Raw genomic sequence first — 144,179 nt, forward strand, 5'->3', positions numbered from 1 at the left:
GGTAATATTTATCTTGAGGCTGGAAATTACGGAATTAGTGGCACGCATTATGCAAGCAACCCAAGAATTGGAGGAAGTAAGAATGTTGCATTTGAAGACGGAGGAGGTCCTACTGTTTCTGCTATCTGAAGCCCAAGATAATCCCGGTTCTTCTTTAGATACCAGTTCAAATTTTCATTAGATTATTGTACTTGCATGTTGTGTCATGTCTCTGAATGGATTATGTTGCAAGACCCCCTATGTTGTCCATGTGTTGTAATGATACGAATTTTTTAGGCGAGGTAATCCTCAGAACTGGTATGATTGACATAAGGTGAACTGTTTGTCGTGTGAGCATATTGTATTGGATGAAATAACTGTTTGACTCAGAGTGTATCCAACCTACTGAATTCGAAGATCACGGCATTTCTAAATCATAATCATATATAAAGGTGGAATAAATCTTTGTTGTGGTTTTGAAGAAATAAATAACAAAACATATAATTATCTGTGGATATTCGTAATCGAATATAAATTGGATTTGAATTTAGTTTGCGAGGTCTCAGGGCAAACGTGAATGCTAATTCTCCCAAGTTTTGAACGAAGGGGCTAAACACCCACTATAATTTGTGGGTTGCTTAAAGCAAGTGTTTGCGAGATGGAAATTACTGTCTACCCCTGACACTTGACATCCTTATCGATAGGATTTACACTGATGTCGATAGGGGTAGACTAGTAACTTCAATCAGACATGACACGACGGCCTGTGAGCCCATTCAGACACGGTGGGCGCCAAATGTGGGCGGCAAAACGCATTTGATTCAAGCTCGTCTGAAAGACATGTGTCTCTTCCTCCATTTCCCCATTCATACACAGTGGGCAGCAAAACAAACTCTCCTCGTCCGAAATCAATGTAGGCTTATATTTTAAATAGGGGCAGATGTGTAACTTCCACCAGACGTGACACAACCGCCCTACCTGTCAGCCCCATTCATACACCGTGGGCGCCAACTGTGGGCGGCAAAACACCCTCTCCCCACCCGAAATAGTTACCGACAAATATTTGGGAGATGCGAGATTACCGTCCTATCCCCAACCGACGTGATGTCTGAAATTTTAAACGGGGGATAAGTTCGTAACTTCCCCCATTTCAGAGAAGCGCGTCCCAAAGTTTGAGATCCCCCTCCCCTCCATTTCCCCATTCATACACCGTCGGCGGCACGACAACCTCCGCACTGCGGCCAGCCTCCTCCGTCCACCACCCCATCCTCCACCTTGCCGGAGCCGCTACCCCTACCCCGTCGTCCACTGCAAGAGATGGACGTCTCTCATCCACGGCGCTGGACAAACATCCTTTCATCGCCTCCTCTCGCTTCATCGGCGCGATCGTCCACCTTGCCGTTGCCGCTCCTATGACCGCCTCGTCCATGGCAACAGGATATATCCCCCGACCCGGCCGTCTGCCGTCTAAAGTCTTCTTCCCCGCCGCCGACAGCCATTGCACCCGCAGCACCCTCAATGTATTAGCATAGGCCTACACGGCGTCGCAAGAGAGGTGGTACTCTTCCATATGTGCTTAAGTTATTGATCTCACCCGGAAAATAGATCGTAATTTGTTTACTGTACTTTTCTTGTCCGTACCAAATCGTAGTGGCTAGTTGAAACCAAACATTGGTTGCGAAGTAGCTTTGTCCGGTTTGCACCTTCAGATCCACCATGGCACGGGCACTATACTCATAAAGCTTATGGTTCCCCCCCTTATATTCACTACCATCATCGTAGGTGCTTCGCGTCGTGCTAGCACTGCTCCTCAAGACCTCAACCCAAAGCTTACGTGTTGAAATACGAATCTGATATGATGCTCATATCACTAAAACAGAGAACGTTTAATTGGTCACCTAATGTTCCTATATTCGTTTCGAAAAGCATGTGCGCCACCCACTGGTCCAGCTAGTTCCACTTTCCTGATTTTTCTCTTGATGCTTAGGGTTTTCCCCTTTTATCTACTCTACTATGATCTGCGTAGGTGCTTTCTGTCGTACTAGCATTACTCCACCCTTCAAGCTAAACAACACAACACTCAGAATTCGAAAGCTTAGTTGTTCAAATATGATTGTGATATGATACTAATATTAGTTAACCGACACATTTAATTGGTTAGCTAAAGGTCCCACTTGAGTTTCCAAATGCATGACACCGTACTTTCTTGTCCATACCAAATCTTAGTTGTTATTTCAAAGCAAACATCGGTTGCTAACTACCCTTTGCACGGTTTGCAGCTTCAGATCTGCCATCCCACTGCCATGGTCAACACTGTACTCATTATGCTTATGTTTTCCCCATTTTATGTTGACCACAATCAGCCTACATGGTTTGTGTCGTAATAGCACTGCTCCACCCATCAAGCTAAACAAGCTTAGTTGTACAAATTCATATCTGATATTATTGCTGATATTAGTAAAACCGAGAGATGTTTAATTGGTTAGCTAAATGTTCCTACTTTAGTTTCGAAATGCATGTGAGCCACATATGGAGAGACCGGAAAGAATAGTATTTCTCTGTGCGCTCTGGTTCATCATGGGTGGCCAACCGACATTGTATTAAAAGACTTGTAATATCTTCAATCTTCTTGCTCTTCTGCTCTTCTTTAAGATGATACTCTTCTCTTGCGGTCGACTGGTCAGGTCGAGTTGTTCTCCCTTAGTATATTTTGAATCTGTCAGGCCAGGTCGACTTGTTCTTCTTTACTATATGTTGAAGCTATCATCTGCGAAGTGTCATCACTTCTGGAGCTCTCATATTTTGAGTAGTAGGCCACATTATATTAATGCACACAAAAAATTATAGCATGCATGGCATCTTTTAAAAGAATTGCAGAGATAGCACAAAGGGGTTTACAGGGAGGTAGTATTGGATTAGAATCACTTCTGCATTACAAAGAAAATCTCACTTGTTTTTATGTTTTCATGCATGTCAGATATTGAACATTATCAAAATGAATATGAGAATGGGCGCACGAGAGGAATATTGCGGAATGATCCACTACCTAACAAACTTGGCATGGTGGAGGATGGCCTATCTTATTCACCCATCAAGGTGCTTGCTCTAACTTTGCAAAGTTGTATTGGTCGCACATATTTTGCTTCTGACCTCTTGCATTACTTCTACTTTGTTACACCATCTGCTTAGTTTAAGCATCATATATGAGTATATGCCATACCTATCCATTTTCTGTACCTATTCCATGTGTCATCACACTATGTTTTTCCAGTCAAATGTTGTTCTTTCGTAATAGGTGTCCAAAAGGAAGAGGGTGAGTGCAGGTCGTCAAGGAGTACAAACTAGGTATTTGGAAAAGGTAGTGATACCTGTTAAATCAGATAGATTAGCAGCCACAGAAAACACACGCCCAACTGTACCACACTTTACCCCTACTCCAGTGGCCAAACCCCTATTAGAACTGCTGGGAGCCCAGTGTCAGGTACTGTCTATGATATCAATTCAAAATTTGAACTCCTAAATTTCTGCTTGTGCCTTACCTTCTCTCTTGTATGAAAACTAATTTCAGATGAATCTCCTTCCTCAAAGGATCATACAATCTCAAAACAATAATGGGCTCTGCATTGCTCTTGTCGATACCTCTCTCCCTTTTGCCTTGTAACGTTGTACTTAATTAATTGCTATTTGATTATGTATCATCAGTCTGCACCTGAGCTTCATTATCCTCTATTTCTTCCAATATTATTTGATCTATATTTACTCTTTGCAAAATGTAGAATAATGGAAACGCTTATGAAGAATTTTCTTTGGGGAATTTATTGAATTATCCTTCCATCAACATGGAGAAGGGCTTTGTCCAGCCTGTGTTAACATGTAATGTAAGTTCATCCTTCTCAAGCCTTCAAACTTTGTTCTAGTATAGATTTGGATAGGCATCATTTCCTCCACTGTTGTTTGCTTTGCTGTTTACATCTGATTGGATGTTTGCAACAACTACCAGTTTCAAATTGTAGTTGTAAAAACATGTTCCTTATGCAGAACAGATCCATTTATTTGCTTATATAATTGTGAAACCTATTACGTGTCTCCTTGTTTCTCTTTCAGACTCGTATCTCTTACGCCAGGCAGAACTTTAGGGAAGATAGTGAGCCAAACCATCTTGAGGACAGCGAGATGACCCCAAGGTCCTATCTTGATGAAGACAGTGAGTTGAAGCTACTCACCAACAGGTGTGAGACAACCTCTGTGCAGTCGCTGCCTCAATCAATTCGACTTCTTCAGTCTCGACTTAAAGCGGAAAGGCTTGCTTCAGCTCAGCTCCGACTTGAAGTCAAAGATGCAATGAAGATGTCAGAGGACTGCCGTGCGCACCATCATGCCTTAAATCTAGTGTTGATGCATCTATCGTTGACACAACTAAGGTCTACTCAGCTTCTTCAGCTGTTTGGGGGAGCCCGACCTGGCCAGGCCTAGTGCCTTCTGAAGTGCTCTTAGTTTTGTATATTCTTTTGTTGGTGCGTTTATTTGCACTGGTGGTGAACTTTGATGCCCAGTGGATGTAATATGTGTGATAGCCGTGATAGCCTAGCGTAAGTTGCTTGCTTATTTATTTCCTTGTTGTCTTGTTTATTTGTTTGCTTATAGTCATTGCAGTTCTTTTTCCGCGGTTTGCTAGTGGCTGCAATAACCTATTTTTTAAAACTAGGCCACAATAAACATGGGCTAATATTTACTGTAGTGACACTGGGCCTCCTACGGGCCGTAGAAACAGTGGGCCTTCTACGGGCCATAGAAACAGTGGGCCTTCTACGGGCCGTAGAAACAATGGGCCTGCTACGGGCCGTATCATCAATGGGCCTTATACGGCAGTATGATCGATGGCCAAACATGGGCCAATAACATGCTGCATTATGGCCATAAACAGGCTAGAGTTGGAATCATCCGTTCATGGGCCGACCATAACGGGCCATTGTTAATAGGCCGTATTTGATGACGCTATGAAAACGGCCCAACGTATTAACGGACCACAAACGGGCCGACTGTAACCACAGGCTGAATTTGGCCCACAAGCAGAAAATGACAGTAACGGGCTGTAAGTAAACGAATGCTGGAAATGAGCCCAAGAATAAATGGGCTTTGAGAAGGCCGAAAGATAACATGGGCTGGAAACGGCCCAATGGAATAACGGGCCGTTAATGGGTATAAAGTGATACATTGTTCATTACGGGCCAGTTTCACCACGGGCCGTTAATGGGTGTAAAGTGATACACTGTTCATTACGGGCCAGTTTCACCACGGGCCGTTAGTAGGCCAAGAGTTACATAGGGCCTCATATGGGCCAAAAGACGTCATGGGCCATACATGGGCCAGAAGTGAAAATGGGCTGGAATCATATTGGATGGCCCAGATGATGCTACTGGGCCTAATTCGGATAGGGCGTAACGGGCCTTGGGTTAGTGGGCTGTAAATGGGCTATATTCGAACATGTTGTTAACAGGCTTTCCATGGGCCGGCCTGCCAGCTTTTGACCAAATCAAATGGGCCGGCCTTTTCACAGGAATGGGCCTCTGTTGGGCCGTGCCACGTGTCGACATATCATAGGCGCCTTCCGTCCAATGAGTGGTTGACATCTGTCCCAATGATGAGCCGACATGTGTTTCCTCCAGCCAATGATGATTTTACACGTGGAAAATCCCCATTGGTCGGGGCTGTTAACGGGTTATCGGATCCAAAACCCGACCCGATAGCTTAACGGCGTTCCGTTACGGTGGATGCCACGTGTCGGTCACCCTTGACGAAAGCACTTCTGTGACGCGCGATTTATCGTCATGGAAGTGGACACTTCCGTGATGATAATTTTGGTAATGTCATGGAACACTTCTACGACAGCACAGGCATGACTATCTTAATTCTGTCATAAATTTGTCATGGATGTACATGCATGACAAAAAAAGCGACCTACTGTGACAAACACGTATGATCACGAAAGTGTATTTTTTTGTAGTGATACCTACCTATTATGGCATTTCCATAGCCATTCCGAGATATATTGCCATGCAACTTTCCACCGTTCCGTTCATCATGACATCCATCATCATTGTCATATTGCCTTGCATGATCATGTAGTTGACATCGTATTTGTGGCAAGGCCACCATGCATAATTTATCATACATGTCACTCTTGATTCATTGCCCATCCTGGTACACCGCCGGAGGCATTCATATAGAGTCATACTTTGTTCTAGTATCGAGTTGTAATCGTTGAGTTGTAAATAAACAGAAGTGTGATGATCATCATTAATAGAGCATTGTCCCAAAAAAAGAATAAAAAGGAAAGGCCAAAAAAGGGAAAGGCTAAATAAAAAAAGAAAGGCCAAATAAAAAATAAAAGGGACAATGCTACTATCCTTTTTTTCCACACTTGTGCTTCAAAGTAGCACCATGATCTTTACGATAGAGAGTCTCTTGTTTTGTCATTTTCATATACTAGCGGGAATTTTTCATTATAGAACTTGGATTGTATATTCCAACAATGGGCCTCCTCAAGTGCCCTAGGTCTTCATGAGCAAGCAAGTTGGATGCACACCCACTTAGTTTCTTTTGTTGAGCGTTCATACATTTATAGCTCTAGTGCATTGCTACGTCTCGAGCTAGCGTTGGTTTTCCCCGAAGAGGAGGGGGTGATGCAGCACAGTAGCGTAAGTATTTCCCTCAGTTTTTGAGAACCAAGGTATCAATCCAGTAGGAGGTAACGCGCAAGTCCCTCGTACCTGCACAAAACGGTAGCAACTCGCAACCAACGCTTAGGGGTTGTCAATCCCTTCACGGTCACTTACGAGAGTGAGATCTGATAGAGATAATATTTTTGGTATTTTTGGTATAAAGATGCAAAGTGAAAAGTAAAAGCAAAACAAGTAAAATAAAGTAAGGGAGATCGATATGATGAGAATAGACCTGGGGGCCATAGGTTTCACTAGTGGCTTCTCTCAAGAGCATAGATATTCTACGGTGGGTGAACAAATTACTGTTGAGCAATTGATAGAATTGAGCATAGTTATGAGGTTATCTAGGTATGATCATGTATATAGGCATCACGTCCGTGACAAGTAGACCGACTCCTGCCTGCATCTACTACCATTACTCCACTCATCGACCGCTATCCAGCATGCATCTAGAGTATTAAGTTAAAAACAGAGTAACGCCTTAAGCAAGATGACATGATGTAGAGGAATAAATTCATGCAATATGATAAATACCCCATCTTGTTATCCTCGATGGCAACAATACAATACGTGCCTCGCAACTCTTTCTGTCACTGAGTAAGGACACCGCAAGATTGAACCCAAAGCTAAGCACTTCTCCCATTGCAAGAACTACCAATCTAGTTGGCCAAACCAAACGGATAATTCAAAGAGACTTGCAAAGATAACTCAATCATACATAAAAGAATTCAGAGAAGATTCAAATATTATTCATAGATAAGTTGGATCATAAACCCACAATTCATCGGTCTCAACAAACACACCGCAAAAAGAAGATTACATCGAATAGATCTCCACGAGAGATGGGGAGAACATTGTATTGAGATCCAAAAAGAGAGAAGAAGCCATCTAGCTACTAGCTATGGACCCGAAGGTCTGAAGTAAACTACTCACACTTCATCGGAAGGGCTATGGTGTTGATGTAGAAGCCCTCCGTGATGGATGCCCTCTCCGGCGGAGCTCCGGAACAGGCCCCAAGATGGGATCTCGTGGATACAGGAAGTTGCGGCGGTGGAATTAGGTTTTTGGCTCCGTCCCTGGTCTAATGGGGGTACGTAGGTATATATAGGAGGAAGGAGCACGTCGGTGGAGCTCCGAGGGGCCCACGAGGCAGGGGGCGCGCCCAGGGGGGCGCCCTCCACCCTCGTGACCTCCCCGGAAACTTCTTGGAGTAGGGTCCAAGTCTCCTGGATCACGTTCGGTGAGAAGATCACGTTCCCAAAGGTTTCATTCCGTTTGGACTCCGTTTGATATTCTGTTTCCTCTAAATACTGAAATAGGCAAAAAAACAGCAATTCTGGGCTGGGCCTCCGGTTAATAGGTTAGTCCCAAAAATAATATAGAAGTGGAAAATAAAGCCCAATATAGTCCAAAACAGTAGATAAAGTAGCATGGAGCAATCAAAAATTATAGATATGTTGGAGATGTATCAGGCATCCCCAAGCTTAATTCCTGCTCGTCCTCGAGTAGGTAAATGATAAAAAGAGAATTTTTGATGCGGAGTGATACTTTGGCATAATTTCAATGTAAATCTTCTTAATCATGGTATGAATATTCAGATCCGAAAGGTTCAAGACAAAAGTTCATATTGACATAAAAATGATAATACTTCAAGCATACTAATTAAACAATTATGTCATCTCAAAATAACATGGCCAAAGGAAGTTCATCCCTACAAAATCATATAGTAGGCTATGCTTCATTTTCGTCACACAAAGATGTTCCCAACTTCTATACCCCCAATGACAAGCCAAGCAATTGTTTCATACTCAAATAATCTCAAACTTTTTCAACCTTCACGCAATACATGAGCGCGAGCCATGGACATAGCACTATGGGTGGTATAGAATATGATGATGGGGATTGTGTGGAGAAGACAAAAAAGGAGAAAGTCTCACATCAACGAGGCTAATCAATGAGATATGGAGATGCCCATCAATTGATGTTAATGCAAGGAGTAGGGATTGCCATGCAACGGATGCACTAGAGCTAAGAATGCTCAACAAAAGAAAACTAGTGGGTGTGCGTCCAACTTGCTTGCTCATGAAGACCTAGGGCATTTTGAGGAAGCCCATCGTTGGAATATACAAGCCAAGTTCTATAATGAAAAATTCCCACTAGTATGAAAAAGACAACTTATGAGACTCACTATATGAAAATCATGGTGCTACTTTGAAGCACAATATATGAGACTCACTACATGAAGAACAAGGTGCTACTTTGAAGCACAAGTGTGGAAAAATAGATAGTAGCATTGCCCTTTTTATTTTATCTTTTTTTGGGGGCCTTTCTTTTTTTCTTTTTGGCCTTTCTCTTTTTTTTGATTGGGCAATGCTCTAATAATGATGATCATCACACTTCTATTGATTACAACATAATGATTACAACTCGATACTAGAACAAGATATGACTCTATATGAATGCCTCCGGCGGTGTACCAGGATGGTGCAATGAATCAAGAGTGACATGTATGAAGAATAATGCATGGTGGCTTTGCCACAAATACGATGTCAACTACAAGATCATGCAATGGAAATATGACAAAAGTAAAGCATGTCATGATGATGATGATGATGGAAGTTGCATGGCAATATATCTCGGAATGGCTATGGAAATGCCATGATAGGTAGGTATGGTGGCTGTTTTGAGGAAGATATAGGGAGGTTTATGTGTGAAAGAGCGTATCATATCACGGGGTTTGGATGCACCGGCGAAGTTTGCACCAACTCTCAATGTGAGAAAGGGCAATGCACGGTACCGAAGAGGCTAGCAAATGGCGGAAAGGTAAAAGTGCGTATAATCCATGGACTCAACATTAGTCAAAAGAACTCATATACTTATTGCAAAAATTTAGAAGTCATCAAAAATCAAGTACTACACGCATGCTCCTAGGGGGATAGATTGGTAGGAAAAGACCATCGCTCGTCCCCGACCGCCACTCATAAGGATGCACAAGCCAGGTACACTTCATGCTTCAAATTTGTTACACAACTTTAACCATATGTGCATGCTACGGGACTTGCTAACTTCAACACAAGTATTTCTCAAATTCACAACTACTCAACTAGCACGACTATGATATTATCACCTCCATATCTCAAAACAATTATCAAGCATCAAACTTATCTTAGTATTCAACCCACTAAAAAGAAAGTTTCACATATCTTGAATACCAAGTATATTAACATTAAGCAAATTACCATGCTATTAACGACTCTCAAAATAATCTAAGTGAAGCATGAGAGATCAAGTTTCTTTAAAAAAAACCACCACCGTGCTCTAAAAGATCTAAGTGAAGCACTAGAGCAAAAATTATCACGCTCAAAAAGATATAAGTGAAGCACATAGAGTAAACTATCAAGCTCAAAAGATATAAGTGAAGCATATAGAGTATTCTAACAAATTTCAATTCATACATGGCTCTCTCAAAAGGTGTGTACAGAAAGGATGATTGTGGTAGACTAACAAGCAAAGACACAAATAATACAAGACACTGCAAGCAAAACACATATTATGTGGTGAATAAAAATATAGCTCCAAGTAAATTACCGATGGAAGTGGACGAAAGAGGGGATGCCTTCCGGGGCATCCCCGAGCTTTGACTTTTTGGTGTCCTTGGATTATCTTGGGGGTGCCATGGGAATCCCCAAGCTTAGGCTCTTGCCACTCCTTGTTCCATAATCCATCAAAAGAATTCACCCAAAACTTGAAAACTTCACAACACAAAACTCAATAGAAATCTCGTGAGCTCCGTTAGAGAAAGAAAACAAAAGACTACTTTAAGGTACTGTAGTGAACTTGTTCTTTATTTGTATTGGTGTTAAACCTACTGTATTCCAACTTCTCTATGGTTTATAAACTATTTTACTAGCCATAGATTCATCAAAATAAGCAAACAACACACGCAAAACAGAATCTGTCAAAAACAGAACAGTCTGTAGTAATCTGTTACTAACGCAAACTTTTGGAACCCAAAAAATTCTACCAAAATTAGAAGACCTGGGAAATTTGTTTATTGATTATCAGCAATTGGAATCACTATTTTATCATGTTCTGGTGATTTTTGACAATTCGGTCACTGAGCGTAAAGATTCTGGAAATTACAGCAAGATCAAATAACTATCTTCCAAGAAGACCTAATAGGTTTAACTTGGCACAAACACTAATTAAAAGATAAAACCACATCTAAACAGAATCTAGATGAATTATTTATTCTTAAACAAAACCAAAAACAAAAAACACAAAATAAAATTGGGTTGCCTCCCAACAAGCGCTATCGTTTAACGCCCCTAGCTAGGCATAAAAGCAAGGATAGATCTAGGTATTGCCATCTTTGGTAGGCAATCCATAAGTGGCTCTCATGATAGATTCATATGGTAATTTTATTTTCTTTCTAGGAAAGTGTTCCATGCCCTTCTTTAAGGGAAATTGGAATTTAATACTCCCTTCCTTCATATCAATAATTGCACCAATCGTTCTAAGGAAAGGTCTACCAAGAATAATAGGACATGAAGGATTGCAATCTATATCAAGAACGATAAAATCTACGGGCACATAATTCCTATTTGCAACAATAAGAACATCATTAATTCTTCCCATAGGCTTTTTAATAGTGGAATCCGCAAGATGCAAGTTTAGAGAGCAATCATCAAAGTCACGGAAATCTAGCAAATCACACAAAGCTTTGGGGATAGTAGAGACACTAGCACCCAAATCACACGAAGCATGAAAATCGTAATTTTTAATTTTAATCTTAATTGTAGGTTCCCACTCATCATGGAGTTTTCTAGGGATAGAAACTTTCAACTCAAGCTTTTCTTCATAAGATTGCATTAAGGCGTCAACAATGTGTTCGGTAAAGGCCTTATTTCGACTATAAGCATGAGGAGAATTTAACACGGATTGCAACAAGGAAATACAATCAATTAAAGAGCAATTTTCATAATTAAATTCCTTGAGATCCAAAATAGTGGGTTTAGCAATATCTAGATTTTTATTTCTTTCAATCCCTTTTTTATCAATTTCATCATCAGGATCTAAAAACTCAGAATTCTTAGAATGCCTTCTAGGTAAGGGAAGATCATAATCAGATTCATCAAGATTCATATTGCAAAACAAAGATTTAATAGGGGACACATCAATAACTTTCAGATCTTCATCTTGATTCTCATAGTTATTCGGTTTAGCGGCCATCTTATTGACTAAGGTGGCTTGCATATCCGAAATTTCAGCGGTCATTTTTTCAAGATGAGCAATTTGGGCTCTTACACCATCAAATTCTTTGGACATATCATCGAGCTCTTTATTCATATAACTCATAAAACTCTTTTGTTCCTTAAGCTCGTTTCTAAAGAAATTATTATGCTCAAATTGCAAGACCATAAACTTCCTGACATTGTTTTCGATATCTTCTAGCCTTTTAAGGTGAAGATCACCAAAATTAGGTAAGGCCATCGTGACGAACAAGCAAGCAAACAAACACACGAGCAAACAAAAGGCAAAGGGAAAGAGAGGGCGAATAAAACGGCAAGGGTGAAGTGGGGGAGAGGAAAACGAGAGGCAAATGGCAAATAATGTAATGCGGGAGATAGAGATTGTGATGGGTACTTGGTATGTTGACTTTTGCGTAGGCTTCCTCGGCAACGGCGCCAGAAATGGCTCGTTGACGGGAGAGTAAATCTTGACTTGACTTGGCGTATGCCTCCCCGGCAACGGCGCCAGAAATCCTTCTTGCTACGTCTCGAGCTAGCGTTGGTTTTCCCCGAAGAGGAGGGGGTGATGCAGCACAGTAGCGTAAGTATTTCCCTCAGTTTTTGAGAACCAAGGTATCAATCCAGTAGGAGGTCACGCGCAAGTCCCTCGTACCTGCACAAAACGGTAGCAACTCGCAACCAACGCTTAGGGGTTGTCAATCCCTTCACGGTCACTTACGAGAGTGAGATCTGATAGAGATAATATTTTTGGTATTTTTGGTATAAAGATGCAAAGTGAAAAGTAAAAGCAAAATAAGTAAAATAAAGTAAGGGAGATCGATATGATGAGAATAGACCCGGGGGGCCATAGGTTTCACTAGTGGCTTCTCTCAAGAGCATAGATATTCTACGGTGGGTGAACAAATTACTGTTGAGCAATTGATAGAATTCAGCATAGTTATGAGGTTATCTAGGTATGATCATGTATATAGGCATCACGTCCGTGACAAGTAGACCGACTCCTGCCTGCATCTACTACTATTACTCCACTCATCGACCGCTATCCAGCATGCATCTAGAGTATTAAGTTAAAATCAGAGTAACGCCTTAAGCAAGATGACATGATGTAGAGGAATAAATTCATGCAATATGATAATACCCCATCTTGTTATCCTCGATGGCAACAATACAATACGTGCCTTGCAACTCTTTCTGTCACTGAGTAAGGACACCGCAAGATTGAACCCAAAGCTAAGCACTTCTCCCATTGCAAGAACTACCAATCTAGTTGTCCAAACCAAACGGATAATTCAAAGAGACTTGCAAAGATAACTCAATCATACATAAAAGAATTCAGAGAAGATTCAAATATTATTCATAGATAAGTTGGATCATAAACCCACAATTCATTGGTCTCAACAAACACACCGCAAAAAGAAGATTACATCGAATAGATCTCCACGAGAGAGGGGGAGAACATTGTATTGAGATCCAAAAAGAGAGAAGAAGACATCTAGCTACTAGCTATGGACCCCCAGGTCTGAAGTAAACTACTCACACTTCATCGGAAGGGCTACGGTGTTGATGTAGAAGCCCTCTGTGATGGATGCCCTCTCCGGCGGAGCTCCGGAACAGGCCCCAAGATGGGATCTCGTGGATACAGGAAGTTGCGGTGGTGGAATTAGGTTTTTGGCTCCGTCCCTGGTCTAATGGGGGTACGTAGGTATATATAGGAGGAAGGAGCATGTCGGTGGAGCTCCGAGGGGCCCACGAGGCAGGGGGCGCGCCCAGGGGGGGCGCCCTCCACCCTCGTGACCTCCCCGGAAACTTCTTGGAGTAGGGTCCAAGTCTCCTGGATCACGTTCGGTGAGAAGATCACGTTCCCGAAGGTTTCATTCCGTTTGGACTCCGTTTGATATTCTGTTTCCTCGAAATACTAAAATAGGCAAAAAACAGCAATTATGGGCTGGGCCTCCGGTTAATAGGTTAGTCCCAAAAATAATATAGAAGTGGAAAATAAAGCCCAATATAGTCCAAAACAGTAGATAAAGTAGCATGGAGCAATCAAAAATTATAGATACGTTGGAGACGTATCATGCATCCGTTGCATGGCAATCCCTACTCCTTGCATTGACATCAATTGATGGGCATATCCCTAGCCCATTGATTAGCCGCGTCAATGTGAGACTTTATCCTTTTTTGTCTTCTCCACATAACCCCCTTTCATTATATTCTATTCCACCCATAGTGCTATATCCATGGATCACGCTCATGTATTGCGTGAAGGTTGAAAAAAGTTTGAGATTACTAAAGTATGAAACAATTGCTTGGCTTGTCATCGGGGTTGTGCATGATGAGAGCATTCTTGTGTGACTAAAATGGAGCATGACCAAACTATATGATTTTTTAGGGATGAACTTTCTTTGGCAATGTTATTTTGAGAAGACATGATTGCTTAGTTGGTATGCTTGAAGTATTATTATTTTTATGTCAATATTAAAATTTTATCTTGAATCTTTCGGATCTGAACATTCATGCCACAATAAAGAAAATTACATTAAGAAATATGTTAGGAAGCATTCCACATCAAAATTCTGTTTTTATCATTTATCTACTCGAGGACGAGCAGGAATTAAGCTTGGGGATGCTTGATACGTCTCCAACGTATCTATAATTTTTGATTGTTCCATGCTATTATATTATCAACTTTGGATGTTTTATATGCATTTATATGCTATTTTATATGATTTTTGGGACTAACCTATTAACCTAGAGCCCAGTGCTAGTTTCTGTTTTTTCGTTGTTTTTGAGTATTTTAGAAAAGGAAAACCAAACGGAGTCCAATTGACCTGAAACTTCACGGAGATCAGAATAAGCCCACGGAGTATCGGAGCTGGGCCAGAAGAGTCCCGAGGCCACCACGAGGGTGGGGGCGCGCCCTACCCTCCTGGGTGCGCCCCCTACCTCGTGGGCCCCTCGTGGCTCCCCTGACCGACTTCTTTCGCCTATATATATCCATATACCCTAGAAACATCGAAGAGCAGAATGGATCGGGAGTTCCGCCGCCAGAAGCCTCCGTAGCCACCGAAAACCAATCTAGACCCGTTTTGGCACCCTACTGGAGGGGGGAATCCCTCTCCGATGGCTATCTTCATCATCCCGGCGCTCTCCATGACGAGGAGGGAGTAGTTCACCCTCAGGGCTGAGGGTATGTACCAGTAGCTATGTGTTTGATCTCTCTCTCTCATGTTCTTGAGATGGTACGATCTTGATGTATTGTGAGCTTTGCTATTATAGTTGGATCTTATGATGTTTCTCCCCCTCTACTCTCTTGTAATGGATTGAGTTTTCCCTTTGAAGTGATCTCGTCGGATTGAGTCTTTAAGGATTTGAGAACACTTGATGTATGTCTTGCACGTGCTTATCTGTGGTGACAATGGGATATCATGTGATCCACTTGATGTATATTTTGGTGATCAACTTTCGAGTTCCGTGACTTAGTGAACTTATGCATAGGGGTTGGCACACGTTTTCGTCTTGACTCTCCGGTAGAAACTTTGGGGCACTCTTTGAAGTTCTATGTGTTGGTTGAATAGATGAATCTGAGATTGTGTGATGCATATCGTATAATCATACCCACGGATACTTGAGGTGACATTGGAGTATCTAGGTGACATTAGGGTTTTGGTTGATTTGTGTTGTAACACCCACGATGCGGCTATATCTCCCACGTGTCGGAGCACGACTTAGAGGCATAACCGCATTGTAGGCATGTCGCAAGAGGGGTAATCTTTACACATCCCATGTACTGAATAAGAAAGAGGTACAGAGTTGGCTTACAATCGCCACTTCACACAATACATAAATATATCATTACATCAACCAGATACAATCAAGGTCCGACTACGGAACCAAAATAAAAGAAGACTACCCCTAATGCAAAAGATCCCCGATCGCCCCGACTGGGCTCCACTACTGATCAACTGAAACGAAACAACACGATGAACAAGATCTTCATCGAGCTCCTTCTTGAGCTCGGTTGAGTCACCTGCACGGTATCATCGGCACCTGCAAACTGGTTTTGGAAGTAATCTGTGAGTCACGAGGACTCAGCAATCTCACACCCTCGCGATCAAGAGTATTTAAGCTTATGGGTAGGTAAAAGGTATGTGAGGTGGAGCTGCAGCAAGCACTAGCATATATGGTGACTAACTTACGCAAATGAGAGCGAGAAGAGAAGGCAAAGCATGTTCGAGAATCTATGATCAAGAAGTGATCCTGAAACTACTTACGTTCAAGCATAACTCCAACACCGTGTTCACTTCCCGGACTCCAGGCATAAGGCCGGTATGACGGAAACTAGGGCGGCAAGAGTGGAACAAAACACCAGGCATAAGGCCGAGCCTTCCACCCTTTACCAAGTATATAGATGCATTAATTAAAATAAGAGATATTGTGATATCCCAACAAATATCCATGTTCCAACATGGAACAAACTCCATCTTCACCTGCAACTAGCAACACTATAAGAGGGGCTGAGCAAAGCGGTAACATAGCCAGATAACGGTTTGCTAGGACAAGGTGGGTTAGAGGTTTGACATGTCAATATGGGAGGCATGATAAAGCATGTGGTAGGTATCACGGCATAGGCATAGCAATATAGCGGGCAACTAGCAAGCAAAGATAGAAGTGATTTCGAGGGTATGGTCATCTTGCCTGAGATCCCGCAAGGAAGAAGAACGAGTCCATGAAGAAGACAAACGGACGAAGTCGAACGAATCCTCACAAACACGACATTATCGGAACCAACCCGGAGAAGCAACACCGGAAAGAAGCAAACAACATAGTAAACAACCACCACATGAACATGGCATGATGCACAACCAAGTATGATGCATGACCGGTTTAATGAGACATGGCATGGCAAAGTGCACAAGCAATTCTACAAATTGAGTGGAGATCAATATGCAACGAGTTGCATATTGATGAAACACCACAACAAGTTATTTAGTTCGATCTCGTTTATGTACCCAACAATATTAAATGTTGATTAACATGCCAAGAGGTGAGGCAAAAGAAAACTACCTATCTAGGCAAGTTTAAATGAGGTCGGATCAACAAGCAATAATTGCGGAAACTCCTCATGTGCAAATTTTAAGGTTTGGTACTGTTCTGCCCTAAACACAATTTTAAAGTTGTTAAACATGCAAAGTAAGGTCACCATGATAAACTAGGCATTTTTCTACCCCATTTACATATAAAGTTTGTTAGGTTTGGAGCTATGGTTAATTAGTTATGAAATAAAGCATTTTAACGAGTTGTTTAAGCAAATTTAAACAAACAACATTTTAAACATAGATGAAAGTGGCAAATTATTAATCTACACAAAATTCTAAGCAAGTTTCATATTTAAAGTTTTTACATATGATGCACCTTATGTGAGTAATGAAATGCATGAAGTTTAGGGGCTGATCTGCAAATGTGCAATTCCCTGGAAATTGTTAAAATCACAGCTAAGGAAAAAAACCTATGTAGGCTGAAAACGCTGGGCGCTGGGCTTTGGGTGGCTCACCATGGGCTTTGGCCCAGCTGGAGAGGGGGAGGCCAGGCAGACCGGATCTGGCGCGACTGGGCCTTGCGCGGCACTGGCCCACGTGCGTGCGAGCAGAGGAGGGGCCGGCAGGGGAGCTGGGCCTGCGGGGCACAGTCATCAGAGGCGAGGCGTTGGGCCTGGAATCGGGATGAGGCCGGCAAGGTCCACGCAAGAAGTCAACACGGGGAGCGCGAGCTGCTCTGCTCGTTCTGAAGGAAAACGCAGCGACAGGTTCAGGGACTTGGCGAGGCGGAGGAGGCAGGGCTTGTCGGCGGCGTGGCCTGCGGAGGTCCGCCTGCTGCGGTGGATCGAGGAAGAGATGACGGAGGGGCGCGGCTCCAGGCGCAGGACGGCGAGGCGAGGGACTTGGCGAGGCGGCGACCTGCAGGATTCACCGGCGTCTGCACTCGCGGCAACAGGGCGACGCAGGCGCGGCAACAGGGAGGCCGGCGGGACTTGCTGCAGCAGGACCGGCCGGAGGAGGGACTTGGCGCATCAGGGCTTCATGGGAGGGCGGAGGAGGACCGGACCCGTGGCCGGGGATGCAGTATCCGGTGAAGAACAACGGCGAACGGCAACGACCGAGGAAGGTGGTGCGACGCTCCACTTCTCCTGTGCTCGTGAACAGAGAGAGAGAGAGATATGAGAAAGAGTAGGGGAAAACGAACATCAGCAGACGGGAGGGAAGCAGGGCACGAGGAGCTGGTGTTGCTGAACGGCGCAGCCATTTGGCAATGGCGACTAGGTGCTCAGGGACGTGGGGTGACGGCGGCGCAGGAACGACGGGGAGGCGAAGGTTGAGGCAGGGGGCTGCGCTGGTGTTGCTGCTGCGGCCGGCTCAAGGAGAGATGCTGATCTCAGGCACGTGAGGAGGGAGGAGTCGGGCGTGGAATGGATCGAGGGAAAGGTGGAGGCTGGTTGGGGGGGAACTGGCGGGGGGGTCCCAAGGGGGGATTTGGTGTAGTGGCGGCGGCGATGGGTGGATGGGACATGAGGCCTAAAATTTAGGGTTAGGTCCTAAATTAGACTAGGGAGTCTATATATACAGGGAAAGAGGGGAGTTTGGATCATCTGATTGAAATTCGACGGTCGAGAATAAATGGGTTAGGAAATCCAAATGAGAAAACGGTGATGTTTTGTAGATGTTTGGGGATGTTCTTAGTCCAACGGTGACAACTCCCCCGGTCGGGTTCGGGACAACTTCCAGACGCGCGCGAGGGGTTCGGTGCACTGCGCAGAGAGGGTTTTTTCGGACCGTGCGATCACATCGGACGACTCCGGATGCGACGAGGGGTAGGTGGATGGACTAGGTGGGCTGTGGCGAGGCTGAGAGGAGAGAAGAGAGAGAGAGGGCCCGACAGCAGTTTTCGGAGACCGAAAACGTCCGACATTTGACCGGCTATATTGCCGCTATAGCTTAACGGTTGGGCTATCAAACGGACTCCGAAAGTGATGAAACTTGGCAGGCGGCCTACCTACACTAAAATAAGACCGCACGCCAACTCTCATCCCACTCTTAGAACATTTTCCGGCCACTTATAAAAATAATATTTCGGACGTGTCGCGGGCGCGTGCAAGTGTGTCTGGGCTCAGAACGGACAACGGATGGAACTGGGGGAAAAACGGACGGATGCAGGTTTTGGAAACATGATGATGCAATGCGGATGATGACATGGCAAGATGCAACACGCAAGCAAATGACAAGGCAACAACAGCGAATGACTGGACGACACCTGGCGCAACGGTCTCGGGGCGTTACAACACTCCACCACTGCGAGAGGATCTCGTCCCGAGATCTAGGATGGAACCGGAGAGAAAATGAAAGAGGAAGAGGAAGAGGTAAAAACTAAGTTGCTTCTTTGACAAATGAGTGAAACCAAAGAACCTTGCGAAGTTGAACAAATTTCGAGAAAAGAATACAACGAAGATGAACGAGGTTGAAAACACTCTGTTAGAGAAAAGGAACAAGGAACATTACTAGAACCTTGTAGGTTGAAAGACATGGAAAAAAATGTTACAATGGACAAGAGGTAGATGCAAGCACTCCGGTTGAAACGAGATGTACAAGGAACGATAAGGATCAATTACGACACCACTCCGGTTGGAAATGGAAGGCATAGAATATGCACTTGGCAAAATTAAAGTAGTTGGATGAGACTCCGGTTAGAAGAGGAATGATAGACACAACACACCGGTTAAAACAAGATAGAGAAGGAATAAGAATGATATAATTTGGGCAGCACTCCGACTGAAAATGGAAGGAATTGAACATGAACTTGACAAGATGAGAAGATACTTGATGAAATCAACAAAACACTACCTCTGGAACTATTGGAAGGAAGGCACAAGGGGTGAGAAAGATTTTAGACAGCACTCCGGTTGAGAAGGGAGGCAAAAGTTGATAAAATGGGAAGAACTTGAATGGAGGACACGACACTCCGGTTGAATGGATTATCAAAGGAAAGAACATGATCTTTGACAAAAATGGCATGATGGGTCGAAGAGTGAAACATCACAAAGCCTCCGGAAGAAATAAAAGAATGGAGAAGAAAACAACATCTTCTACCTCAAATGACCTTGAAAAAGCATCTTTAGGAGAAGGTTTGAATGGAGTTGTTGGAAAACCAACAACGAAAAGAGTAAGCTTACCGTGGGCTTATGGGAAACATCTCAAAACTATGAGGTGAAATTCTGCCACTATGGAAACAAAAGATTGGATTGATATCCCCAAGGAGACGGCAGACTATTTCACCAGGAGGATAAATGAAGAACTTGGATCATTTATAAGCACCATAGATAGCAACAATCCTTAGGGAAAGCTTTAGGTGAAATATAACCCAAGATGACTCCAATGAAGAGATTGATGGGTTAAGAAGGGCTCATGCTCGAAGAAATTGATGGGTTTAACTATCTCATTCTTGATAACTGTTGAAACATGACACACGAAGGAAAATTGTCAAGAGTGACATCGCACCACCTCAAAAGATAAGGTAGAAAGAATTGCACTTCGGAACGCAAGATGAAGAAAGCTTGAGCTCCTCAAACAAAACATTTGTTGGGCACCATGTTTATTTTAGATTATATCTTGGCGGATCTTAGCTCCGAGAGAAATCTTGAAGAACAATTGAAGAATGAAAAAAATCCTTGATGGACCACCATGTAGTCTCCATGAAGAACTCCGGTAATAAAAGAATGAACAAAAGAAGTGAAGGATGAAAAGAATAAGATTTGAAGCCTTGCAATGATTGGATGGATCTTTGCGATGAGATAAAGTGGAAACTTGGAACTCCGGAAGAAAAGATAAAGCATCTTGAACCGAGAATGTGAAATGATGAACCACTCCGGAAAGAAGAGATTAGATCACTTGGGTGAAACAAGAATAAGAATTATGTTATGTGTATCCTTCACCAATTAAATTGATGACAAGCAACGGATTGCATACAACTTATTCTTGTAGAAAGGATTAAGATAGATATAGCGCAAACTTGAGAAGGTCTTCAACGATCCACCGGTAGGATTTGGAAAGAACAAATGAATAGCTACAATTACAACGAAAGAGAATTCTTGAATGAACCACCATAAGAATTGAAAAATGAACGAAGAAAAGATAAAGAAACACCGGGAAGAATTAGCAAATGAACAAAGATGCTTGCTAGGATTTAGATACATGAGAACGGAGAGATCATGAACTGATTAGAGGATATTTAAATGATGCACCGGTAAGATTTAGAGAAAGAGAGCTGAAAGCTGAGAATGAATAATTCTGAGATGATGGCCTCCGGATAATCAAACTGAAAAATACTCCTGAATTGCTCCGGATGGGTGAAAAAAATTATCACAATTGAAAACAATTATGAGAGGATGGCATAAAGCTAGCACCATGAATCTTGAAGAGAATGGAGAAAGATTTAGGGGAAACAGTTCTTCTTTGGTCTTCAAATGCAGATAATGACGGTGAGAAAGACCACCATGAATTGTTGAGATATTTCGGGATGAAAATTAGAAAGGTTGAACTAAAGATGAAAAGAATGTGACAGATCTTGGAGAAGGCATTTGACTGATGATAACTCATTCTTATGTCAAACTTGGAAAAGAATTTGAGAAGCTTTGGGAAAATTAGAAGAGTCAGGTAAGATCCTGGGAAAAGACCTGTGGGTTAGGGCCCACTCAAAAGAAACACCGTTGAACAATTTAAAAGAGAGATTGCGCCGGTTGAAATAAATGGCTTGAATGAGGTAACATCCTCGCAAAAGTTGAAAGCAGAGTGGAAACACGAATCTTCGAGATATCTTGAGCACTCCGGAACAATTGAATAGCGAGAAGTGGATGATTACGAGGTGCACCAGCATGAGAAAGCATTAGAAACAAGGAAAAGGGATATGATCAACACCAAAAGCTTGATTTGAATCCACCGAAAAAGAAAAGGAACGGAGAATGACAACTTGAAGCTCCGTTAGGATCTTCCTAAGAATCACCGGATAAGAACATTGACGGAACTGAATGGAGAGACTTCCCATCAATAAAAGGATACTTGATTAAGAAATCCGAGTCCTCGAAGAAAAAGGGTGGGAGGGTGGAAAAAACAAAGACAACTTGGGATGGATGAAACAAACACCGATGAGAATTGAGGGAGTCCTGGATTAGGGGGTGTTCGGGTAGCCGGACTATACCTTCAGCCGGACTCCAGGACTATGAAGATACAAGATTGAAGACTTCGTCCCGTGTTCGGATGGGACTTTCCTTGGCATGGAAGGCAAGCTTGGCGATGCGGATATTCAATATCTCCTACCATTGTAACTGACTCTATGTAACCCTAACCCTATCCGGTGTCTATATAAACCGGAGGGTTGTAGTCCGTAGGCAATCAACTCCATATGCAACAATCATACCATAGGCTAGCTTCTAGGGTTTAACCTCCTTGATCTCGTGGTAGATCTACTCTTGTACTACCCATATCATCAATATTAATCAAGCAGGACGTAGGGTTTTACCTCCATCAAGAGGGCCCAAACCTGGATAAAACATCATGTTCCCTGCCTCCTGTTACCATCCGGCCTAGACGCACAGTTCGGGACCCACTACCCGAGATCCGCCGGTTTTGACACCGACAAGAATACTTAGAGTTGAACTTGCAGATGTTGAAAATGATCGGATCCACTTGAAGAGAAACAAGCCGGTTGAAAAGGATTGACATGACAATCTCGATTATCATGAGGATTAGTATTCACATAGGAACATGAGAACACCGCTTAGGAAAGGTATGGAATCAACACTTGACTTCGAAGCAAACTCGAATACCACAACTGAAAACAAAACAAAGGATTGGCTTGCAGAATAAGCCGGAACAAACATATGATAGAGATTTCGTCCGAAGTTTTCGTGGTGAGGCCCACACGGGCTCGATCGTACAACACCATCATGTACAAGGCAGTGCACATGACATACGAAGCGTCCCCGAGTCAGCATAGCCAAGGACTTTTTAAGACACAACGAGACCACAGCAAAACCAACCGTGGAATAGGCGGACCAATAGACGTCGAACCCCAATCTCATATCATGCATCTATCGGAAAGATATCCTAAGAGCTACTTGAATTCCCACTCATAAACTCCTGAAACTTTCCGGTTATGCAATCAGGTGTTGGGGATACAGGGGAAGCATAATATCTCACCCAAAACTAACAAATCCTACATCCAGTTGTATCCATCCTTCAACACATTACCAAGAAATCTTCAGAAATCATTTACCTCAACCTTCGAAAAGCATCCGTTATACGAGGCATGGCAGTACTCCCGAACTCCCGCCCCAGTACTGGTGGCATCGAGGTTATCTCACCAACAACTGCATAAAGGAGATTTTCGATGTCGGCGAAACTCAGGTATTCCAGAATTGCAACGATAAAATTGTGATGACAACACCTCGGAGCTCAACTCCCCGGGACACTGCCACAACCCCTAAATGTCAGGAGGCACCAAGAACAATGTTCTCGTCACAAAACCATCGGAACGATTCCAAGATACCCGCGTGATCCTAAAAAAAGATTTAGTGAAATTTGAGAAGAGAAAAGTCAAAACTCTACGTCAGGATGCCTCACCAGAGCGACGAAGGGACTGAGGAGTAAAAAGAATCCTACTCTCCAATATATATAATCCTAAATGACTCAAAACATTTTTCTAGACTCAACAACGCGAACGATTCGATCAAGCAGGGGGCTCCTAAGTCAGGGAAGGCTCTGATTACCAACTTGTAACACCCACGATGCGGCTATATCTCCCACATGTTGGAGCACGACTTAGAGGCATAACCGCATTGTAGGCATGTCGCAAGAATGGTAATCTTTACACATCCCATGTACTGAATAAGAAAGAGGTACAGAGTTGGCTTACAATCGCCACTTCAAACAATACATAAATATAGCATTACATCAACCAAATACAATCAAGGTCTGACTACGGAACCAAAATAAAAGAAGACTACCCCTAATGCAAAAGATCCCCGATTTCCCCGACTGGGCTCCACTACTGATCAACTGAAACGAAACAACACGATGAACAAGATCTTCATCGAGCTCCTTCTTGAGCTCGGTTGAGTCACCTGCACGGTATCATCGTCACCTGCAAACTGGTTTTGGAAGTAATTTGTGAGTTACGGGGACTCAGCAATCTCACACCCTCGCGATCAAGAGTATTTCAGCTTATGGGTAGGTAAAAGGTATGTGAGGTGGAGCTGCAGCAAGCACTAGCATATATGGTGGCTAACTTACGCAAATGAGAGCGAGAAGAGAAGGCAAAGCACGTTCGAGAATCTATGATCAAGAAGTGATCCTGAAACTACTTACGTTCAAGCATAACTCCAACACCGTGTTCACTTCCCGGACTCCGCCGGAAAGAGACCATCACGGCTACACACGCGATTAATGCATTTTAATTAAGTTAAGTTTCAAGTTCTCTACAACCAGACATTAACAAATTCCCATCTGCCCATAGCTGCGGGCACGGCTTTCGAAAGTTCAAAACCCTGCATGGGTGTCCCAACTTAGCCCATCACAAGCTCTCACAGTCAATGAAGGATATTCCTTCTCCCAGGAAGACCCGATCAGGCTCGGAATCCCGGTTACAAGATATTTCGACAATGGTAAAAGAAGAGCAGCAAAGCCGCCCGATGTGCCGACAAATCCCGATAGGAGTCGCACGTATCTCGTTCTCAGGGCACACCGGATAGGTCAAGCTACAAGTAAAACCAACCCTCGAGTTGCCCCGAGGTGGCCCCGCAGGCTGCCCGTTTCGGACCAACACTCAGAGGAGCACTGGCCCGGGGGGGTTAAAATAAAGATGACCCTCGGGAGCGCGACTCCCAAGGGAAAAGTAGGTGGTGGTGAGGCAAATGGTAAAACCAAGGTTGGGCCTTGCTGGAGGAGTTTTATTCAAAGCGAACTGTCAAGGGGTCCCCATAACACCCAACCGTGTAAGGAACGCAAAATCAAGGAACATAAGGCCGGTATGACGGAAACTAGGGCGGCAAGAGTGGAACAAAACACCAGGCATAAGGCCGAGCCTTCCAACCTTTACCAAGTATATAGATGCATTAATTAAAATAAGAGATATTGTGATATCCCAACAAATATCCATGTTCCAACATGGAACAAACTCCATCTTCACCTGCAACTAGCAACACTATAAGAGGGGCTGAGCAAAGCGGTAATATAGCCAGACAACGGTTTGCTAGGACAAGGTGGGTTAGAGGTTTGACATGGCAATATGGGAGGCATGATAAAGCATGTGGTAGGTATCGCGGCATAGGCATAGCAATAGAGCGAGCAACTAGCAAGCAAAGATAGAAGTGATTTCGAGGGTATGGTCATCTTGCCTGAGATCCCGCAAGGAAGAAGAACGAGTCCATGAAGAAGACAAACGGACGAAGTCGAACGAATCCTCACAAACGCAACGTTATCGGAACCAACCCGGAGAAGCAACACCGGAAAGAAGCAAACAACATAGTAAACAACCACCACATGAACATGGCATGATGCACAACCAAGTATGATGCATGTCCGGTTTAATGAGGCATGGCATGGCAAAGTGCACAAGCAATTCTACAAATTAAGTGGAGATCAATATGCAACGAGTTGCATATTAACGAAACACCACAACAAGTTATTTAGTTCGATCTCGTTTATGTACCCAACAATATTAAATGTTGATTAACATGGCAAGGGGTGAAGCAAAAGAAAACTACCTATCTAGGCAAGTTTAAATGAGGTCGGATCAACAAGCAACAAGTCCGGAAACTCCTCATGTGCAAATTTTAAGGTTTGGTACTGTTCTGCCCTAAACACAATTTTAAAGTTGTTAAACATGCAAAGTAAGGTCACCATGACAAACTAGGCATTTTTCTACCCCATTTACATATAAAGTTTGTTAGGTTTGGAGCTACGGTTAATTAGTTATGAAATAAAGCATTTTAACGAGTTGTTTAAGCAAATTTAAACAAACAACATTTTAAACATAGATGAAAGTGGCAAATTATTAATCTACACAAAATTCTAAGCAAGTTTCATATTTAAAGTTTTTACATATGATGCACCGTTTGTGAGTAATGAAATGCATGAAGTTTAGGGGCTGATCTGCAAAAGTGCAATTCCCTGGAAATTGATAAAATAGCAGCTAAGGAAAAAAACCGATGCAGGCTGAAAACGTTGGGCGATGGGCTTTGGGTGGCTCACCATGGGCTTTGGCCCAGCTGGAGAGGGGGGAGGCCAAGCAGGCCGGATCTGGCGCGACTGGGCCTTGCGCGGCACTGGCCCACGTGCGTGCGAGCAGAGGAGGGCCCGGCAGGGGAGCTGGGCCTGCGGGGCACAGTCATCAGAGGCGAGGCGCTGGGCCTGGAATCGGGATGAGGCCGGCAAGGTCTACGCGAGAAGTCAACGCGGGGAGCGCGAGCTGCTCTGCTCGTTCTGAAGGAAAATGCAGCGACAGGTTCAGGGACTTGGCGAGGCGAAGGAGGCAGGGCTTGCCGGCGGCATGGCCTGCGGAGGTCCGCCTGCTGCGGTGGATCGAGGAAGAGATGACGGAGGGGTGCGGCTCCAGGAGCAGGACGGCGAGGCGAGGGACTTGGCGAGGCGGCGACCTGCGGGATTCACCGGCGTCTGCACTCGCGGCAACAGGGCGACGCAGGCGCGGCAACAGGGAGGCCGGCGGGACTTGCCGCAGCAGGACCGGCCGGAGGAGGGACTTGGCGCATCAGGGCTTCACGGGAGGGCGGAGGAGGACCGGACCCGTGGCCGGGGATGCAGTATCCGGTGAAGAACAACGGCGAACGGCAACGACCGAGGAAGGTGGTGCGACGCTCCACTTCTCCTGTGCTCGTGAACAGAGAGAGAGATATGAGAAAGAGTAGGGGAAAACGAACATCAGCGGACGGGAGGGAAGCAGGGCGCGAGGAGCTGGTGTTGCTGAACGGCCCAGCCGTTTGGCAATGGCGACTAGGTGCTCAGGGACGCGGGGTGATGGCGGCGCAGGAACAACGGGGAGGCGAAGGTTGAGGCAGGGGGCTGCGCTGGTGTTGCTGCTGCGGCCGGCTCAAGGAGAGATGCTGATCTCAGGCGCGTGAGGAGGGAGGAGGGAGGGCGTGGAATGGATCGAGGGGAAGGTGGAGGTTGGTTGGGGGGAACTGGCAGGGGAGATCCCAAGGGGGGATTTTGTGTAGTGGCGGCGGCGGCGATGGGTGGATGGGACATGAGGCCTAAAATTTAGGGTTAGGTCCTAAATTAGACTAGGGAGTCTATATATATAGGGAAAGATGGGAGTTTGGATCATCTGATTGAAATCCGACGGTCAAGAATAAATGGGTTAGGAAATCCAAATGAGAAAATGGTGATGTTTTGTAGATGTTTGGGGATGTTCTGAGTCCAACGGTGACAACTCCCCGGGTCGGGTTCGGGACAACTTCCGGACACGCGCAAGGGGTTCGATGCACTGCGCAGAGAGGGTTTTTTCGGACCGTGCGATCGCATCGGACGACTCCGGACGCGAAGAGGGGTAGGTGGATGGACTAGGTGGGCTGTGGCGAGGCTGAGAGGAGAGAAGAGAGAGAGGGCCCGGCAGCAGTTTTCGGAGACCAAAAACGTCCAACATTTGACCGGCTATATTGCCGCTATAGCTTAACGGTTGGGCTATCAAACAGACTCCGAAAGCGATGAAACTTGGCAGGCGGCCTACCTACACTAAAATAAGACCGCACGCCAACTCTCATCCCACTCTGAGAACATTTTCCGGCCACTTATAAAAATAATATTTCGGACGTGCCACGGGCGCGTGCAAGTGTGTCTGGGCTCAGAACGGACAACAGACGGAAATGGGGGAAACACGGACAGATGCAGGTTTTGGAAACATGATGATGCAATGCGGATGATGACATGGCAAGATGCAACACGCAAGCAAATGACAAGGCAACAACAGCGAATGACTGGACGACACCTGGCGCAAAGGTCTCAGGGCGTTACATGTGTCTTAAGGTGTTATTCTAGTACGAACTCTATGATAGATCGATCAGAAAGGATAACTTTGAGGTGGTTTCGTACCCTATCATAATCTCTTCGTTTTTTTCCGCTAATAGTGACTTTGGAGTGACTCTTTGTTGCATGTTGAGGGATAGTTATATGATCCAATTTATGTTATTATTGTTGAGAGAACTTGCACTAGTGAAAGTATGAACCCTAGGCCTTGTTTCCTAGCATTGCAATACCATTTATGCTCACTTTTATCACTTGTTACCTTGCTGTTTTTATATTTTCATATTACAAAAACCTTTATCTACTATCCATATTGCACTTGTATCACCATCTCTTCGCCTACTAGTGCACCTATACAATTTACCATTGTATTGGGTGTGTTGGGGACACAAGAGACTCTTTGTTATTTGGTTGCAGGGTTGCTTGAGAGAGACCATCTTCATCCTACTCCTCCTACGGATTGATAAACCTTAGGTCATCCACTTGAGGGAAATTTTCTACTTTCCTACAAACCTCTGCACTTGGAGGCTCAACAACGTCTACAAGAAGAAGGTTGTGTAGTAGACATCAAGCTCTTTTCTGGCGCCGTTGCCGGGGAGGTGGGTGCTTGAAGGTATATCTTTAGATCTTGCAATCGAATCTTTTTGTTTCTTATTTTATCACTAGTTTATTTTATAAAAGAAAAAATGGAATTGAGTTTGCCTCTATGCTTCATCTTTTTAATATCTTTCGTGAGAATGATGGAAAGGAAAATTGTGCTCAAGTGCTAGAAGAAGAATTCTATAAAACGTTTGGCACTAAATCTTTGAATGATGAGCATGATTGCAATGTTGTTAGTATGAACTCCTTGAATATTCATAGTACTAATGATGATTGCACTAGACATAATGAAAATGTCTCTTATAAGCATGTCAATTTTTATGGAGTGCATAGAGTTTGCAAGTACACACCAAATAGGGAAGATAGATTTTGCAAGAGGCATAAGTATTTGGAAACTAAATGGTTGCAAAAAAGGCTAGGTGTTTTTGCTGAAAATTTAAAATTTCTTCACCATACTTGTGAACTTTGCAATGAACATGGTCATTTAAATCTCAAATGCAAATTGTTTCATGATCGTATCGTGTCCAAAAATTGTGATGATTTGATTTCCCTTGCACATCATAATGAACTTAGTTTGCTTTTGGGTTATGAAGAAATGAAACGTATAACTAAGCATATTCCAGAATATAACCTTGAGAAATTCCTCGATATTGATCTAGAAGAAATTTTATGTATTGTGGGGTGAATTGCATTGAAAATCCTTATATTGCTAATTATAAAGAAAACAAATAGAAGATGAAGAGAATACTAATGAAAGGGAGGAGACTTCCCAATATCTTCCTATTATTTTTTATAATGAATCAGGTAACGAGGAGGAGCCTTCTATTCAACCAATCTCATCAATAAGGAGCTCCGAAAAGACGATTAAACCCACACATAATGAGAAGAAGAAAAAGAAAAGATGGAGAAACAAAGGTAAAAAGGTATCTGTCTCAAATGATGTTGCTCCTATTACTCCTTGTGATGATGATAATTGCTATACTATTGGTGCTATCCATACTATTAATGATGAGAGTGATTATGCTTATGATATGAAAAGGCCCAAGCTTGGAGATGCTATGTTTGATGAGAATGACATGTTTGAGAATGTATTTGCTGCAATTAATGTTTGTCCCAAGCTTGGGGGTGCTATGTTTAATGAATATGATATTTCTAGCCTCCCAAGTTTTGATATTCTCCTACAAAGGAAGCAAGACTAGGACTCCACTTGTAATAGAGTAATCCTAATCCTAATAGTACAGGTCATGTAACCCGCCCCTTCAACATATATAAGGAGGGGCAGGGCATCCCAAGAGGGGGAGAAAAATAATCTTAAGGCTAGACACAACTAGGAGAGTCGGTTTACGGCGACTTCCTCATGAGCATAATGAGACCTAGCCACAAACAGCATGTAGGGTTATTACCGGATGATGTTTCCCGGGGCCCGAAGCTGTCTAAATCCTTGTCTTGTGTGTTGCGTCTCTCGACTCCGATCAACCCCTCTCAAGCTACCACATAGATGCGTTGGTCTCACGACTAAGTTCTCACACTAGGACATCTGCCGTGACAATTCCACAACAATCTCCAAATTCAAGAACGAGAACCCCGCCAAGAAACAACACAGTGCCTTTGTAAAAAGAAAATGATATTGTGGCGTTGTCGCCGTCCGGTCCAACAAGCCGGACCTAGGGCTCCCCGGATGATGGAAAACGGCACAGATATGGGTCATGATAGCGCCTCCAAGAAGGGGACGACACCCCTAGGTTTCGCTGTTGCAAGCATCCAACACACTCGCGCGCATTCATCTCAGCATGCATACTTTCCTCTCAAGAGGCGCGCAAGTGTCTTTTCCTCACGAGAGCTTCCCGCAAGCGAGGGCTGGGACTGTGTATGTGTATGGGTCGCTACTGTACAATGTACACAACACCTCGCCAAGTCCTTTGGCGTAGGTCTCCTCACGAGATGCTCATGTAGGAACAGACAAACGCGCTCCGTTGTAAAAAATACGAATGATTGCAGGCGAGTACATCCCTCCGGAGCAAGTACATAACCCTCCACGAGGAAACCAAGGAGATCCTCCACAAGAATCCTGAAAGATTCCCCCAAGGAGCAACAAGAAGTCCTCCACGAGGGACATAAGCAAAGTTTCTCGAGAGATCCCCCACAGGCACTACCTCGGCTAGATTTGAACTCTCATCAGTTTGCATATTAACTAGATTTGGACTGTCATCTACAAGAGGTTGCTCCTCCCCATATTCTTTTGCATTTTCAGCAATAGATTCAGCAGTAATTTCAGCGCTTAAAGTTGAACCGATCCGCTTGAAAAAGAATTCCATTTCCCTTTTCCTATCTCTTCATTCTTTTAGCACGTCAAATTGATAAAAGATAGAAATTAATAACTAATCCATTCATTTGCCGGACACCAACGCACACAGCAGTAGGGAGGCAGAATTACCTTCATGAGTTCAGGTGTCCCGGAGCAGACGACAGAACGACGGCGAGCAGCGAGCACCCTAGCCAGATGCTCAGATGAGGAGACCTGGAGACGAAGAGGCAGACAATGCGTAACTTCCAATCGATTAATTTGCCGCTTGGTCTACCTACTCCACGGTGCAAACCCTATTTATCGCCCGTTGCGAGTCGTAACTCGGACTCGCCCGCTTACGAGTTCGAAGCAGGTCGACCCATTAGTTTTTCTTTAAAGAGAAAAGATAAGAAAACATGATGGAAATGAGGGATTTGAACTTCGGATCTCGGCATCGAGGTCATAGGGGCACAGCGACTGGGCTACGATGCGTTCATGTCCAACTTTCTTTTTTAATCTTTTTATTGTCTACTTTTTTGTTTTCATTTTTTCCCATTTTCTTCTCTATTTATGTTTTTCTTTTCTGTTTTTCTTTTCCGTTTTATTCCTTCTTTTTTATTTCTTTTTCTGTTTTATTATTTATTTTTAGTTTTATTTTTTCTTTATGTGAAAATATTCGTTTTTAAAATCTTAAAAATCTGAATCATTTTTTCGTTTCTATTTAACTGAACTATTTTCAAATGTGGAACTATTTTAAAAATTGAACCATTTTCAGTTTGGAACCATTTTTAAAAATTCAACCATTTTCAGTTTGGAACCATTTTTAAAAATTCAACCATTTTCAGTTTGGAACCATTTTTAAAAATTAGAACCATTTTGGTTCACCGAAAATTTTGGTTCACTACTTTTTTTGGTTGATCGGCATTTTTGGTGCACCGAAAATTTTGGTTCACTATTATTTTTGGTTCACCAAATTTGTTTGGTTCACTATTAGTTCTGGTTTCCATAAATTTTGGTTCACTATTATTTGGTTCACCATTATTTTGGTGCATCCGCATTCTCTGTTCAGTATTATTTGTGATTGACCGAAAATTTTGGTTCGCTATTATTTTTGGTTCATCGACATTTGTGGGGCACTGATGGTTTCACTATATTTTTGGGGTTCACCAAAAATTTTGGTTCACTATTTTTTTGGTTCATCCGCATTTTTGGTTCACTATTAAATTTGTTTCACTATTTGTTTGGTCCGAAAGTTTTGGTTCGCTATGTTTTTGGTTCATCAGCATTTTTGGTTCACCGAGGATTTTGGGTCACTATTATTTTTGGTGCATCGGTATTTTTGGGTCACTATAATTTTTTGTATCTGAATTTTAGTTCATTTCGAAGTACCGACTCGCCCACAGGGATCAACTAGGTGGGTTGGCCCATCATCAGGTTCGTCCTTTTTTCTCCATTTCTTTTTCGTTCTATTTTTCTATTTCTTTTTACACCTTTTCTAAGTTCTTGTTGTCTTTCATCTTTTTTCTTTTTCCATATTTTGAAAATCTGAACCATTTTCGTTTTCAGTTTTTCCTAAACCTTTTTAAATGTGAACCATTTTCGATAAGGATAACTTTTTAAAAATCTGAACCATTTTGAAAAAATAAATCTATACATTTAAAAAATGGTAGAAAGGTCGGAATTATTTTTTCTCACGCACTGACTAGTTTTTTGTTTGAAGAAGGCACTAACTAGTGTGGCGATCTAACTTCCTTAATAAAAGTATGTGCATCGTTACATAGCTGTGGACGTGCACCAGAGAATGATGGGCCGAACCTTCCAGCTCGCAGAAGGCGATAGGTAGGGTATCCCCTCCACGGTGGCCTAAGCCTGGTACGTGGGCTTGTATGTAGTGTATTGGGCCTGTATGCAATGCCCAATGGGCCAATGGATTTTTTTCCAATGAAATAATTATTAACAATAGGCTAATTTAGTGACCTGCCTAGTATTACCTACTGAAAATTGTGTGGGTGGGTGGGTGTGTGTGTGTGGGGGGGGGGGGGGGGGGGGGTCTGAACCAATAATGCTAAACATACAAAGAGTTACACATAATTACACGCTGACTAGAATTCTTTCTTTCTAACTAACCACTTCCCCCTGATTTTCATGGGGGTGGGGCCCTCCTCCCCCTTAACCTTCAATCACAACTCACCTGTTTGTAAAACCCATGTAAACTTATGTATATGTAGCATTACTCGGGTCTGACCCCTGCTAGCATCCCCGGATCCGCCCCTGGTTAATACGGTACCAGGATTATCCGAGACGCTAAAAGTCCACATGATTGTATATATCTCAAATAACTAAACTTCAGTGCATGTTGTGTTCCGTTAGTCATTAGTTCTTGCTAGTTGATGGCTGGTACCAGACAATTCTCAGTTTTTTTTAAAACAACAGTATTCCAATAATGAGGTATTTGAGTGATTGGGCAACGAATATTTCAATTTTATATAATACTTCAGTTTACAGAAAAAGTAGTCTGGATTGAAGTTTTTATTATGGCAAAAAAACTTCTGTTTTTATACCATACCTTAGTTTATAAAACACAATATTTATTGGATCCAAACGCTATGAAGTATTTCAATATTTTAAAGAAACTGAAGTATTACAAAGTTCTTGAAAAAAAGGGAGCTCCCAAACGGACCCTACAATGATACCGGAAAGGTGAGACAGCAGTCCAGTTTTTTAACATATGTACATTACAGGATATAAAATGTAGGCATAAGAATATACCTATCAAGTATCAACTAGCTTACAAACGAACAATCAAACCTATACAATATCAATTAACGGCTAGTCTATAGTAGTTTTCGGGCAAACGTACAGTGGCCGTCCATCGACTTAGTTTGTGTCGATCAAGGGTTATACGTAAGTATCAAGTTGATATTAGTACAACCGGCATCTGTAGTAACACAATATCAAATCAAAGTACGTCAAAACAATCGATACTTTACACAACTAAATTATTTAAAAAGAATAAAGACATGTTGAAAAAAAATCCATCTAACAAAAAGTATCGGCAGAAACCATCACTTAACAACACAATAACCGTGAGATGGTTTTTCAAAAGTAACGCATACAGAAAGAGAACGATGAGGAAGCGACATCATCGTTTGATGCAACCATGAAAGGCTAGAACTGTCGGCTGGTCTAGCTACCCACGGCTAGGGGTGGGCGTTCGGTTCCCCCGAACCGAAAGGTTCGGTACTTCGGTGATTTACATTTATCGGTTCCTGAAAAACGAGCACCAATCGGTCTTCAGGAATTAGTGGAACCGAGCCTTCGGTGGACCGATCGATCGGTTCGATACTCGGTTATGTACCGAAGAGACCAAAGTGGGCTCTGGGCTGGCACCTGGGCACAGCAGCGCTGCGTTGGGCTGTGTTGGCCGGCTGCTTGTCTGGGCTGGTTTGTGTGGGCTATAGAACAGGGCTTCTACAGACCAGGTTAGCGATCAAAGCTGCCTGGGCCGGTCGGGGTCAGGACGTCGCTAGCTGCCCTGTTCTGCGAGCTGTGAGATGTGGAAAGGAGGAGATAGTGGAGGGCCTCGACGGTTTTCGGTCTGTTCGGTTGACCGAGCATGGGGACCGAAACTACCGAAACAAATTCGGTTTCTACAAATCACTAACCGATCTCAGTACCGAAAAAATCGGTGTCGGTCACTTCAGCTTCGGTCCAGGTCAAAACGGTTCGGTCCTTCGGTTTCCGGTTTATATGCCCACCCCTACCCATGGCTTCTCCAGTGATCAACGTAAACATGAGCACACGATCGATGAGCCAACTCGTTTCAGTTTGTTGTATACATATAATAGCTAGGCGACAATGGATCAGTTACTCATTACTTAACCTACATTTTGGTGGATAATGAAGCAAGTAAAATTGGTCCTCTATTGTCTTTTGTGGAGGGCAAGAAAGAGTACAAGTGAGCGGGGGGGGGGGGTGTTGAGGAACGTAGTAATTTCAAAAAAAATCCTACGCACACGCAAGATCATGGTAATGCGTAGCAACGAGAGGGGAGAGTGTTGTCTACGTACCCTCATAGACCGGCAACGGAAGTGTTGACACAACGTAGAGGAAGTAGTCGTACGTCTTCCCGATCCGACCGATCCAAGTACCGAACGTACGGCACCTCCGAGTTCTGCACACGTTCAAATCGGTGACGTCCCTCGAGCTCCGATCCAGCCGAGTGTTGAGGGAGAGTTTCGTCAACACGACGGTGTGATGACGGTGATGATGTTCTACCGTCGCAGGGCTTCGCCTAAGCACCTCTACGATATGACTGAGATGGAATATGGTGGAAAGGGGCACCGCACACGGCTAAGGAACGATCACGAAGATCAACTTGTTTGTCATGGGGTGCCCCCTTGCCCCCGTATATAAAGGAGGGAGAGGGGGAGGTGCGGCCAGCCCTAGGGGTGCGCCTGGAGGAGTCCTACTCCCACCGGGAGTAGGACTCCCCCCTCTTGCCTTGTTGGAGAAGGAAAGGGGAAGGGGGAAAGAGGAAAGGGGGGCGCCCCCCCCCTTCCTTGTCCTATTCGGACTAGGGGGGAGGGGGCGCGCGGCCTGCCCTGGCCGACCCTCCTCTTCTCCCTTAGGGCCCATGTAGGCCCATTAACCCCCCGGGGGGGTTCCGGTAACCCCCGGTATTCCGGTAAATTCTCGATTTCACCCGGAACGTTTCCGATATCCAAATATAGGCTTCCAATATATCAATATTTATGTCTCGACCATTTCGAGACTCCTCGTCATGTCCATGATCACATCCGGGACTCCGAACAACCTTCGGTACATCAAAACACAAAAACCCTAATTACGATCGTCACCGAACTTTAAGCGTGCGGACCCTACGGGTTCAAGAAGTATGTAGACATGACTGAGACACGTCTCCAGTCAATAACCAATAGCGGAACCTGGATGCTCATATTGGCTCCTACATATTCTACGAAGATCTTTATCGGTCAGACCGCATAACAACATGCGTTGTTCCCTTTGTCATCGGTATGTTACTTCCCGAGATTCGATCGTCGGTATATCAAATACCTAGTTCAATCTCGTTACCGGCAAGTCTCTTTACTCGTTCCGTAATACATCATCCCGCAACTAACTTATTAGTTGCAATGCTTGCAAGGCTTGAGTGATGTGCATTACCGAGAGGGCCCAGAGATACCTCTCCGACAACCGGAGTGACAAATCCTAATCTTGAAATACGCCAACCCAACAAGTACCTTTGGAGAAACCTTTAGAGCACCTTTATAATCACCCAGTTATGTTGTGACGTTTGGTAGCACACAAAGTGTTCCTCCAGTAAACGGGAGTTGCATAATCTCATAGTCATAGGAACATGTATAAGTTATGAAGAAAGCAATAGCAACAAACTAAACGATCAAGTGCTAAGCTAATGGAATGGGTCAAGTCAATCACATCATTCTCCTAATGATGTGATCCCGTTAATCAAAGGACAACTCATGTCTATGGCTAGGAAACATAACCATCTTTGATCAACGAGCTATTCAAGTAGAGGCATACTAGTGACACGCTGTTTGTCTATGTATTCACACATGTATTATGTTTTCGGTTAATACAATTCTAGCATGAATAATAAACATTTATCATGATATAAGGAAATAAATAATAACTTTTATTATTGCCTCTAGGGCATATTTCCTTCAGTCTCCCACTTGCACTAGAGTCAATAATCTAGATTACACAGTAATGATTCTAACACCCATGGAGCCTTGGTGTTGATCATGTTTTGCTCGTGGAAGAGGCTTAGTCAGCGGGTCTGCAACATTCAGATCCGTATGTATCTTGCAAATTTCTATGTCTCCCACTTGGACTAAATCCCGAATGGAATTGAAGCATCTCTTGATGTGCTTGGTTCTCTTGTGAAATCTGGATTCCTTTGCCAAGGCAATTGCACCAGTGTTGTCACAAAAAAAATTCATTGAACCCGATGCACTAGGTATGACACCTAGATCGGATACGAACTCCTTGATCCAGACTCCTTCATTTGATGCTTCCGAAGCAGCTATGTACTCCGCTTCACATGTAGATCCCGCCACGATGCTTTATTTAGAACTGCACCAACTGACAACTCCACTATTCAATGTAAACACGTATCCGGTTTGCGATTTAGAATTGTCCGGATCAGTGTCAAAGCTTGCATCAACGTAACCATTTACGATGAGCTCTTTGTCACCTCCATATACGAGAAACATATCCTTAGCCCTTTTCAGGTATTTCAGGATGTTCTTGACCGCTGTCCAGTGATCCACTCCTGGATTACTTTGGTACCTCCCTGCTAGACTTATAGCAAGGCACACATCAGGTCTGGTGCACAGCATTGCATACATGATAGAGCCTATGGCTGAAGCATAGGGAACATCTTTCATTTTCTCTCTATCTTCTGCGGTGGTCGGACATTGAGTCTTACTCAACTTCACACCTTGTAACACAGGCAAGAACCCTTTCTTTGCTTGATCCATTTTGAACTTCTTCAAAATTTTGTCAAGGTATGTGCTTTGTGAAAGTCCAATTAAGCGTCTTGATCTATCTCTATAGATCTTAATGCCCAATATGTAAGCAGCTTCACCGAGGTATTTCATTGAAAAACTCTTATTCAAGTATCCCTTTATGCTATCCAGAAATTCTATATCATTTCCAATCAATAATATGTCATCCACATATAATATCAGAAATACTACAGAGCTCCTACTCACTTTCTTGTAAATACAGACTTCTCCAAAAGTCTTTACAAAACCAAATGCTTTGATCACACTATCAAAGCGTTTATTCCAACTCCGAGAGGCTTGCACCAGTCCATAAATGGATCGCTGGAGCTTGCACACTTTGTTAGCTCCCTTTGGATCGACAAAACCTTCTGGTTGCATCATATACAACTCTTCTTCCAGAAATCCATTCAGGAATGTAGTTTTGACATCCATCTACCAAATTTCATAATCATAAAATGCGGCAATCGCTAACATGATTCGGACAGACTTAAGCATCGCTATGGGTGAGAAGGTCTCATCGTAGCCAATCCCTTGAACTTGTCGAAAACCTTTCGCAACAAGTCGAGCTTTGTAGACAGTAACATTACCGTCAGCGTCAGTCTTCTTCTTGAAGATCCATTTATTCTCAATTGCTTGCCGATCAACGGGCAAGTCAACCAAAGTCCACACTTTGTTCTCATACATGGATCCCATCTCAGATTTCATGGCTTCTAGCCATTTTGCGGAATCTGGGCTCACCATCGCTTCTTCATAGTTCGTAGGTTCATCATGATCTAGTAGCATGACTTCTAGAACAGGATTACCATACCACTCTGGTGCGGATCTTACTCTGGTTGATCTACGAGGTTCAGTAGTAACTTGATCTGAAGTTTCATGATCATTATCATTAGCTTCCTTACTAATTGGTATAGGTGTCACAGAAACCGGTTTCTGTGATGTACTACTTTTCAATAAGGGAGCAGGTACAGTTACCTCATCTAGTTCTACTTTCCTCCCACTCACTTCTTTCGAGAGAAACTCCTTCTCTAGAAAAACTCCGAATTTAGCAACAAAAGTCTTGCCTTCGGATCTGTGATAGAAGGTGTACCCAACAGTCTCCTTTGGGTATCCTATGAAGACACATTTCTCTGATTTGGGTTCGAGCTTATCAGGTTGAAGATTTTTCACATAAGCATCGCAGCCCCAAACTTTCAGAAACAACAACTTTGGTTTCTTGCCAAACCACAGTTCATAAGGCGTCGTCTCAACGGATTTTGATGGTGCCCTATTTAACGTGAATGCGGCCATCTCTAAAGCATAACCCCAAAACGATAGCGGTAAATCTGTAAGAGACATCATAGATCGCACCATATCTAGTAAAGTACGATTATGACGTTCGGACACACCATTACGTTGTGGTGTTCCGGGTGGCGTGAGTTGCGAAACTATTCCGCTTTGTTTCAAATGTAGACCAAACTCGTAACTCAAATATTCTCCTCCACGATTAGATCGTAGAAACTTTATTTTCTTGTTACGATGATTTTCAAATTCACTCTGAAATTCTTTGAACTTTTCAAATGTTTCAGACTTATGCTTCATTAAGTAGATATACCCATATCTGCTTAAATCATCTGTGAAGGTGACAAAATAACGATATCCGCCACGAGCCTCAACATTCATTGGACCACATACATCTGTATGTATGATTTCCAACAAATCTGTTGCTCTCTCCATAGTACCGAATAACGGCGTTTTAGTCATCTTGCCCATGAGGTACGGTTCGCAAGTACCAAGTGATTCATAATCAAGTGGTTCCAAAAGTCCATCAGTATGGAGTTTCTTCATGCGCTTTACACCGATATGACCTAAACGGCAGTGCCACAAATAAGTTGCACTATCATTATCAACTCTACATCTTTTGTTTCAACATTATGAATATGTGTATCACTACTATCGATATTCATAAAAAATAGGCCACTCTTCAAGGGTGCATGACCATAAAATATATTACTCATATAAATAGAACAACCATTATTCTCTGATTTAAATGAATAACCGTCTCGCATCAAACAAGATCAAGACATAATGTTCATGCTCAACGCTGGCACCAACTAACAATTATTTAGGTCTAATACTAATCCCGAAGGTAGATGTAGAGGTAGCATGCCGACCACGATCACATCGACTTTGGAACCATTTCCCACACGCATCGTCACCTCGTCCTTAGCCAATCTTCGCTTAATCCGTAGCCCCTGTTTCGAGTTGCAAATGTTAGCAACAGAACCAGTATCAAATACCCAGGTGCTACTGCGAGCATTAGTAAGGTACACATCAATAACATGTATATCACATATACCTTTGTTCACTTTGCCATCCTTCTTATCCGCCAAATACTTGGGGCAGTTCCGCTTCCAGTGACCAGTTTGCTTGTAGTAGAAGCACTCAGTCTCACGCTTAGGTCCAGACTTGGGTTTCTTCTCCTGAGCAGCAGCTTGTTTGCTGTTCTTCTTGAAGTTCCCCTTCTTCTTCCCTTTGCCCTTTTTCTTGAAACTGGTGGTCTTATTGACCATCAACACTTGATGCTCCTTCTTGATTTCTACCTCCGCGGCTTTTAGCATCGCGAAGAGCTCGGGAATAGTCTTATTCATCCCTTGTATATTATAGTTCATCACGAAGCTTTTGTAGCTTGGTGGCAGTGATTGAAGAACTCTGTCAATGACACTATCAACAGGAAGATTAACTCCCAGTTGAGTCAAGTGATTATGATACCTAGACATTTTGAGTATATGTTCACTGACAGAACTATTCTCCTCCATCTTGCAGCTATAGAACTTATTGGAGACTTCATATCTCTCAATCTGGGCATTTGCTTGAAATATTAACTTCAACTCCTGAAACATCTCATATGCTCCATGACGTTCAAAACATCGTTGAAGACCCGGTTCTAAGCCGTAAAGCATGGCACACTGAACTATCGAGTAGTCATCAGCTTTGCTCTACCAGACGTTCATAACATCTGGTGTTGCTCCTGCAACAGGCTTGGCACTTAGCGGTGCTTCCAGGACGTAATTCTTTTGTGCAACAATGAGGATAATCCTCAAGTTACGGACCCAGTCCGTGTAATTGCTACCATCATCTTTCAACTTTGCTTTCTCAAGGAACGCATTAAAATTCAACGGAACAACAACACGGGCCATCTATCTACAATCAAACATAAACAAGAAAGATACTATCAGGTACTAAGTTCATGATAAATTTAAGTTCAATTAATCATATTACTTAAGAACTCCCACTTAGAAAGATATCCCTCTAATCCTCTAAGTGATCACGTGATCCAAATCAACTAAACCATGTCCGATCATCACGTGAGATGGAGTAGTATCAATGGTGAACATCACTATGTTGATCATATCTACTATATGATTCACGCTCGACCTTTCGGTCTCCGTGTTCCGAGGCTATATCTGTTATATGCTAGGCTCGTCAAGTTTTAACCTGAGTATTCCGCGTGTGCAACTGTTTTGCACCTGTTGTATTTGAACATAGAGCCTATCACACCCGATCATCACGTGGTGTCTCAGCGCGAAGAACTTTCACAACGGTGCATACTCAGAGAGAACACTTATACTTTGATAATTTAGTGAGGGATCATCTTATAATGCTACCGTCAATCAAAGCAAGATAAGATGCATAAAAGATAAACATCACATGCAATCAATATAAGTGATATGATATGGCCATCATCATCTTGTACTTGTGATCTCCATCTCCGAAGTACCGTTATGATCACCATCGTCACCGGCGCGACACCTTGATCTCCATCGTAGTATCGTTGTCATCTCGCCAATCTTATGCTTCCACGACTATCGCTATCGCTTAGTGATAAAGTAATGCATTACAGCGCGATTGCATTGCATACAATAAAGCAACAACCATATGGCTCCTGCCAGTTGCCGATAACTCGGTTACAAAACATGATCATCTCATACAATAAAATTTAGCATCATGTCTTGACCATATCACATCACAACATGCCCTGCAAAAACAAGTTAGACGTCCTCTACTTTGTTGTTGCAAGTTTTACGTGGCTGCTACGGGCTTAGAAAGAACCGTCCTTACCTACGCATCAAAACCACAACGATAGTTTGTCAAGTTGGTGCTGTTTTAACCTTCGCAAGGACCGGGCGTAGCCACACTCGGTTCAACTAAAGTTGGAGAAACTGACACCCACCAGCCACCTGTGTGTAAAGCACGTCGATAGAACCAGTCTCGCGTAAGAGTACGCGTAATGTCGGTCCGGGCCGCTTCATCCAACAATACCGCCGAACCAAAGTATGACATGCTGGTAAGCAGTATGACTTATATTGCCCACAACTCGTGTTCTACTTGTGCATAACATCAACGCATAAAACCTGGCTCTGATACCACTGTTGGGGAACGTAGTAATTTCAAAAAAAATCCTACGCACACGCAAGATCATGGTAATGCATAGCAACGAGAGGGGAGAGTGTTGTCTACGTACCCTCGTAGACCGGCAATAGAAGCGTTGACACAACGTAGAGGAAGTAGTCGTACGTCTTCCCGATCCGACCGATCCAAGTACCGAACGTACGACACCTCCGAGTTCTGCACACGTTCAACTCGGTGACGTCCCTCGAGCTCCGATCCAGCCGAGTGTTGAGGGAGAGTTTCGTCAACACGACGGTGTGATTATGGTGATGACGTTCTACCGTCGCAGGGCTTCGCCTAAGCACTGCTACGATATGACTGAGGTGGAATATGGTGGAAAGGGGCACCGCACACGGCTAAGGAACGATCATGAAGATCAACTTGTTTGTCATGGGGTGCCCCCTTGCCCCCGTATATAAAGAAGGGAGAGGGGAGGTGCTGCCGGCCCTAGGGGTGCGCCTGGAGGAGTCCTACTCCCACCGGGAGTAGGACTCCCCCCTCTTGCCTTGTTGGAGAAGGAAAGGGGAAGGGGGAAAGAGGAAAGGGGGGCGCCCCCCCCCTTCCTTGTCCTATTCGGACTAGGGGGGAGGGGGCGCATGGCCTGCCCTGGCCGGCCCTCCTCTTCTCCCTTAGGGCCCAGGTAGGCCCATTAACCCCCGGGGGGGTCCAGTAACCCCCTATATTCCGGTAAATTCTCGATTTCACCCGGAACATTTCTGATATCCAAATATAGGCTTCCAATATATCAATCTTTATGTCTCGACCATTTCGAGACTCCTCGTCATATCCGTGATCACATCCGAGACTCCGAACAACCTTCGGTACATCAAAACACAAAAACCTTAATTACGATCGTCACCGAACTTTAAGCGTGCGGACCCTACGGGTTCGAGAAGTATGTAGACATGACCGAGACACGTCTCCGGTCAATAAACAATAGCGGAACCTGGATGCTCATATTGGTAGCATTCTATGGTGTTGTGCTTGAAGGACCTAGTGGTTCTGTTGCGACAGTAACAGAATACATCAAGGATGGTTCCCTTCGACAAGTTCTGCAAGGAAAGGGGAAGTAAGTTTCAAACACACCAACACTCAATTAGTTCAGACATCAATTTCATCTTGGATTTTTTTTGTCTGTAGGATGAATTAGCATAGACGGCTGCTTGTGGCAATGGCCATTGCAATCTCTATGGAATATCTGCACGCAAAAAAATCGTGCACTTTGATTTGAAGAGTGACAACCTTCTGCTCAATCTGAGAGACCCATTGTTAGGGATCGTTGCAGAAATTAAAATTTTCTACGCATCACCAAGATCAATCTATGGAGAGACTAGCAACGAGAGAGAGGGGAGTGTATCTTCATAACCTTGAAGATCGCAAAACGGAAGCTTTACAAGAACGCGGATGAGGGAGTCGTACTCGTGGCGATTTAGATCGCGGTTGATTCCGATCCAAGTGCCGAACAATGACAGCTCCGCCTTCAACACGCATGCAGCCCGATGGCGCCTCCCACGCCTTGATCCAGCAAGGAGAGAGGGAGAGGTTGGGGAAGACAACTCCAGCAGCAGCACGACGGCATGGTGGTGTTGGAGCAGCGTGGTACTCCGGCAGGGCTTCGCCAAGCATTGCGGGAGGAGGAGGAGGTGTTGGGGAGGGGGAGGGCTGCGCCTTGGATGTGGTGCGGCTGCCCTCCCACCTCCCCTCTATTTATAGGGGCAAGGGAGAGGGAGGCCGGCCCCCTCCAGATGGATCTAGAGGGGGGCAGCGGCCAAGGGGGGGATGCTTGCCCCCCAAGTCAAGGGGGGCGCCCCCTTTAGGGTTCCCCCAAACCCTAGGCGCATGTGCCCTAGGGGGTTTCACGCTCGGCCCACCTAGGGGCTGGTCCCCCTCCATATTCAGCCCATATGGCCCTCCGGGGCAGGTGGACCCTCTCGGTGGACCCCTGAAACCCTTTCGGTGGTCCCGGTACAATACTGATAAACCCCCGAACACTTCCGGCGACCGAATAAGGACTTCCAATATATAAATCTTTGTCTCCGGACCATTCCGAAACTCCTCGTTATGTCTGAGATCTCATCCGGGACTCCGAACAACATTCGGTAACCACTTACAGACTTTCCCTATAACCCTAGCATCATCGAACCTTAAGTGTGTAGACCCTACGGGTTCGGGAATCATGCACACATGACCGAGACATCTCTCCAGCCAATAACCAACAGCGGGATCTGGATACCCATGTTGGCTCCCACATGTTCAACGATGATCTCATCGGATGAACCATGATGTCGTGGATTCAATCAATCCCGTATAAAATTCCCTTTGTCAATCGGTATGTTACTTGCCCGAGATTCGATCATCGGTATCCCATACCTCATTCAATCTCGTTATCGGCAAGTCACTTTACTCGTTCTGTAACACATTGATGAACCACAAGTATAGGGGATCTATCATAGTCCTTTCGATAAGTAAGAGTGTCGAACCCAACAAGGAGCAGAAGGAAATGATAAGCGGTTTTCAGCAAGGTATTCTCTGCAAGCACTGAAATTATAGGTACCAGATAGTTTTGTGATAAGGTAATTTGTAACGAGAAACAAATGACAAAAGTAAATAAAGTGCAGCAAGGTGGCCCAATCCTTTTTGTAGCAAAGGACAAGCCTAGCCAAACTCTTATATAGGGAAAAGCGCTCCCGAGGACACATGGGAATTATCGTCAAGCTAGGTTTTATCACGATCATATGATTCGCGTTCGGTACTTTGATAATTTGATATGTGGGTGGACCGGTGCTTGGGTACTGCCCTTACTTGGACAAGTATCCCACTTATGATTAACCTCTATTGCAAGCATCCGCAACTACAACAAAAGTATTAAGGCAAACCTAACCATAGCATGAAACATGTGGATCCAAATTAACCCCTTACGAAGCAACGCATAAACTAGGGTTTAAGCTTCTGTCACTCTAGCAACCCATCATCTACTTAATACTTCTCAATGCCTTCCTCTAGGCCCAAATAATGGTGAAGTGTCATGTAGTCGACGTTCACATAACACCACTAGAGGAGAGACAACATACATCTCATCAAAATATCGAAAGAATACCAAATTCACATGACTACTAATAGCAAGACTTCTCCCATGTCCTCAGGAACAAACGTAACTACTCACAAAGCATATCCATGTTCATAATCATAGGGGTATTAATATGCATATAGGATTGATACGTCTCCAACGTATCTATAATTTTTGATTGCTCCATGCTATCTTATCTACTATTTTGGACATTATTGGGCTTTATTATCCACTTTTATATTATTTTTGGGACTAACCTATTAACCGGAGGCCCAGCCTAGAATTGCTGGTTTTTGCCCGTTTTAGGGTTTCAAAAAAAGGATTATCAAACGGAGTCCAAACAGAATGAAACCTTCGGGAACGTGATTTTCTCAACGAACAAGACCACGGAGACTTGGACCCTACATCAAGAAAGAAAAGAGGAGGCCACGAGGTAGGGGGCGCGCCTACCCCCCCCCCCCCCCGACGCGCCCTCCACCCTCGTGGGCCCCATGTTGCTCCACCGACGTACTCCTTCCTCCTATATATACCTACGTACCCCCAAACGATCAGATACGGAGCCAAAACCCTAATTCCACCGCTGCAACTTTCTGTATCCACGAGATCCCATCTTGGGGCCTGTTCTGGAGCTCCGCCGGAGGGGGCATCGATCATGGAGGGCTTCTACATCAACACCATAGCCCCTTTGATGAAGTGCGAGTAGTTTACCTCAGACCTACGGGTCCATAGTTAGTAGCTAGATGGCTTCTTCTCTCTTTTTGGATCTCAATACAATGTTCTCCCCCTCTCTTGTGGAGAACTATTCGATGTAATCTCCTTTTTGCGGTGTGTTCGTTGAGACCGATGAATTGTGGGTTTATGATCAAGTCTATCTATGAATAATATTTGAATCTTCTCTGAATTCTTTTATGTATGATTGGTTATCTTTGCAAGTCTCTTCGAAATATCAGTTTGGTTTGGCCTACTAGATTGATCTTTCTTGCAATGGGAGAAGTGCTTAGTTTTGGGTTCAATCTTGCGGTGTCCTTTCCCAGTGACAGTAGGGGCAGCAAGGCACACATTGTATTGTTGCCATCGAGGATAACAAGATGGGGTTTTCTTCATATTGCATGAGTCTATCCCTCTACATCATGTCATCTTGCTTAAGGCGTTACTCTGTTTTTAACTTAATACTCTAGATGCATGCTGGATAGCGGTCGATGAGTGGAGTAATAGTAGTAGATGCAGGCAAGAGTCGGTCTACTTGTCTCGGACGTGATGCCTATATACATGATCATACCTAGATATTCTCATAACTATGCTCAATTCTGTCACTTGCTCAACAGTAATTTGTTCACCCACCGTAGAATACTTATGCTCTCGAGAGAAGCCACTAGTGAAACCTATGGCCCCCGGGTCTATCTTTATCATATTAATCTCCTACTACTTAGTTATTTCCTTTGCTATTTACTTTGCCTTTATTTTACTTTGCATCTTTATCATAAAAATACAAAAAATATTATCTTATCATATCTATCAAATCTCACTCTTGTAAGTGGCCTTATAGGGATTGACAACCCCTATTTGCATTGGTTGCGAGGATTTATTTGTTTTGTGCAGGTACGAGGGACTCAGGCGTAGCCTCCTACTGGATTGATACCTTGGTTCTCTAAAACTGAGGGAAATACTTACGCTACTTTGTTGCATCATCCCTTCCTCTTCGGGGAAAACCAACGCAGTGCTCAAGAGGTAGCAAGAAGGATTTCTGGCGCCGTTGCTGGGGAGGTCTACGCAAAAGTCAACATACCAAGTACACATCACATACCCTTATCTAATGCATTACATTATTTGCCATTTGCCTCTCGTTTCCCTCTCCCCTACTTCACCCTTGCCATTTTATTCGCCCTCTCTCTCTCTCTATCCTCCCTCTCTTTCTCTATTTGCCTCTTTTTTCCGCTTGCTTTTTGTTTGCTTGCTTGTCACGATGGCTTAAGATAATACTAAATTGTGTGACTTCACCAATACCAACAACAATGATTTTATTAGCACTCAGATTGCTCCTCTTACCGATGCTGAATCTTGTGAAATTAATACTGCTTTGCTGATCTTGTCATGAAAGGTCCGTTTTCCGGCCTTCCTAGTGAAGATGCCACTACCCATCTAAATAGCTTCATTGATTTGTGTGACATGCAAAAGAAGAAAGATGTGGATAATGATATTGTTAAATTGAAGCTATTTCCTTTTTCGCTTAGAGAGTGTGCTAAAGCTTGGTTTTCGTCTTTGCCTAAAAATAGTATTGATTCATGGAATAAGTGCAAAGATGATTTTATCTCTAAGTATTTTCCTCCCGCTAAGATCATCTCTCTTAGAAACGATATTATGAATTTTAAGCAACTTGATCATGAACATGTTGCACAAGCTTGGGAGAGAATGAAATTAATGATACGTAATTGACCTACTCATGGTTTAAATTTGTGGATGATTGTTCAGAATTTTTATGCCGGATTGAATTTTGCTTCTAGAAATCTTTTAGATTCGGCCGCGGGAGGCACTTTATGGAAATCACTTTAGGAGAAGCTACTAAACTCCTAGATAATATTATGGTTAATTATTCTTAATGTCACACTGAAAGATCTACTAATAAAAAGGTGCATGCGATAGAAGAAATTAATATTTTGAGTGGAAAGATGGATGAACTTATGAAATTATTTGCTAATAAGAGTGTTTCTTCTGATCCTAATGATATGCCCTTGTCTACTTTGATTGAGAATAATAATGAATCTATGGATGTGAATTTTGTTGGTAGGAACAATTTTGGTTACAACGCGTATAGAGGAAATTTTAGTCCTAGGCCTTATCCTAGTAATCCCTCTAATAATTATGGTAATTCCTACAACAATTCTTATGGAAATTATAATAAGATTCCCTCTGATTTTGAATCTAATATTAAAGAATTTATTACTTCGCAAAAGAATTTTAATGCTTTGATTGAAGAAAAATTGCTTAAGATTGATGATTTGGCTAGGAATGTTGATAGAATTGCTCTTGATGTTGATTCTTTGAAACTTAGATCTATTCCACCTAAGCATGATATCAATGAGTCTCTCAAAGCCATGAGAATTTCCATTGATGAGTGCAAAGAAAGAACCGCTAGGATGCGTGCTAAGAAATATGCCTTTATAAGAGCGTGTTCTTCTAGTTCCTCTGAAAATAAAGATGAAGATCTAAAAGTTATTGATGTGTCCCCTATTGAATCTTTGTTTTGAAATATGAATCTTCATAATGATGGGACTGAATATGATCCACCTTTACCTAGAAGGCGTTCCAAGAATTCGGAATTTGTTGATCTTGATGCTAAAATTGATAAAAGTCGGATTGAAGAAATTAAAACCCTAGATGTTGCTAAACCCACTATTATGGATTTCAAGGAATTTAACTATGAAAATTGCTCTTTGATTGATTGTATTTCCTTGTTGCAATCCGTGCTAAATTCTCCTCACGCTTATAGTCAAAATAAAGCATTTTCTAAACATATCGTTGATGCCTTGATGCAATCTTATGAAGAAAAACTTGAATTGGAAGTTTCTATCCCTAGAAAACTTTATGATGAGTGGGAACCAACTATTAAAATTAAAATTAAAGATCATGAATGCTATGCTTTATGTGATTTGGGTGCTAGTGTTTCCACGATTCCAAAGACTTTGTGTGATTTGTTAGGTTTCCATGATTTTGATGATTGCTCTCTAAACTTGCACCTTGTGGATTCCACTATTAAGAAACCTATGGGCAGAATTAATGATATTCTTATTGTTGCAAATAGGAATTATGTGCTCGTAGATTTTATTGTTCTTGACATAGATTGCAATCCTTCATGTCCTATTATTCTGGGTAGACCTTTCCTTAGAACAATTGGTGCAATTATTGATATGAAGGAAGGAAATATTAGATTCCAATTTCCATTAAAGAAAGGCATGGAACACTTTCCTATAAAGAAAATTAAATTAGCTTATGAATCTATTATGAGAGCCACTTATGGATTGCCTACCAAAGATGGCAATACCTAGATCTATTCTTGCTTGTTATGCCTAGCTAGGGGCGTTAAACGATAGCGCTTGTTGGGAGGCAACCCAATTTTATTTTTATTCCTTGCTTTTTGCTCCTGTTTAGTAATAAATAATTTATCTAGCCTCTGTTTTGGTTGTGTTTTTTTGTGTTTAATTAGTGTTTGTGCCAAGTAGAACCGTTGGGAAGACTTGGGGAAAGTCTTGTTGAACTTGCTGTAAAAAACAGAAACTTTAGCGCTCGCGAGAACTGCTGTCATTTTTATTTGGAACGTGATATTTAGTTAATTCTTTTTGCAGATGATTAATAGATAAATTCCTCACGTCCAGAAATTTATTTTAGAATTTTTGGGGTTCCAGATCTTGCGCTAGCTACATATTACTACAGACTATTCTGTTTTTGACATATTCTATTTTCCGTGTGTTGTTTGCTTATTTTGATGAATCTATGGCTAGTAAAATAGTTTATAAACCATAGAGAAGTTGGAATACAGTATGTATAACACCAATATAAATAAATAATGAGTTCATTACAGTACCTTGAAGTGGTCTTTTATTTTCTTTCGCTAACGGTGCTCATGAGATTTTCTACTTTAAGTTTTGTGTTGTGAAGTTTTCAAGTTTTGGGTAAAGATTTGATGGATTATGGAGCAAGGAGTGGCAAGAGCCTAAGCTTGGGGATGCCCATTGTCGTGGTTCTAAGTCTGACAGTAATGTAGGGGGGTAGGTATGGAGAGGCAAGATCTTAGCTATGGAGAAGTTGTAAGCACACGAGGTTTACGAGTTCAGACCCTTCTTGGAGGAAGTAATAGCCCTACGTCTCGGAGCCCGGAGGCGGTCGACTAGATTATGCGTGTATGAATTACAGGGGTGCGAACCCTTTACACTGAGGAGGGGGGTGGCTTATATAGAGTTCGCCGGACCCCTCCGGCCCTCAGTTGTGCAGGGTTTTAAATACATTAAGGTCGGGCGTTACTGGTAACGCCTCTAATAAAGTGCTATGATGACCATAAAAGCTACTTAATAACCGACCGTTAGCATGCGGAGTGCCTTTAGGTCTCCTGGCCATCGAGTGGTTGGATCTTGGTCGAGTGATTGCTTCTTGGTCGAGTGTCTTCGAGTCTGCCGAGTGGAACACCTCCAAGTCGATTGAAAGGTGATTTCTTCTTGAGATGTCCTTGGGTAGGGCAGCTGGGACAGGTCCATGACCCTACCCTAGGTACATAGCTTCATCATTAGCCCCCGAATGGATCGAGTTTTGAGTGGGGAAGGAGTTGAGAACTTCTCCGACTCATTCTTCATGCCATGATCATATCTTGTTTCGGATCAATGAACCCGAGTGATGAGAGCAACTTCCTTTTCAATCGCCTTGATCCATTCTTAGTATTTTGTCGAGTGAGTTTCTTTACTTGAAAGGCTCCGAGTGACGGCGTGGAGGAGATCTTCGGTCTGACAAGTTGTTCTGCTGCCCGCAGATTTTGCGGGATCCGAATTTTGGGAAGCGCGCGAGACGGGGGAGGCCGCAGTAATCGGATGGGATAGGGCGGAGCCGCCTCGATCCCCGCGCCACCTTTTTCGCCATGTATCGCGCGCGTGATTGTTACGGGATTTGACAGGACCGCCCGGGCCTACCAGTCAGCCACTTGGAAGCGACCTCATATAAGGCGTCAGACCGGGGTCTCTTGAACAATGCGTTCCCATTCTCTCCTCTCCTCTTCAGGCTTCTTCGTCGCACTCGCTCTCGCCCCAGCGCCACCGCTCCATACGCGTCTCGCCGGTGACGATGGGGAAGGAGAAGACGGCGGCTCTGGAGCGGGCGAAGAAGGTGACGGCAAAGGCGAAGGGGAAGGCGACCAGTTGGGGTGGATCTTCCTCGTGAGCTGGCCTGCCGAAGGGCTGGATCCAGGGCGACTGGATCCGCTCGATGATCACCCAAGAAGACCTCGACGATCTAGCCGAAGGAGGGCTGATCCCCCATGGATCGGCGCGGCTTCTGGGGAAGGAATCTGAGCCGCAACCTCGGGAGGGTGAGCGCGTTCTCCTTGCCACCCACATCGACCGTGGATTTTCCTTGCCTCCTCACCCTTTCTTTCGGGGATTTCTGAATTTCTTTGGGGCACAACTCCACCACTTCACTCCCAACACAATCGTGTATCTCGCTGCTTTCGTGTCTTTGTGTGAGAATTTCCTGGGTTGTCGGCCTCACTGGGGTCTTTTCAAGCACATTTTCACCTGTCTTTCCCAGACGGTGAAAAAGGCCAATCCGAGTGACGAGAGAACACAAGTGATTCAGATGTGTGGGGGTCTTGGTGTTCAGATGAGAGGAAAAAGTTCCTTTCCAGCCATGATTCTTCCCGACTCGGTTCGCGGATGGCAGTCGACCTGGTTTTACTGCAAAGACCAGTCGACGCCAGGACAGTCGACTGGCCTCCCTCTTTTTACCATGGACCGAGTGAGGAAACCCTCCTCTTTGAAGGTGCTCCCTGAGGAGAAGGCGCAGGTTAGGGTGCTGGTCGAACGAGTGGTCCAGCTTATCCGTGACGGGGTCACCGGTATGGATCTCTTGGAGGTTTTCCTTCAGCGGCGCATCCAGCCTCTTCAAGCCCGAGACTATCCGATGTGGATGTATTTGGGTCTTGACGACTCCACTCGGATTCACCCGGAGGAGGTCGATGACGACACACTGGAGAAGTGGCTGTCGGGCATGACCGGAAACAAGGACAACCCCAGGGGAGCCAGGAGAGTTCCTCCATTCGACCAGTCCCATGTGCCAGAGAAGGTCCGATTCTGAGCTTTGATTGTAATCTGAATTCACTCGCGCAACTGTCCATATTGTGTCGACTGACTTTATTCTTCCTGCTTTCTTTCAGGCCCTTATCGAAATGTATTCAATGCCCAACGGAGAGCAAGAGCAAGATCTGGAAGGAGAGGCGAGCGGCGGTGACAGTGGCGAATGGACTTCTGACGGTGAAGGGGACGAAGAAAGCGATGACCCAAGTGACGAAGAAGAAGTCGAGTCGCCTCCTCGCAGGGAGAGGCGATCCAAGCTTGACCAAGAACGACCGAGCGCCCGTGAAAAGGCGACTGCTCAGGCTGGTCAGTCTTCAAAGCGTCCTCGGACCTCTTCACCAACCCCGACCGAAAAAGCGTCAAAGCATCCCAAAGTTGCAGAGCCGAAGCCTCGAAAGGCATTGCCGAAGATTAAGATTGACATCCCCGTCGCTTCTGCGTGAGTGTCTCCCTTTGTATTCACTCGACGCCCTGTGCTGTTTATTTTTTCTTGATTTAACCGGACGAACTTTGGAACTGGCAGCGCTGCTACTTCCGAGACCTCAGCTTACAGGGACGATGATGAGGTAATGGAGGATGTGGTCACTTCCAATCTGGGTATGATTTCTGCCATTCTGTCTTTATTTGGTCGACTCAACTGCAATGTGTACCATTGGGTGATGTGATTTTGGCGATTGAACTTTGAACAACTCCTAACATTATTGACCTCCCCGATGATGATGATGAAGAGCTCGAGAGGCCTTTGATGAGGAAAAATAGGCAAGCTCCTACAAGCAAGGTGTCACAGTCGACGCCGAGGGCGGAACCAGTCGTTCAGGACGCTGGTGATGCCAATCAGGGTTCTGTTACCTTCGCCGTGCCATTGTCGAGTGCCTTGCCTTCTTCGTCGAATGCTCAGGCCCCTGTCGACCCACCTTCAATTTTTGCGACCCATCATGTCCCAGAGGACGAAGTGAATGCTGCCAAGGAAGCCATACGCTAGGCGGGCATTATGATGGAGAAGATGAAGACGGTGCAGGACGCCAGTCAGGCCGCCTACGACGCCAGCTCGGCTCTCCAAAGCAACATTCAGGTTAGTTGGTTGCCGCTTGTTCTGTTAGGATATGCTATTTGAAGTCTCTCTTTCCGAAAATCTTTGCATCTGTACACCCACTGGGTGCGTCGATTGAATTTTTGAACTAGTGGGGGCACGCTGAGTGCACCCACTGGGTGTAGTCCCCGAGACTACGGTGGACTGCGGGCAGTCGACTGTAGTCTTTGTATTTTGATTCTTTCGCTCGCTGTGGTTTGGCCGCGTCGAGTGTAAACCGAACTGGTAGTTTGTCTCTTCTGCTCGGTCTGGTCGAGTGGGATCAGAACCGGTGGGGGCACGCAAAGTGCACCCACTGGGTGTAGTCCCCGAGACCGCGGTCAGCTGCTGGCAGTCGACTGTGGTCTGAGTTCTATGGTCTGAGTTCTTCTTTCTCTCCCTTTTTTACTCCCTGCACTCGACTCCGGCGGGCCGGTCGAGTGGGATCATAACCGGTGGGGGCACGCAAAGTGCACCCACTGGGTGTAGTCCCCGAGACTATGGTGGACTGCGGGTAGTCGACCGTAGTCCTAGTATTTATTGTCTTTGTCGTTTTTCGCTGTAAAATAACTTCTCCTCCCTGATTGCAGAAATCTTGTGATCTTGGAGCTCGCTTTGCTGACTTGGAGAAACAGCAGATCCAGCTGAACCTTGACTCGGAATTGGCCAAGACAGAGCTGCAGAAGGCCAAGGATGACGCCAATGGTAAGACGAGTTTGTCGACTGGTTTGTCTTAGGCTTGAGTACCCTTCTGCTCTTTTTGAATCAAGCACCATTTCTTTGTAGAGAAACTGAGAGAAGCTCTGGAGAAGAAGGATCAGGATTTGGCTGCTGCTCAAAAGGAAGCTGACGACAGAACCGCTCTGGCTGAACAGAAACTGGCTTCGGTCGGCCAGTTGGAAGAAGAGAACACCAAGATGAAATCTACTCTGAACAAAGCCAACAAGGAGTGCACACGCTTGAAGAAGGACAATCTCACCCTGTACGAGAAGATGGAAGGCATCGCTCGCAGGAGGGACGATCCGGAGAGCTATCTGAGGAGCCTTGCCAAGAAGTTGTTCATCAAGCTTGAAGGTACACATTTTGTTCCGACTGATTTTTTTTTGTGTCGACTCAGCGTACGAAAATTGACTTATCCCTGGATCGTGAATGCAGAGCTTTGCCAGAACTTCGAGGAGGAGACTGGGCGGATTGAGCCAGGTTTGGACCCAATCAATTCTCCCGTGAAAGATGAAACTGCCATGAATCTGCTCCGACTGGAATCCCGCATTGACGGTGTTGTGGACTACTTGGCTCGACTGAAGGTCGCCACGTCACGGATCGACCCGGCACTTTGGCCAGAGGCCACGCTCCGGAATGATCTTGAGTCCCAGATGACTCGACTTAACGAGATCCCTGATCGAGTGCAGGAGTGGAAGAAATCTTCTGCCCGGTGCGGTGCTGATGTGGTTCGTGTCCACTACAAGGAGGTGCGCCAAGATAAGCTGGCAGCAATCAAGGTCGCCAACACCCAGAAGCATGACTTCCGATCTTTTATGGAGACTTTCATTGCTGCAGCCACTCGGATCGCCGATGGCGTCGACCTGGACAAGTTCGTCGAGCCTGCCAGTCCTCCTCCTGTAGAGTGAACAAACTTTTATGCCCCACCTTAAATTTGCCTCGGAATGCCGAGTGGTTTTTGTAACCGTTAAACTCTTTCGGGCTGAATGCCCGAGCACTTCGATCTGTGGTCCGGAACCTTTAGGATTTATCTGAACTTGGTTTATCGTTGATTATCTTCATGAATCCTCCGTCGAGTGGAACTTGTTCTTCACTCGAGACAACTTTTGTATTTGTGGCGCAGCTCCGAAGGAGAAGGTAGCAGTCGACCTGCACCTCGTCGTCCTTGCGGGTCGGCGATGGAGCGCACGTTGTATTTGTGGCGAAGCTCCCAAGGAGAAGGTGGCAGTCGACCTGCACCTCGTCGTCCTTGCAGAGTGGGATGGAGCGCATGTTATATTTGTGGCGAAGCTCCCAAGGAGAAGGTAGCAGTCGACCTGCACCTCGTCGTCCTTGCAGAGTGGGATGGAGCGCACGATGTATTTGTGGCGAAGCTCCCAAGGAGAAGGTGGCAGTCGACCTGCACCTCGTCGTCCTTGAGGATTGAGACGTGTTTCGTACTTAGGCGAGTACTGGACTGCAGCTAAGCCCCCGAGTGGGAGGCTGGCCCACCACTCGGTAGGATTTTCAAATACTTAGGCGAGTACTGGACTGCAGCTAAGCCCCCGAGTGGGAGGGTCGCTCACCACTCGGTAGGATTTTCGAATACTTAGGCGAGTACTGGACTGCAGCTAAGCCCCCGAGTGGGAGGGTCGCTCACCACTCGGTAGGATTTTTCAAATACTTAGGCGAGTACTGGACTGCAGCTAAGCCCCCGAGTGGGAGGGTCGCTCACCACTCGATAGGATTTTTCAAATACTTAGGCGAGTACTGGACTGCAGCTAAGCCCCCGAGTGGGAGGGTCGCTCACCACTCAGTAGGATTTTCAAATACTTAGGCGAGTGCGGGACTGCAGCTAAGCCCCCGAGTGGGAGGGTCACTCACCACTCGGTAGGATTTTTCAAATACTTAGGCGAGTACTGGACTGCAGCTAAGCCCCCGAGTGGGAGGCTGGCTCACCACTCGGTAGGATTTTTCAAATACTTAGGCGAGTGCCGGACTGCAGCTAAGCCCCCGAGTGGGAGGGTCGCTCACCACTCGGTAGGATTTTTCAAATACTTAGGCGAGTACTGGACCGCAGCTAAGCCCCCAAGTGGGAGGGTCGCTCACCACTCGGTAGGTTTTTCAAATACTTAGGCGAGTACTGGACTGCAGCTAAGCCCCCGAGTGGGAGGCTGGCTCACCACTCGGTAGGATTTTCGAATACTTAGGCGAGTACTGGACTGGAGCTAAGCCCCCGAGTGGGAGGCTGACTCACCACTCGATAGGATTTTCAAATACTTAGGCGAGTACTGGACTGCAGCTAAGACCCCGAGTGGGAGGCTGGCTCACCACTCGGTAGGATTTTCAAATACTTAGGCGAGTACTGGACTGCAGCTAAGCCCCCGAGTGGGAGGCTGGCTCACCACTCAGTAGGATTTTCAAATACTTAGGCGAAACGGGTTCGCAGCTAAGCCCCCGAGTGGGAGGCTGACTCACCACTCGGTAGGATTTTCAAATACTTAGGCGAGTACTGGACTGCAGCTAAGCCCCCGAGTGGGAGGCTGGCTCACCACTCGGTAGGATTTTCAAATACTTAGGCGAGTACTGGACTGCAGCTAAGCCCCCGAGTGGGAGCCTGGCTCACCACTCAATAGGATTTTCAAATACTTAGGCGAAACGGGTTCGCAGCTAAGCCCCCGAGTGGAAGGCTGGCTCACCACTCAGTAGAAAATTATTTTTACAAACTTAGGCGAAACGGATTCGCAGCTAAGCCACCCACTGGGGGATTTCCCACGCAAACAAAAACAATAACAATCACTGGGAAAATTATAACGCTCTTGTCTTTGATAAATAAACTACAGAAGTTTTTCTTATTACATCTCATCCGAGTGAGAATTCAAGTATAAAAGGGGCAGAGCAGCTCCGCATTCCAAGCTCGTGGCTCATCAATCTGGCGATCGACATTATAAAGGTGGTATGCTCCATTGTGGAGGACTCTGGTGACTATGAAGGGACCTTCCCAAGTAGGAGCGAGTTTGTGTGGTTTCTGTTGATCCACTCGGAGGACCAAGTCTCCTTCTCGGAAGGCTCGACTCTTCACATTTCTGGCATGGAATCGACGCAAGTCTTGCTGATAGATGGTCGATCGGATCATGGCCATTTCTCTTTCTTCTTCCAGGAGGTCGACTGCGTCCTGCCGGGCTTGTTCTGCTTCATCTTCAGAGTAGAGCTCGACTCGGGGTGCATTGTGAAGCAGGTCACTCGGCAAAACTGCTTTGGCCCCGTAGACCAGAAAGAATGGGGTTCTTCCAGTCGATCGGTTCGGGGTTGTCCTCAATCCCCAAAGAACTGATGGAAGCTCGTCGACCCATGCACCTGCCGCGTGCTTGAGATCGCGCATCAATCGAGGTTTCAGTCCTTTGAGAATTAAGCCGTTTGCTCTTTCCACTTGTCCATTCGACTGGGGGTGGGCGACCGAAGCGTAGTCGACTCGTGTGCCCTGAGAGGTGCAAAAGGCCCTGAATTTGTCGGAATCGAAGTTTGACCCATTGTCAGTGATGATGCTGTGCAGAACTCCATATCTGAATATCAACTCTCTGATGAAACTGATAGCAGTGCAAGCATTAAGATTCTTGATAGGCTTAGCTTCAATCCATTTGGTGAACTTGTCGGCTGCTACTAGCACATGAGTGAAGCCGCTCCTGCCCGTTCTCAGTGGTCCAACCATGTCCAGCTCCCAAACAATGAAGGGCCGGACGAGTGGAATGGTTTTCAGGGCTGACGCGGGCTTGTGCGACATATTGGAGTAATACTGACATCCTTCACATTTGTCGACTATCTCTTTCGCCATTTCATTCGCTCTTGGCTAGTAGAATCCCGCTCGGTATGCTTTAGCCACAATGGTCCGAGAGGACGCATGATGACCACAGGTCCCCGAGTGGATATCATCAAGGATCATCTGACCTTCTTCTGGTGTTATACACTTCTGACTGACCCCAGTCGCGCTTTCTTTATACAACTGTCCCTTTATGACTATAAAGGCCTTGGATCGACGGACGATCTGTCGAGCCTCTTCTTCGTCCTCTGGGAGTTCTTTCCTTAGGATGTACGCGATGTACGGTATTGTCCAGTCGGGAGTGATGACCAAGACTTCCATGACCAGGTCGACCACAGCTGGAACTTCAACTTCAGTCGGATCCATGGCACTTTTTGGCTGCGGGGCTTCTTCAGTGAAGGGATCCTCCTGAACTGATGGTGTGTGGATGTGTTCCAAAAACACATTGCTGGGAATGGCTTCTCTTTTGGAACCTATTTTCGCCAAATCATCGGCTGCTTGATTTTTCAGTCGGGGTATGTGATGAAGTTCTAACCCCTCGAATTTCTTCTCCAGCTTTCTCACTGCATTGCAATAACTAGTCATGGCTGGACTCCTGACGTCCCACTCCTTCATCACCTGATTAACCACCAAATCTGAGTCGCCATAGACCATGAGGCGACGGACGCCGAGTGAAATGGCCATGCGCAACCCATATAAAAGTGCTTCATATTCTACCTCGTTATTGGAGGAATCAAAGTGGATTTGAAGAACATATCTGAGATTATCTCCTCGGGGGGAGACCAACACCACCCCGGCACCGGAACCATTCAGCATTTTGGAACCGTCGAAGAACATGGTCCAATGCTCCGAGTGAACCTGAGTCGGCAGTTGCTGTTCAATCCACTCGGCGATGAAATCTGCTATTGCCTGGGACTTGATAGCTTTCTTTGTCTCAAACTTGATATCTAGAGGAAGGAGTTCAATCGCCCATTTTGCCACTCGACCAGTTGCATCTCTGTTATGCAGGATCTCTGACAATGGAGCATCGCTGACGACTGTAATGGAATGATCAGAGAAGTAGTGAGCAACCTTCTTTGTGGTCATATAAATCCCATATACAAGCTTCTGATAATGAGGATATCTTTGCTTCGATGGGGTCAAAACTTCAGAAATATAATATACAAGGCTCCTTGCTGATTGGGGCAGCAAGCACCGGCTGGGTGGAGAGCAGAGCTTTGAGCTCTGCAAACGTTGCATCAGCTTCAGGAGTCCACTCGAACTTGTCGGACTTCTTCATCAATTGGTAAAGAGGTAATGCCTTTTCACCGAGATGAGATATGAATCAACTTAAAGCGGCCAAGCAACCAGTAAGCTTCTGGACGTCGTGCACTCGCACAGGATTTTTCATTCGGAGTATAGTACCGACTTTTTCTGGATTGGCGTCGATTCCCCGTTCGGAAACGAGAAAACAGAGTAACTTTCCGCCAGGAACTCCAAATGTGCACTTTGATGGATTAAGCTTGATATCATACCTCCTGAGGTTGGCAAAGGTTTCAGCAAGGTCAGTCAGCAGGTCGGAACCCTTCCGTAACTTGACCACAATATCATCCATGTATGCTTCCACATTCCGACTGATTTGAGTGAGCAAACACTTCTGAATCATCCTCATGAATGTGGCTCCGGCATTCTTGAGGCCGAACGGCATGGTAACATAACAGAAGCACCCGAATGGAGTGATGAAAGCTGTTTTGATCTCGTCAGGTCCATACAGACGGATCTGATGGTACCCGGAATAGGCGTCTAAAAAAGACAGTCGCTCACATCCCGCAGTCGAGTCGACTATCTGGTCGATGCGGGGAGAGGAAAATGATCTTTCGGGATATGTTTAAAGTCAATGCACATGCGAAGTGACTTGTCCTTCTTGGGGACCATGACAACGTTGGCGAGCCACTCGGAGTGGTAGATCTCTCGGATGAACTCTGCTGCTAAGAGCCGAGCCACCTCCTCGCCAATAGCCTTTCTCTCCTGGACGGCGGACCGTCGAAGATGTTCTTTGACAGGTTTTACTTTTGAGTCGACTCTTAGGTGGTGCTCAACCAGCTCCCTGGGAACACCCGGCATGTCAGAAGGCTTCCATGCGAAAATGTCCCAGTTCTCACGGAGGAACTGGATGAGCGCTTCTTCCTATTTGGAGTCGAGTGTTGTTGAGATATGAGTCGGAGCAGCACTGGGATCGGTCGGGTGGATGTGAGCCGGTTTCGTTTCGCCAGACGACTGAAAAGCTGATTCTGTAGCGGGCTTCTTGGCTCGCAACAAATCACTCGGGTCTGCAGTCTTCTGGTATTCCTGCAGCTCCACCACTACCATTTGAGCATCAGCGATCTTTGAACCTTTCTGAAAACACTCTTCTGCTTTCTTCCGATTGCCTGTAACAGTGATCACACCTTTGGGGCCAGGCATCTTTAATTTGAGATACACATAACATGGTCGAGCCATGAAGCGTGCATAAGCCGGCCTGCCCAAAATAGCATGATACGCACTCTGGAAATCTACAACTTCAAACGTCAACTTTTCTTTGCGGTAATTCTAGGAATCACCGAAAACCACATCAAGAGCAATCTGGCCGAGTGACTCAGCCTTCTTTCCAGGAATGACTCCATGAAAACTCATGTTGCTGGCACTGAGTCTGGACATCGGAATGCCCATCCCTTTCAACGTCTCAGCATACAGTATGTTCAAACCACTGCCACCATCCATCAAGACTTTGGTCAGTCGAGTGCCTTCAACAACTGGGTCGACCACCAAAGCTTGCCTCCAGGGGTGGCAATGTGCGTTGGGTGATCGGGCTGGTCGAATGTGATGGAAGTCTGAGACCACTTCAGATAACTGGGTGTTGCCGGAGCAACCATATTCACCTCACGGTTGATAACTTCCAGTCGACTTTTGCTTTCAACATCAGCAAAAATCATCAGGGTGGAATTGACCTGGGGGTACCCATCATCGCTGTCTTCCTTGTCCTCGACTTTGTCTGACTCCTTTTCCTTATCTTTGGGCTGCTTGCCCTGGAACTGCTGGATCAAGAGCCGACACTGTCGAGTGGTATGTTTCGGGTAAATGAACTTACCCTCTTCATCTTTCTTGGTGTGGATGTGACATGGCAAATCCAACACATCATTTCCGTCTTGGTCTTTAACTTTCTTGGGGTTCCAAGGTCCTTTGGGTTTCCCCTTAAACTTTCCTTGAGTTACAGCCAACGCTTCCCCAGGAGCAGTTGGCTCGGCTTTCCGCTTCTGTTTCCGATTGGAATTTCCTTCGGTTTCTTGAGCGACTGGCTTGAGCTTGCCACTCCTGAGTCGATCCTCATCTTCACCATTGGCGTACTTGGTGGCAATCTCCATCATCCGATTCAGAGACATGTCTCCGGTTCGACCGAATTTCAGATTCAGTTCTCTGTACTTGACGCCTTCTTTGAAGGAACAGACTGCTTGGTGGTCAGGCACATTCTCTACCGTGTGATGTAACGTGATCCATCTCTGGATGTAATCCCTCAAAGTTTCATTCGGCTTCTGCACGCAAGACCGCAGTTCCGTCAGCCCTGCCGGTCGCTTGCATGTTCCTTCAAATGTGGCGACAAACACTCGGGCGAGATCTTCCCAAGTGTAAATGCTACTGGGTGCTAACTGATTCAGCCACGCTCTGGCCGAGCCCTCCAACATGAGAGGCAGGTGCTTCATGGCCACTTCATCATTGCCACCGCCAATCTGGACGGCCACTCGGTAGTCTTCAAGCAAAGTATCAGGCTTGGACTCACCAGTGAACTTACTGACTCTAGTCGCCAACCTGAAGTTGGGAGGAATCTCAGCGGCCCTGATGGCTCTACTAAAGCACTCTGGCCCTGAAACATGTACTCTGCTGCTGGTAGGTGCATCTCTGTCGTGACCTTCTCGGCGAGCTCTGTTCCTGTCGACCAAACCTTGAACGAGAACGGATCTCGCATCAAAGCCTGGTTCCCTGGGGTCGACTGGAATCCTTCGCCCAACACTATGAGGGCGCCTGTCATCCTGCTGTCGAGGCACATACGACCCGCTCCTCGGGGGAGGGGTGGGCACTCGACGTCGATCGTCACGATCGAATCGGTGATCATACTGCTCACGGCTCCCGTACTGATTACGTCAGTCCCCACGTCCCTCACGCCTCGGGGGCGATCTTGGGCTATGAGCCGACTGGATTGTGTCTGTAGCAATGGATCTGCTATGAATCCTGTTCCGCGACTGAGAAACAGCAGAGTTCTGGTCTCCTACTGCCCGGAGTAACGCTCTGATCTGCAACAAGCCTCTGCTGGCCTCCGACTGGGAAGGCTGAATCGACTCTGCTATACGGGCTGCAGCTGCTAAATTCTGAATTGGAGTTCGATATACCTGTGGGGGCGGAAAGAGCTGCCGCCGACTGGATTCTGGAACCCGTTGTCGTGCACGCTCGTCGAGTGCTCGCTGGAGGTTCTCCAGTCGAGTGCGCTCGGCCAAGTTTGCCAGGCGCGCGTCCTCCAAGGCGCGAGCCTCGGGGGTTTCTCCAACAATAGGAGTGTGCAGTGCATCCATGTTTCGGCGATGAAGTTCTTCTTTCTGCAGTGACGTGAGAGGCTCGGGGAGATATTCCTCATGGGGACGCGATGGGTCGCCTCCACCCACGCCTCCGTCGGTGCGGGGAAAACCGGGAGGACTGGGCGGTCCATCGACCATCAGAACCTTCGCCGCCGGATCACTGCTGTCGCACTCAGATGCGATCTCCGCGGAGCCAGTCGAACAGGCCGTAGAGGGATTCGTCGGGCTCGGTCGCCGCGACTTGAGGGGTGGCCGACTGGCGTGCCACCGCATGTCTCACCCACCGCTGAAGTCTCGACCGACCGGAGCGCTTGCGCCGGCGGGAAACAGGAAGGGAGGACAACACAGGAACCGACCGATAGTGGGTCGACGGTTGCCGCAAGAGGACGCCGCGGACACACGCGCGAAAGTGCGTTGCCCCGCGGACAGGGAGTGTGTCCACGTCGAGCGGAGCCTCCTGAAGACAAGTGGAGTCGTCGGCGATGAACGTGAGCGCGCCGAGACGGATCTCGCGGCCCTCCACCAAAACTCCGCCAGAAACCATGATGATTTGGATCGAAAAAGATCGCAACTCCTCCAACAAATCGCTAAAACACCTGCCCCACGGTGGGCGCCAACTGTCGTGGTTCTAAGTCTGACAGTAATGTAGGGGGGTAGGTATGGAGAGGCAAGATCTTAGCTATGGAGAAGTTGTAAGCACATGAGGTTTACGAGTTCAGGCCCTTCTCGGAGGAAGTAATAGCCCTACGTCTCAGAGCCCGGAGGCGGTCGACTGGATTATGCGTGTATGAATTACAGGGGTGCGAACCCTTTACACTTAGGAGGGGGTGGCTTATATAGAGTTCGCCGGACCACTCCGGCCCTCAGTTGTGCAGGGTTTTAAATACATTAAGGTCGGGCGTTACTGGTAACGCCTCTAATAAAGTGCTATGATGACCATAAAAGCTACTTAATAACCGACCGTTAGCATGCGGAGTGCCTTTAGGTCTCCTGGCCGTTGAGTGGTTGGATCTTGGTGGAGTGATTGCTTCTTGGTCGAGTGTCTTCGAGTCTGCCGAGTGGAACACCTCCAAGTCGATTGAAAGGTGATTTCTTCTTGAGATGTCCTTGGGTAGGGCAGCTGGGACAGGTCCATGACCCTACCCTAGGTACATAGCTTCATCACCCATGGCACCCCCAAGATAATCTAAGGACACCTAAAAGCCAAAGCTTGGGGATGCCCCGGAAGGCATCCCCTCTTTCGTCTACTTCTATCGGTAACTTTACTTGGAGCTATATTTTTATTCGCCACATGATATGTGTTTTGCTTGGAGCGTCTTGTATTATTTGAGTCTTTGCTTGTTAGTTTACCACAATCATCCTTGCTGTACACACCTTTTGAGAGAGCCATACATGATTTGGAATTTGTTAGAATACTCTATGTGCTTCGCTTATATCTTTTTGAGTTATATAATTTTTCTCTAGTACTTCACTTATATATTTTAGATCACGGTGGTGGATTTGTTTTATAGAAACTATTGATCTCTCATGCTTCACTTAGATTATTTTGAGAGTCTTAATAGCATGGTAATTTGCTTAAAATCCTAATATGCTTGGTAATACTATGATAAGTTATATAAGATTAATAATAAAACTTTCTTATGAATGTGTTGAATACTATGATAAGTTTGATACTTGATAATTGTTTTGAGATATAAAGATGGTGATATTAAAGTCATGCTAGTTGAGTCGTTGTGAATTTGAGAAATACTTGTGCTGAAGTTTGTGATTCCTGTAGCATGCACGTATGGTGAACCGTTATGTGAAGAAGTCGGAGCATGATTTATTTATTGATTGTCTTCCTTATGAGTGGCGGTCAGGGACGAGCGATGGTCTTTTCCTACCAATCTATCCCCCTAGGAGCATGCACGTAATACTTTGCTTTGATAACTTGTAGATTTTTGCAATAATTATATGAGTTCTTTATGACTAATGTTGAGTCCATGGATTATACGCACTCTCACCCTTCCACTTCTGCTAGCCTCTCTAATACCGCGCACCTTTCGTCGGTATCATACACCCACCATATACCTTCCTCAAAACAGCCACCATACCTACCTATTATGGCATTTCCATAGCCATTCCGAGATATATTGCCATGCAACTTTCCACCTTTCCGTTTATTATGACACACTCCATCATTGTCATATTGCTTAGCATGATCATGTAGTTGACATCGTATTTGTGGCAAAGCCACCATTCATAATTCTTTCATACATGTCACTCATGCATCATTGCATATCCCGGTACACCGCTGGAGGCATTCACATAGAGTCATATTTTGTTCTAAGTATCGAGTTGTAAATGTTGAGTTGTAAGAAAAATAAAAGTGTGATGATCATCATTATTAGAGCATTGTCCCAGTGAGGAAAGGATGATGGAGACTATGATTCCCCCACAAGTCGGGATGAGACTCCGGATGAAAAATAAAAAAAGAGAAAGAAAAGAGGCCATAAAAAAAAGAGAAAAGGCCCAAATAAAAAAATAAAAAAATGAGAGAAAAAGCGAGAAGGGACAATGTTACTATCCTTTTACCACACTTGTGCTTCAAAGTAGCACCATGATCTTCATAGTAGAGAGTCTCACATGTTATCACTTTCATATACTAGTGGGAATCTTTCATTATAGAACTTGGCTTGTATATTCCAATGATGGGCTTCCTCCAAATGCCCTAGGTCTTCATGAGCAAGCAAGTTGGATGCACACCCACTTAGTTTCTTTTTGAGCTTTCATATACTCATAGCTCTAGTGCATCTGTTGCATGGCAATCCCTACTCACTCACATTGATATCTATTGATGGGCATCTCCATAGCCCGTTGATACGCCTAGTTGATGTGAGACTATCTTCTCCCTTTTTGTCTTCTCCACAACCACCACTCTATTCCACCTATAGTGCTGTATCCATGGCTCACGCTCATGTATTGCGTGAAGATTGAAAAGGTTTTGAGAATGTCAAAAGTATGAAACAATTGCTTGGCTTATCATCGGGGTTGTGCATGATTTAAATATTTTGTGTGGTGAAGATAGAGCATAGCCAGACCATATGATTTTGTAGGGATAACTTTCTTTAGCCATGTTATTTTGAGAAGACATAATTGCTTTGTTAGTATGCTTGAAATATTATTATTTTTATGTCAATATGAACTTTTGTCTTGAATCTTTCGGATCTGAATATTCATACCACAATTAAGAAGAATTACATTAAAATTATGCCAAGTAGCACTCCGCATCAAAAATTCTGTTTTTATCATTTACCTACTCGAGGACGAGTAGGAATTAAGCTTGGGGATGCTTGATACGTCTCCAACGTATCTATAATTTTTGATTGCTCCATGCTATATTATCTACTATTTTGGACATTATTGGGCTTTATTATCCACTTTTATATTATTTTTGGGACTAACCTATTAACCGGAGGCCCAGCCCAGAATTGTTGTTTTTTGCCTGTTTTAGGGTTTCGAAGAAAAGGAATATCAAATGGAGTCCAAACGGAATGAAACCTTCGGGGACGTGATTTTCTCAACGAACAAGACCAGGGAGACTTGGACCCTACGTCAAGAAAGAAAAGAGGAGGCCATGAGGTAGGGGGCGCGCCTACCCCCCCCCCCCAGGCGCGCCCTCCACCCTCGTGGGCCCCCTGTTGCTCCACTGACGTACTCCTTCCTCCTATATATACCTACGTACCCCCAAACGATCAGATACGGAGCCAAAACCCCAATTCCACTGCCGCAACTTTCTGTATCCACGAGATCCCATCTTGGGGCCTATTCCGAAGCTCCGCCGGAGGGGGCATCATCACGGAGGGCTTCTACATCAACACCATAGCCCCTCCGATGAAGTGTGAGTAGTTTACCTCAGACCTACGGGTCCATAGTTAGTAGCTAGATGGCTTCTTCTCTCTTTTTGGATCTCAATACAATGTTCTCCCCCTCTCTTGTGGAGAACTATTCGATGTAATCTCCTTTTTGCAGTGTGTTTGTTGAGACCGATGAATTGTGGGTTTATGATCAAGTCTATCTATGAATAATATTTGAATCTTCTCTGAATTCTTTTATGTATGATTGGTTATCTTTGCAAGTCTCTTCGAATTATCAGTTTGGTTTAGCCTACTAGATTGATCTTTCTTGTAATGGGAGAAGTGCTTAGCTTTGGGTTCAATCTTGCGGTGTCCTTTCCCAGTGACAGTAGGGGCAGCAAGGCACGCATTGTATTGTTGCCATCGAGGATAACAAGATGGGGTTTTCTTCATATTGCATGAGTCTATCCCTCTACATCATGTCATCTTGCTTAAGGCGTTACTTTGTTTTTAACTTAATACTCTAGATGCATGCTGGATAGCGGTCGATGAGTGGAGTAATAGTAGTAGATGCAGGCAGGAGTCGGTCTACTTGTCTCGGACGTGATGCCTATATACATGATCATACCTAGATATTCTCATAACTATGCTCAATTCTGTCACTTGCTCAACAGTAATTTGTTCACCCACCGTAGAATACTTATGCTCTCGAGAGAAGCCACTAGTGAAACCTATGGCCCCCGGGTCTATCTTTATCATATTAATCTCCTACTACTTAGTTATTTCCTTTGCTATTTACTTTGCCTTTATTTTACTTTGCATCTTTATCATAAAAATACAAAAAATATTATCTTATCATATCTATCAAATCTCACTCTCGTAAGTGGCCTTATAGGGATTGACAACCCCTATTTGCGTTGGTTGTGAGGATTTATTTGTTTTGTGCAGGTATGAGGGACTCGCGCGTAGCCTCCTACTGGATTGATACCTTGGTTCTCAAAAACCGAGGGAAATACTTACGCTACTTTGCTGCATCATCCCTTCCTCTTCGGGGAAAACCAATGCGGTGCTCAAGAGGTAGCAAGGATCTGAACATATGATCTTCCACCAAATAAACCAACTAGCATCAACTACAAGGAGTAATCAACACTACTAGCAACCCATAGGTACCAATCCCACACTTGGAGACAAGAATTGGATACAAGAGACGAACTAGGGTTTGAGAGGAGATGGTGCTGGTGAAGATGTTGATGGAGATTGACCCCCTCCCGATGAGAGGATCGTTGGTGATGACGATGGCGATGATTTCCCCCTCCCGGAGGGAAGTTTCCCCAGCAGAACAGCTCCGCCGGAGCCCTAAATTGATTTCGCCAAGGTTCCGCCTCGTGGCGGCGGAGTCTCGTCCGAAAAGATGGCTTATGATTTTTTTCCTCATCGAAAGACTCCATATAGCAGAAGATGGACATCGGAGGGCCACCAGGGGGCCCACGAGGTAGGGGGCACGCCCATGGGGTAGGGCGCGCCCCCACCCTCGTGGGCAGGGTGTGGCCCCCCTTCGGAACTTCTTGCGCTCAGTATTTTTTATATATTCTGAAAATGACTTCCGTGAAGTTTCAGGACTTTTGGAGCTGTGCAGAATAGGTCTCTAATATTTGCTCCTTTTCCAGCCCAGAATCCCAGCTGTCGGCATTCTCCCTCTTTATGTAAACCTTGTAAAATAAGAGAGAATAGGCATACATATTGTGACATAATGTGTAATAACAACCCATAATGCAATAAATATCGATATAAAAGCATGATGCAAAATGGACGTATCAACTCCCCCAAGCTTAGACCTCGCTTGTCCTCAAGCGAAAGCCGAAATCGAAAAATATGTCCACATGCTTAGAGATAGAGGTGTCGATAAAAATAAAATACGGACATGAGGGCATCATGATCATTCTTAGAACAGCAACTTATATAATTCTTGTCATGTGATCTCTTATTCTAGAGTAACAATTCAATCACAATTTCAAGTATGAATCATAAACTTCATTGAAAACTAACAAACTATAATCTCAATCATTGGAGCAATTGCAATTTATCATAACATAGGAAAGAGTCAATATAAGAGCTTTTCAGCAAGTCCACATACTCAACTATCATATAGTCTTTCACAATTGCTGACACTCACGCAATACTTATGGGTATGGAGTTTTAATCGGACACAAAGAAATATGGGGGCTTATAATTTTGCCTCCCAACGTTTTACCTCAAGGGTAATGTCAACAATAATGGTTCATGAAAACTCACATCCAATTAGCCATATATACCAGGATCTTTCCAACATATTGTGCTGGCCAAAAGATAAAATGTAAAAAGGAGGGGTGAAGATAACCATGACTCTTTTTATAGATAGGATATAAAAGTAAATGATAGGCCCTTCGCAGAGGGAAGCAGAGGTTGTCATGTGCTTTTATGGTTGGATGCACAAAATCTTAATGCGAAAGAACATCACTTTATATTGCCACTTGTGATATGGACCTTTATTATGCAGTCCGTCGCTTTTATTTCTTCCATATCACACGATCGTATAAAGCTTATTTTCTCCCACACTAATAAGTCATACATATTTAGAGAGCAATTTTTATTGCTTGCACTGATGACAACTTACTTGGAGGATCTTACTCAATTCATAGGTAGGTATGGTGGACTCTCATGGCAAAACTGGTTTAAGGGTGTTTGGAAGCACAAGTAGTATCTCTACTTAGTGCAAAGAATTTGGCTAGCATGAGGGGGAAAGGCAAGCTCAATCATGTTGGATGATCCAAGACAATATAATTTATCTCAGATGCAAGAGAACATAACCCATTATGTTGTCTTCCTTGTCCAACGTCAACTATTTAGCATGTCATATTTTAATGAGTGCTCACAATTATAAAAGATGTACAAGATAGTATATTTATATGTGAAGACCTCTCTTTCTTTATTAGTTCCTATTAATTGCAACGATGACCAAAACTATGTTTGTCAACTCTCAACAACTTTTATTCATCATACTTTTTATATGTGAGCTCATTACTCTCCATAAGATCCATATGATCTCTTTTATTTCCTTTTTATTCTTTCTCTTTTCTTTTATTCCCTCAAGATCATAGCAAGATAATCAAGCCCTGGACTCAACACTAATCTTTATTATATATAGCTCATGGACTCGATTACATAGAAGGATCATAAAGCAAAACTCACAACTAGATCAAACTAAGAACTTTTATTCTACTAGATCAAAATATTATCAAAAGGATCAAACTAAGAAAAGCGGTAAAGATAAAAGTGATGGTGATACGATACCGGGGCACCTCCCCCAAGCTTGGCAGTTGCCAAGGGGAGTGCCCATACCAGATACTCAGTTCTTCTTTGGGTGAAGAAGGTGATGGTTTTGTTGATGGCGTAGGCTTCTTCCTTAATTTGCGCTTGAGGACAAAATTTTGGTCCCTTAGGTCCTCGATCTCCTGCTCCATGCTCAGTATCTTTTTGCATAGTTCCTGCTTGTTTTCCTGCAAGAGGCGAAAATGGATAAACTTGATCTTAGGTTTCTTTACTCTATCTGGGAGGCTTGATTTTTTGAACTCCACATGCATGTCCCCAGGTTGAGGTAATGTGACTTCATCTTCTTCTGAGCTCGTCTCCTCCCTTCCCTTGGGTTCATAGTCCTCTTCTTCTTCCATAGTCCAACCACCATGCTCCACATCCCCATAGACCTTAGGATTTGCAAGGTAGTCAGCCACATAGCTTTCTCCTTCCGAATCCTGGGATGACATGTTGCTCTAATCTGCAACAGGACAGCTCGAAACAAAGACAGGAGATTTTTGCGTGATACAGGAGTCAAAACCTTCGGGAGATTATATAATGAATTTTTACCGACCAAAATAGATATCGTGCAAGAAAACGGAGTCCGGAGAGCACACGAGGTGCCCACGAGGTAGGGGGCGCACCCAGGGGGGTAGGGCGCGCCCTCCACCCTCGTGGAACCCTCGTGTCCTTCCCGGACTGCTTCTTATTTTTCTATTTTTCTAAATATTCCAAAACGGAAGAAAATTGCCATTAGAACTGTTTTGGAGTCGGTTTACTTACCGTACCACATACCTATTCCTTTTTGGAGTCTGAAACGTTCCGGAAAGTGTCCCTTATGTATTCCTCTGGGGTTACGGTTTCAATAACATTGGTTTCAACATTTATAGGATTACCTGGGATATAATGTTTAATTCTTTGACCATTCACCACCTTTGGATTTGTGCCTTCGAAGTTGTTGATTTTTATGGCACCGGAATGATAGACCTCCTCGATAACGTAAGGACCTTCCCATTTAGAGAGAAGTTTTCCTGCAAAAAATCTTAAATGAGAGTTGTATAGCAATACATAATCACCTACATTAAACTCACGCTTTTGTATTCTTTTGTCATGCCATCTTTTAACTTTTTCTTTAAACAATTTGGCATTCTCATAGGCTTGGGTTCTCCATTCATCGAGTGAGCTAATGTCAAATAACATCTTCCCACCGGCAATTTTGAAATCATAATTGAGTTCTTTAATAGCCCAATAAGCCTTATGTTCTAGTTCGAGAGGTAAGTGACATGCTTTTCCATAAACCATTTTATACGGAGACATACCCATAGGATTTTTATATGCAGTTCTATAGGCCCATAATGCATCATCAAGTTTCTTGGACCAATTCTTTCTAGATCTATTAACAGTATTTTGCAAAATTAATTTGAGTTCTCTATTACTCAATTCTACTTGACCACTAGACTGTGGGTGATAAGGAGATGCAATTCTATGATTAACATCATACTTAGCAAGCATCTTACGAAAAGCACCATGAATAAAATGTGAACCACCATCAGTCATTAAATATCTAGGGACTCCAAACCTCGGAAAAACAACTTTTTAAGCATCTTAATAGAGGTGTTATGATCAGCACTACTAGTTGGAATAGCTTCTACCCACTTAGTAACGTAATCAACAGCAACTAAAATATGTGTGTATCCATTGGAGGCAGGAAAAGGTCCCATATAATCAAAGCCCCAAACATCAAATGGTTCAATAACAAGTGAATAATTCATAGGCCTTTCTTGACGTCTACTAATATTACCAAATCCTTAACATTCATCACAAGATACAACAAACTTACGGGCATCCTTAAAGAGAGTAGGCCAATAAAAACCGGATTGCAATATCTATCTCCAGCGTGGTGTCCTCCATAAGCTTCGGAGTGATGCTTTCTCCTTCGCGAGGCCAAAAATTATATATGTAATTACGATCACGATGAACAAGATGCATAGGATAAAACTTCTGATGAAATTCCAATTTCAATCGTTTGTAGTTCCATGATCCCATATCATCACATAGCCTATACCATGCCAATGCATCTCCCTTCAAAGATAAAGGGAAGACCTTCTTCTTAATAACATCATCGGGCACACCTGCAAGCTTAAATAATCCACAAACTTCATCCACATATATTAGGTGCTCATCAGGATGCATTGTTCCGTCTCCTGCAAAAGGATTAGCTAGCAGTTTTTCTATCATACCCGAAGGAATCTCAAAATAGACATTTTCATTTTCAGTAGGTTCAGTAGGTTGAGGAGCAACTCTTTGCTCTTCTGGTCGGGGTGAAGATACCCCGAACAAGCCCCTCAGAGGATTACTTTCCATAGCAACAAGTGACAGTAAATTTCATCACACTATATAAATTTTTCCTTACTAAATTCCACCTATCAAAGGCGCTTCACTCCCCGGCAACGGCGCCAGAAAAGAGTCTTGATGACCCACAAGTACAGTGGATCTATCATAGTCCTTTCGATAAGTAAGAGTGTCGAACCCAACGAGGAGCAGAAGGAAATGATAAGCGGTTTTCGGCAAGGTATTCTCTGCAAGCACTAAAATTATAGGTAACAGATATTTTTGTGATGAGGTAATTTGTAACGAGCAACAAATAACAAAAGTAAATAAAGTGCAGCAAGGTGGCCCAATCCTTTTTGTAGCAAAGGACAAGCCTGGACAAACTCTTATACAGAGAAAGCGCTCTCGAGGACACATGGGAATTATCGTCAAGCTAGGTTTCATCACGATCATATGATTCGCGTTCGGTACTTTGATAATTTGATATGTGGTGGACCGGTGCTTGGGTACTGCTCTTACTTGGACAAGTATCCCACTTATGATTAACCTCTATTGCAAGCATCCGCAACTACAACAAAAGTATTAAGGTAAACCTAACCATAGCATGAAACATGTGGATCCAAATTAGCCCCTTACGAAGCAACACATAAACTAGGGTTTAAGCTTCTGTCACTCTAGCAACCCATCATCTACTTATTACTTCCCAATGCCTTCCTCTAGGCCCAAATAATGGTGAAGTGTCATGTAGTCGAAGTTCACATAACACCACTAGAGGAGAGACAACATACATCTCATCAAAATATCGAACGAATACCAAATTCACATGACTACTAATAGCAAGACTTCTCCCATGTCCTCAGGAACAAACGTAACTACTCACAAAGCATATTCATGTTCATAATCAGAGGGGTATTAATATGCATATAGGATCTGAACATATGATCTTCCACCAAATAAACCAACTAGCATCAACTACAAGGAGTAATCAACACTACTAGCAACCCACAGGTACCAATCCCAGACTTGGAGAGAAGAATTGGATACAAGAGATGAACTAGGGTTTGAGAGGAGATGGTGCTGGTGAATATGTTGATGGAGATTGAACCCCTCCCGATGAGAGGGTCGTTGGTGATGACGATGGCGATGATTTCCCCCTCCCGGAGGGAAGTTTCCCCGACAGAACAGTTTCGCCGGAGCCCTAAATTGATTCCGCCAAGGTTCCGCCTCGTGGCGGCGGAGTCTCGTCCGGAAAGCTGGCTTATGATTTTTGTCCTCATCGAAAGACTCCATATAGCAGAAGATGGACATCGGAGGGCCACCAGGGGGCCCACGAGGTAGGGGGGCGCGCCCAGGGGGGTAGGACGTGCCCCCCACCCTCGTGGGCAGGGTGTGGCCCCCCTTCGGAACTTCTTGCGCTCAGTATTTTTTATATATTCTGAAAATGACTTCCATGAAGTTTCAGGACTTTTGGAGCTGTGCAGAATAGGTCTCTAATATTTGCTCCTTTTCCATCCCAGAATCCCAGCTGCCGGCATTCTCCCTCTTTATGTAAACCTTGTAAAATGAGAGAGAATAGGCATAAATATTGTGACATAATGTGTAATAACAGCCCATAATGTAATAAATATCGATATAAAAGCATGATGCAAAATGGACATATCACACATCATCCCATGACCAACCCCTTAGTCACATTGAGCTCATTACGATGATGTCTTACCGAGTGGCCCAGAGATACCTCTCTGTCATACGGAGTGACAAATCCCAGTCTCGATTCGTGCCAACCCAACAAATACTTTCGGAGATACCCGTAGTGCACCTTTATAGCCACCCAGTTACGTTGTGACGTTTGGCACACCCGATGCATTCCTACGGTATCCGGGAGTTGCACAATCTCATGGTCTTAGGAAAAGATACTTGACATTAGAAAAGCTTTAGCAGACGAACTACACGATCTTGCGCTATGCTTAGGATTGGTTCTTGTCCATCACATCATTCTCCTAATGATGTGATCCCGTTATCAATTACATCCAATGCCCATGGTCAGGAAACCGTAACCATCTATTGATCAACGAGCTAGTCAACTAGAGGCTTACTAGGGACATGTTGTGGTCTATGTATTCACACATGTATTACGATTTCCGGATAACACAATTATAGCATGAATAATAGACAATTATCATGAACAAGGAAATATAATAATAACCATTTTATTATTGCCTCTAGGGCATATTTCCAACAGTCTCCACTTGCACTAGAGTCAATAATCTAGTTACATTGTGATGAATCGAACACCCATAGAGTTCTGGTGTTGATCATGTTTTGCTCGTGGAAGAGGTTTAGTCAACGGATCTACGACATTCAGGTCCGTATGCACTTTACAAATATCTATGTCTCCATTTTGAATATTTTCACGAATGGAGTTGAAGCGACGCTTGATATGCCTGGTCTTGTTGTGAAACCTGGGCTCCTTGGCAAGGGCAATGGCTCCAGTGTTGTCACAGAAGAGAGTCATCGGCCCGGACACATTGGGAATAACTCCTAGGCCGGTAAGAGATATCATAGATCGCGCCATATCCAATAGAGTGTGATTGCGATGTTCGGACACACCATTATGCTGAGGTGTTCCAGGCGGCGTGAGTTGTGAAATAATTCCACATTTCCTTAAGTGCGTGCCAAATTCGTGACTCAAATATTCTCCCCCATGATCTGATCATAAGAACTTTATTTTCCTGTCACGTTGATTCTCAACCTCACTCTGAAATTCCTTGAATTTTTCAAAGGTCTCAGACTTGTGTTTCATTAAATAGACATACATATATCTACTTAAGTCATCAGTGAGGGTGAGAACATAAGGATAACCACCGCGAGACTCAACGCTCATTGAACCGCACACATCAGTATGTATGATTTCCAATAAGTTGGTTGCTCGCTCCATTGTTCTGGAGAATGGAGTCTTGGTCATTTTGCCCATGAGGCATGGTTCGCATGTGTCAAATGATTCATAATCAAGAGACTCCAAAAGTCCATCTTCATGGAGTTTCTTCATGCATTTGACACCAATGTGACCAAGGCGGCAGTGCCACAAGTATGTGGGACTATCATTATTAACCTTACATCTTTTGGCATTCACACTATGAATATGTGTACCATTACGTTCGAGATTAAATAAGAATAAACCATTGACCAGTGGGGCATGACCATAAAACATATCTCTCATATAAATAGAACAACCATTATTCTCAGATTTAAATGAGTAGCCATATCGCATTAAGCGAGATCCATATACAATGTTCATGCTCAAAGCTGGCACTAAATAACAATTATTGAGGTTTAAAACTAATCCCGTAGGTAAATGTAGAGGTAGCGTGCCGACGGCGATCACATTGACCTTGGAACCATTCCCGACGCGCATCGTCACCTCGTCCTTCGCCAGTCTCCGCTTATTCCACAGCTCCTGTTTTGAGTTACAAATATGAGCAACCGCACCGGTATCTAATACCCAGGAGCTACTACGAGCGCTGGTTAGGTACACATCAATAACATGTATATCACATATACCTTTGGTATTGCCAGCCTTCTTATCCGCTAAGCACTTGGGGTAGTTCCGCTTCCAGTGACCATTTCCCTTGCAATAAAAGCACTCAGTCTCAGGCTTGGGTCCATTCTTTGGCTTCTTTCCGGCAGCTTGCTTACCGGGCGTGGCAACTCCCTTGCCGTCCTTCTTAAAGTTCTTTTTACCCTTGCCTTTCTTGAACTTAGTGGTTTTATTCACCATCAACACTTGATGTTCCTTTTTGATCTCCACCTCCGCTGATTTCAGCATTGAATATACCTCAGGGATGGTCGTTTCCATCCCCTGCATATTGAAGTTCATCACAAAGCTCTTGTAGCTAGGTGGAAGCGACTGAAGGATTATGTCAACGACCGCGTCATCCGGGAGATTGACTCCCAGCTGAGACAAGCGGTTGTGCAACCCAGACATTTTGAGTATGTGCTCGCTGACAGAACTGTTCTCCTCCATCTTACAACTGTAGAACTTGTCGGAGACTTCATATCTCTGAACTCGGGCATGAGCTTGGAAAACCATTTTCAGCTCTTGGAACATCTCATATGCTCCGTGTTCCTCAAAACGCTTTTGGAGCCCCGGTTCTAAGCTGTAAAGCATGCCGCACTGAACCAGGGAGTAATCATCACTACGCGACTGCCATGCGTTCATAACGTCTTGAGTTGCTGGGAAAACAGGTGCGTCACCTAGCGGTGCTTCAAGGACATATTCTTTCTTGGTAGCTATGAGGATAATCCTCAGGTTACGGACCCAGTCCGTGTAGTTGCTGCCATCGTCTTTCAGCTTGGTTTTCTCTAGGAACGCGTTGAAGTTGAGGGCAACATTAGCATGGGCCATTTGATCTACAAGACATATTGCAAAGTTCTAGACTATGTTCATGATAATTAAGTTCATCTAATCAAATTATTTAATGAACTCCCACTCAGATTGACATCCCTCTAGTCATCTAAGTGATACATGATCCGAGTCAACTAGGCCGTGTCCGATCATCATGTGTGACGGACTAGTCATCATCGGTGAACATCTTCATGTTGATCGTATCTTCTACACGACTCATGTTCGACCTTTCGGTCTTCCGTGTTCCGAGGCCATGTCTGTACATGCTAGGCTCATCAAGTCAACCTAAGTGTATTGCGTGTGTAAATCTAGCTTACACCCGTTGTATGCGAATGTTAGAACCTATCACACCTGATCATCACGTGGTGCTTCGGAACAACGGACCTTAGCAACGGTGCACAGTTAGGGGGAACACTTTCTTGAAATTATTGCGAGGGATCATCTTATTTATGCTACCGTCGTTCTAAGCAAATAAGATGTAAAACATGATAAACATCACATGCAATCAAATAGTGACATGATATGGCCAATATCATTTTGCTCCTTTTGATCTCCATCTTCGGGGCACCATGATCATCACTGTTACCGGCATGACACCATGATCTCCATCATCGTGTCTTCATGAAGTTGTCTCGCCAACTATTACTTCTACTACTATGGCTAATGGTTAGCAATAAAGTAAAGTAATTACAAGGCGTTTTCAGTGACACGCAGGTCATAAATAATTTAGACAACTCCTATGGCTCCTGCTGGTTGTCATACTCATCAACATGCAAGTCGTGATTCCTATTACAAGAACATGATCAATCTCATACATCACATATATCATTCATCACATTCTTTTGGCCATATCACATCACATAGCATACCCTGCAAAAACAAGTTAGACGTCCTCTAATTGTTGTTGCATGTTTTTACGTGGTTGCTATGGGTTTCTAGCAAGAAAGTTTCTTACCTACGCAAAACCACAACGTGATATGCCAATTTCTATTTACCCTTCATAAGGACCCTTTTCATAGAATCCGATCCGACTAAAGTGGGAGAGACAGACACCCGCTAGCCACCTTATGCAACTAGTGCATGTCAGTCGGTGGAACCTGTCTCACGTAAGCGTACGTGTAAGGTCGGTCCGGGCCGCTTCATCCCACGATGCCGCCGAATCAAGATAAGACTAGTAACGACAAGTAAATTGACAAAATCAACGCCCACAACGACTTGTGTTCTACTCATGCATAGAAACTACGCATAGACCTGACTCATGATGCCACTGTTGGGGATCGTTGCAGGAATTAAAATTTTCTACGCATCACCAAGATCAATCTATGGAGAGACTAGCAACAAGAGAGAGGGGAGTGTATCTTCATACCCTTGAAGATCGCAAAATGGAAGCGTTACAAGAACACGGATGAGGGAATCGTACTCGTGGCGATTCAGATCGCGGTTGATTCCGATCCAAGCGCCGAACAACGGCGCCTCCGCGTTCAACACACGTGCAGCCCGATGACGTCTCCCACGCCTTGATCCAACAAGGAGAGAGGGAGAGGTTGGGGAAGACAACTCCAGCAGCAGCACGACGACATGGTGGTGTTGGAGCAGCGTGGTACTCCGGCAGGGCTTCGCCAAGCGTTGCGGGAGGAGGGGGAGGGCTGTGCCTTGGATGTGGTGCGGCTGCCCTCCCACCTCCCCTCTATTTATAGGGGCAAGGGAGAGCCCCCCCCCTCCAGATGGATCTAGAGGGGGGCAACAGCCAAGGGGGGGATGCTTGCCCCCCCCCCCAAGTTAAGGGGGCGCCCCCTTTAGGGTTCCCCCAAACCCTAGCCACATGGGCCCTAGGGGGTTTCGCCCTCAGCCCACCTAGGGGCTGGTTCCCCCTCCATATTCAACCCATATGGCCCTCCGGGGCAGGTGGACCCTCCCGGTGGACCCCCGGAACCCTTTCGGTGGTCCTGGTACAATACCGATAAACCCCCGAACACTTCCGGCGACCGAATAAGGACTTCCCATATATAAATCTTTGTCTCCGGACCATTCTGGAACTCCTCGTTATGTCCAGGATCTCATCCGGGACTCCGAACAACATTTGGTAACCACTTACAAACTTTCCCTATAACCCTAGCGTCATCGAACCTTAAGTGTGTAGACCCTACGGGCTCGGGAATCATGCAGACATGACCGAGACATCTCTCTAGCCAATAAACAACCGCGGGATCTGGATACCCATGTTGGCTCCCACATGTTCCACGATGATCTCATCGGATGAACCACGATGTCGAGGATTCAATCAATCCCGTATACAATTCCCTTTGTCAATCGGTATGTTACTTGCCCGAGATTTGATCATCGGTATCCCAATACCTCGTTCAATCTCGTTACCGGCAAGTCACTTTACTCATTCCGTAACACATCATCCCGTGACCAACCCCTTAGTCACATTGAGCTCATTACGATGATGTCTTACCAAGTGGGCCCAGAGATACCTCTCCGTCATACAGAGTGACAAATCCCAATCTCGATTCGTGCCAATCCAACAAATACTTTCGGAGATACCCGTAGTGCACCTTTATAGCCACCCAGTTATGTTGTGACGTTTGGCACACCCAAAGCATTCCTACGGTACCCGGGAGTTGCACAATCTCATGGTCTAAGGAAAAGATACTTGACATTAGAAAAGCTTTAGCAGACGAACTACACGATCTTGAGCTATGCTTAGGATTGGGTCTTGTCCATCACATCATTCTCCTAATGATGTGATCCCGTTATCAATGACATCCAATGCCCATGGTCAGGAAACCGTAACCATCTATTGATCAACGAGCTAGTCAACTAGAGGCTTACTAGGGACATGTTGTGGTGTATGTATTTACACATGTATTACGATTTCCGCATAACACAATTATAGCATGAACAATAGACAATTATCATGAACAAAGAAATATAATAATAACCATTTTATTATTGCCTCTAGGGCATATTTCCAACACCCACGACGCCCCATATGCAAGGTATGCGATCTGGGCCTCGCAAAGGTAAAATGTCGAACATTTGTTTCAGGGGGGGTGCATGGCACCCGAGCTCATGGATGGGAGCAAAGTTTCAGAGAAGGTTTGTTTGGTTCCTCACTTTGGAAATGTGATGTGGTTCCCCTCTCTGAAAAACCTCCATCTATTATGATTCATGTTTTTTAATCAAAGAAGGGCTTTCCCCTTCCGATTTTCATTACTGATGTTGTGATTCATGTAGGTGGATGTGTACTCGTTCGGCATCGTCATGTGGGAGCTTATAACAGGGAAAGAGTCGTATTCTGATTTGCACTACATGCAGATCATAGGTTAGTTCTTCTCAGTATACACGCAAGAATTAGAATACCTATTTTCTGTATACTGTTTAGTTCTGTACACTAATCATTTTTTTCCAGCCAGCAGGAGTACACACGCGGCAGGCCCTGGGACGAACTTCACCAATGGGCACAACAAAGAAAAATCCGATTCTATACATGAATGAAAATCTAAATAAAGATATAAACGGTGAGACCCCTTGGAGGCTCCTTAGCGATTTGGGCTTTCTGGCCGTCCAATTCTCCCCGCTCCGTGCCTCCGCTCGCTGCCGGCTCCTCGAGTCGGAATGAACAGGGATTCGCAAAGTCGCTAATTGTACCAGCCTTATTGCACCCACTCTCGCTGGCATCCTACGTGGATCGTCCTTGTAGCCCGAGGGCCCGCCCGTCAGCCTCACAGTTCGTGTTTAATAAGTGTGGCGGACTGTCTAGATTCGCACAACGTTCCTCCCATTGGTCGATTTTGTTCATTTACCGTAGTGGGTACGTATTATGGAATGCGTTGCATGCCCCTCTGAGAGACCTTTCTTCATACGTCCTTTCAGCCCCCTCCTTCTCGCTAACGATGGGCCCCGTCCCTTACGTGGCCCGCATGTCGGTTGCTCAGGACCCGATGTTTCCCTTCGACGTGTCGCTGTTGCGTATTTTCTACAGTATGTCAGGGCAAGCTGGGTATTTCACTCGATCGTCGGGTACGTTGCACTGTTCTTGATGTCAGGGAGAATTCGGGCCCGATTTCTCCATTCGAGCTGGCCTCTCTCCATTCGTCGGCAGGTACGTTGCAATGTGCCGGTCGTCAGAAGGCATGATTTCGTTGTTGCTGGCGGCTCACCATTGGTTCATTAAGACGATAGCGGGTACGTTGCACTATGCTGGTAGTTAGAACGAATTTGGGCCCGATTTCGGTGTTGCTGGTGGCTCGCCATTGGTTCCGAGTGGTTATCGACTTAATGGAGTTGTCGTGTACACCATGCTGGGGAACGGGGAGTTCTGGATCAGATGGTTATTGCAGCTCTCATTTCCCCTCTTTTCTTCTTCCTCTTTGTTCTTGCTCCACCGTGTTTTCTCGAGCTCTGGCCCCTGTTATTTCTTCCTCGGTGTTCTTGCTCCGTCGGCCGGTTAGCTCCGGGTTGGGTTGTTTTTGGGTTCTTTTGTTTGTTCTTCACTGTGCTTTCTGGTTTGCTGCTGTTCTGTTCGATTTGTTTGTTTCTTGTTTTCGTTTTTGTTTTCAACGTGCTATTGTTTGATTTTTTTTGTTTTTAATGGGTTTTGTTGTCCATGTGCTTACTCTCATGTTGTTTTTTGTGTTCCTTTTCTATTTACATGTCATTCTTTTACTTCGTTCCTAGTTTTTCAATCGTTTCCGAGTTTTGCTTAAAAAGGGTTTCTAATGTTATTCTCCATTTTTATCTGTGCAGGTCGTCATATTGCTCGATCTCTCTTGGTTGGGCACGCGTTATTCGACGTGTTCTGTTTGGGCAGGTGTGCTTCCGGTGAGTTTTGGTGCTATGTATTTCGTATGGTTAATCGTTTACTATTTTCCTTGGTTTTCTTTAGAGTTTTGTTTGTTTTCTTTTTTGATTTTCTTATTCAAGTCGATATCTTTGTACAGATCTACGATCTTGGTGTTTAGGCGTGTTTTTTCTGTGTCTACAATCTTCCCCATTATTTGTGAGTTTTAACGTTTCATGTTTTTTCTATGGTTTTATTATCCTCGGGTTTTTTAGTGGGTTTATTATGTGTGTTTATATTTTTAATATTCATATGCGTCGTTGTTTTCGTGTTTTGGTTTGTTTGATTCTGTTTATTTTTCATGTTTTTATATGTTGTTAATCATTGGGGTTTAAGGTACGGCTCTTTTTACGATGTGTCTGACTTTCGTGTATACATGTATTGTTTTTTCCCGTGAATTTGATTTTTAATTGTCTGGTGATTCCTCATGCATATGTTTCTTACGTGTTCCTCTTCTATTTTTTTCATTTATGGATTATTTGTTTTTTGTGGATGTGTATGCTCTTGGTTTTTTTGGTTTGATGACCCTGTATTTTTCGTTCTTTATCGTTCTTGCCTTTCGATTGTTTTGGGCTTTGATCCTTTTCTTTTGTATCCTCGCTGTGTTTGTAATTTGTCCGGTTCAATTTTCGTATGCTTTCTATTGTTGTTCGTTGTATTGATCTTTATCTATTTTCTTGTGTTCGATTCATTTTTCACCCGGCTGTGAAAGCGTGTTGGAGTCGATCACCTGAGCCGTCCGAGAGTATCTTTACTTGTTGCTGGCTTAGTTTTTTAGATCATCTTCTCCCGTACAATAGGGTTGTTTCGGCTGTTACAATAGGTTTGATTGATTACACGGTTTTGGCTGTGATGATGGGCTAGTCGTTCAGTAGTGGTGTTGTTGATTAGCTTTACTTTTGTGTACATTAGGCTCTGTAGGCTGTTATTAGTGTCCATGTCCTTTTGTGGGTCTGATGTGCTAAGTAGATCTGCGAGTGACAAGATTGGTTTTTTTCTTTTGAATCGCGTGTGTTCTATAGTCGTGTGTCACGTCGTACCGCATTAGTTTGTGCTTCTGTTATGGTATTCCTTCACGTGTTCGTCAGGTTGTGCTTTCTTCTTTTAGCCATGATAGTGTTTTCAACCTTGAGCCTTGTTTTGACGACACGCCTTACCCATTGCCGACTCCCTAGAGTCGGTTTCAACTTACATCCATTTACCCATCCATCGCCGCCTCACCCTCCATTAGCATCGGCGTGGCCGCCACGACCGCGTCTGGATCCGCCTGCCATGGATCTACCATCGACAACGAAAAAGAAGAGGGGAGGCGCAGCTAATTGCTCGCCAGAGTGCTTTAAACCTAGTGGCGGAGGAGACGTTTCACAATGGAGGGGATCCGATTTGCTAACCCCAAAAGCCCCCTGACCCCATACATATAGCAACGGAGAGGCGCATATGCGGGTCGCCTCATAAATTTTTATGGGCCGTCAACTTTTAGTAGATTTGTCCGGGCCGAAAAAAGCCAAAACCCGCATGACAGATGGAATTTTACACGTCGACGAGCTATTAGCGAATCTGCTAGAGATGCTTTTATGCCCCAACTCATCGGTAGAGTGGGGGAGATGAAGGAGGGGGCGGGGTGTTCGAGAGAAGAGAGCAGCACAACATGACTATGGGAGTTGATATCATTGACTGAGGTGATGTATGAAAAAAGAGATTTTTTTGCTACATGAACATGACCTCAATGGCGAGATGTAGTGCAATGGAATAAGGCGAAGTATTAGATGAAAATAGGTGCTCACTGAAAATCTGGATTTTCGCATGGTCTATCAGATCTATAATGAACAACACTGATCAAAAGGTGGGATCACTAATGATCCACTTAAACACAATTAGCAGAAAAACCCCTGACTCGTTCACCATTAAGGATGAAAAATCTTATACGCCTCAATCTTATATGCCGCCACGTTTCATGGGCCATGATGGAATTTTCAGGTTTTCACTGAATACCTATTTTCACTGGATACTTTGCCAGGAAATAAAGTTATCCATATCCCAAAAATATGTTACTCCTAATTTATTCCTTGAATTCACCCGCAAAATAATAATAATAATAATTTCTTGATTTTTTTGTTTGATTTTAAGTCGGTTCACTCCGTCCTAAAAAAAAGCCGGTCATATTCCGTGCCCCAGAAAAGAAGGCGGTTCCTTTTTTTGCCAGATCAATCAACGGCCCAGAGGCCAGACTTCTCTGCGATCTACTCGTACTTTGCCAGATCCCAAACTTCCCAAGTCCAAACCATCCCTTCCACCCAATCCCCCCCCGCGTCCCCCCACCCCTCTCTCGCGAAACCCTAGCCCCGCGCCGCCGCCATGGACGGGATCGACGCGGAGCTCGCGCGCGCGCAGGACGAGCGCCGGAAGCTGGAGGAGGCCCTGGCGGCCGGCGCGCCCATGGCCGTCTCCTCCGTCACCTTCGACAAGGACCTCTACGGCGGGGGCGGCTCCGGCTCCGACCGCTTCGCCGGCTACGACACCTCCATCCCGGCCTCCGAGGACGACGCGCCCGAGGACGACAGCGCCGAGCCCTCCGCCGCCAACCCCGCGGTGCGCCGCCTCGCGTCCTACACGGGCCACGCCGTCGCCGCCGCCGACATCCCCCGCTCGGAGGACGACGACGGGATGCCCGCCAAGAGGTCCCAGCGCATCATCGACCGCGAGGACGACTACCGCCGCCGCCGCCTCGACCGCATCATCTCGCCCGAGCGCCACGACGCCTTCGCGTCCGGGGAGGCCACCCCGGACCCCTCCGTCCGAACCTACGCCGATGCCATGCGCGAGAGCAAGGTGCAGCAGGAGAAGGAGCACGTGCTGCGGGAAATCGCCAAGAAGAAGAAGGAGGAGGAGGAGAAGGCCAAGGAGAAGAAGGCTGCGCCTCAGCCACAGCCAGCCGCGACCAAACGGCGCAATAGGTGGGATCAGTCGCAGGACGGCGATGCTGCTGCTGGGGCCAAGAAGTCCAAGACCTCAGACTGGGATGCCCCTGATGCAACTCCTGGGATTGGGCGCTGGGACGCCACTCCTGGCCGTGTTGGAGATGCAACGCCCTCTGTGAGGAGGAATAGGTGGGATGAGACTCCAACTCCAGGGAGGATGGCTGACGCAGATGCAACTCCTGCAGCCGGTGGCATTACTCCAGGAGCCACCCCTTCTGGGGCATGGGATGCTACTCCTAAGCTGCCTGGTGGGCTTGTCACACCAACACCCAAGAAGCAGAGATCTAGGTGGGATGAGACACCAGCAAGTATGGGGAGTGCAACACCTGGTGGTACAGCAGCGACACCTGCTGGGTTCAACACTCCTGGGCAAACACCATTCGGAGCAGAGAACCTTGCCACGCCAACACCTGGTCACCTTGCTGCTCGTGGCCCGATGACTCCGGAGCAGTACCAGCTCTTGCGGTGGGAGCGGGACATTGAGGAGCGGAACAGGCCTCTCACTGATGAGGAGCTTGACTCCATGTTCCCGCAGGAGGGATACAAGATTCTTGAGCCTCCAGCTTCATACCAGCCCATACGTACCCCAGCAAGGAAGCTGCTTGCTACGCCAACACCTCTGGGCACACCAATGTATGCTATTCCAGAGGAGAACCGTGGACAGCATTTTGATGTGCCCAAGGACTTGGGTCCTGGTTTGCCCCTCATGAAGCCAGAGGACTACCAGTACTTTGGGACGTTGCTGAATGAGGACGAGGAGGAGCAGCTAACGCCAGAGGAGCAGAAGGAGAGAAAAATCATGAAGCTCCTGCTCAAGGTAAAGAACGGCACACCCCCACAGCGGAAGACAGCACTCCGGCAGCTCACGGACAAAGCACGCGAGTTTGGTGCTGGCCCATTGTTCAACAAAATCCTGCCATTGCTCATGCAGCCAACACTTGAGGACCAGGAGCGGCATCTCCTGGTGAAGGTCATTGATAGGGTGCTGTATAAGCTGGATGAGCTGGTCCGTCCATTTGTGCACAAGATTCTTGTTGTTATCGAGCCACTTTTGATTGATGAGGATTACTATGCTCGTGTTGAGGGCAGGGAGATTATCTCAAATCTTAGCAAAGCTGCCGGTCTTGCTACTATGATTGCTGCCATGAGACCGGATATTGATAACATTGACGAGTATGTGAGGAATACGACTGCTAGGGCATTCAGTGTGGTGGCTTCTGCTTTGGGTATCCCGGCCCTCCTCCCATTTTTGAAGGCTGTTTGTCAGAGTAAGAAGTCCTGGCAAGCTCGGCACACTGGTATCAAGATTGTTCAGCAGATTGCTATTCTCATGGGCTGCGCTGTTCTGCCTCACCTTAAGAACCTAGTTGAGATCATTGAGCATGGTCTAAGCGACGAGAACCAGAAAGTGCGGACAATCACTGCCCTATCTCTTGCTGCACTTGCTGAAGCTGCCGCACCCTACGGTATTGAAAGTTTTGATAGTGTGTTGAAACCTCTCTGGAAGGGTATCAGATCTCACCGTGGAAAGGTCCTTGCTGCCTTCTTGAAGGCTATTGGTTTCATCATCCCTCTTATGGATGCTCTGTATGCCAGTTACTACACGAAGGAGGTGATGCAAGTCCTGATTAGAGAGTTCCAGTCACCAGATGAAGAGATGAAGAAGATTGTCCTGAAGGTTGTTAAGCAGTGTGTCAGTACAGAGGGTGTGGAGGCTGATTATATCCGGAGTGACATCCTTCCAGACTTCTTCAAACACTTCTGGGTTAGGAGAATGGCCCTAGATCGTAGGAACTATAAGCAACTTGTGGAAACAACAGTAGAGATGGCAAACAAGGTGGGAGTTACTGGTATCGTTGGGAAGATTGTTGAGGATCTGAAAGATGAAAGTGAGCCTTATAGGAGAATGGTGATGGAAACAATTGAGAAGGTGGTGGCCAACTTGGGTGCCTCGGATATTGATCCTCGTCTGGAGGAGCTGCTTATTGATGGCATCCTGTATGCTTTCCAAGAGCAGACAAGTGATGATGCAAATGTCATGCTTAATGGTTTTGGAGCTGTTGTGAATGCGCTCGGCCAGAGGGTCAAGCCTTACCTTCCTCAGATATGTGGTACCATTAAGTGGCGGTTGAACAACAAGAGTGCGAAAGTTAGGCAGCAAGCTGCTGATCTGATCTCAAGGATAGCTATTGTTATGAAGCAGTGCCAGGAGGAGCAGCTTATGGGTCACCTGGGTGTTGTGCTATATGAGTACCTGGGAGAGGAGTATCCTGAGGTGCTGGGTTCAATTCTCGGAGCATTGAAGGCTATCGTGAATGTTATTGGTATGACTAAGATGACGCCTCCGATCAAGGATCTCCTTCCTCGTCTGACTCCCATCTTGAAGAATAGGCATGAGAAGGTCCAAGAGAACTGCATTGATCTAGTTGGTAGGATTGCTGATCGTGGAGCAGAATTTGTTCCAGCTAGGGAGTGGATGAGGATTTGTTTTGAGTTGTTAGAAATGTTGAAGGCTCACAAGAAGGGTATCAGAAGAGCCACTGTGAACACATTTGGTTATATTGCCAAGGCAATTGGGCCACAGGATGTGTTGGCCACTCTGTTGAATAACTTGAAGGTGCAGGAGCGACAGAACCGTGTCTGCACCACTGTAGCAATTGCTATTGTTGCTGAAACTTGCTCGCCTTTCACAGTTTTGCCCGCCCTCATGAATGAGTACCGAGTTCCGGAGCTAAATGTTCAGAATGGTGTATTGAAGTCTCTCTCTTTCCTCTTTGAGTATATTGGCGAGATGGGCAAAGATTACATATATGCTGTCACTCCCTTGCTCGAAGATGCCCTAATGGACAGGGATCTGGTTCACAGGCAGACTGCTGCATCTGCTGTTAAGCATATGGCTCTGGGAGTTGCTGGCTTGGGTTGTGAGGATGCTCTTGTCCATTTGCTTAACTATATCTGGCCCAACATATTCGAGACATCTCCCCATGTTATAAATGCCGTCATGGAGGCTATTGAGGGGATGCGAGTTGCTCTAGGTGCAGCTGTGGTTCTGAATTATTGCCTCCAAGGCCTTTTCCATCCAGCAAGGAAAGTACGTGAAGTATATTGGAAGATCTATAACTCGCTGTATATTGGTGCACAAGATGCACTTGTTGCCTCTTATCCTGCACTAGGCGATGATGGAGACAATATCTTCAGCCGTCCAGAGCTAGCCATGTTTGTGTGATCAATGTGAGTCTTATTTCTTATTTTGTATTTCTCACTGTAATATCTGTAATGTTTGAGTAGCTACTGAAAAATTCTGCCAAGATATGAAATAAGTTTGTAATATTGGTTGATGCATTTTATGTTTACTAGTTTTGGGTGCTTAATTCAGCAATTCCTTTTGATCCAGACTATACTTGTAGGAGTTAGCTGTTCTTAAGCTTTTGGAGTAATGTTTACTCCAATACGGACAACAACTTTTAACCTGCAGTTATTGAACACTATGCTCAGTAGGTCTCTCCCTAGTATTTCAAGAGAAAAAAAAACTCAGCCAGAAATGGATCGAAACTCTGATAATAGGTTATTATTTAATTTCATTCAGCTCCCTCAGAATTTGCAACTATAGTTTGAAGTGCAAAATCTAGAACAGGAACACATTCAGATCGATTTTACATTGTCAAGACTTGAGCATGAAAATCTTTAAACTCCAAACATGTATGTTGTCCTGTTTAACAAAAGGTGGATGCAGGTAGTAAAACAAATTCTGTTAGTGGGTAGTTGTTTCTTTTCCTCTTCTTTCACATCTACTTTCTTGCCTTTGTATTCAACTGGTGTCAAGATTCTTTGTTTCATGCTCATTTATCTATTTGCGTAGATTCTTAAAATATTACACAGTCTTCTATTGTATTACTTTCAGTTTTACATTAGTCCCGAACTCTTAATAAATATCTAAGATTGGTGTCATTTTGTTGTGTTGTCCTGTAGATTTACATATCCTGCTTTGTGAAGACTTCACATTTTGAGGAGTATCTTATGTCCAGGTAACGAATCTGTATATGATGCTGTACATTCTGCTTGCAGTTCATCATGGACATGTATTTTTGTATGGCATATGCATGTTTTCTGCTAAAATGTATAAATTCTGTCAAGGCAGTAAATTGCTGCTCGGTTAAAGTAGAATCAGCTGTACAGGGAGTAGCACTCTGACCCATTGAGTGTATGTTTAAATAAATAGCTGCTCAGTTTAAGTAGAATCAGCTGTACATGTCATTTTAGCATGTGAGCAGTAGCAGAAGTGGTGTTTAATTTGTGTCGTCGTGTTTCCTTTTGCATTTTCTGTATGTTGTATTTTGTTGCTCTATTACAAATAATACAAAAGCAAGAATCTGATATACAAACGCATTGACAGGCAGGATGTGCATGTCCATGTATCGTCATCCACATGCATCAATGCAGATGCATGTGAAACTTGAACTGGGGTGGTATTTGATTTAGTGCTCACATTTATTTGAACTGGTGCTGTTTGTTCTTGCGAAGTCTGTTTTTATGAAGCTGCATTTTTGTATTTGCAGGCTTGTTGCTTCCTGAAGGGGGTGCAATCTTTAAGAAATACATTTTTTTGTCCTGGTTTACTGTACTGCTTTAACCTACTGCTGGAGTCCTATGGACTAACTGTTGCAGAACTGTTTTGTTTTCAGGGTACTTCTTTCCAAGTGTTACGCCGAAGAGTCTTCTTATCTGGATCTGCGGCCAGGCGACGTAAGGGCAGAACAGCATGTTAATTTCGCCGCAGCTGATAATATGTGAAATCAAGTCGTTAGTAGTGAAGACAATAAAATCACAGTAGCACCAATATCATCTTATTTATCATGTATATTTGGTTATGATGGCCAGCCTCTGCTGTCAAAACTCTGTTTTAGCGATGTTTTGTAACGCTGTAAACCATCAAGCTCTGTACTATGTGTGCTGTGGCATGATTATGTCTGGAATGCTTGCCTAGCTTGCGCTGTTTTACTGTTGATCACCTTTTGTGTTAAACACCTCTGCTGAATCCATGTTTCTCACGGAGTATTCTTGGACTGATGTTCAATTTGCTTGAACCATAGCAAAATGCATCGTGTGTGTATTTATCACTCTTCTGACGATTTCTCAAGCAGTAGTTTAGTTATGATACTCCTTTCGTTCCAAAATAAATGACTCAACTAGTACAATCACTTATTTTGGGACGGAGGGAGTACATTTTAGATAATTTCACCGGATATGTGTGTAGCCCATGCAGTGCCACCACCAGCAAATTCGCGATCTTCAGCGACGCAAACGCCGATATGTCGTGTTTGAGCGGCATGCTGTTGTGGTGGGAAGGAGCGAGCGGCCGTGGTGACCTGGTCTCGCCGACCGCCAATTCTGACCGAGACCGAACCGTGACCCACCGCACCACCCAAAACCAAGCGTCCCAGCCAAACCAAACCAAGCTACCCAGAAACCACGCGCACGCGGCGCGCGAGCGCAACCAACTGCTGGCCAGCCCGCCCATCACCGGCCGTGTCTCCGACGCCACTTCCCTCCCCGCCCGGATCGGGCTCGCCGGCACCGCCCATGGCGTCCTCCTCTGCGCTGCTCACGGGGGAGCGCCTCGTCGTCTTCCTCTTCGCCGCGCGCGTCGCGCTCGCTGCCCCGGCCCGCCTCGCGGCCCCGCTCGCGCTCCTCGCGGGGGCCGCCCTCGCCGTCGAGCTCGCGGTGGACCGCTCCGCCGCGGCCCCTTCCTCCCCGCTCCGCCGGTTCAGGACAAGGTGCGGCCGCTCTCCCTCGCCTCGTTCCTATCCCATCCCACGGGATTAAACAAAATCATCGCGATTCGGCCACCCAGGCGGATTTCCCAGAGTGTAAATTTCGTCTCGTTCGGTTCCTCCGCCAGAAGAATGTGTGCGTATAGATGAGCTCGAATTGCTGGCAGGCGCATGCGGTTCTCCTGCAAAAAAAAAATAAAAAAATCTCTAGTGCGAATTGGTCAAGACGAGCCTCATTTCAATGGGTTGCCAACACGATTGGGGAATAATCGGTGGTGTGGTTAGGGCATTGGCAGATGCGCTGGGGATGATGGTGGTGCAGATAGGAGCTTAATCCTCGGTCGATTCGAGTCATTGATTTAGCATACGCAGTAGAAATGCGGCTTGCCCTTGGCTTAGCGACCATCCCTGAGTAGAATGTAAAAGTTCAGGGGTCTGTTGAAATTTAGTCTAGATCTTATGATGCGCAATCCCAATTGTGCACCTTCACTCTACATCGTGTTTGAGTTATGTGGCTATTTCATTTTATCGCCTCTTTTGTGGCAAGCTACAAAATAAAATTGCACCTAGCGCTTGTTGTCTGATGCATATACCCTCCAGGCCAGGTGCTTCATCAGGCATTCTTCTTGGCGCAACTACTTTGCCTTGTGTTATGCTTGCACGGTTAATCCAGCTTTCGAGGATCTTACCGACAGATCCTAATGGAGCACAAGGTATGTTCCTAAATTTATTGTTTTCATCAACAATTCACAAGTCAGATGCCTTGTGAAGTGCAGTTATCCTCTATTTTATCCATGTGTATTGAACACCTTTTTTTCGTGATGCATACAGTTCACTAACCACATATATTTTGGTTTATGTGGCCAGAATTTGCATACCTCGAAATGCAGTATTGGGCAGTATCCATCAGCTGTGTCAGTGTGCTGGCTTTCTTCCTTTGGCATCTATGTCAGTCTGCCAACAATGAGATTTCTAAAACTTTGAAATATGGTTCATTGATGGTAGTTTTATATCTAGTGACATTCTTGCTGTTCTTCCTAGTGAAGACTGATGGAGGTAACGTGCAAGTATTTATCTGCATTCAATGATAATTACATTGTGTTTTTTAAATCTAATTCAAGTCGAAAGATGAGAAGGATTTGACAAAATAATTGTGTTGAATTTATTGTAGGTCTGTTAGCGATGACCAAAAATGGGTATCTGCTCTGCCATGGCGTGGCTGCTGTGATCTTGATCAAGCACATTCTAGAGAAGTTCCCTTCATGTTCATCTTTTGGTTTGTACCTGAAGTCTAAGATGTAATTAGATCTTTATTTCTATTCTTCTGTTTATATCTGATTGCATATCCTTACATGCATTTATACATTTTTCCAAGATACCTTATGGATTAAGATGAATCCCATGCAGAAATATATATGCACATAAGAACGATTGCAATTGCCCTCACTTTGTTTAGTATCTTTTGCATGTAAGGCCAACTATTTTGTATGGATCTTGTTTAGTAGTGCAATTTATTAGTATATCTCCTCTTCATTTTGACTTGGAAGTGCAACCTTTTTCTTATTCACACTCTTCTGTTTATTCCAGGGGAGGGACTTCTGGTGTCAAGTGGTCTCGTTGTTTACTTCGGTGATATTCTGGCTCGTACTCTTTCAAAGGTGTGAATTGTTCGTAAATCCTAACTATATCTTTGCTATAAAAAAGAGCAAATCTGATGGCCTGTATCATTTTAATTGCACTGGCAGATGGAGTTCTCTGCATCACCAGGGGCATTCATACACACACCTGGAACTCAAAGCGAGATAGCCACCGTTATTCAGGTAGGGTATTTGTTATTTTGATCGTCTGGCTTGAGCTTTATAGCATTTCCATCTCGTACTTCCTTTGGCACGGGTTTTTGCTTGGTCTTTTTCTACTTCCCTGTTATTTCTTACGTCTGGCTTGAGCTTAATAGCATTTACATCTCGTACTTCTTTTGGCAGGGTTTTTTGCTTGGTCTCTTTCTACTTCCCTTGCTGTACAAAAGTTCTCTTCAAGTTTGGGTTTACTGTCGAACATTGGGCAAGCAACGAACACAAGCAATTGAGAAACGAGTAGAAAAAAGAGCAGGCTCTGCTGTATTTTATGTCTCGTTGTTGTTGGTGTTACTGTTCTTAGTGCCGTCATGGACGCGGCTTGTTCAAGGTCTTGAAGTCCATCCGTTTGTTTGGTAAGAATCACCGTTTGACTTTCATGGGAAGAGCATACCACTCATCAGTAGTGGAATTAACATTTTAACTTTGCACTCTGTTCTTTCTCGGAAAATCTTCTGTATATTTACAGATACTGATTTTGTTGTTTGCTTAATGGCTCATTATTTCACAGGGTTCTTAACTACATGTTCACCAATTCAGATGAACGGCTTCTTTTATGCGCATACTGGATATTTGTCATATGTGTATCAATTAGAAGGTTCTACAGTATATCAAAGCAAAGCAAAACAGAGAGAATTCTTTTGCGCAAGTATTATCATCTTGTTGCTGTCCTGATTTTCTCTCCTGCCGTTATATTTCAGGTAATGTATACATCTTCTCTAATCTAATCCCACTAGTATATTTCGAAAGTTATTGTAATAAATTTTGATCTATGCTTTGCAGCCTGCTTTCTTGGACTTGGCATTTGGTGCCGCATTTGCTCTTTTCTTAATACTGGAGATGATTCGTGTAAGAATCTTTTGATTCTCCTACGTCCTTCCTCACTCTCTTCCCTTTTCCCTTTCAATAGTATCTATTATGCCAAGTTGTGCTCATTTTTCCACAAATGTTCAACTATGTCCTCAGGTTTGGGAAGTATACCCTCTTGGGCATACCATACATCAATTCATGAACGCTTTCACTGACCATCGCGATTCTGAGATTCTAATTATTAGGTAAGTGTGCTTTAGTAGTCTTTCTTTTCCATATTTTACATCTTTCACTGTAGGATATAACGTATTTTATTGGATTTTTTCAGTCATTTCTCACTCTTACTGGGCTGCGCACTTCCTAAGTGGATGTCATCTGGATTCAATGATCGACCCCTAGCCCCTTTTGCTGGAATTCTCAGCTTAGGGATAGGTGATACAATGGTAGGTCCAGTGGCCTGTTAATATTCCTTACTCTACGCCTTCTTCTAATACAAAATGACGTGCACTTTGGTGCATGTCTGAGGAAAAACAATCCCTATTGTACTGTGTTATATCTGATGTATTCTCTGATTTGCACCCAGGCATCAATGATAGGGTACAAGTACGGTGTCCTAAGATGGAGCAAGACAGGAAGTGAGTTCGGTTTTCTTATATTTCTTTGGTCCTTCCGCACTTGTCTGCTGATCACTTATGCATGTTTCCTGAAATGTTAGAGAAAACAATTGAAGGCACGGCAGCAGGCATAACTTCTGTACTGGCAGCCTGCTCAATCTTGGTGACACTCTTAGCTTCAAGCGGATACATTCTTTCACAGGTTCGATCTCTTAATTTCGTGCACCGAACCGACCAAAGCTTTATGCTAGAACATGCAACACAATTTAGATAAAAACTCCCACTGACCGTTTTCTTATGTTGGCACAGCACTGGTTGTCACTTTCATTAGCTGTGACTTTGAGCTTATTACTTGAAGCGTATACGACACAGCTGGATAACGCTTTCATACCCCTTGTATTCTATAGCCTTCTATGTCTATAAAGCAAGAGCAACCTGTTATACATCCAACTGACCTTGAGGTCCTCTTTTTGGTTCCTGCTAATATATATAGTACAGCAAGGCAATAGCTAGTCATTTGATCTCTTTGCCTCCTTGGTACTCCTTTGTACCACCTCTGATCTAAAGTGTAGGCTTAGGTATAAGAATACGAAAATAGAATTAGTGAATATGGAGTACTTCAGTAGAGGACATCTTTGGTACAGATGAAGCTCTATGCTGTAACTGTAAGTTTGTAACAGCTTATCTTGGAGTGGTTCCGTTCCATCAACTCTTTTGATCTTCTGTTGGGCGCATCAAAATACGAGTTGTATGAAGTAATGATGAGTGTGGATATTATGGTCATGCTGTTGTGAAAACCGTTGATTTTACAATCTGTTGGGCTGAGAAATGAAAGCGAAGTCGAGCCATCATTTCCCCCTTCTTTATTGAAGCAAGAAGGTAGACCAATTGCAAAACAGCACCATAAGTTCATTTTAGCAACTACTATAGCATAAGCTTAATTATTAATTACTAGCCATAGAACAAATATAAGTTACTACTTAATAAATTAGAAGAGTAGCATATAAAAGCCATTTAACAGTGGCATTATTGCATTTGTTTGCTAGCGATAGCAAAAATTACTTAGTTAGCAAAATGATTGTATAAAATCATTTGTAAATGACATTACATGAATTAACTACTAACCATGGAAAAATTCAACATTAGCAGTAGGTGAATTTAGCTACTCCCTTTGTTCACTTTTGTAAGTCGTTTAAGAGAGCTGAAATTGAACTATTTTAGGTGCTGTCTTAATAAATGTCTAAAAGGTTTTGCAAAAGTGAATGGAGGGAGTACTAAAGATATAACAAAACTTAATATGGCAATCAATGGCTTGATGGTTGGTTCACAAGCAAGATCATCGACATGAAGGTCGGTAAGTATCTCGGCGAATTTCAGGAGGTGGCTTAGGGGCAGGGTCAGGTTCATCGCGACCATTCTCGTCCTTCGGTCTAGTTGCCGGCTCCGGTAGCAGGCACAAGACCACTGCGCTGCCCACGAATCGCCCTGCAATGGGGGTGATGGAGGCATCGATTTTCTCTCCTATGGCACTTGCTTCAGCCTCACAGTCCCATGTCCTCCTGGTGTCTTCTTACACGAGCCGCCCGATCGTCCGACCTCCTTGCGTCCTCTTGTGCTGGGGACCTCATGTTGCGCCACACCCTCCTACTCTTTGACGTGTCACTCGACATTTTCCTTGGGGCCAGATGTGGCAAGCCAGATGAAGAGGCGTTGTTCCACTCACATCACACCATCATGTTTAGACAGAGAAAGAGAAAGGCATTGTCTCGTTGAGAGGGATGTGTCAGAGTAAGAGGTTTATGGTTTCTAATGTGAGCCGAGCTTACATAATGTCCAGACACATCAGATATTGTAGTTACTGAAAATCGTGTGCGATGTGCCACAACATAGCAAACGAGCGCCAGAAACGATTGTGTGTGATGTGGGATTTCACATAGCAAACAAGCGTTACAACTGTAACTGTGAGCCATTTGCTCACATGGCACTTCACACACTGGCCCAACGTGTAACTTCCTATGCAATAGCCATATCACACGCATTTCTGACTCAACCAGACCATGTGCGACGAGCTTATGTGCAGTATCTTCATCTCCTTACACATACAACATCTCTCTCTGAGATATTAGTTCATCAACAATTTCCATGCCATATCCATTGCTCCGTCTTAAGCGGTACCTCCACTGGCCGACCCAACTCCACTACCCCCTCCGCTTCCGGTAGAACCATTTGCGCTACCAGACCCTCCGCCACCGCCCATTGCATTACCAGCACGGCCAACGCCACTACCACCACCGGAGTTGCCACCGCCACTACCCCCACTTCCACCTCCAACACCACCGCCTCCTCCGTTGCTCACACTCACCCCACCACGCCCGATGTGAACACCGACACCGACACCACCTCCAGCTCCAGCCCCTGCATGCACACCGCCGGCGCCACCGGCCCCACCCCACCTCCGCCGATCCCCACATCGATACCACCACGCCCCACGTCAATGCCAACGCCTCCACCCGAGCCACCGCCGGCACTTGCACCGCCACCACGGGTAGTGCCAGCTCCGCCTCCAAGCCCACCGCCGACAGCGATGGACACGTCGTGCCCGCCATGGCCTATGCTGATACCGAAGCCCCGGCCGCCACCCTCCCCGCTGCCACCTTTGATGGAGAACGACTTGCTGTCATCCAGCGTGGTTTTATCCTCCCGTAGGAGCCTTGCTTGGGCAAGCTGGAGAAGTGAAACGCACAGCAGCACTATAGCTGAGACGGCCAGACGGCGGCAGGAGGTGGGAGCGGCCATGGAGGAGCTGCAAGGATGAACGGCACAGTTGCTTGTGTAGGTGTGCTGAACTGCTGATGACCCTGCTGTGCGCAGTGCGTGGATTTTTATAGAACAAGTAAAGCCGATGTCTCATAGTCCATACTGGAATAAGCAGCCACAAAGTAAAGGTGATCTGATCCTAGTGAGGTGTATAGCAATTGCCAACTGGCCAAGAGAATTCTCAGGTGCACATGTTTGTGCTACCAGAAAACAAAAACAAGCTTAAGCCACATGATCATCTATGGGATTAGAACTTTGATCTCCAGTTAAGTAGCATATAGCCAGGTTTGAGACATTTTTTGGCTGGATTGAAGGGGAAATGCTACTGAATTGTTGTTTCGGGTAAGATTTTTGCTCACAACGTTCCATGATGTGGTGCACACAGATTTTCGTAAAAGTCAAGCTCCATAAACTTTGACCAAGTTTATATAAGAAAAAAATATCTGCATCTGGAGTACCTACTAAATATAAAATTATGTCTCATGATATATCTAATGATGTGTATTTAGTACCGTGGATGCAAGTGCCCATAAACATGGTCAAAATTTATGAAGTTTGACTTTTGAAAAATATTATACACACTACATTATGAGAGAGAGAGAGAGAGAGAGAGAGAGAGAGAGAGAGAGAGAAAGAGTATAAAGCAGACCACTCAGGTCTTTGGGTCTGTCGATATGAAATGTCCTTCATATTTGTTTGCGTAACGTGAAAGACATCAAGGCCAGACAAATCGACTTACAATAATGAAGATAAAAATGAAATGGCGCACAAATGATCAAAAATGTGAGTATATGGCCAGACAAGTGGCACTAGCGCTGAATATGTATACACAAAATCTTTAATTGTAGACCAGTACAAAAATAATCACAGTTGAGCGTGTGTACGGAATGATTTCATTAGCCGTCATATTCGGGCAAGGAGTATGTTGCTTTGGTCTTTAGAAAACATGGACACAACCGTTCCCACATACTTTGACGATTCACGATAGCGTACTTTCACATGACCTTTACGGCTTGTTTTCATGTAACTTCCTATGTATAGAAATATAAGATCATTTAGATCACTAAATTAATGATCTATAAATGCTTAGTGATCTATAAATGCTCTTATATTCATTAGAGAGGAAGTACTAGATTTACATATCCGTTCAAGCTGCTTTGCAGGTGTGTCACCGCCTGCAAGAATCTTCTGCCTGAAAGGGCAGTGCTATTGTGCTAAGCAGGGAATGCCGGCTTAAAGATTGTTAGGCGATGGGCCAGGTCAGCGCAGGAGTCAGCGCAGGAGCGTCCCACGCTTCTGCCCACGATCCCATGATCGCTCACGGCGTCTGCTATATGTATCCTCCCATGTACTTTTTGTATGGCAATGAAAATCAAACCACAACAGTTTTACTGTTGGGGAACGTACTAATTTCAAAAAATTTCTTACGCACACGCAAGATCATGGTGATGCACAGCAATGAGAGGGGAGAGTGTCGTCCACGTACCCTCGTAGGCCGTTAAGCGGGAGCGTTATGACAACGCGGTTGATGTAGTCATATGTCTTCACGATCGACCGATCCTCAGTACCGAACGTACGGCACCTCCGCGTTCAGCACACGTTCAGCTCGGTGACGTCCCGCGAACTCACGATCCAGTAGAGCTCGAGGGAGAGTTTCGTCAGCACGACGGTGTGGTGACGATGTTGATGAAGCTACCGTCGCAGGGCTTCGCCTAAGCACCGCTACAGTATGACCGAGGTGGATTATGGTTAAGGGGGGCACCGCACACGGCTGGGAGAGATCAATGATCAACTTGTGTGTTCTAGGGTGCCCCCTGCCCCCGTATAAAAAGGAGCAAGGGGGAGGCCGGCCGGCCCTGTAGGGCGCGCCAGGAGGAGGAGTCCTCCTCCTAGTAGGAGTAGGACTCCCCTCTTTCCTACTCCTACTAGGAGGGGGAAAGGAAGGGGGAGAAGGAGAAGGAAAGGGGGGCGCCGCCCCCACCTTCCTAGTCCAATTCGGACCAGAGGGGGAGGGGGCGCGCGGCCTGCCCTGGCCGGCCCCCCCTCTCTCTCTCTCTCCACTAGGGCCCAATAAGGCCCATTAACCCCCGGGGGGTTCCGGTAACCCCTTCGGCACTCCGATAAAATCCCGATTTCACCCGGAACTCTTCCGATGTCCAAATGTAGGCTTCCAATATATCAATCTTTATGTCTCGACCATTTCGAGACTCCTTGTCATGTCTGTGATCATATTCGGGACTCCGAACTACCTTCAGTACATCAAAACATATAAATTCATAATACCGTCACAGAACTTTTAGCGTGCGGACCCTAAGGGTTCAAGAACTATGTAGACATAACCGAGACATGTCTCCGGTCAATAACCAATAGCGGAACCTGGATGCTCATATTGGTTCCTACATATTCTACGAAGATCTTTATCGGTCAAACCGCATAACAACATACGTTGTTCCCTTTGTCATCGGTATGTTACTTGCCCGAGATTCGATCGTCGGTATCTCAATACCTAGCTCAATCTCGTTACCAGCAAGTCTCTTTACTCGTTCTGTAATGCATCATCCCACAACTAGCTCATTAGTTGCATTGCTTGCAAGGCTTATAGTGATGTGCATTACCGAGAGGGCCCAGAGATACCTCTCCGACAATCGGAGTGACAAATCCTATTCTTGATCTATGCCAACTCAACAAGTACCATTGGAGACACTGTAGATCACCTTTATAATCACCCAGTTACGTTGTGACGTTTGGTAGCACACAAAGTGTTCCTCCGATAATCGGGAGTTGCATAATCTCATAGTCATAGGAACATGTATAAGTCATGAAGAAAGCAATAGCAGTAAACTAAAACGATCAAGTGCTAAGCAAACAAAATGGGTCAAGTAAATCACATCATTCTACTAATGATGTGATCCCGTTAATCAAATGACAACTCATGTCTATGGCTAGGAAACTCAACCATCTTTGATCAACGAGCTAGTCAAGTAGAGGCATACTAGTGACACTATGTTTGTCTATGTATTCACACATGTATTATGTTTCCGGTTAATACAATTCTAGCATGAATAATAAACATTTATCATGATATGAGGAAATAAATAATAATTTTATTATTACGTCTAGGGCATATTTCCTTCAGTCTCCCACTTGCACTAGAGTCAATAATCTAGGTTACACAGTAATGATTCTAACACCCATGGAGTCTTGGTGCTGATCATGTTTTGTTCGTGGAAGAGGCTTAGTCAATGGGTTCGCAACATTCAGATCCGTATGTATCTTGCATTTCTCTATGTCTCCCACCTGGACTTGATCCCGGATGGAATTGAAGCGTCTCTTGATGTGCTTGGTTCTCTTGTGAAATCTGGATTCCTTTGCCAAGGCAATTGCACCCGTATTGTCACAAAAGATTTTCATTGGACCCGATGCACTAGGTATGACACCTAGATCGGATATGAACTCCTTCATCCAGACTCCTTCATTTGCTGCTTCCGAAGCAGCTATGTACTCCGCTTCACTCGTAGATCCCGCCATGACGTTTTGTTTAGAACTGCACCAACTGACAGCTCCACCGTTCAATATAAACACGTATCCGGTTTGCGATTTAGAATCGTCTGGATCAGCGTCAAAGCTTGCATCGACGTAACCATTTACAACGAGCTCTTTGTCACCTCCATAAACGAGAAACATATCCTTTGTCCTTTTCAGGTATTTCAGGATGTTCTTGACCGCTGTCCAGTGATCCACTCCTGGATTACTTTGGTACCTCCCTGCTAAACTAATAGCAAGGCACACATCAGGTCTGGTACACAACATTGCATACATGATAGAGCCTATGACTGAAGCATAGGGAACACCTTTCATTTTATCTCTATCTTCTGCAGTGGTCGGGCATTGAGTCTTACTCAACTTCACACCTTGTAACACAGGCAAGAACCCTTTCTTTGCTTGATCCATTTCAAACCTTTTCAAAACTTTATCAAGGTATGTGCTTTGTGAAAGTCCAATTAAGCGTCTTGATCTATCTCTATAGATCTTGATGCCCAATATATAAGCAGCTTCTCCGAGGTCTTTCATTGAAAAACTTATATTCAAGTATCCTTTTATGCTATCCAGAAATTCTATGTCATTTCCAATCAGAAATATGTCATCCACATATAATATTAGAAATGCTACAGAGCTCCCACTCACTTTCTTGTAAATACAGGCTTCTCCAAAGGTCTGTATAAAACCATATGCTTTGATCACACTATCAAAACGTTTATTCCAACTCCGAGAGGCTTGCACCAGTCCATAAATGGATCGCTGGAGCTTGCACACTTTGTTAGCTCCCTTTGGATCGACAAAACCTTCTGGTTGCATCATATACAACTCTTCTTCCAGAAATCCATTCAGGAATGCAGTTTTGACATCCATTTGCCAAATATCATAAAATGCGGCAATTGCTAACATGATTCAGACAGACTTAAGCATCGCTACGGGTGAGAAAGTCTCATCGTAGTCAACTCCTTGAACTTGTCGAAAACATTTCCAACAAGTCGAGCTTTGTAGACAGTAACATTACCGTCAGCGTCAGTCTTATTCTTTAAGATCCATTTATTCTCGATGGCTTGCCGATCATCGGGCAAGTCAACCAAAGTCCATACTTTGTTCTCATACATGGATCCCATCTCATATTTCATGGCCTCAAGCCATTTTGCAAAATCTGGGCTCACCATCGCTTCTTCATAGTTCGTAGGTTCTGTTGGAAATATGCCCTAGAGGCAATAATAAATTAGTTATTATTATTATATTTCATTGTTCATGATAATCATTTATTATCCATGCTAGAATTGTATTGATAGGAAACTCAGATACATGTGTGGATACATAGACAACACCATGTCCCTAGTAAGCCTCTAGTTGACTAGCTCGTTGATCAATAGATGGTTACGGTTTCCTGACCATGGACATTGGATGTCGTTGATAACGGGATCACATCATTAGGAGAATGATGTGATGGACAAGACCCAATCCTAAGCCTAGCACAAAGATCGTGTAGTTCGTATGCTAAAGCTTTTCTAATGTCAAGTATCATTTCCTTAGACCATGAGATTGTGCAACTCCCGGATGCCGTAGGAATGCTTTGGGTGTACCAAACGTCACAACGTAACTGGGTGGCTATAAAGGTTCACTACAGGTATCTCCGAAAGTGTCTGTTGGGTTGGCACGAATCGAGACTGGGATTTGTCACTCCGTGTAAACGGAGAGGTATCTCTGGGCCCACTCGGCAGGACATCATCATAATGTGCACAATGTGACCAAGGAGTTGATCACAGGATGATGTGTTACGGAACGAGTAAAGATACTTGCCGGTAACGAGATTGAACAAGGTATCGGGATACCGACGATCGAATCTCGGGCAAGTATCATACCGATGGACAAAGGGAATTGTATACGGGATTGATTGAATCCTTGACATCGTGGTTCATCCGATGAGATCATCGTGGAGCATGTGGGAGCCAACATGGGTATCCAGATCCCGCTGTTGGTTATTGACCGGAGAGATGTCTGGGCCATGTCGGCATGACTCCCAAGCCCGTAGGGTCTACACACTTAAGGTTCGATGACGCTAGGGTTATAGGAATAGATGTACGTGGTTACCTAATGTTGTTCGGAGTCCCGGATGAGATCCCGGACGTCACGAGGAGTTCCGGAATGGTCTGGAGGTAAAGATTTATATATGGGAAGTCATCATACGGTCACCGGAATAATTCGGGGGTTACCGGTATTGTACCGGGACCACCGGAGGGGTTCCGGGGGTCCACCAGGAGGGTCCACCTGCCCCGGAGGGCCCTATGGGTTGTATTTGGAGAGGGACCAGCCCCTTAGTGGGCTGGGCGCCTCCCCCCTAGGGCCCATGCGCCTAGGGTTTGGGGGAACCCTAAAGGGGGGGCGCCCCCCTTGCCTTGGGGGGCAAGGCAACCCCCCTTGGCCACCGCCCCCTCCTCAGATTGGATCTGAGGGGGCCGGTCCCCCTCTCCCTTGCCCCTATATATATGTGGGGGTTGGGAGGGCAGCCGCACCCAAGTTCTGGCGCAGCCCTCCCCCTCTCCCAAGTCCTCATCTTCTCCTACGGTGCTTGGCGAAGCCCTGCAGGATTACCATGCTCCTCCTTCACCACCATGCCGTCGTGCTGCCGCTGGATGGAGTCTTCCCCAACCTCTCCTTCTCCCCTTGCTGGATCAAGGCGTAGGAGACGTCACCGGGCTGTACGTGTGTTGAACGTGGAGGTGCCGTCCGTTCGGCACTAGGATCATCGGTGATTTGGATCACGACGAGTACGACTCCATCAACCCCGTTCACTTGAACGCTTCCGCTTAGCGATCTACAAGGGTATGTAGATGCACTCCCCTTCCCCTCGTTGCTAGATTACTCCATAGATTGATCTTGGTGATGCGTAGAAAATTTTAAATTTCTGCTACGATCCCCAACAGGTTCATCATGGTCAAGTAACATGACTTCCAGAGCAGGATTACCGTATCACTCTGGTGCAGATCTTACTCTGGTTGACCTATGAGGTTCGGTAGTAACTTGATCTGAAGTTTCATGATCATTATCATTAGCTTCCTCACTAATTGGTGTAAGTGTCACAGGAACTGGTCTCTGTGATGAACTACTTTCCAATAAGGGAGCAGATACAGTTACCTCATCAAGTTCTACTTTCCTCCCACTCACTTCTTTCGAGAGAAACTCCTTCTCTAGAAAGGATCCATTCTTAGCAACGAATGTATTGCCTTCGGATCTGTGATAGAAGGTGTACCCAACAGTCTCCTTTGGATATCCTATGAAGACACATTTCTCCGATTTGGGTTTGAGCTTATCAGGTTGAAGCTTTTTCACATAAGCATCGCAGCCCCGTACTTTAAGAAATGACAACTTTGGTTTCTTTCCAAACCACAGTTCATAAGGAGTCGTCTCAACGGATTTTGATGGTGCCCTATTTAACGTGAATGCAACCATCTCTAAAGCATAACCCCAAAACGATAGCGGTAAATCAGTAAGAGACATCATAGATCACACCATATCTAGTAAAGTATGATTACGATGTTCAGACACACCATTATGCTGTGGTGTTCCGGGTGGCGTGAGTTGCGAAACTATTCCGCATTGTTTCAAATGTAGACCAAACTCATAACTCAAATATTCTCCTCCACGATCAGATCGTAAAAACTTTATTTTCTTGTTACGATGATTTTCCACTTCACTCTGAAATTCTTCGAACTTTTCAAATGTTTCAGATTTATGTTTCATTAAGTAGATATACCCATATCTGCTCAAATCATCTGTGAAGGTGAGAAAATAACGATACCCGCCGCGAGCCTCAGTATTCATCGGACCACATACATTAGTATGTATGATTTCCAATAAATCTGTTTCTCGCTCCATTGTTCCGGAGAACGGCGTTTTAGTCATCTTGCCCATGAGGCATGGTTCGCAAGTTCCAAGTGATTCATAATCAAGTGATTCCAGAAGTCCATCAGTATGGAGTTTCTTCATGCGCTTTACACCAATATGACCCAAACAGTAGTGCCACAAATAAGTTGCACTATCATTATCAACTCTGCATCTTTTGGCTTCAACATTATGAATATGTGTATCACTACTATCGAGATTCAACACAAATAGACCACTCTTCAAGGGTGCATGACCATTAAAGATATTACTCATATAGATAGAACAACCATTATTCTCAAATTTAAATGAATAACCGTCTCGAATCAAACAAGATCCAGATATAATGTTCATGCTTAACGCTGGCACCAAATAACAATTATTCAGGTCTAAAACTAATCCCGAAGGTAGATGTAGAGGTAGCATGCCGACGGCGATCACATCGACTTTGGAACCATTTCCCACACGCATCGTCACCTCGTCCTTAGCCAGTCTTCGCTTAATCCGTAGTCCCTATTTCGAGTTGCAAATATTAGCAACAGAACTAGTATCAAATACCCAGGTGCTACTGCGAGCTCTAGTAAGGTACACATCAATAACATGTATATCACATATACCTTTGTTCACCTTGCCATCCTTCTTATCCGCCAAATACTTGGGGCAGTTCCGCTTCCAGTGACCAGTCCCTTTGCAGTAGAAGCACTTAGTTTCAGGCTTAGATCCAGTCTTGGGTTTCTTCTCTTGAGCAGCAACTTGTTTGCCGTTCTTTTTGAAGTTCCCCTTTTTCTTCCCTTTACCCTTTTTCTTGAAACTGGTGGTCTTGTTGACCATCAATACTTGATGCTCCTTCTTGATTTCTACCTCTGCCGCTTTTAGCATTGCGAAGAGCTCGGGAATTGTCTTATTCATCCCTTGCATATTATAGTTCATCACGAAGCTCTTGTAGCTTGGTGGCAGTGATTGAAGAACTCTGTCAATGACACTATCAACAGAAAGATTAACTCCCAGTTGAGTCAAGTGGTTATGATACCCAGACATTCTGAGTATATGTTCACTGACAGAACTATTCTCCTCCATCTTGCAGCTATAGAACTTATTGGAGACTTCATATCTCTCAATCCGGGCATTTGCTTGAAATATTAACTTCAACTCCTGGAATATCTCATATGCTCCATGACGTTCAAAACATCATTGAAGTCCCGGTTCTAAGCCGTAAAGCATGGCACACTGAACTATCGAGTAGTCATCAACTTTACTCTGCCAGATGTTCTTAACGTCATCAGCAGCATCTGCAGCAGGCCTGGCACCTAGCGGTGCTTCCAGGACAGAATTCTTCTATGCAGCAATGAGGATAATCCTCAAGTTACGGACCCAGTCCGTGTAATTGCTACCATCATCTTTCAACTTTGCTTTCTCAAGGAACGCATTAAAATTCAACGGAACAACTACACGGGCCATCTATCTACAATAACATAGACAAGCAAAATACTATTAGGTACTAAGTTCATGATAAATTTAAGTTCAATTAATCATATTACTTAAGAACTCCCACTTAGATAGACATCCCTCTAATCATCTAAGTGATCACGTGATCCATATCAACTAAACCATAACCGATCATCACGTGAGATGGAGTAGTTTTCAATGGTGAACATCTCTATGTTGATCATATCTACTATATGATTGACGCTCGACCTTTTGGTCTCAGTGTTCCGAGGCCATATCTGCATACGCTAGGCTCGTCAAGTTTAACCCGAGTATTCTGCGTGTGCAAAACTGTCTTACACCCGTTGTAGATGAACGTTGAGCTTATCACACCCGATCATCACGTGGTGTCTCGGCACGATGAACTTTGGCAATGGTGCATACTTAGGGAGAACACTTTTTACCTTGAAATTTAGTGAGAGATCATCTTATAATGCTACCGTCAAACAAAGCAAAATAAGATGCATAAAGGATAAACTTCACATGCAATCATTATAAGTGATATGATATGGCCATCATCATCTTGTGCCTTTGATCTCCATCTCCAAAGCACCGTTATGATCACCATCGTCACCGGCACGACACCTTGATCTTCATCATAGCATCATTGTCGTCTCGCCATCTATTGCTTCTACGACTATCGCTACCACTTAGTGATAAAGTAAAGCAATTATAGGGCGATTGCATTGCATACAATAAAGCGACAACCATATGGCTCCTGCCAGTTGCCGATAACTCCGTTACAAAACACGATCATCTCATACATTAAATATAGCATCATGTCTTGACCATATCACATCACAACATGCCCTGCAAAAACAAGTTAGACGTCCTCTACTTTGTTGTTGCAAGTTTTTACGTGGCTGCTACGGGCTGAGCAAGAACCGTTCTTACCTACGCATCAAAACTACAACGATAGTTCGTCAAGTTAGTGATGTTTTAACCTTCACAAGGACCGGGCGTAGCCACACTCGGTTCAACTAAAGTTGGAGAAACTGCACCTGCCAGCCACCTGTGTGCAAAGCACGTCGGTAGAACCAGTCTCACGTAAGCGTACGCGTAATGTCGGTCCGGGCTGCTTCATCCAACAATACTGCCGAACCAAAGTATGACATGCTGGTAAGCAGTATGACTTGTATCGCCCACAACTTACTTGTGTTCTACTCGTGCATATAACATCTACGCATAAACCTGGCTCGGATACCACTGTTGGGGAACGTAGTAATTTCAAAAAAATTCCTACGCACACGCAAGATCATGGTGATGCATAGCAACGAGAGGGGAGAGTGTCATCCACGTACCCTTGTAGACCATTAAGCAGAAGCGTTATGACACCGCGGTTGATGTAGTCGTACGTCTTCACGATCGACTGATCCTCAGTACCGAACGCACGGCACCTCCGCGTTCAGCACACGTTCAGCTCGGTGACGTCCCGCGAACTCACGATCCAGTAGAGCTCGAGGGAGAGTTTCTCAGCACGACGGTGTGGTGAGGATGTTGATGAATATACCATCGCAGGACTTCGCCTAAGCACCGCTACAGTATGACCAAGGTGGATTATGGTGGAGGGGGGCACCGCACATGGCTGAGAGAGATCAATGATCAACTTGTGTGTTCTAGGGTGCCCCCTGCCCCCGTATATAAAGGAGCAAGGGGGGGGGGGGAGGCCAGCTGGCCCTGTAGGGTGCTCCAGGAGGAGGAGTCCTCCTCCTAGTAGGAGTAGGACTCCCCTCTTTCCTACTCCTACTAGGAGGGGGAAAGGAAGGGGGAGAAGGAGAAGGAAAGGTGGGCGCCCCCCTTCCTAGTCCAATTCGGACCAGAGGAGGAGGGGGGGGGGCGCCCTGCCCTGGCCGGCCCCTCTCTCTCTCCACTAGGGCCCAATAAGGCCCATTAACCCCCGGGGGGTTCTGGTAACCCCTCCGTCACTCCGGTAAAATCCCGATTTCACCCGGAACTCTTCCAATGTCCAAATGTAGGCTTCCAATATATCAATCTTTATGTCTCGACCATTTTGAGACTCCTCGTCATGTCCGTGATCATATGTGGGACTCCAAACTACCTTCGGTACATCAAAACATATAAACTCAAAATACTCATCGTCACCGAACTTTAAGCGTGCGGACCCTATGGGTTCAAGAACTATGTAGACATAACCGAGACATGTCTCCGGTCAATAACCAATAGCGGAACCTGGATGCTCATATTGGTTCCTACATATTCTACGGAGATCTTTATTGGTCAAACCGCATAACAACATACGTTGTTCCCTTTGTCATCGGTATGTTACTTGCCCGAGATTCGATCGTCCGTATCTCAATACCTAGCTCAATCTCGTTACCAGCAAGTCTCTTTACTCGTTCTGTAACGCATCATCCTGCAACTAGCTCATTAGTTGCATTGCTTGCAAGGCTTATAGTGATGTGCATTACCGAGAGGGCCCAGAGTGTAACACCCCGGATGTAACTTTCCCAATTTGCACTCCAACTCTTGCCGTTTCCGGCGTTAAGTTATTTTATTTTCTCGGGTTCGGGTTTTTGTCTCCGTGTGTTGTTATCGTTGTCATGCATCTCATATCATGTCATCATGTGCATTGCATTTGCATACGTGTTCATCTCATGCATTCGAGCATTTTCCCCGTTGTCCGTTTTGCATTCCGGCGCTTCGTTCTCCTCCGGTGGTCATTTCTACCTTTCTTTCGTGTGTGGGGATTAAACATTTCTGGATTGGACCGAGACTTGCCAAGCGGCCTTGGTTTACTACCGGTGGACGCCTGTCAAGTTTCGTATCATTTGGACTTCGTTTGATACTCCAACGGTTAACCGAGGGACCGAAAAGGCCTCGTGTGTGTTGCAGCCCAACACCCCTCCAATTTGGCCCAAAACCCACCTAAACCTGCTTCATCATCTAGAGTGTTCGATTACGATTGCGTGGCCGAAAACCGCACCTCATTTGGACTCTCCTAGCTCCCTCTACCTCTATTTAAGTCCCCTCCCGAAATTCGCGGATCTTCCCCTTCCTCTAACCCTAAAAATCGTCTCCGCGCGGCCGGACATTGTCCGCACCGCACCGGACGCCCCGCCGCCGCCGCCCCGGACCAATAGGCAAGCGCCATGTGGCCCATCCGGCGTCCGCCGCCGCCGCGGCCCGGGAAGCCCGCTTCGGGCCCCCGAGCCCATCGCCCGCGCGCCGCCCTCCTCGCGTCTGGCCGCAGCACCCCGCCGCCCGCTCCCTCCTTTGCTTCGGTCAGCACCGGTCGGCGCCGCCGCGGGCCACCACGCCAACCATCGCCGGACTTCGCCGCCAAGACCTCCGCTGCCGCCCGGAGCTTCCTCGTCGCCGGCGCGCTCCAGATCCGGCGGGATCCAGCCCTCTCCGGCGCACCTCGTCCTCCCCTCGCCGGATCAAGCTCACTGCCTCGCCGGAGACCTCGAGTTTCTTTGTCGCTACAGTGCCCCGACCGCGCCTCGATCCGCGTGCTCAGATCTGATTCGGTTGCTACAGTAACCCTAGGTCGTTTTTTCGTCTAAGTCCCTAATTTTTAGATCCATGTGCTCCTGTTCATGGCCTCGTAACTTTGCATCCGTAACTCCAATTCATGCATATAGCATATCAAAATGTTCATCTCAGAGAGTACATCATTTCATTCCATTGCATCATTTTCATTTGAGGTCATCTTGATGCCCAAAATGCTGTTAGAAGAGGGCTACTTGAGTTAATTGTCAGATCTGCTACTCCATTTAGAGATTTGTCATTTTTGCCATGATTATTGTGTGCATGATATGCCATGATGCTCTACATATGTTTTGTTAAGGGTTTTGTCATCTCTCCAGAGGTGCAACCCATGTATTTTTGTGATGTGTGTGGTGACTAATGCAAGCTTGCAAAGTGGTGCACTTGGTAATTCTGTTTCCAGGGACTTAGCATTTCCACTAAGTCCTTGAGCTGTTTAGTTCATGTTGTCATATGTTCATGTTGTTTTCTAGTGATTCGTGCCTCTTTTGAGGATGGTCAATAAGGATGGTTTGTTAATCTTGTAGTTCTCTATCCATCCATGTCTTTGTTTGCAATTATGGAGCAGCTTAGCTTGAGTCAATCGAGCTCTACTTTTGCTACTTTGTGAATCTGGGCAGATTGTCAACTTGTTTGCAATTTTGCCGATGATGTTGTAGTTGATCCGTGCATGCTATGCTATTGTTCTTGCCATTTCTAGCTTGAAGTTTGTGTGTTTTTATTAGATGTATGCTTAGTTTATCATGACTTGCTCCATAGTGAGTGCATCGAGCTCGTAAACATGCCTACTTGATATCTGTTTTCAGCATGTTCCAGTTTTCACTAAGTCTGTGATCTGATTATGTTTTTGCCATGTTCACATGCTTGCAATTATATTTTGTGATCCCTTTTGGATCAAGGTCACTAAGGGACTTTTGTTAAGCTCTTTGAGTAGCTCCATGAAATGCTTTACTTTGCCATGTTCAGGTCATGTAGCATGTAGTTTTGTTGCTCCAAAGAGGGCTACCTGATCTGAAATTCCAGACAAGTGTTAATTTCACTAAGTCTGAGATCTGTTTGCCATATGCATTTTTGCCATGCTTGTTTGAACCTGTTAATGGATGAATTGGCCGTAGCTGAGTGCTAGATTTTTGTTAAGCATCTTGAGTGCATCCCTGCCATGTATTTTGTTGTCATGCTTGGGTGCTGTAGCATGTTCATCTCATTGCATTTAGATGGCTACTTGCTGTAAATCGCAAACCGATGTCATATTTGAATCGCTTGCCATTTCCAAACCGTAACTCCGATTCCGATGATCTTTATATCGTTTTCAAGAGATTTCATCTCATATTTCCAGTGGCACACTTGGAATTCCAAGTTGAGGCCAGGTTCATGCGTTTCCTGTCATATCTTGCATTTTGCATCCCGCATCGCATCCCGCATAGCATATCATCATTGCATCATCTTGTTTGATCCTTGCACGTGGTTGATTGTGTCCTTGTTGCTTGTTTGTCTTGTTTGGATAGAGCCGGGAGACGAGTTCGCTAACGAGGAGCCCGTTGAGTTTGCTTTCGAGGATCTAGTCAACTCTGACAACTTTGCAGGCAAGATGATCATACCCTCGAAATCACTACTATCTTTGCTATGCTAGTTTGCTCGCTCTTTTGCTATGCCAATGCTACAATGCCTACCACTTGCTTTCAAGCCTCCCAAATTGCCATGTCAAACCTCTAACCCACCATGTCCTAGCAAACCGTTGATTGGCTATGTTACCGCTTTGCTCAGCCCCTCTTATAGCGTTGCTAGTTGCAGGTGAAGATTGAAGGCCGTTCCTTGTTGGAACATTTATTTACTTGTTGGGATATCATTATATTATCTTGTTATTTTAATGCATCTATATACTTGGTAAAGTGTGGAAGGCTTGGCCTCTCGCCTAGTGTTTTGTTCCACTCTTGCCGCCCTAGTTTCTGTCATATCGGTGTTATGTTCCCGGATTTTGCGTTCCTTACGCGGTTGGGTTATAATGGGAACCCCTTGATAGTTCACCTTGATTAAAGCTTTTCCAGCAATGCCCAACCTTAGTTTTACCATTTGCCACCTAGCCTTTTTCCCTTGGGTTTCCGGAGCCCGAGGGTCATCTTATTTAAACCCCCCCGGGCCAGTGCTCCTTTGAGTGTTGGTCCAACCTAGAGCCCCTTGCAGCGCCACCTCGGGGAAACTCGAGGGCTGGTTTTAGTTGTACGGATTGCCTATCTGAGTGTGCCCTGAGAACGAGATATGTGCAGCTCCTATCGGGATTTGTCGGCACATTCGGGCGGTGCTGCTGGTCTTGTTTTAACCTGTCGAAGTGTCTTGAAGAACCGAGGTACCGAGCCTGATCGGAACGTCTCGGGAGGAGGTCTATTCCTTCGTTGACCGTGAGAGCTTGTCATGGGCTAAGTTGGGACTCCCCTGCAGGGATTTGAACTTTCGAAAGCCGTGCCCGCGGTTATGGGCAGATGGGAATTTGTTAATGTCCGGTTGTAGATAACTTGAAACTTAACTTAATTAAAATGAATCAACTGAGTGTGTTACCATGATGGCCTCTTCTCGGCGGAGTCCAGGAAGTGGACACGGTGTTGGAGTAATGCTTGCGCATGTTGTTCTCTAGTTTCTCGCTCGCGCTTTGCCTCCTCTTCTCGCTCTCTTTTGCGGATAAGTTAGCCACCATATATGCTAGTCGCTTGCTGCAGCTCCACATATATTTTTTACCTTGCCTTACCTATAAGCTTAAACAGTCTTGATCGCGAGGGTGCGAGATTGCTGAGTCCCTGTGGCTCACAGGTTACTATTACACCAGATGCAGGGCCTGATGATTCCGCTCCAGGTGACGCGCTCGAGCTCAAGTGGGAGTTCGACGAGGACTCTCAACGTTATTATGTTTCTTTTCCTGATGATCAGTAGTGGTGCCCAGTTGGGGGTGACCGGGACCGTGTCGCATGTTGGGTTATCTTTTATTTTGGCGCCGTAGTCGGGCCATGAGTGTTTGGATGATGTAATGTTACTTATGTACTTGATTGACGTGGCGAGTGTAAGCCAACTATGTTATCCCTTTTTATTATCTATATTACATGGGATGTTTGTGATGATTGCCTGACTTGCGACATATGCCTTCAATGCGATTATGCCTCTAAGTCGTGCCTCGACACGTGGGAGATATAGTCGCATCGAGGGTGTTACAAGTTGGTAATCAGAGCCTTCCCCGACCTTAGGAGCCCCATTGCTTGATCGTTTTTAGCAGCCGAGTTGTGTCTAGAAAAATGTTTTGAGTCTTTTAGGAATTATATATCGGAGAGTTTAGGAATTCTTTTTACTTCCCAGTCTCTTCATCGCTCTGGTAAGGCATCCTGACATAGAGTTTTGACTCTTCTCTTCTCAAATTTCACTAAACTTTTTTTTAGGATCACGTGGGTATCTTGGAATCGTTCCGATGGTTTTATGATGAGAACATTGTCTTGGTGCCTCCTGTCAGGGGTTTAGTGGAAGTGTCCCGGGGATTTGAGCTCTGAGGTGTTGTCGTCATAATTTTATCGTTGCAGTTCTGGAATACCTGAGTTTAGAACGCCGACATCGAAAATCTCTTTTATGCAGTTCGTTGGTGAGATAACCTCGACGCCACCCAGTATTGGGGCGGGAGTTCGGGAGTATCGCCATAACTTGATAACGGATGCTTTTCGAAGGTTGAGGTAGATGGTTTCCGAAGGTTTCTTGGTTATGTGTTGAAGGATGGATACAGCTGGATGTAGGATTTGCTAGTTTGGTGAGATATTATGTTTCCCCTGTATCCCCAACACCTGATTGCATATCCGGAAAGGTTCGGGAGTTTCATAGGTGGGAATTCTCGTAGCTCTAGTTCTTCTTCCACGGATATTTGGTTTGAGATTGGGATTTCTTACCGATTATTCGTTCTTGATTCGTACCTTGTTGATTTATTTCTCTACCTTAATTCTATGTGGCTTCTCAATTTATGGATATGTGACCATTTCAAGAGGAATGCATTCGTTCATTTTGTTCGGATGTGAAGACTATATGTTGCAATTTTTATTCCGTTGGATTCAACTTCAATATTCATCTGTCTATGTGCTAACGGTGGTCAACCTCTTCAGGATGGCTCCCGCTAAGAGCACCAATCAGAGTCAGAATCAGAATCAAGATCCACCTCCACCTCCACCTCCTCCGGAGGCATGGCAAGCTGTGATGGCCACAACCAATGCAAACACACAGTTGATCATGCAAATTCTTCAAGAGCGCAATCAAGGCAACCAAGGGAATCAAGGCAACAATCAGAATCACTTTGCTACACTCAACCAGTTCCTTGCTAATGGGCCAAAGACTTTCAGCAATTGTGTTGAGGAAACCGATGCTGACGATTGGCTTGTGGATCTGTGCAAGCATTTCGAGTGCAGTAACGTCAGGCCTGAGGACTTTGTCAAGTTCGCTTCCTTCCAACTCAAAGATCAAGCTGCAGAATGGTTCCAGCAGTACAAGGACTCCAGAGGTGGACGTGTGATCACTTGGGATGAATTCCGTCAAGATTTCAGAGCTCACCATATCCCTCAGAGCATGGTTGAAAGCAAGCGTGAGGAATTCCACAATCTGAAGCAAGGCTCTTTGTCTGTCTATGACTACAACAAGTTGTTTCAGAAGCTCGCCCACTTTGCCAAGCAGGACGTCCCTGATGAGAAGAGCATGATATACCAGTTCAGGGGTGGTCTCAGAGAAGAAATCCAGCTCGCTCTTGTTCTCTTTGAGCCCTTGAGGTACGATGAGTTCTACAACATGGCATTGAAGCAAGAGGCCGCTCAATTGAGGTGTGATGCTTCCAAGAAGCGAGTCAGAGATGTTACTCCTTCTTCCTCTACTCAAGTGGCCAAGTAGCAGAAGTATTGGCTTCCTCCTCCTCTGTTCCGTCAGCCGTATCAGCAGAAGAGCAAAGGTGGCAGTGGTTCTTCCCACCCACCCAACCCTGGCTTTCAGAACAAGACTTCGTCTCAAGCTCCAAGATTGAGTGCTCCGCACCACTGTCCGCTTTCAGAGGTCACGTGCAACAAGTGCCAACAGAAGGGTCACTATGCCAACAAGTGTTTCAACCAGAGGCGTCTTCCTCCTCCTCCTGTGAGATCGGCAAGTACAGCTGTGGTCAAGCATAACCCCAAGTACGCCAAGGTCAATATGGTGAATGCAGCTCAGGCAGAGCATTCATCAGATGTCATCATGGGTAACCTTCCTGTTAACGATATTCCTGCAAGAGTTCTTTTTGACACTGGTGCATCACATTGTTTCATCTCGAGACCTTTTGCATCTAAGCATGATTTTGTTACTCAAGTGTTGCCGAAACCGTTGGCTATTGTCTCTCCGGCCCGTCAAATGACATCTCGAGTATGCGTTCCGGATGTCACAATCACTTTGGGTGACTATAAGTTCTTGTCCTCTCCAAATGTTCTTGGCGACTCGGATATTGATCTTATTCTCGGAATGGATTGGCTTTCCAAGCACAAGGCTCAGCTTGATTGTGCAGCCAGGCAGATTCAATTGACTCATTCGTCTGAGGATGTAATTGTCTTTGCCGCTCGTGATGATACCATCCGTTTGTTTTCTCTCAATGAGAAGGGTGAACTGGATGCTATCTCGCAAATTCGAGTCGTTTGCGAATATCAAGACGTCTTTCCAGAAGAGCTTCCAGGAATGCCTCCGCACCGGCCAGTTGAATTCGTTATTGATCTTGAGCCCGGCACGGAACCTGTGTGCAAGCTTCCTTACAAGCTCGGACCTGAAGAGTTGAAGGAGCTGAAGAAGCAACTCGATATTCAAGAGAGAATGGGTCTCATTCAGCCTAGTTCTTCTCCATGGGGTTGTGGTGTTCTTTTTGTGAAGAAGAAGGATGGAACAGACCGACTTTGTGTTGATTACCGTCCATTGAACAAGAAGACCATCAAGAACAAATACCCACTTCCCAACATCAATGAGCTGTTCGAACAACTCAAAGGTGCCCAAGTATTCTCCAAGCTTGATCTCCGTATGGGTTATCATCAGATTCGAATCCGTGAGCAAGATATTCCCAAGACGGCTTTCAGGACAAGCTATGGTTCATATGAATACACTGTCATGTCTTTTGGCCTCGTCAAGCTCCTACGACGTTCTCTCGCATGATGAACTTCATCTTCAATGCCTACACCAATGACTTCGTTTTGGTCTATCTCGACGACATTCTGGTTTTCTTGAAGAACAAGGAAGATCATGCCAAGCATTTGAGTTTGGTGCTTGATAAGCTCAGAGAACATCAGTTCTACGCCAAGTTCTCCAAGTGTGAATTTTGGCTCGATGAGGTTCTTTATCTTGGTCATATCATCTCTGCCAAGGGCATTGCCGTGAATCCTGAGAAGGTGTCTGCAATTGTGAATTGGGAACCTCCTCAGAACGTGAAGCAACTCCGTAGCTTCCTCGGTCTCGCAAGCTATTGCCGAAGATTCATTGAAAACTTTTCTAAGATCGCGAAGCCTCTCTCAAATCTTCTTCAGAAGCACGTCAAGTACGTTTGGTCTCCGGAGTGTGACATTGCTTTCAACACTTTGAAAGAGAAATTGATCACTGCTCCAGTTCTGACTCCGCCTGATGAATCCAAACCGTACGAGGTCTTTTGTGATGCCTCTCTCCAAGGTCTTGGCGCAGTATTGATGCAAGAGAAGAAAGTTGTTGCTTATACCTCTCGCCAGTTGAAGCCTAATGAGAAGAACTACCCCACTCATGATCTCGAGTTGGCGGCAGTTGTGCATGCTCTTTTGACTTGGAGACATCTCTTATTGGGAATAAAAGTGGACATCTTCACTGATGACAAGAGTCTCAAGTACATCTTCACTCAGCCTAATCTCAACCTCAGACAAACTCGATGGGTCGAAATGATTCAAGAGTATAATCCGAGTATCGAGTATACTCCAGGCAAGGCCAATGTGATTGCTGACGCATTGAGCAGGAAGGCTTACTGCAACAGTCTTATTCTCAAGCCTTATCAACCCGAGCTTTGTGAAGCTTTCCGCAAACTTAATCTGCAAGTTGTTCCTCAAGGTTTCCTCGCCAACCTTCAAGTCTCTCCTACCTTAGAAGACCAGATTCGCCAAGCCCAGCTTCTTGATGCTATGGTGAAAAAGGTGAAGATTGGGATTGCCAAGAGTCAACCCAAGTACAAGTGCTACCGCCTTGATGACAAGGATACTCTCTTCTTCGACGATCGTATTGTTGTGCCCAAAGGTGAACTTTGTAAAGTGATCATGAACGAGGCTCACAATTCTCTCCTCTCCATCCACCCTGGGAGTACGAAGATGTATCAGGACCTTAAGCAGGCTTATTGGTGGACTCGAATGAAGCGCGAGATTGCTCAATTCGTGAATGAATGTGATGTCTGCAGAAGAGTGAAGGCAGAACACCAAAGGCCAGCTGGTCTCCTCCAACCTCTTGCCATTCCAGAATGGAAGTTTGACCACATTGAAATGGACTTCGTGACTGGGTTTCCAAAGTCCAAGCGTGGCAATGATGCTATATTCGTTGTCATCGACAAACTTACTAAAGTGGCTCATTTTCTGCCTATCAAAGAGTCAATCACTGCAGCTCAATTGGTGGAACTCTATACCTCTCGAATTGTCTCTCTGCACGGTATTCCATAGGTGATCTCTTCAGACCGTGGCAGCATCTTTACCTCCAAGTTTTGGGATTCTTTTCAGAAGGCCATGGGCACCAACATCCGCTTCAGCACAACTTTCCATCCTCAAACTAGCGGTCAAGTCGAGCGTGTCAACCAGATTCTTGAAGATATGCTCAGGGCTTGTGTGATCTCCTTCGGCATGAAGTGGGAGGATTGTCTTCCTTATGCTGAATTCTCCTACAATAACAGTTTTCAAGCAAGTTCGGGCAAGGCCCCATTTGAAATTCTGTATGGCAGGAAATGCTGTACCCCTCTCAACTGGTCTGAAACCGGTGAATGTCAGCTACTTGGAAATGACTTAATTACAGAGGCAGAGGAAATGTGCAAAGTCATTAGAGATAACCTCAAAGCAGCCCAATCCCGTCAGAAGAGCTACTATGACAGTAAGCACCGTGATTTGGCTTTCGAGATCGGAGATCATGTTTACCTCCGCGTCTCTCCTATTAAAGGTACTCGTCGCTTCGGTATCAAAGGGAAGCTTGCCCCTAGATACGTGGGACCTTCCAAGATTGTCAGCAAGAGAGGCGATCTCGCCTATCAACTCGAGATTCCTTCAAACTTTGCAAATGTTCATGATGTGTTCCATGTCTCTCAGCTTCGAAAGTGCTTCAAGACTCCTGACCGCATCGTCAACTTCGAGGACATTGAGCTCCAAGAAGATCTTTCTTATCATGAGCACCCAGTTGCTATTCTTGAAGAGACTGAACGCAAGACTCGCAATAAGTCAATAAAATTTCTCAAAGTCAAGTGGTCACATCATTCCGACCGTGAAGCTACCTGGGAACGCGAGGATCACCTCCGTTCTGAGTACCCGGCGTTCTTTCAGTCCGAGATCTCGGGACGAGATCCTTTCGTAGTGGTGGAGTGTTGTAACACCCCGGATGTAACTTTCCCAATTTGCACTCCAACTCTTGCCGTTTCTGGCGTTAAGTTATTTTATTTTCTCGGGTTCGGTTTTTTGTCTCCGTGTGTTGTTATCGTTGTCATGCATCTCATATCATGTCATCATGTGCATTGCATTTGCATACGTGTTCATCTCATGCATTCGAGTATTTTCCCCGTTGTCCGTTTTGCATTCCGGCGCTTCGTTCTCCTCCGGTGGTCATTTGTACCTTTCTTTCGTGTGTGGGGATTAAACATTTTCGGATTGGACCGAGACTTGCCAAGCGGCCTTGGTTTACTACCGGTGGACCGCCTGTCAAGTTTCGTATCATTTGGACTTCGTTTGATACTCCAACGGTTAACCGAGGGACCGAAAAGGCCTCGTGTGTGTTGCAGCCCAACACCCCTCCAATTTGGCCCAAAACCCACCTAAACCTTCTTCATCATCTAGAGCATTCGATCACGATCGCGTGGCCGAAAACCGCACCTCATTTGGACTCTCCTAACTCCCTCTACCTCTATTTAAGTCCCCTCCCGAAATTCGCGGATCTTCCCCTTCCTCTAACCCTAAAAATCGTCTCCGCGCGGCCGGACATTGTCCGCACCGCGCCGGACGCCCCGCCGCCACCGTCCCGGACCAATAGGCAAGCGCCACGTGGCCCATCGGGCGTCCGCCGCCGCCGCGGCCCGGGAAGCCCGCTTCGGGCCCCCGAGCCCATCGCCCGTGCGCCGCCCTCCTCGCGTCTGGCCGCAGCACCCCGCCGCCCGCTCCCTCCTCTGCTTCGGTCAGCACCGGTCGGCGCCGCCGCGGGCCACCGCGCCGACCATCGTCGGACTTCGCTGCCAAGACCTCCGCTGCCGCCCGGAGCTTCCTCGTCGCCGGCGCGCTGCGGATCCGGCGGGATCCAGCCCTCTCCGGCGCCCCTCGTCCTTCCCTCGCCGGATCGAGCTCACTGCCTCGCCGGAGACCTCGAGTTTCTTTGTCGCTACAGTGCCCTGACCGCGCCTCAATCCGCGTGCTCAGATATGATTCGGTTGCTACAGTAACCCTAGGTCGTTTTTTTCGTCTAAGTCCCTAATTTTTAGATCCATGTGCTCCTGTTCATGGCCTCGTAACTTTGCATCCGTAACTCCGATTCATGCATATAGCATGTCAAAATGTTCATCTCAGAGAGTACATCATTTCATTCCATTGCATCATTTTCATTTGAGGTCATCTTGATGCCCGAAATGATGTTAGAAGAGGGCTACTTGAGTTAATTGTCAGATCTGCTACTCCATTTAGAGATTTGTCATTTTTGCCATGATTATTGTGTGCATGATATGCCATGATGCTCTACATATGTTTTGTTAAGGGTTTTGTCATCTTTCCAGATGTGCAACCCATGTATTTTTGTGATGTGTGTGGTGACTAATGCAATCTTGCAAAGTGGTGCACTTGGTAATTCTGTTTTCATGGACTTAGCATTTCCACTAAGTCCTTGAGCTGTTTAGTTCATGTTGTCATATGTTCATGTTGTTTCCTAGTGATCCGTGCCTCTTTTGAGGATGGTGAGTAAGGATGTTTTGTTAATATTGTAGTGTTCTATCCATCCATGTCTTTGTTTGCAATTATGGAGCAGCCTAGCTTGAGTCAATCGAGCTCTACTTTTGCTACTTTGTGAATCTGGGCAGATTGTCAACTTGTTTGCAATTTTGCCGATGATGTTGTAGTTGATCCGTGCATGCTATGCTATTGTTCTTGCCATTTCTAGCTTGAAGTTTGTGTGTTTTTATTAGATGTATGCTTAGTTTATCATGACTTGCTCCATAGTGAGTGCATCGAGCTCGTAAACATGCCTACTTGATATCTGTTTTCAGCATGTTCCAGTTTTCACTAAGTCTGTGATCTGATTATGTTTTTGCCATGTTCACATGCTTGCAATTATATTTTGTGATCCCTTTTGGATCAAGGTCACTAAGGGACTTTTGTTAAGCTCTTTGAGTAGCTCCATGAAATGCTTTACTTTGCCATGTTCAGGTCATGTAGCATGTAGTTTTGTTGCTCCAAAGAGGGCTACCTGATCTGAAATTCCAGACAAGTGTTAATTTCACTAAGTCTGAGATCTGTTTGCCATATGCATTTTTGCCATGCTTGTTTGAACCTGTTAATGGATGAATTGGCCGTAGCTGAGTGCTAGATTTTTGTTAAGCATCTTGAGTGCATCCCTGCCATGTATTTTGTTGTCATGCTTGGGTGCTGTAGCATGTTCATCTCATTGCATTTAGATGGCTACTTGCTGTAAATCGCAAACCGATGTCATATTTGAATCGCTTGCCATTTCCAAACGTAACTCCGATTCCGATGATCTTTATATCGTTTTCAAGCGATTTCATCTCATCTTTCCAGCGGCACACTTGGAATTCCAAGTTGAGGCCAGGTTCATGCGTTTCCTGTCATATCTTGCATTTTGCATCCCGCATCGCATCCCGCATAGCATATCATCATTGCATCATCTTGTTTGATCCTTGCACGTGGTTGATTGTGTCCTTGTTGCTTGTTTGTCTTGTTTGGGTAGATCCGGGAGACGAGTTCGCTAACGAGGAGCCCGTTGAGTTTGCTTTCGAGGATCCAGTCAACTCTGACAACTTTGCAGGCAAGATGATCATACCCTCGAAATCACTACTATCTTTGCTATGCTAGTTTGCTCACTCTTTTGCTATGCCAATACTACGATGCCTACCACTTGCTTTCAAGCCTCCCAAATTGCCATGTCAAACCTCTAACCCACCATGTCCTAGCAAATCGTTGATTGGCTATGTTACCGCTTTGCTCAGCCCCTCTTATAGCGTTGCTAGTTGCAGGTGAAGATTGAAGGCCGTTCCTTGTTGGAACATTTATTTACTTGTTGGGATATCATTATATTATCTTGTTATTTTAATGCATCTATATACTTGGTAAAGGGTGGAAGGCTCGGCCTCTCGCCTAGTGTTTTGTTCCACTCTTGCCGCCCTAGTTTCCGTCATATCGGTGTTATGTTCCCGGATTTTGCGTTCCTTACGCGGTTGGGTTATAATGGGAACCCCTTGATAGTTCACCTTGATTAAAGCTTTTCCAGAATGCCCAACCTTGGTTTTACCATTTGCCACCTAGCCTTTTTCCCTTGGGTTTCCGGAGCCCAAGGGTCATCTTATTTAAACCCCCCCGGGCCAGTGCTCCTCTGAGTGTTGGTCCAACCTAGAGCCCCTTGCAGCGCCACCTCGGGGAAACTCGAGGGCTGGTTTTAGTTGTACGGATTTCTTATCTGAGTGTGCCCTGAGAACGAGATATGTGCAGCTCCTATCGGGATTTGTCGGCACATTCGGGCGGTGTTGCTGGTCTTGTTTTAACCTGTTGAAGTGTCTTGAAGAACCGAGGTACAGAGCCTGATCAGAACATCTCGGGAGGAGGTCTATTCCTTCGTTGACCGTGAGAGCTTGTCATGGGCTAAGTTGGGACTCCCCTGCAGGGATTTAAACTTTCGAAAGCCATGCCCGCGGTTATGGGCAGATGGGAATTTGTTAATGTCCGGTTGTAGATAACTTGAACCTTAACTTAATTAAAATGAATCAACTGAGTGTGTTACCGTGATGGCCTCTTCTCGGCGGAGTCCGGGAAGTGGACACGGTGTTGGAGTAATGCTTGCGCAGGTTGTTCTCTAGTTTCTCGCTCACGCTTTTCCTCCTCTTCTCGCTCTCTTTTGCGGATAAGTTAGCCACCATATATGCTAGTCGCTTGTTGCAGCTCCACATATATTTTTTTACCTTGCCTTACCTATAAGCTTAAACAGTCTTGATCGCGAGGGTGCGAGATTGCTGAGTCCCTGTGGCTCACAGGTTACTATTACACCAGATGCAGGGCCTGATGATTCCGCTCCAGGTGACACGCTCGAGCTCAAGTGGGAGTTCGACGAGGACTCTCAATGTTATTATGTTTCTTTTCCTGATGATCAGTACTGGTGCCCAGTTGGGGGTGATCGGGACCGTGTCGCATGTTGGGTTATCTTTTATTTTGGCGCCGTAGTCGGGCCATGAGTGTTTGGATGATGTAATGTTACTTATGTACTTGATTGACGTGGCGAGTGTAAGCCAACTATGTTATCCCTTTTTATTATCTATATTACATGGGATGTTTGTGATGATTGCCTGACTTGCAACATATGCCTTCAATGCGATTATGCCTCAAAGTCGTGCCTCGACACGTGGGAGATATAGTCGCATCGAGGGTGTTACACAGAGATACCTCTCCGACAATCGGAGTGACAAATCCTATTCTTGATCTATGACAACTCAACAAGTAGCATCGGAGACACCTGTAGAGCACCTTTATAATCACCCAGTTACGTTGTGACGTTTGGTAGTGATAACCCGCAAGTATAGGGGACTGCAACAGTTTTCGAGGGTAAAGTATTCAACCCAAGTTTATTGATTCGACACAAGGGGAGCCAAAGAATACTCTCAAGTATTAGTAGCTGAGTTGTCAATTCAACCACACCTGGAAACTTAATATCTGCAGCAAAGTGTTTAGTAGCAAAGTAATATGATAGTAGTGGTAACGGTAACAAAAGGTAACGGTAGTAAAAGCAATGTTTTTGGTATTTTGTAGTGATGATAGCAACAGCAACGGGAAAGTAAATAAGCGAAGAACAATATGTGGAAAGCTCGTAGGCAATGGATCAGTGATGGAGAATTATGCTGGATGCGGTTCATCATGTAATAGTCATAACCTAGGGTGACACAGAACTAGCTCCAGTTCGTCAATATAATGTAGGCATGTATTCCGAATATAGTCATACGTGCTTATGGAAAAGAACTTGCATGACGCTTTTGTCCTACCCTCCCGTGGCAGCGGGGTCCTTACGGAAACTAAGGGATTTTAAGGCCTCCTTTTAATAGAGAACTGGAACAAAGCTTTAATACATAGTGAATACATGAACTCCTCAAACTACGGTCATCACCGATAAGTATCCCGATTATTGTCACTTCGGGGTTAATGGATCATAACACATAATAGGTGACTATAGACTTGCAAGATAGGATCAAGAACACTCATATATTGATGAAAACATAATAGGTTCAGATCTGAAATCATGGCACTCGGGCCCTAGTGACAAGCATTAAGCATAGCAAAGTCATAACAACATCAATCTCAGAACATAGTGGACACTAGGGATCAAACCCTAACAAAACTAACTCGATTACATGATAGATCCCATCCAACCCATCACCGTCCATCAAGCCTACGATGGAATTACTCACGCACGACCGTGAGAATCATGAAATTGGTGATGGAGGATGGTTGATGATGACGATGGCGACGGATTCCCCTCTCCGGAGCCCTGAACGGACTCCAGATCAGCCCTCACGAGAGGTTTTAGGGCTTGGCGGCGGCTCCGTATCGTAAAACGTGATGATTTCTTCTCTCTGATTTTTTTCTCCCCGAAACTCAATATATGGAGGTGGAGTTGGAGTCGGAGAGGCAACAGGGGGCCCACGAGGTGGGAGGGCGCCCCCTAGGGGGGTAGGCGCGCCCCCCACCCTCGTGGAGAGGTGGTGGGCCCCCTGGCCTTCATCTTTTGCAGGTATTTTCTTATTTTCTGAAAAGTGGCTCCATGAAGTTTTAGGTCATTCCAAGAACGTTTGCGCCTGCACATAAATAACACCATGGTAATTCTGCTGAAAACAACGTCAGTCCGGGTTAGTTCCATTCAAATCATGCAAGTTAGAGTCCAAAACAAGGGCAAAAGTGTTTGGAAAAGTAGATACGTTGGAGACGTATCAACTCCACCAAGCTTAAACCTTTGCTTGTCCTCAAGCAATTCAGTTGACAAACTGAAAGTGATAAAGAAAAACTTTTACAAACTCTGTTTGCTCTTGTTGCTGTAAATATGTAAAGCCAGCATTCAAGTTTTCAGCAAAGATTATAACTAACCGCATTCACAATAACGCATAGGTCTCAAGTTTACTCATATCAATAGCATAATCAACCAGCGAGCCATAATAATAAATCTCGGATGACAACACTTTCTCAAAACAATCATAATATGATATAACAAGATGGTATCTTGCTAGCCCTTTCTGAGACCGCAAAACATAAATGCAGAGCACCTTTAAAGACCAAGGACCGACTAGACATTGTAATTCATGGTAAAAGAGATCCAGTCAAGTCATACTCAATGTAAACTAACAGAGTAACAGTAATGAATGCAAATGACAACGGTGCTCTCCAACTGGTGCTTTTTAATAAGAGGATGCTGACTCAGCATAAAAGTAAATAGATAGGCCCTTCACAGAGGGAAGCAGGGATTTGTAGAGGTGCCAGAGCTCGGTTTTGAAACAGAGGTGAATAATATTTTGAGCGGTATACTTTCATTGTCAACATAACAACCAAGAGATGGCGATATCTTCCATGCTACACACATTATAGGCGGTTCCCAAAAAGAATGGTAAAGTATATACCCCCTTCCACCAACAAGCATCAATCCATGGCTTGCTTGAAACAACGAGTGCCTCCAACTAACAAGAGTCCCAGGGGGAGTTTTGTTTGCAATTATTTTGATTTAGTTTGCATAAAGCATGGGACTGGACATCCCGGTGACCAGCCATTTATCTCGCGAGTGAGGAGCGGAGTCCACTCCTCTTGAGAATAACCCGCCTAACATGGGAGATACAGAAAACCCTAGTTGATACATGAGCTATTAGAGCATACAAAATAGGATATTTTTTTGAAGGTTTAGAGTTTGGCACATACAAATTTACTTGGAACGGCAGGCAGATACCGTATATAGATAGGTATAGTGGACTCATGTGGAATAACTTTGGGGTTTAAGGAGTTGGATGCACAAGCAGTATTCCCTCTTAGTACAGGTGAAGGCTAGCAAAAGACTGGGAAGCGACCAGCTAGAGAGCGACAACAATCATTAACATGCATTAAAATTAATCAACACCGAATGCAAGCATGAGTAGGATATAATCCACCATGAACATAAATATCGTGAAGGCTATGTTGATTTTGTTTCAACTACATGCGTGAACATGTGCCAAGTCAAGTCACTTAAATCATTCAGAGGAGGATACCACCCTATCATACCACATCACAACCATCTCAATAGCATGTTGGCACGCAAGGTAAACCATTATAACTCATAGCTAATCAAGCATGGCATAAGAAACTATGATCTCTAGTTGTCATTGCAAACATGTTTATTCATAATAGGCTGAATCAGGAACGATGAACTAATCATATTTACAAAAACAAAAGAGGTCGAGTTCACACCAGCTTTTCTCATCTCAGTCAGTCCATCATAGATCGTCATAATTGCCTTTCACTTGCACGACCAAACGATGTGAATAATAATAATAGTGCACGTGCATTGGACTAAGCTGGAATCTGCAAGCATTCAATAAACAGGAGAAGACAAGGCAATATGGGCTCTTTTGTCAGATAAACAATAATGCATATAAGAGCCACTTCAACAATTTAATTATGGTCTTCTCCTATCGACCCCAAAGAAAAGAAAAGAAATAAAACTATTTTCACGGGAAAGCTCCCAACAAGCAAAAGAAGAACATGAAATCTTTTTGGGTTTTCTTTTTAATTACTACTACAAGCATGGAAATTAAACTAACTAAAAGTTACAACTATTTTTTTTTCTTAAGGTTTATTAAACACATAAGAAGAAAGCATAGAAAGGAAAATAAACTAGCATGGATGATACAATGAAAAAGTATGAGCACCGACATCTAGCAATGAGTGTGTGAACATAAATGTAATGTCGGTGAGAAATACGTACTCCCCCAAGCTTAGGCTTTTGGCCTAAGTTGGTTTATGGCCACGGCTGGCCTGGCGGATATCCATAATAATAGTTGGGGTCGTACAGAGAAGAAGAAGAGGAAGACTCCGATTGCCATTGGTTGACAATCATCTCCGGATCCCACTGATAATTAGATTGTCGTGAAGGATCAACTTGTGGTTCCGGCTCTGGATCCTCGGCTGGTGTAGGGTTCCGGTAGGCGTGGATAACCTTCAACGGAACAAGGTACGTGCCTGAAGATAAATCAAACAAAGAAGGACCAGGCAGGGTAATAGTCTCAGGATGATGCTTATTAAAGAACAATTGATATTTAAGCTCTCCTTCCCTATTCTTAACAATAAAATCATGTGCCACCATACTTTTATAATCTAGATAAAAACGAGGCAACACTTTTTCTTCCTTCTCATAATGCCTAATAGGTATGTTAAAATGTGCAGCTAGGCGTGAAGCATAGATGCCTCCAAAGATGGGGCCCTTTGTACGGTTCAGACTTAACCGTTTGGCAATAATGCCGCCCATACTAAAAGTGTTATCACTGTATAAACCTTGGATCAAAATAATAATATCAGGGATACTAAGGTTTCCACAGTTTCCGTGACCAATTAAACAACGACTAGCAAATAATGCAAAATAGTGTAAAACAGGAAAATGTATGCTAGTGATTCGTGCATCGGAAACCTTCCTTGTTTCCCCTACAGTGATAGTATCAATAAACCCCTCCACATCATCACGATGTGGTTCTTCTGTCTTGCCCTCAAAAGGGACTAAACAAATCCGACAAAAATCATAAAGTGACATCTCCTTATGCTCATCATATAAATGAAACTCCACCGTAGGTGGTGAGTTCCTAGAATGAAAATGAAAGTTTTGCACAAAGGTATTTGTGAGTAAGAGATACTGATCGCATTGGTTTTGGAGGAAAGCGGTGAGGCCTGCATTTTTAGCCAATTCATGAAAATCTTCATAAATCCCGGCTGCTCTCAAGAAATCATCGGAAGGCCATTCACATGCCCGAATCTCCGCGGTGCGAGGCAGATTATACTTAGGCTTTGGTGCCTTTTCCTTCGAGATTTGGCTCGTTGAGCCCCTCAAAAGTCTCCTCATCATTTTCTGAAAAATTCTAAATTTTTAGTAACTTCAAAATAAAAGTAGACCAAACTCAATAATATTGATAGCAACTACTCCTACAAGTGCCTAGGGCCTATATCATGCATCAAAACTACTTTTGACCATATAAATTTGACATGAAAGCTCAAGAACAGGGTCACCTAAGCAACAAAAATTTGCAATGAATAAAGCACTAGAACAAAAACTAATTAGACCAATGGAGGAGTCACATACCAAGGAACAATCTCCCCAAACAGTTTTGTGAGAGGTGCTTTGAGCAAGGAGATCGAAAATGGCAGCAAGATGAGCTAGAACTCGTGCTTGAGCTAGATATTCGTGTTTGTGAGAGGAAGATGAAGTGTGTGTGTGCAGGAATAAGTGGAGGAGGGCCACCGTGGGCCCACGAGGTAGGGGGGCGCGCCCTCCACCCTTGTGGGTAGGTGGTTGGCCCCCCTGCTGTGTTCTTTGTGCCAAATATTCTCAAATATTCTAGAAAAAAAATCATATTTAAATTTCAAGGCATTTGGAGAACTTTTATTTTCGAGGTATTTTTATATTGCACGGATAATCAGATAATAGATAGAAAAATATTTATTTTAATTTTATTTAATATAAATAACAGAAAGTAAAAGTGGGGTATAGAAGGTTGTGCCTTCTAGTTTCATCCATCTCATGATCATCAAAAGGAACCCACGAACAAGGTTGATCATGTCTTGTTAACGAACTCATTCCGAATAACATGGAACCGGAGAAATTTTGAATAACACTATGTTACCTCAACGGGGATATGCACATCCCCAATAGTAAGAATATCATATTTCTTCTTGACAGTAGGAAGAGGAAATTCAAAACCTCCAAATATAATCGATGGAATTTTTCCAATAGAATTGATACTATGAACTTGAGGTTGTTTCCTCGGAAAGTGTATCGTATGCTCATTGCCATTAACATGAAAAGTGACATTGCCTTTAGTGCAATCAATAACAGCCCCTGCAGTATTCAAAAAGGGTCTTCCAAGAATAATAGACATACTATCGTCCTCGGGAATATCAAGAATAACAAAGTCCGTTAAAATAGTAACGTTTGCAACTACAACAGGCACATCCTCACAAATACCGACAGGTATAGCAGTTGATTTATCAGCCATTTGCAAAGATATTTCAGTAGGTGTCAACTTATTCAAATCAAGTCTACGATACAAAGAGAGAGGCATAACACTAACATCGACTCTAAGATCACATAAAGCAGTTTTAACATAATTTCTTTTAATAGAGCATGGTATAGTGGGTACTCCTGGATCTCCAAGTTTCTTTGGTATTCCACCCTTAAAAGTATAATTAGCAAGCATGGTGGAAATTTCAGCTTCCGGTATCTTTCTTTTATTTGTAATAATATCTTTCATGTACTTAGCATAAGGATTGGTTTTGAGCATATCAGTTAATCGCATACGCAAAAATATAGGTCTAATCATTTCAGCAAAGCGCTCAAAATCCTCATCATCCTTTTTCTTGGATGGTTTGGGAGGAAAAGGCATGGGTTTCTGAACCCATGGTTCTCTTTCTTTACCATGTTTCCTAGCAACAAAATCTTTCTTATCATAACGTTGATTCTTTGATTGTGGGTTATCAAGATCAACAGCAGGTTCAATTTCTATGTCATTATCATTACTAGGTTGAGCATCATTATGAACATTATCATTAACATTACCACTAGTTTCAGGTTCGTTACCAGATTGAGTTTCAGCATCAGAAATAGAAATATCATTTGGATTCTCAGGTATTTCAACAATAGGATCACTAGAAGCATGCAAAGTCCTATCATTTTTCTTTTTCTTCTTTTTAGAAGAACTAGGTACATCTATATTATTTCTCTGAGAATCTTGCTCAATTCTCTTAGGGTGGCCTTCATGATACAAAGGTTCCTGAGTCATCCTACCAGTTCTAGTAGCCACTCTAACAGCATTATCATTATCTTTACTATTCAATTCATTGAGCAAATCATTTTGAGCTTTAAGTACTTGTTCTACTCGAGTGGTAACCATAGAAGCATGTTTACTAATAAGTTTAAGTTCACCTTTAACATTAGCCATATAATCACCCAAGTGTTCAAGCATATTTGAATTGTATTTCAATTGTCTACCAAAATAAGCATTAAAGTCTTCTTGCTTAGCCATAAATTTATCAAACTCATCTAAACATGGGCTAGCAAATTTAGTAAATGGGATTTCAGCTTTATCATATCTATAGAGAGAATTTACCTTTACTACCTGTGTCGGGTTATCAAGACCATGAGTTTCTTCAATAGGTAATGGATTAAGATTATATGTTTCTTCAACAGGCGGTAAATTAAGACCATGCATTTCTTCAATAGGAGGTAAATTCTTAACATCTTCAGCTTTAATACCTTTTTCTTTCATAGATTTCTTTGCCTCTTGCATATCTTCACGACTGAGAAATAGAATACCCCTTTTCTTCGGAGTTGGTTTAGGAATAGGCTCAAGAATTGGCTCCGGAGGTGTCCAATTATTTTCATTTGTCAACATATTATTCAATAGAATTTCAGCATCATCCGGTGTTCTTTCCCTGAAAACAGAACCAACACAACTACCCAGGTAATCTCTGGAGGCATCGGTTAGTCCATTATAAAAGATATCAAGTATTTCATTTTTCTTAAGAGGATGATCAGGCAAAACATTAAGTAATTGGAGAAGCCTCCCCCAAGCTTGTGGGAGACTCTCTTCTTCAATTTGCACAAAATTATATATATCCCTTAAAGCAGCTTATTTCTTATGAGCAGGGAAATATTTAGCAGAGAAGTAATAAATCATATCCTGGTGACTACACACACAACCAGGATCAAGAGAATTAAACCATATCTTAGCATCACCCTTTAATGAGAACGGAAATATTTTAAGGATATAAAAGTAGCGAGTTCTCTCATCTTTAGTGAACAGGGTAGCTATATCATTCAATTTAGTAAGATGTGCCACAACAGTTTCAGATTCATAACCATGAAAAGGATCAGATTCAACCAAAGTAATTATATCAGGATCAACAGAGAATTCATAATCCTTATCAGTAACAAAGATAGGTGAAGTAGCAAAAGCAGGGTCAGGTTTCATTCTAGCATTTAGAGATTGCTTACTCCATTTAGCTAATAACCTTTTGAGTTCATTTCTATTTTTGCAAGCTAGAATAGCTAAAGAAGCTTCTTGATCAAAAACATAACCCTTAGGAATAACAAGTGATTCTTCATCATCACTTTCATCAGTATCATCAGATTCAATATTTTCAATTTCTCTAGCTCTAGCAAGTTGTTCATCAAGAAAGTCACTAAGTGGCACAGTAGTATCAGGCATAGAGGTAGTTTCATCATAAGTATCATGCATAGCAGAAGTGACATCATCAATAACATGCGACATATCAGAACGAATAGCAGAAGCAGGTGTAGGTGTCGCAAGCTTACTCAAAACAGAAGGCGAATCAAGTGCAGAGCTAGATGGCAGTTCCTTACCCCCCTCGTAGTTGAGGGATAGATCTTGGTTTTTGGATCTCTCAAATTCTTCATAATGATAAGCAGATATATATCCCAAGTGACTCAAAGAATAAAGCTATGCTCCCCGGCAACGGCGCCAGAAAATAGTCTTGATAACCCGCAAGTATAGGGGATCGCAACAGTTTTCGAGGGTAAAGTATTCAACCCAAATTTATTGATTCGACACAAGGGGAGCCAAAGAATACTCTCAAGTATTAGCAGCTGAGTTGTCAATTCAACCACACCTGGAAACTTAATAACTGCAGCAAAGTGTTTAGTAGCAAAGTAATATGATAGTAGTGGTAACGGTAACAAAAGGTAATGGTAGTAAAAGCAATGTTTTTGGTATTTTGTAGTGATGATAGCAATAGCAACGGGAAAGTAAATAAGCGAAGAACAATATGTGGAAAGCTCGTAGGCAATGGATCAGTGATGGAGAATTATGCCGGATGCGGTTCATCATGTAACAGTCATAACCTAGGGTGACACAGAACTAGCTCCAGTTCGTCAATATAATGCAGGCACGTATTCCGAATATAGTCATACGTGCTTATGGAAAAGAACTTGCATGACATCTTTTGTCCTACTCTCCCGTGGCAGCGGGGTCCTTACGAAAACTAAGGGATTTTAAGGCCTCCTTTTAATAGAGAACCGGAACAAAGCATTAACACATAGTGAATACATGAACTCCTCAAACTACGGTCATCCCCGGTAAGTATTCCAATTATGTCACTTCGGGGTTAATGGATCATAACACATAATAGGTGACTATAGACTTGCAAGGTAGGATCAAGAACACTCATATATTGATGAAAACATAATAGGTTCAGATCTGAAATCATGGCACTCGGGCCCTAGTGACAAGCATTAAGCATAGCAAAGTCATAGCAACATCAATCTCAGAACATAGTGGACACTAGGGATCAAACACTAACAAAACTAACTCGATTACATGATAGATCCCATCCAACCCATCACCGTCCAGCAAACCTACGATGGAATTACTCACGCACGGCGGTGAGCATCATGAAATTGATAATGGAGGATGGTTGATGATGACGATGGCGACAGATTCCCCTCTCCGGAGCCCCGAACGGACTCCAGATCAGCCCTCCCGAGAGGTTTTAGGGCTTGGCAACGGCTCCGTATCGTAAAACGCGATGATTTCTTCTCTCTGATTTTTTCTCCCTGAAACTCCATATATGGAGGTGGAGTTGGAGTCGGAGAGGCAACAGGGGGCCCACGAGGTAGGGGGGCGCGCCCTAGGGGGGCAGGCGCGCCCCCACCCTCGTGGAGAGGTGGTGGGCCCCCTGGACTTCATCTTTTGTAGGTATTTTTCTTATTTTTTGAAAAGTGGCTCCGTGAAGTTTCAGGTCATTCCGAGAACGTTTGCTCCTGCACATAAATAACACCATGGTAATTCTGCTGAAAACAACGTCAGTCCGGGTTAGTTCCATTCAAATCATGCAAGTTAGAGTCCAAAACAAGGGCAAAAGTGTTTGGAAAAGTAGATACGTTGGAGACGTATCAGGTAGCACACAAAGTGTTCCTCTGGTAATCGGGAGTTGCATAATCTCATAGTCATAGGAACATGTATAAGTCATGAAGAAAGCAATAGCTATAAACTAAAACGATCAAGTGCTAAGCTAACAAAATGGGTCAAGTCAATCACATCATTCTACTAATGATGTGATCCCGTCAATCAAATGACAACTCATGTCTATGGCTAGGAAACTCAACCATCTTTGATCAACGAGCTAGTCAAGTAGAGGCATACTAGTGACACTATGTTTGAATATGTATTCACACATGTATTATGTTTTCGGTTAATAAAATTCTAGCATGAATAATAAACATTTATCATGATATGAGGAAATAAATAATAACTTTATTATTGCCTCTAGGGCATATTTCCTTCATTTACATGGTATCAGATATCGATCCACCTTTCCTTCCCTCGCCATGACAAACTCCGGCGGCCCACCGCCGCCTCCTCCCCTTCCTTCCTTTGGCAAATTGTCCAATGATGACCCACAAGTATAGGGGATCTATCGTAGCCTTTTTGATAAGTAAGAGTGTCGAACCCAACGAGGAGCAGAAGGAAATGATAAGCGGTTTTCAGCAAGGTATTTTCTGCAAGCACAGAAATTATCAGTAACAGATAGTTTTGTGATAAGGTAATTGGTAACGGGTAACAAATTGTAAAAGTAAATAAGGTGCAGCCCTCCCGAGGACACATGGGAATTATCGTCAAGCTAGTTTTCATCACGTTCATATGATTCTCGTTCGGTACTTTGATAATTTGATATGTGGGTGGACCGGTGCTTGGGTACTTCCCTTACTTGGACAAGCATCCCACTTATGATTAACCCCTATTGCAAGCATCCGCAACTACAACAGAAGTATTAAGTTAAACCTAACCATAGCATGAAACATATGGATCCAAATCAGCCCCTTACGAAGCAACTCATAAACTAGGGTTTAAACTTCTGTCACTCTAGCAACCCATCATCTACTTATTACTTCCCAATGCCTCCCTCTAGGCCCAAACAATGGTGAAGTGTCATGCAGTCAACGTTCACATGACACCACTAGATGGATGACAACATACATCACATCAAAATATCGAACGAATACCAAATGCACATGACTACTTATAGTAAGACTTCTCCCATGTCCTCAGGAACAAACGTAACTACTCACAAAGCATATTCATGTTCATAATCAGAGGGGTATTAATATGCATAATGGATCTGAACATATGATCTTCCACCAAGTAAACCAACTAGCATCAACTACAAGGAGTAATCAACACTACTAGCAACCCACAGGTACCAATCTGAGGTTTGGATACAAAGATTGGATACAAGAGATGAACTAGGGTTTGAGATGAGATGGTGTTGGTGAAGATGTTGATGGAGATTGACCCCTTCCCGATGAGAGGATCGTTGGTGATGACGATGGTGATGATTTCCCCCTCCCGGAGGGAAGTTTCCCCGGCAGAACAGCTCCGCCAGAGCCCTAGATTGGTTCCGCCAAGGTTCCGCCTTGTGGCGGCAGAGTTTCATCCCGTGAGCTTGCTTATGATTTTTTTGTTGGATGAAAGACTCCATATAGACAAACATGGGCATCGGAGGGCCACCAGAGAGCCCACGAGGTAGGGGGCGCGCCCCCACCCTCGTGCACGGTGGGTGGCCCCCTCTGGTACTTACTTTGCCCAATATTTGTTATATATTATGAAAATAATTCCCGTGGAGTTTCAGGACTTTTGGAGATGTGCAGAATATGTCTCTAATATTTGCTCCTTTTCCAGCCCAGAATTCCAGATGCCGGCATTCCCCCTCTTCATGTAAACCTTGTAAAATAAGAGAGAAAAGGTATACATATTGTGACATAATGTGTAATAACAACCCATAATGCAATAGATATCGATATAAAAGCATGATGCAAAATGGACGTATCAACTCCCCCAAGCTTAGAACTCGCTTGTCCTCAAGCGAAAGCCGAAATCGAAAAATAGGTCCACATGTTTAGAGATAGAGGTGTCGATAAAATAAAAATACGGACATGAGGGCATCATGATCATTCTTAGAACAACACACACACACACACACTCACACACACATATATTGTCATATGATCTCTTATGCTAAAGTAACAATTCATTCACATACTCAAGTATGAATCAAAAACTTCATTGAAAACCAACAAACTATAATCTCAGTCATTGAAGCAATTGCAATTTATCATAAAATAGGAAAGAGTCAATATAAGAGCTTCTCAGCAAGTCCACATACTCAACCATCATTTAGTCTTTCACAATTGCTAACACTCACGCGATATTTTTTTGGTTATGAAGTTTTAATCGGACACAAAGAAAGATAGGGGCTTATAGTTTTGCCTCCCAACTTTTTACCTCAAGAGTAATGTCAACAATAATAGTTCATGAAAACCCACATCCAATTAGCAATATATATCTGGATCTTTCCAACACATTGTGCTTGCCAAAGGATAACATGTAAAAAGGAAAGGTGAAGATCACCATGACTCTTATATAAAGTAATAGACAAGCAATAAAAGATAAGCCCTTAGCAGAGGGAAGCAGAGGTTGTCATGTGCTTTTATGGCTGGATGCACGAAATCTTAATGTGAAAGAACGTCACTTTATATTGCCACTTATGATATGGACCTTTATTATGCAGTCCGTCGCTTTTATTTCTTCCACATCACAAGATCGTATAAAACTTATTTTCTCCACACTAATAAATCATACATATTTAGAGAGCAATTTTTATTGCTTGCAACGATGACAACTTACTTGAAGGATCTTAATCAATCCATAGGTAGATATAGTGGACTCTCATGGCAAAACTAGGTTTAAGGATATTTGGAAGCACAAGTAGTATCTCTACTTGGTGCACATAATTTGGCTAGCATAAGGGGGAAAGGCAAGCTCAACATGTTGGATGATCTATGCAAATATAATTTATCTCAGATGCAAGAAAACATAACCCATTACGTTGTCTTCCTTGTCCAACATCAAATCTTTAGCATATCATACGTTACTGAGTGCTCACAATCATAAAAGATGTCCAAGATAGTATATTTATATGTGAAAACCTCTCTTTGTTTATTACTTCCTATTAATTGCAACGATGACCAAAACTGTGTTTGTCAACTCTCAACAACTTTTATTCATCACACTCTTTATATGTGAAGTCATTACTCTCCATAAGATCCATATGATCTCTTTATTTCTTTTTATTTCTCCTCTTTTATTCTATTCCTTCAAGATCATAGCAAAATAATCAAGCCCTTGACTCAACACTAATCTTTATTATATATGGCTCACGGACTCGATTACATAGAAGGATCATAAAGCAAAACTCAAAACTAGATCATACTAAAACTTTATTCTACTAGATCAAGATATAACCAAATGGATCGAACTAAGAAAAACGGTAAAGATAAAAGTGTGATGGTGATACGATACCGGGGCACTCCCCCAAGCTTGGCAGTTGCCAAGGGGAGTGCCCATACCCATGTGTTTATGTTTCCTTCCCCGGGGGTGGTGATGATGGAGTTGTTGATGGCGTGTGCTTCTTCCTTAATTTGCGCTTGAGGATATAATTTTGCTCCCTTAGGTCCTCGATCTCCCGCTCAAGGCTTAATACCTTTTTGCATAGTTCTTGTTTGTTCTCCTGCAAGAGACGAAAAGGGATACACTCAATTTTAGGTTTCTTTGCTCTATTAGGGAGGCTTGACTATTTGAACTCCACATGCATGTCCCCAGGTTGAGGTAATGGGACTTCATCTTCATCTGAGCGCGTCTCCTCCTTTCCCCTAGGCTCATAGTCTTCTTCTTCCTTCGTGGTCCAACCACAATGCTCCACGTCCCCGTAGACCTTATTATCTGCAAGGTAATCAACCACATAGCTTTATCCCTCCGAATCTTGAGAAGACATATTGCTCTAATCTGCAGCAGAAACAACTCGAAACAAAGATAGAGGATATTTGCGTGATACGGTGGTCAAAACCTTTGGGATATTATATAATTAATTTTTACCGACCAAAAGAAGTATTGTGCAAGAAAACGAAGTCCGGAGGGCACACAGGGTGCCCACGAGGCAGGGGGCACGCCCTCCACCCTCGTGGAAGCCTCGTGTCCTTTCCGGACTACTTCTTAATTTCCTATTTTCTTAAATATTGCAAAACGGAGAAATATTGCCATTAGAACTATTTTGGAGTCGGTTTACTTACCGTACCACGTACATATTCCTTTTCGGAATCTGAAACATTCTGAAAAGTGTCCCTTATGTATTCCTCCGGGGTTACAATTTCAATAACATTAGTTTCAACATTTATGGAATTACCTGAGATATAATGTTTGATTCTTTGACCGTTCACCACCCTCAGATTTGTGCCTTCGAAGTTGTTGATTTTTATGGTACCGAAACAATAGACCTCCTCGATGATGTAAGGACCTTCCCATTTAGAGAGGAGTTTGCCTGCAAAAAATCTTAAACAAGAGTTGTATAACAATACATAATCACCTACATTAAACTCACGCTTTTGTATCATTTTATCATGCCATATTTTGACTTTTTCTTTAAACAGTTTGGCATTCTCATAGGCCTGGGTTCTCCATTCATCAGGTGAGCTAATGTCAAAAAGTCTCTTCTCACTGGCAAGTTTGAAGTTATAGTTGAGCTCTTTAATGACCCAATATGCCTTATGTTATAATTCAAGAGGTAAGTGACATGCCTTTCCATAAACCATCTTATACGGAGATATACCCATAGGATTCTTATATACAATTCTATAAGCCCATACTGCATCATCAAGTTTCTTGAACCAATTCTTTCTAGATCTATTAACAGTCTTTTGCAAAATTAATTTAAGCTCTATATCACTCAGTTCTACTTGACCACTAGACTGTATGTGATAAGGAGATGCAATTCTATGATTAACATCATACTTAGCAAGCATTTTACAGAAAGCATCATGAATAAAATGTGAACCACCATCATTCATTAGGTATCTAGGGACTCTAAACCTCGGAAAATAACTTCTTTAAGCATCTTAGAGGTGTTATGATCAGCACTACTAGTTGGAATAGCTTCTACCCACTTAGCGTAATCAACAGCAACTAAAATATGTGTATACCCATTAGAGGAAGGAAACGGTCCCATATAATCAAAGCCCCAAACATCAAATGGTTCAATAACAAGTGAATAATTCATAGGCATTTCTTGACGTCTACTAATATTACCAATTCTTTGACATTCATCACAAGATAAAAACAACTTACGGGCATCCTTGAAGAGAGTAGGCCAATAAAAACCGGATTGCAATACCTTATGTGCAGTTCTGTCTCCAGCATGATGTCCTCCATAAGCCTCAGAGTAACACTTGCATAGGATCTGTTCCTGTTCATGCTCAGGTACACAATGTCTAATAACACCATCTGTCGGGGATATACCCTGTGGTGTAACCCGGTTGGATGTATGACCCGGATGGAACTTGGCGATCACTGATGACCCGCTCGGATCTCTCCACTCACTGATGACCCGGCCAAGCCAGGTGGCTCATTGGTGACCCGGCAGGCGGGTCAGAGGAGTGACAAGACCCAGTAGGCGGTTCAAGGAAGGCCGGCTCGTGTTATGGTGGGCCGGCTTAAGAGGAAAGCATAAGGAATATTTCCTTACAAAGGAAGCAAGACTAGGACTCCACTTGTAATAGAGTAATTCTAACCCTAATAGGACTAGCCATGTATGCCACCCCTTCAACATATATAAGGAGGGGCAGGGCTCTCCAAGAGGGACATGTTCCACAAGTTTCACATGTTAGGTTTAGACAGACAAGTCAACAGCTCTCGAGATAGAGCACCCTTGTAATCGTGATCATCATCATCAATATCAATGAAGCAGAATGTAGGCTTTTACCTCCACTGTCAGGGGCTGAACCTGGATAAAATCTCGCGTTTCTCGTCCCGCTCAACCCCTCTCAAGCTATCACATAGATGCGTTGGCCTCACGACTAAGTCATTTCAACAAGGACATCTGCTGTGACAATTCCACGATAGTTGGCGACCATCGTGGGGCATGCGCACGGTGGTGTTAAAGTTCTTGGAGGGCACTCCTCCGGGGATCGAGGGATACACAATTCGCCGAATGAAGAAGAATTGGAAAATTCATTGTTTTTTTAAACAGATCGGCGGACAGAATCTACTATGCGTGGAAGTCGCTCAAGGCTGCGACGTCTTTGCTATTCCGCCGAGCACCGCCACCGGTCGCTGAGACCGATTGGGTTTTCCGCTGCGGCGATCATACTGCAGCACTACACCGAGGCCGGTTCGAACTTGTACTGCGCCGCTGTCAAATCTAAGCCGCCGTGTCCGATCCACCGGGTTGCTTTGGCTGCTCTACGTACAGCTGTCCAAGTCCGAGGTGATCAAAGACAGCTAAACACGCGTCAAGAGCATCATCTGTTGGTACAACGGTAACCGAAGCTGTTGCTTCAGCCCCGTGGAAGTTTCCGGATCGATCTAGCACACGCACAGGAATCAAGGGTCCGAGTGTTGATCAAACACAAAAAACGAAGCTTGATGGATTCCCTAGCTCTTGCACCTCAAGAGACATCAACTAGTACATCCATTGTACACGTATGAAATTCAAGGAAGGATTTAATAGCCAGCTCACACGCAGACCCCAAGATGGGTTAAAAATCAAAGTCTAGTGGGTTTTCTACAACGGTCCGGCCATGCTGTTGCCTGGCACGAGCGGCTAACCACCGCTGGACGTCTTGCCGCTCCTGTTACTCTGTCGTCCAAGGAAGGTTATGGAAAAATTGTGCATCGGCCACACGTGTAACAGTCAGAGTTATTGCCAAAGGATATGCGTGATCCGTCGAGTTATTCACGCAAAAAAAGGGAGGCCACGAGCCCACGACCTGGCAGACACGGATCGGGGATGGTCAAAACAACAATGACCAGGACGAGCACAGGGACGGGGGGATCGACTCGCACTCTGCAGGCCTCACCGCCCCGCCTCCGCCACTGGGTTCCACCCACGCCGGTGCGCCTTCGAGCCACCTGCCTCCGCCTGCGAGCCGTGCCAACGCGCCAAGCCGCCTCCCATGGCCGACCTCGAGCTCCGCGGCCGTCGCCCTTGCCGCGCCCCCACTCCGCTGTGGTCAGGCCACTGCTGGCCTGCGCCAGCTGCCCTTGAGCCGCCGTGCCTGAGCCGCGGATGCCTGCCCTTCTGCTCGTGCGCAGCCATGCTCCTCCCTGTTATCTTCACTGTCGCCATGGCCCTGGTACTGCTGGGTTCCGAGCCGCCGTGCTCTACTTCGTACACTACCTTGTGTCGCTGCTGTCGTTTCAAATCGCCAGTCAGCTCTGTTGAGCCGCCCAGCTCGGGCCCTGCCGTGACCTACCTCGCCTGCTGCGAGCTATCTTCGTTGCCTCGGGCCGCCGTTGCGGGCTCACCGGTGCGCTGCCGTTCCTCACGGCCATGGCTCCACCTCTGCCTGTACGACTCGGAGGAGGATCGGGCCGCAGGGACTCGGACTCTGACGCCGATGCGGTCTCTGCCTCTGCTGCAGCTGCGTTTGTGCCTCGACCTGCCCGGTTCGCCCGCGCCGTCGACTCGCCAGTGCGCGTTGGCTGCTGTACTCCAACACCGGCTCGCCGCGGCCCCCGGCTCATCTCAGCCTCCGTACGTCTTCGCTGACACGCCATCGGCTACCATGGAACCACGCTGAGTTGCCTTCGCTCACTGGCCTGCCATGCTGTTGGGCCATTCTAAGCCGCCATCAACCGCGAGCCGCCCTGCCGCTCTGAGCCGCCGTTACAAGCTCCGCCTTTATTACTGCGACCCGCCGTCTTTTTTAACGAGCTGCCCTGGTCCCGCCTCGCAGGCGCTTCTCCGTCCCTGCTTTGACCCGGACGGCTTCGAGCCTCCTCGGCCGCAGAGCCGGTCATACCTGCGAGTTGTCTTGCCGAGCCGCTACTGCAACCACGTTGTGATGCCTTCGTTGGTTGGGTCAGATGCTTGTTCTCTGAATGTTTTGTGAAATTGCTATACCGTGGCTTCAGAAAAGTACAGGATGGAGCGTATAAATTGGACCCACATCAGTACAAAAGGCAGTACGGAGTACTATCATTACTACGGGCAAAGATTCTACAAACAGATCATCTGTCATTTAAGAGAAATCAGGTGATATGCATCTAAGTCTATTTTATTAGCACATATTGTTGTTTGTCAAAAAACAATTACTTTGATCCGTATATTTTGATATGCAGGATAGTTATTTATTATAAACGTGGTTTATGCCATGGGTGTGGAGTATGGGCTGACAATATTCCGCCCGGCGATAGTCCGTAACATATTACCCGATGAATGGACGCGCACAAGCCGCTGCCCGTGCGGCCCGGTCTACATCGATCTGCAGGGATCACATTTGCTCGTTGTTAAATGGACATGTGCAAACCATTGCCCCTGCGATCTGGTCTACATCAACACAACGCGACTGACTCGCTTGATCGTGCGGTTTACCGCGCCTGCAATCAACTTCACCCCTCCGTGCGGTTTACTGTGCCGACTCTCCTGTGCCGGCTTACAACGCCGTGGCCGGCTCATCTGTCTGCTGCCCCGGCCGACTCAGCCATGATTGATTTCAGCTTCACCATGGTGATCATCAACTCTGCGGTGATAATTACTGACCTGACGCATCAGGTGAAGTCCATTCAGCATATTTTTATATATTATATATTCCTTTCTTTAAAAGAGCAATTACTCCGGTTTGCAAGTTGTCCCATGCAGGATTCAAACCGGTCTATATCACAGTTAATTATGAAGAATCTCAAGCCAACTCCTCAAGTCGCCTTGAGACTCGGGAGCTACGATGACATGACTCAGTAAATAATTGCCAGTTTAAAGCAGATTCAAGAACTCCGGGTCATTGGAGGGAAAAATAACCCGGCCCCGGAGACTACTGCTATATTGATAAAAATTTAAAGGTCGTTAGAAAATTTCCGGTCCAAAATGAAGAATGCCGGTTTAAAATTCGGCTCAAGGTAAACCTGTCTCCCACCTCTCAATATCCGGTTTGAAATTCCGGTTTAAAAAGAATTCATCTCTCGCAAGTTCGAGTTTTCAGGAAAAATTATAGGGACCAAAGAGAGTTTGTTGCACAGCACAACTCAAACATAGGCACCCGGCGAGCATAGCTCAGAAACATATCACTTGGGAGCTTCTGGCTTATTGAGCTAAGCTATGATTACCCTTTGATCCGGCTCATAGCCACAGTTACAGGTCATTTGGGGGCTTCCTGTTCAAACATAGGTCGTATTCGAACCAAAGAGAACATAGCTGTCGGTACCCTCTTGATCGGCGCAATGCCAAACTCACTAGAGGGCTTCTTGATCGTATTCGAATCATAGCTTAAACCCTTTTGGGTCCGACTTGGATCATATTCGAATCAGGGTCGTTAAAAACCGATCAAGGTCATTTAGGGGCTTCCTATTCAAACATAGGTCGTATTCGAACCAAAGAGAACATAGCTGACGGTACCCTCTTGATCGGCGCATCGCCAAAGCCACTGGGGGCTACATGATCGTATTCGAATCCTAGCTTAACCCCTTTGGTCCGGTTTACTAATCGTATTCGAATCAGAAGCCTCAAATTCTTCTTTCTATTTTGCTTAAGTTTTTTGAAAACAGTCTTTTGGGTTTGTCTTGAGACTTTTTGTTCATATCTGAAGCATATATGTGGTTTCGATTAACCCGGCTTGACTTTGGGTGATAAGTCGCCATATATGACAATCATAAACATTTGGAAGTTTTTGGCTTCTAAAGATTGGGTTATCACCCTTACTGCACATGTATCCTAAACCAGCAATACGATTCAATATCATAGGAATCGGTTTTTCAAATCGGATTATATTATTCAAATCTTTAATAGCCAACATGTCTGGATTTTTCTTATGGTTATCAATAACCAATATTACGATTGAGGTTTTCAAAGTTGCTTTAGCGCAATGGATATCATTTTATCAATGGATATAATTTATTCTACAATGGAAGGAATAGTCCTGAGTCGCTGCAGGCTTATGACCCGGCACTTGGGGGCTAGATTATTCAAGTTGAGATTACATCAAATATGCGAGTCCCATGTCACTGCCAGCATGTACCATGGCACTTGGGGGCTAATGCAAAGTCATTTTTTACTGGCCTTATTATTGAAGACCCGACTCATCACATCATAATGAGCCGGCCCTTGGGTGCTACCAATTGCTCCTGTCAAAAATTCAAGATACACAAGCCTCAGTCCATTATATTAAAGGATCAACTTCTCAGTTGATAAAGCACAAGGCTCTTAATCTTGTGGACGTGGGTTCAAGCACCATGATGGGGGTTACATCATATGATATTATTGTCAATGAAGTATATATAAAGTCCCAGCTCAGTATTATCTTATTAAGCCAGCCCGTGGGGCTACACGTTGCTGCTCAAAATCTACATGATCATATCTACAAATTCCCTGCTCATTGTTGCATAATGACCCGGCCCTTGGGGGCTACACTTGTTGAAATTTTTATGAGCATCAGGCAATTACAAGTCCCAGGTTGCTGCAAGCATGACAACCCGGCACTTGGGGGCTACGCATATGGAGTATTCAGTATGTACTAGTGACTGAGATGAACAACATGGATTTCTTCAAAGTGGCAATATTTATATTGAAGAAAGTCTTAAAGCCATCACTTTGTTCTGCTCAAGACTTGGGGGATACATGTAATATGGATATAAGGGAGAAAAAATCTTCAAATTCTCAGTTTTGAGTAAAAAATCATGACCCGGCATTGGCAACAATCATAACCCGGAATTATCAGTTTTTATAACCCGGTGATTTTGGAAGTCGTAGCTCAGCAAGATCTACAAGCCGACTGAATATCAGTTGAATATTTCAGAACCAATATTTTTGTCAAGTCAGAGCATTGAAGGCCGAATCAAATGGATTATTTATTCATTTACAACATTTCTTCTACAAGCAAGTTGATTATGAAGCCGGCCTATTGACCCGGATTTTCTATAAGGAGGAAATGACAAGGACTTAAGGATGATCAGGTGCCGCCTTACAAGAATATTTAACCCGGATCACAACCTGTCAATTTTCTCTTGTTTTTATATTGCAGATCAGTTTAACATGGATAAATCCAAATTAAACTGGGGGCTAATGTCGGGGATATACCCCGTGGTGTAACCCGGCTGGATGTATGACCCGGATGGAACTTGGAGATTCACTGATGACTCGCCCGGATCTCTCCACTCACTGATGACCCGGCCAAGCCAGGTGACTCATTGGTGACCCGGCAGGCGGGTCAGAGGAGCGACAAGACCCAGTAGGCGGTTCAAGGATGGCCGGTGTAACGCCCCGGACACACCCGCCGGTGGTTGTTACTCCTGGCGGGATCTAGACTGGCCCCACAGATCAATACTAGTCTTTTCTGTGCACTTTGTCCTCACTCGTGCGCACCCGGGAGCAACTCCCGGTCGGTCATCCATCCTGAAATTACTCCAAGCTGAGCACGCTTAACTTTGGAGTTCTGTCCGAATGGGCTTCCGAAAAAGAAGGAATTCTTTATTGATATGATTAGTCTATCATCCCTATTAAGCGATGCTATCACATACACCCCACTCAGAGGAACCAGCGTCCTCGTCGGGCCACAGGAACGTTCCCTCTTGGCACTTACGTCCGTGCATCCAGTCCAGTACAAGTGCCATGCCGGGTGCCACGACGGGTCACAAACATCATGAACAACATGACCGTGCACCTGTCCGCAAACATCCGTGTAACCGCGAGGGTCGGCTCTGATACCAACTTGTAACGCCCCGGACACACCTGCTGGTGGTCGTTACTCCTGGCGGGATCTAGACTGGCCCCACAGATCAATACTAGTCTTTTCTGCGCACTTTGTCCTCACTCGTTCACACCCGACACTTTGTCCTCACTCGTGCGCACCCGGGAGCAACTTCCCGGTCGGTCACCCATCCTGAAATTACTCCAAGCTGAGCACGCTTAAGTTTGGAGTTCTGTCCGAATGGGCTTCCAGAAAAGAAGGAATTCCTTATTGATATGAGTAGTTGATCATCCCTATTAAGCCAGGCTATCACAGCCGGCTCGTGTTATGGTGGGCCGGCTTAAGAGGAAAGCATAAGGAATATTCCCTTACAAAGGAAGCAAGACTAGGACTCCACTTGTAATAGAGTAATCCTAACCCTAATAGGACTAGTCATGTAAGCCGCCCCTTCAAAATATATAAGGAGGGGCAGGGCTCCCCAAGAGGGACGGGTTCCACAAGTTTCACAAGTTAGGTTTAGACAGACAAGTCAACAGCTCTCGAGATAGAGCACCCTTGTAATCGTGATCATCATCATCAATATCAATGAAGCAGGATGTAGGATTTTACCTCCACCGTGAGGGGCTGAACCTGGGTAAAACCTCGTGTCTCTCGTCCTGCTCAACCCCTCTCAAGTTACCACATAGATGCGTTGGCCTCACGACTTAGTCCTTTCAACAAGGACATCTGCCGTGACAATTCCACGACACCATCTACTCCTTCTTTATAAAGGTGTGGGTCATCCCAAAAGTAATGTCTTAAATCATAGAAGAACTTTTTCTTTTGCTGGTATGTGAAACTAGGTGGTATAAATTTAGCAACAATATAATTAGCATAATCAGCATACCATGGAGCAGTACGAGAAGCATTTATGACAGCTAATTGTTCATCGGGAAAGCTATCATCAATAGGTAGTGGGTCATCAAGAGCATTTTCTAACCTAGACAAGTTGTTTGCAACGGGGTTCTCAGCTCCCTTTCTATCAATAATATGCAAATCAAATTCTTGTAGCAAAAGAACCCACCTAATAAGTCTAGGTTTAGCATCTTTCTTTTCCAGAAGATATTTAATAGCAGCATGATCAGTGTGAATAGTTACTTTAGAATCAACAATATAAGGTCTGAACTTATCACAAGCAAATACAACTGCTAAAAATTCTTTTTCAGTAGTGGCATAATTTCTTTGGGCACTGTCTAGAGTTTTACTATCATATTGAATAATGTTTAATTTCTTATCAACTCTTTGTCCTAGAACAACCCCTACAACATAATCACTAGCATCATACATAATTTCAAATGGTAAATTCCTATCAGGAGGCTGAACAATAGGTGCAGAAATCAAAGCTTTCTTAAGTATTTCAAATGCTTCTACACAATCATCATCAAGGGCAAAAGGGACATTTTTTGTAAGAGATTAGTTAGAGGCCGAGAAATTTTAGAGAAGTCCTTGATGAACCTCCTATAAAAACCGGCATGACGAAGGAAACTTCTTATACCTTTTATGTCCTTAGGACACAACATCTTTTCAATAGCATCAACTTTAGCTTTATTAACTTCAATACCTCTTTCAAAAATTTTATGACCCAAGACAATACCTTCATTAACCATTAAGTGGTACTTCTCCCAATTCAAGACAAGATTAGTTTCTTCACATCTCTGCAAAACTCGATCAAGGTTGCTTAAGCAATCATCAAAAGAAGTTCCGTAAACGGAGAAATCATCCATGAAAACCTCAA

At 44.6% G+C, this 144,179-nt stretch overlaps 1 protein-coding gene and 3 pseudogenes across 5 annotated transcripts; 3 read left to right on the forward strand and 1 right to left on the reverse strand.

Moving 5' to 3' along the window:
* The first annotated feature begins 42,845 nt into the window (after nucleotides 1-42,845).
* LOC125516587 (RAF-like serine/threonine-protein kinase 20) lies at nucleotides 42,846-79,195 on the forward strand (annotated as a pseudogene).
* A 3,788-nt stretch (nucleotides 79,196-82,983) lies between these two features.
* On the forward strand, nucleotides 82,984-88,694 carry LOC125514265 (uncharacterized; annotated as a pseudogene). Of its 4 annotated transcripts, none has more exons than XR_015607435.1 (4): nucleotides 82,984-86,917; nucleotides 87,656-87,711; nucleotides 88,080-88,149; nucleotides 88,243-88,694. The product of XR_015607435.1 is annotated as an uncharacterized LOC125514265, transcript variant X3 (transcript). The 4 variants fall into 4 exon arrangements; XR_015607436.1 differs by having other exon boundaries at nucleotides 88,080-88,152; nucleotides 88,243-88,363; XR_015607433.1 differs by lacking the exon at nucleotides 88,080-88,149 and having other exon boundaries at nucleotides 88,369-88,694.
* Nucleotides 88,695-89,124: 430 nt separating this feature from the next.
* LOC125514146 (phosphatidate cytidylyltransferase family protein) lies at nucleotides 89,125-93,493 on the forward strand. The gene is made up of 14 exons (XM_048679421.2): nucleotides 89,125-89,460; nucleotides 90,058-90,170; nucleotides 90,325-90,513; nucleotides 90,629-90,733; nucleotides 91,045-91,115; nucleotides 91,203-91,277; nucleotides 91,440-91,666; nucleotides 91,822-92,011; nucleotides 92,094-92,159; nucleotides 92,277-92,365; nucleotides 92,449-92,563; nucleotides 92,704-92,755; nucleotides 92,836-92,936; nucleotides 93,044-93,493. Exons 1-14 carry the CDS (start codon nucleotides 89,267-89,269, stop codon nucleotides 93,155-93,157), a joined length of 1,701 nt encoding a protein of 566 aa, XP_048535378.1. The 5' UTR covers nucleotides 89,125-89,266; the 3' UTR covers nucleotides 93,158-93,493.
* A 147-nt stretch (nucleotides 93,494-93,640) lies between these two features.
* On the reverse strand, nucleotides 93,641-96,167 carry LOC125514147 (uncharacterized; annotated as a pseudogene).
* Between the last annotated feature and the right edge of the window lie 48,012 nt (nucleotides 96,168-144,179).

The sequence above is a fragment of the Triticum urartu genome, chromosome 6A (assembly GCF_056163025.1).
Source record: "Triticum urartu cultivar PI428250 chromosome 6A, HENAU_Tu73, whole genome shotgun sequence".
In the NCBI taxonomy this organism is placed as follows: Eukaryota; Viridiplantae; Streptophyta; class Magnoliopsida; order Poales; family Poaceae; genus Triticum; species Triticum urartu.

Excerpts from the sequence above, each read along its gene's own strand:
- LOC125514146 (XM_048679421.2), top strand. The coding sequence starts at position 89,267 with ATGGCGTCCTCCTCTGCGCTGCTCACGGGGGAGCGCCTCGTCGTCTTC. Across the intron at positions 91,116-91,202 it reads TGGCTCGTACTCTTTCAAAG|ATGGAGTTCTCTGCATCACC; the intron begins GTGTGAATTGTT and ends TTGCACTGGCAG. Across the intron at positions 92,012-92,093 it reads CTCCTGCCGTTATATTTCAG|CCTGCTTTCTTGGACTTGGC; the intron begins GTAATGTATACA and ends TATGCTTTGCAG.